The sequence below is a fragment of the Carcharhinus amblyrhynchos genome, chromosome 27 (assembly GCF_965287045.1).
Source record: "Carcharhinus amblyrhynchos chromosome 27, sCarAmb.v2.hapA, whole genome shotgun sequence".
Lineage (NCBI taxonomy): Eukaryota > Metazoa > Chordata > Chondrichthyes > Carcharhiniformes > Carcharhinidae > Carcharhinus > Carcharhinus amblyrhynchos.
The window spans coordinates 4,035,709-4,179,887 of record NC_137350.1 but is presented as its reverse complement, the minus strand read 5'-3'; positions in this window follow the sequence as shown (position 1 = coordinate 4,179,887).

The window sequence follows — 144,179 nt, the reverse complement described above, 5'->3', positions numbered from 1 at the left end:
GACGATGCAGTGTGGGTGACGATGCAGTGTGGGTGACGATGCAGTGTGAGTGACGATGCAGTGTGGGTGACGATGCAGTGTGGGTGACGATGCAGTGTGAGTGACGATGCAGTGTGAGTGATGATGCAGTGTGGGTGACGATGCAGTGTGAGTGATGCAGTGTGAGTGATGATGCAGTGTGGGTGACGATGCAGTGTGAGTGACGATGCAGTGTGGGTGACGATGCAGTGTGAGTGACGATGCAGTGTGGGTGACGATGCAGTGTGAGTGACGATGCAGTGTGAGTGACGATGCAGTGTGGGTGACGATGCAGTGTGAGTGACGATGCAGTGTGGGTGACGATGCAGTGTGAGTGACGATGCAGTGTGAGTGACGATGCAGTGTGAGTGACGATGCAGTGTGGGTGACGATGCAGTGTGGGTGACGATGCAGTGTGGGTGACGATGCAGTGTGAGTGACGATGCAGTGTGGGTGACGATGCAGTGTGAGTGACGATGCAGTGTGGGTGACGATGCAGTGTGAGTGACGATGCAGTGTGAGTGACGATGCAGTGTGGGTGACGATGCAGTGTGGGTGACGATGCAGTGTGGGTGACGATGCAGTGTGGGTGACGATGCAGTGTGAGTGACGATGCAGTGTGGGTGACGATGCAGTGTGGGTGACGATGCAGTGTGGGTGACGATGCAGTGTGGGTGACGATGCAGTGTGAGTGACGATGCAGTGTGGGTGATGATGCAGTGTGGGTGATGATGCAGTGTGGGTGACGATGCAGTGTGGGTGATGATGCAGTGTGGGTGATGATGCAGTGTGGGTGATGATGCAGTGTGAGTGACGATGCAGTGTGGGTGATGATGCAGTGTGGGTGATGATGCAGTGTGAGTGACGATGCAGTGTGGGTGATGATGCAGTGTGGGTGACGATGCAGTGTGGGTGATGATGCAGTGTGAGTGACGATGCAGTGTGAGTGATGATGCAGTGTGGGTGATGATGCAGTGTGAGTGATGATGCAGTGTGGGTGATGATGCAGTGTGGGTGATGATGCAGTGTGGGTGAAGATGCAGTGTGAGTGACGATGCAGTGTGGGTGAAGATGCAGTGTGGGTGATGATGCAGTGTGAGTGACGATGCAGTGTGGGTGAAGATGCAGTGTGGGTGATGATGCAGTGTGAGTGACGATGCAGTGTGGGTGAAGATGCAGTGTGGGTGATGATGCAGTGTGGGTGATGATGCAGTGTGAGTGACGATGCAGTGTGGGTGATGATGCAGTGTGGGTGATGATGCAGTGTGGGTGATGATGCAGTGTGAGTGACGATGCAGTGTGGGTGAAGATGCAGTGTGGGTGATGATGCAGTGTGGGTGATGATGCAGTGTGAGTGACGATGCAGTGTGGGTGATGATGCAGTGTGGGTGACGATGCAGTTTGGGTGATGATGCAGTGTGAGTGACGATGCAGTGTGGGTGACGATGCAGTGTGGGTGACGATGCAGTGTGAGTGACGATGCAGTGTGAGTGACGATGCAGTGTGAGTGACGATGCAGTGTGGGTGACGATGCAGTGTGGGTGACGATGCAGTGTGGGTGACGATGCAGTGTGAGTGACGATGCAGTGTGGGTGACGATGCAGTGTGGGTGACGATGCAGTGTGAGTGACGATGCAGTGTGAGTGACGATGCAGTGTGGGTGACGATGCAGTGTGGGTGACGATGCAGTGTGGGTGACGATGCAGTGTGGGTGACGATGCAGTGTGAGTGACGATGCAGTGTGGGTGACGATGCAGTGTGGGTGACGATGCAGTGTGGGTGACGATGCAGTGTGAGTGACGATGCAGTGTGGGTGACGATGCAGTGTGGGTGACGATGCAGTGTGGGTGACGATGCAGTGTGGGTGACGATGCAGTGTGAGTGACGATGCAGTGTGGGTGACGATGCAGTGTGGGTGACGATGCAGTGTGGGTGACGATGCAGTGTGAGTGACGATGCAGTGTGAGTGACGATGCAGTGTGGGTGACGATGCAGTGTGAGTGACGATGCAGTGTGGGTGATGATGCAGTGTGGGTGATGATGCAGTGTGGGTGACGATGCAGTGTGGGTGACGATGCAGTGTGGGTGATGATGCAGTGTGGGTGATGATGCAGTGTGAGTGATGATGCAGTGTGGGTGACGATGCAGTGTGGGTGATGCAGTGTGGGTGATGATGCAGTGTGGGTGACGATGCAGTGTGGGTGATGATGCAGTGTGGGTGACGATGCAGTGTGGGTGATGATGCAGTGTGAGTGATGATGCAGTGTGGGTGACGATGCAGTGTGAGTGACGATGCAGTGTGGGTGACGATGCAGTGTGGGTGATGATGCAGTGTGAGTGATGATGCAGTGTGGGTGATGATGCAGTGTGGGTGATGATGCAGTGTGGGTGATGATGCAGTGTGAGTGATGATGCAGTGTGGGTGACGATGCAGTGTGGGTGATGATGCAGTGTGAGTGATGATGCAGTGTGGGTGATGATGCAGTGTGGGTGACGATGCAGTGTGGGTGATGATGCAGTGTGAGTGATGATGCAGTGTGGGTGATGATGCAGTGTGGGTGATGATGCAGTGTGAGTGACGATGCAGTGTGGGTGACGATGCAGTGTGGGTGATGATGCAGTGTGGGTGATGATGCAGTGTGAGTGATGATGCAGTGTGGGTGACGATGCAGTGTGGGTGATGCAGTGTGGGTGACGATGCAGTGTGGGTGATGATCCAGTGTGAGTGATGATGCAGTGTGGGTGATGATGCAGTGTGGGTGATGATGCAGTGTGGGTGATGATGCAGTGTGGGTGATGATGCAGTGTGAGTGATGATGCAGTGTGGGTGACGATGCAGTGTGGGTGATGATGCAGTGTGAGTGATGATGCAGTGTGGGTGACGATGCAGTGTGGGTGATGCAGTGTGGGTGATGATGCAGTGTGGGTGATGATCCAGTGTGAGTGACGATGCAGTGTGGGTGACGATGCAGTGTGGGTGACGATGCAGCGTGAGTGACGATGCAGTGTGAGTGACGATGCAGTGTGGGTGACGATGCAGTGTGGGTGATGATGCAGTGTGGGTGACGATGCAGTGTGAGTGACGATGCAGTGTGGGTGACGATGCAGTGTGGGTGATGATGCAGTGTGGGTGACGATGCAGTGTGGGTGATGATGCAGTGTGGGTGACGATGCAGTGTGGGTGATGATGCAGTGTGAGTGACGATGCAGTGTGGGTGATGATGCAGTGTGGGTGATGATGCAGTGTGAGTGATGATGCAGTGTGGGTGATGATGCAGTGTGGGTGATGATGCAGTGTGAGTGATGCAGTGTGAGTGACGATGCAGTGTGGGTGACGATGCAGTGTGGGTGACGATGCAGTGTGAGTGACGATGCAGTGTGGGTGACGATGCAGTGTGAGTGATGATGCAGTGTGAGTGACGATGCAGTGTGAGTGATGATGCAGTGTGGGTGACGATGCAGTGTGAGTGATGATGCAGTGTGAGTGACGATGCAGTGTGGGTGATGATGCAGTGTGGGTGATGATGCAGTGTGAGTGATGATGCAGTGTGAGTGACGATGCAGTGTGGGTGACGATGCAGTGTGGGTGACGATGCAGTGTGGGTGACGATGCAGTGTGGGTGACGATGCAGTGTGGGTGACGATGCAGTGTGAGTGACGATGCAGTGTGAGTGACGATGCAGTGTGGTTGATGATGCAGTGTGGGTGATGATGCAGTGTGAGTGATGATGCAGTGTGAGTGACGATGCAGTGTGGGTGACGATGCAGTGTGAGTGACGATGCAGTGTGGGTGACGATGCAGTGTGGGTGACGATGCAGTGTGGGTGACGATGCAGTGTGAGTGACGATGCAGTGTGGGTGACGATGCAGTGTGGGTGACGATGCAGTGTGGGTGACGATGCAGTGTGAGTGACGATGCAGTGTGAGTGACGATGCAGTTTGAGTGACGATGCAGTGTGAGTGACGATGCAGTGTGGGTGACGATGCAGTGTGGGTGACGATGCAGTGTGGGTGACGATGCAGTGTGAGTGACGATGCAGTGTGGGTGACGATGCAGTGTGGGTGATGATGCAGTGTGGGTGGTGATGCAGTGTGAGTGACGATGCAGTGTGGGTGATGATGCAGTGTGGGTGATGATGCAGTGTGGGTGACGATGCAGTGTGAGTGACGATGCAGTGTGGGTGATGATGCAGTGTGAGTGATGACGCAGTGTGGGTGGTGATGCAGTGTGAGTGACGATGCAGTGTGGGTGATGATGCAGTGTGAGTGACGATGCAGTGTGGGTGATGATGCAGTGTGGGTGACGATGCAGTGTGAGTGACGATGCAGTGTGGGTGATGATGCAGTGTGAGTGATGATGCAGTGTGGGTTGTGATGCAGTGTGAGTGACGATGCAGTGTGGGTGACGATGCAGTGTGGGTGATGATGCAGTGTGGGTGACGATGCAGTGTGGGTGACGATGCAGTGTGGGTGACGATGCAGTGTGGGTGATGATGCAGTGTGGGTGATGATGCAGTGTGGGTGACGATGCAGTGTGGGTGACGATGCAGTGTGGGTGATGATGCAGTGTGGGTGGTGATGCAGTGTGAGTGACGATGCAGTGTGGGTGATGATGCAGTGTGGGTGATGATGCAGTGTGGGTGATGATGCAGTGTGAGTGACGATGCAGTGTGGGTGATGATGCAGTGTGGGTGACGATGCAGTGTGGGTGATGATGCAGTGTGAGTGACGATGCAGTGTGGGTGGTGATGCAGTGTGGGTGACGATGCAGTGTGGGTGATGATGCAGTGTGGGTGACGATGCAGTGTGGGTGATGATGCAGTGTGAGTGACGATGCAGTGTGGGTGGTGATGCAGTGTGAGTGACGATGCAGTGTGGGTGACGATGCAGTGTGAGTGACGATGCAGTGTGGGTGACGATGCAGTGTGAGTGATGATGCAGTGTGAGTGACGATGCAGTGTGGGTGATGATGCAGTGTGAGTGACGATGCAGTGTGAGTGACGATGCAGTGTGGGTGACGATGCAGTGTGAGTGACGATGCAGTGTGGGTGATGATGCAGTGTGAGTGATGATGCAGTGTGAGTGATGATGCAGTGTGGGTGATGATGCAGTGTGAGTGACGATGCGGTGTGGGTGACGATGCGGTGTGAGTGATGATGCGGTGTGAGTGACGATGCGGTGTGAGTGACGATGCAGTGTGAGTGACGATGCAGTGTGGGTGATGATGCAGTGTGAGTGATGATGCAGTGTGAGTGATGATGCAGTGTGGGTGACGATGCAGTGTGAGTGACGATGCAGTGTGGGTGACGATGCAGTGTGAGTGACGATGCAGTGTGGGTGATGATGCAGTGTGAGTGATGATGCAGTGTGAGTGATGATGCAGTGTGGGTGATGATGCAGTGTGAGTGACGATGCAGTGTGAGTGACGATGCAGTGTGGGTGATGATGCAGTGTGAGTGACGATGCAGTGTGAGTGACGATGCAGTGTGGGTGACGATGCAGTGTGAGTGACGATGCAGTGTGGGTGATGATGCAGTGTGAGTGATGATGCAGTGTGAGTGATGATGCAGTGTGGGTGATGATGCGGTGTGAGTGACGATGCGGTGTGGGTGACGATGCGGTGTGAGTGATGATGCGGTGTGAGTGACGATGCAGTGTGGGTGATGATGCAGTGTGAGTGATGATGCAGTGTGAGTGATGATGCAGTGTGGGTGACGATGCAGTGTGAGTGACGATGCAGTGTGGGTGACGATGCAGTGTGGGTGACGATGCAGTGTGGGTGACGATGCAGTGTTGGTGATGATGCAGTGTGAGTGACGATGCAGTGTGAGTGACGATGCAGTGTGGGTGATGATGCAGTGTGAGTGATGATGCAGTGTGAGTGATGATGCAGTGTGGGTGATGATGCAGTGTGAGTGATGATGCAGTGTGAGTGATGATGCAGTGTGGGTGATGATGCAGTGTGAGTGACGATGCAGTGTGAGTGACGATGCAGTGTGAGTGATGATGCAGTGTGAGTGATGATGCAGTGTGAGTGATGATGCAGTGTGGGTGATGATGCAGTGTGAGTGACGATGCAGTGTGGGTGATGATGCAGTGTGAGTGATGATGCAGTGTGAGTGATGATGCAGTGTGAGTGACGATGCAGTGTGAGTGACGATGCAGTGTGGGTGACGATGCAGTGTGAGTGACGATGCAGTGTGGGTGACGATGCAGTGTGAGTGATGATGCAGTGTGAGTGACGATGCAGTGTGGGTGATGATGCAGTGTGAGTGATGATGCGGTGTGAGTGACGATGCGGTGTGAGTGACGATGCAGTGTGAGTGACGATGCAGTGTGGGTGATGATGCAGTGTGAGTGATGCAGTGTGAGTGACGATGCGGTGTGGGTCATGATGCAGTGCGAGTGATGATGCAGTGTGGGTGATGCAGTGTGGGTGACGATGCAGTGTGGGTGACGATGCAGTGTGGGTGATGATGCAGTGTGGGTGATGCAGTGTGGGTGACGATGCAGTGTGGGTGATGCAGTGTTTTTGAGGACCGGTGGGTGGATAATGTTTCAGTTTTCAGGAAAGGTGATCGTGATCAGCCAGGAAATTAGAGACCGGGGCGTCTCATGTCAGTGGCATGGAATCTATCGGGGAATGTTCTGAATGGGAGAATTAATGTCCATCTGGAAAGCCTAGTGTTAATTTGGGACACTCAGCAATGCTTTGTCAGAGAGTGATCATGCCTGATAAAGTTGTTCAAATTTTTGAATTATGTGATCAAGTCTGGATGAGGGAAGATTTGTTGATGCAGTTTGTATGAATTTTAACAAAGCCTTTGACAAAGTCCCACATGGGAGGTCGATTGAGAAGGTTAAAGCAGATGGGATTCAGGGAAACCTGGCAAGATGGATCAGTCATAGAATGCAAAGGATAGTTTTAGAAGATAGGTTGAGTTACTGATGCTGGTGTTGAGTGGTGTACCACAAGTTTCAGTGTTGGGTCACTTGTTGTTTGTGATATACATAAATGACACACGCGGGAATTTGGGATAAGCAAGTTTGCAGATGACACCAAGATTGGTCGGGTAGTTAATAGTGAAGAAGGTGGTCGTAGGTTACAGAAGGATATAGATGGCTAAATGATGGACAAAGCAGTGGCAGATGGAATTTAACTGAATTGTTTTCCATTTGTCTCCACGACAAGCTTTCATTGTTGTGCAATATTGTATTGAAATGTTAATCTCACTTGGTTCAGGAAGATGTGAATTAGATTTTGTTTGCCACCAGAGAACAACTAATCAATCTACATTTTTCAGGGGTTAATTAATCATAGAATCCCTGCAGTGCAGAAGGAGGCCATTTGGCCCATTGAGTCCACACTGACCACAATCACCCCCCAGCCCCTATCCCTGGAACCTCACATATTTACCCTGATAAATCCCCTGACAATAGGGTCAATTTAGTATGGCTAATCAGCCTAACCCACACATCTTTGAGCTGTGGGAGGAAACCGGAGCACCCGGAGGAAACCCACGCAGACACGGTGAGAATGTGCAAACTCCACACGGACCCGGGGCTGGAGTTGAACCAGGTGCTGTGGGGCAGCGATGTTAACCACTGTGCCACCATGTCCTGTGACAACATGAATGTTGGCCAGGAGATTGGGAGAATTCTCTTGCCCAACTTCCAAGATGTACGTGGGATCTTTTGCATACTTTGCCTGCTTTATGGAAGGTTAACCCTCCTGACAGTACAGCACTCCCTCAAACATGTATTGTACTATTTACACTGAATAGTGGCTTGAACCCTTGAACCCTTGAAGTTAGGTTGAGGGAGCTGGGTCTCTTTTCCCTGGAGAGACGAAGGTTGAGAGGCGACCTGATTGAAGTTTATAAAATGTTGAGAGGAATGGATAGGGCGGATTCTCAGAGGCTATTTCCCCGGGTTGAAATGGTCGCTACGGGAGGACACAGGTTTAAGGTGCGGGGAGGAAAGTACAGAAGTGATGTTAGGGGTAAGTTTTTCACTCAGAGGGTGGTGAGTGAGTGGAATCGGCTGCCGTCAGTGGTGGTGGAGGCGAACTCGCTGGGGTCTTTTAAAAGACTTCTGGATGAGTATATGGGGTTTTATGGGATTGGGGGTTATAGATAGGTGTTGATGTGATCGGCGCAACTCGTGGGCCGAAGGGCCTGTTTGTGCTGTAGTGTTCTATGTTCTAGTTCGCGAGCGTTACTCACTAACCGTCACAGCTGTGTGAGAGGTAAATTTGTACCAAGGTGGTTTCGGCAGGGTGAATGAAAGACCATCATCACATCCTGATAGCAACAGACAACATACCATCTGAGGACCAACTGTACCCGAGCAGAAGTTAATAAAAACTAGTGTCAGATTGAGTAGCACTGAGAGGTCCAATCAGTCAACAACAATGGATTACTTTAAGAATAAAATAAAGAAGGGTTTCAGCTTGAAATCTATTAAGGTCGTTGGGAGATACACTGCTTGTTGCTGAAAGAAAAAACCAAACCTCGAAATAGACACGCTTGTTCAAAAATGTAACAGCTGAAGGACAAGAGACTTCCGCTGTCGTTAAAGGTGAAAACTCTGAATAAATAGACAGGCAGAGAAAGCCTGCGTGCTGATGGTGGTGTTAGTGAGTGTCCCGGCTGCTCACTGCTGGCCCCAGCCCTCTCCCTCAGTGCCCTGAGATTCTGTTCAGCTCCCACTTACCCAGAGCACAGCAGCCCAACGATTCAAAACCCGAGCCTGCAGATGGGATTCGCTGGGGAAGGGAAAACATTGATTCCAGGAGTAGTTAATGACAACCCCCTGAATTTGCACCCTTATTACGGTCAGGCTCCACCTGTCTGCCTTAGGTCCAGTCCCCCATTTCAATTCTCCAGTCTCTCTGGCTGTCCTGCTGGAATCTCACCACTTCCATTTCATTTCTAATGTCAGAATCATTATCGTATAGAATCATAGAATCCCTACAGTGCAGCCCACTGAGTCTGGACCAACCACAATCCCACCCAGGCCCTATTCCCCTAACCCCAAGTATTTACCTTGCTAATCCCCCTGACACTCAGGGGGCAATTTAGCATGGCCAATCGCCTAACCTGCACAACTTGGAGCTGTGGGAGGAAACCGGGGCATCCAGAGGAAAGCGACACAGACACAGGAAGAATGTGCAAACTCCACACGGACAGCTTCCCAAAGCCGGAACTGAACCTGGGTCTCTGGAGCTGTGAGGCAATAGTGCTAACCACTGTGGCCCCACAGTGTGATTAGTTGGATTTTTAGAACATAGAACATAGAACATTACAGCGCAGAACAGGCCCTTCGGCCCACGATGTTGCGCCGACCAGTTAAAAAACAATGACCCTCTAACCTAAACCAAACCCTTTCCATCCATAAACCTATCCATGGATCTCTTAAACGCCCCCAAACTAGGCGCATTTACAACTGCAGCAGGCAGGGCATTCCAGTCCCTCAACACCCTCTGGGTAAAGAACCTACCCCTGACATCCGTCCTATAACTACCACCCCTTAATTTAAAGCTATGCCCCCTCGTGCTAGCTTTCTCCATCCGAGGAAAAAGGCTATCACTGTCCACCCTATCTAAACCTCTAATCATCTTATATGTTTCAATAAGGTCCCCTCGCAGCCGCCTTCTTTCTAATGAAAACACCCTCAAATCCCTCAGTGTCTCCTCATAGGACCTCCCCTCCATACCAGGCAACATCCTGGTAAACCTCCTCTGCACCCTCTCCAAAGCCTCCACATCCTTCCTATAATGTGGGGACCAGAACTGCACACAGTACTCCAAGTGCGGCCGCACCAGAGTTTTGTACAGTTGCAACATGAACAGTTGCAACATGCAACAGTTTTGGTCCAATCTTCTTGGAGGCATCCTATTGACTACCTCCTTGGGTAAGACATCAGCTTTCCTGAGCACAGTGGCTGCACCAAGACGGTGTTTTCCAGCAGAACGTGGATAATAGACGGGGAAGGGCTTCCACTCTGTCTCACGGATGTCTCTCTGGGAGTTCTGGAGCAGGGAGTGAGGGTACAGAGGCAGAAAGGGAGGTGTTACTCTGGATTGATTAAGCAGCATGGCAGAGTCAGCTGCAGTTACTGTCATCAGGAGCTGGGAACAGTGCAGCAAACACTTCAACAGCCTTCTGAGTGCTGGCAAGGCGAGTCCCCAGTTGCAGGCAGCTTTACTTCATCATTTCTTTCGTTGAAAGCAAGACTGTCACACAGGGTCCACCTCCGACCCATCACACCCACCAACAACATTCACACACAACTGGAGGATAATGGCCTTGCACTCGGCACTCCAGAGTGATGTGTCACTGTGTATTATGATTCACAGACTGAAGCTCTCACAGCCCTAACAAACCAGTACTCGGACTGGAGATTGACAGGGTGATAACGGGACGGGAGGACTGAGAGGGCAGAGAGGGTGTATGAAAACACAACTTTATATGCAGGAGTGAATATCTCAGGCTCACCAACATGTCACAGTGATAGTGTCCGGGTGCACTGAGCTCTTCTGTCGCTCACAGGCATAACATCAGCTACAAGGAGGCAGGGTGACTTCAGAGGGAAAGCAGCACCACAAAGGTTTCATACTAATCATAGAACAAAGAACAACACAGCACGGGAAACAGGCCCTTCGGCCCAATGATCCCACGCCGCCATTTTAACATTGTGAGTTCCCTCCTCTACCCATGACCTTAGTCTACGCCTATTGGGGAAGGTTGAGGGGAAACTAATTTAGGGACAATTTATTACCTCCAATCAGCCTAAGAGCACATCTTTGGGGTGTGGGAGGAAACCGGAGCACCCGGAGAAAACCCACGCAAGCACGGGGAGAATGCGCAAACTCCCACAGACACTGGCCCAAATCCATGTGTCTGCACAGCAAACAGTGATAGTCACTGAGCTGTCGTGGTGCCCATCAGATGGTCCAGTTTAAGCGTACACTAACGACGTGAAGCACTAGGCAACTCTCGAAGAAACATCCAAGAGCAGCCCTCGCACGACCCACTGTGTGTATGCCCCTCGTTGGTCAACCCTACAGTGCAGAAAGAGGCCCTTCAGCCCATCGAGTCTGCACTGACCAGAATCCCACCCAGGCCCTACCCCCATATCCCTACACGTTTTACCCACTAATCCCTCTAACCTAAGCATCCTAGTGCACTAAGGAGCAATCTTAGCCTGGCCAATCAACCTAACCCACGCAGTTTTGGACTGTGGGAGGAAACCGGAGCACCCGGAGGAAACCCACACAGACACAAGGAGAATGTGCAAACTCCACACAGACAGTGACCCGAGCTGGGAATCAGAGTGGGTGAGTGGGCGGAGGAGGAGTGGGGGAGTGGGTGCAGGAGGGGTGGGGGAGTGGGGGCAGGAGAAGTGGGGGAGTGGGTGCAGGAGGAGTGGGGGAGTGGGGGCAGGAGAAGTGGGGGAGTGGGTGCAGGAGGAGTGGGGGAGTGGGGGCAGGAGGAGTGGGGGAGTGGGGGCAGGAGGAGTGGGGAAGTGGGTGCAGGAGGGGTGGGGGAGTGGGGGCAGGAGGAGTGGGGAAGTGGGTGCAGGAGGGGTGGGGGAGTGGGTGCAGGAGGAGTGGGGGGAGTGGGAGCAGGAGGGGTTGGGGAGTGGGGGAGTGGGGGCAGGAGGAGTGGGTGAGTGGGTGCAGGAGGATTGAGGGGGTGGGTGCAGGAGGATTGAGGGGGTGGGTGCAGGAGGAGTGGGGGGACTGGGTGCAGGGGGAGTGGGGGAGTGGGTGCAGGAGGATTGAGGGGGTGGGTGCAGGGGGAGTGGGGGAGTGGGTGCAGGGGGAGTGGGGGGAGTGGGTGCAGGAGGATTGAGGGGGTGGGTGCAGGGGGAGTGGGGGAGTGGGTGCAGGGGGAGTGGGGGAGTGGGTGCAGGAGGATTGAGGGGGTGGGTGCAGGGGGAGTGGGGGAGTGGGTGCAGGGGGAGTGGGGGAGTGGGTGCAGGAGGATTGGGGTAGTGGGTGCAGGAGGAGTGGAGGGGGTTGGTTCAGGGGGAGTGTGGGAGTGGGTGAATGGTGCAGGGGGAGCGGGTGCAGGGGGAGCGGGGGAGTGGGTGCAGGAGGATTGGGGTAGTGGGTGCAGGAGGAGTGGAGGGGGTTGGTTCAGGGGGAGTGTGGGAGTGGGTGAATGGTGCAGGGGGAGCGGGTGCAGGGGGAGCGGGGGAGTGGGTGCAGGAGGAGTAGGGGAGTGGGTGCAGGGGGAGTAGGGGAGTGGGTGCAGGGGGAGTGGGGGAGTGGGTGCAGGGGGAGCGGGTGCAGGGGGAGTGGGGGAGCGGGTGCAGGGGGAGCGGGGGAGTGGGTGCAGGAGGAGTAGGGGAGTGGGTGCAGGGGGAGCGGGTGCAGGGGGAGTGGGGGAGTGGGTGCAGGGGGAGTGGGGGAGTGGGTGCAGGGGGAGTGGGGGAATGGGTGCAGGAGGAGTAGGGGAGTGGGTGCAGGGGGAGCGGGTGCAGGGGGAGCGGGTGCAGGGGGAGTGGGGGAGCGGGTGCAGGGGGAGCGGGTGCAGGGGGAGCGGGTGCAGGGGGAGTGGGGGAGCGGGTGCAGGAGGAGTAGGGGAGTGGGTGCAGGGGGAGCGGGTGCAGGGGGAGCGGGTGCAGGGGGAGTGGGGGAGCGGGTGCAGGGGGAGCGGGTGCAGGGGGAGCGGGTGCAGGGGGAGTGGGGGAGCGGGTGCAGGAGGAGTAGGGGAGTGGGTGCAGGGGGAGCGGGTGCAGGGGGAGCGGGTGCAGGGGGAGTGGGGGAGCGGGTGCAGGGGGAGCGGGGGAGCGGGTGCAGGAGGAGTAGGGGAGTGGGTGCAGGGGGAGTAGGGGAGCGGGTGCAGGGGGAGTGGGTGCAGGGGGAGCGGGGGAGTGGGTGCAGGGGGAGCGGGGGAGTGGGTGCAGGAGGAGCGGGGGACCGGGTGCAGGGGGAGCGGGTGCAGGGGGAGCGGGTGCAGGGGGAGCGGGTGCAGGGGGAGCGGGTGCAGGGGGAGCGGGTGCAGGGGGAGCGGGTGCAGGGGGAGCGGGTGCAGGGGGAGCGGGTGCGGGGGGAGTGCAGATTCGACTGACACTGCCCACTCACCCCTCACCACACATAAGTAAAAATCTCCCCCTGCTCGTGCCACCCTGTGCTAGGGCAGTGCCAGGGCACTTCCCAGGCATGAGCCTCTTTTCCTGGGCACTAGACTAAACTACACTAATCCTCTCTGATCTAATCTTGATGCCCCTGGGAGGATCTGCCTGACTGGATCACATCAATCAAGTTTGAATATTAAATGAGACACATTATGTGGAGGTGGTGCTCGGTAATCATATTGCGGGGATGGTGTGGCAGCGTGGGGGCACAGTGATTAGCATGTCGCCTCACAGTGCCAGGGACCTGCGTTCAATTCCAGCCTCGGGTGACTGTGTGGAGTTTGCACATTCTCCCCATGTCTGCGTGGGTTTCCTCCCATAGTCCAAAGATGTGGAATGGCCATGATAAATTGCCCCTTAGTGTGACAGGATGTGTGGGTTAGAAGGATTAGTGGGTAAATGCTGGAGTTAAGGGGATCGGATGGGGGGTGGGCCTGTGGAAGATGTTCTGTCAAAATCTCAGTGCAGACCTGATGGACAAAATTTATTGGCTTCTGATGTTGCAGCTGTATAGAGCGTTGGTTAGGCCACATTTGGAATACTGCATCCAGTTCTGGTCGCCACACTACAAGAGGACGTGGAGGCTTTGGACAGAGTGCAGAGGAGGTTTACCAGGATGTTGCCTGGTATGGAGGGTCTTAGCTATGAGGAGAGATTGGGCAAACTGGGGTTGTTCTCCCTGGAAAGACGGAGGGTGAGGGGAGACCTAATAGAGGTGTACAAAATTATGAGGGGTATGGATAGGGTGAACAGTGGGAAACTTTCTCCCAGGACGGAGGGGACTAACATGAGGGGTCACAGGTTCAAGGTGAGGGGGGCAAGGTTTAGCTCAGATATCAGGGGGACGTATTTTACACAGAGGGTGGTGGGGGTCTGGAATGCGCTGCCAAGCAGGGTGGTGGAGGTGGACACGCTGGGATTGTTTAAGACTTATCTGGATATCCACATGAGCAGACTGGGAGTAGAGGGATACAGAAGAATGGTCTAGTTGGGCCAATGAGCAGTGCAGGCTTGGAGGGCCGAAGGGCCTGTTTCCTGTGCTGTATTGTACTTTGTTCTTTGTTCATTCTGCACTGTTGGGATTCTATGATTCTATAAATTTTAATCCATTAAAATGAGGCTCTCGCTCCTTGGGGGAATGAAATTTGTGATGTTGCCCACAAGGGGTGTAGAAAATCGGGAAAGGCGATTCTCTCCGGATCTCCCCCCGCCCCCGTGTCAGTGATCGCACAGACCACTCACACAGGCTCAAAACACCCTCCCTGATCCCGCAGCAGCCTAGTTCTGGTCACACACTGTGAGATTCCATAGCCACATTCAACAAAACAGCCCTCCACACAGACCAGAGATTCCAGTATCCTGGCCTTATCCTCTCCAACAACACCCCACTGAACGCTGAAATCACCCACTGCCTTGTAAAAGCCGGCGGGACATCTCATCCACGCGGAGCAGGGCGCTCTCTCAGAGCAGAGACCAAAGACAGGCAGGAAGTGTTTCTCACACCCCTTCCCGATGGCTGGAACACCTGGACAAACCGGACAGCGCCACATAAATAAATGGGATGCGTTCCACCATTCCTGCTTCGGCTCATCTGCAACATTAGGTGCCCAGATCACATCCCCGATACTTTTTGCAAGATATATTTTTATATACATACCTGGCATTGAGACCCTGCTTACCAGAGTTTAACCTCATACCATTCACATGGAGGATTCCCACATACTAAAGACGGTTTTCCACAGTGAGCTGGTACAGGAAACACATCTAAGGCTGTCCCAAACTCAGAAATAAAGATATTCTGAACACCAATCTCTGAACCTATACATTGGACTCCAGAAATCCAGGGAAAATATAACCCAGGACAGATTAAACCGGAGAAGAGTCTGTCATCAAACAGTGACAACATTTGGATGGGACAGAGTCAGGATAAGCGAGTGTGCCATTAAGCCAGTGCCTTCACCCACCTCTCTTCATATGTAATATTTACAATCAGATTTATAAATTGATGTTTAACCTCACAAATAAGGCTGCGCCAACCTAGATAGAGAGTGACCAACTAGAACATAGAACATCAGTACAGCAAGGAATCGTAGGACCCTACAATGCAGAAAGAGGCCCTTCAGCCCATTGAGTCTGCACCAACCACAATCCCACCCAGGCCCTACCCCCATATTATAACCACTAACCCCTCTAACCTACACATCTCAGGACACTAAGGGGCAATTTTAGCACAGCCAATCAACCTAACCCACACATCTTTGAACCCTGGGAGGAAACCGGAGCACCCAGAGGAAACCCACGCAGACACGAGGAGAATGTACAAACTCCACCCAGACAGTGACCCGAGCTGGGAATCGAACCCAGGACCCTGGAGCTGTGAAGCAGCAGTGGCTGACCCACTGTGCTACCGTGCTGCCCGACTAGTCAAACATTCACCTGTCAAAGTGAGAGGAGAATCCTTCAACATCCCAATGCGCACCGTCAACAGGGAGCAGCAGGGTCGCAATGTTAAAGTGGAAGGGTTAGCAGCTTGAGATCTCTAAAACAAGGAGATGTCTGTGTGTGTTACAATGGGCTTGATGAAGTGATTGTGATGTTGCAGAGACTCACTGTCACCACGCAGCTTAGGAAGCGCCGTGTTCAGGCTGGGCTGGAGAAAAGCATCCCAAACGTCAGTGATGGGCCAGGTATCAGCCTGGAACCCGTGACCCGTAAATCCCACACTACATAGTGGAGAAAGCCATCAATGCTGTCAGTAGCCTCAATGTCGCTTTGTTAATGTCTTTGCCAATAACAGATAAAAATCTGCGCTCCCTTTCTCCCTCCCCAGATGCTGCCAGACCTGCTGAGATTACTATTTCAGACTTGCAGCATTTTGCTTTTATTTAGTACCTCAACTCGCTGCATTCTGACCTTCAGCCAATTTTTAATCCAAACTGACACAGTCCCTCCTCAGTTTGTTAACCAGCCTTTTAGGGGATATTTTGTCAAACACTTCTTTAATCTGGATGGGCTGTTGATCAATGTGATGGGCTGAAGGGTCCCTCTCTGTGCTGTAAAACTCTATAACGTTTTCCACCTCCTCCACCAGCTCCCGTTGGCTCTATAGTTTGTCAGAGTGCAGCACACCGCAGCTATGCACAGGACTGAAGGAGCCCCACAATAGGCACTGGAACTACATTTTCAGAAAGCCAATGAGTGGCTGAGTGATTACCTGGCTGTTAGTCGCAGGGATTGTATCGATGGTGTGCCTCCCTCCTTGGGTTCCACATTACTCCTTAGCCATGCCCTGTATCTGATGCGTATCATTCTTGCTGTTTATCATTCCCTGGAGCTTGTTATCAGCAAATTTCAAAACTTTACTCTGTATTCTAACATCCAAGTCATCTATATACTGCAAAGAAAAGCAATCGTGCTGACACTGATCCTGGGGGAACATCACAGTCAGTCTGAAGAACAACCAAAAATATCTCAGCTCTGGCAGCACCTGTGGAGGGAGAAACAGAGTTAATGTTTCTGGTTTGTACATGGACTCAAAATATTAACGCTGGCCAGGATTTTCCACTCCCTTTCATGTCCGCCAAATACAAAGAGGGATTTTACAAAGCAACTGTCCCCTCCCTCCACTAGTGACTCCTGTCATTCAAATCCTGGAACCTCTTTAGAATAAATCATATCGTTATCAGGCCCAAGAGTGACTCACCTGATGAAGGGGCAGCGCTGCAAAGCTCATGAGTCCAAATAAACCTGTTGGACTTTAACCTGGTGTTGTGACACTGTGCCCACCCCAGTCCAACATCATCCAGTTTGACTATTAGTGAATGAATTTGTGAGGTGGGTGAGTGAGTGGGTAGTGGAAGGGAGATAAGTGGGTAGGCGTGTTGTTAGGTAAGTGGGTCAATGAGTAGTTGAGTTGTGGGGGTAATCGGATCCAGTCAGAAGGGTGGTCAGGTCGGGCGGGGTAGCCAGTTTAGGGTGGGTTGTGGGGTTGGGGGGGGTGCCTTGGGCTGGGTCAGTTTGCGGGTGTGGCTGGGGCTTGGTGTGCTAGTCAGGTTAGTCAGCAAGGCTGATTGTGGAGTCAGTTGTGTAGCGATCCAAGTTTTAGACGAGGTTTTGATCTGCCTAACATTTCCCAAGTAACTTCCAGGTAAGTACAGTGGAACTGTCTGAAGTCCCTATCTCAGAGCGGAACTGTCTGAAGTCCCTATCTCAGAGCGGAACTGTCTGAAGTCCCTATCTCAGAGCGGAACTGTCTGAAGTCCCTATCTCAGAGTGGAACTGTCTGAAGTCCCTATCTCAGAGCGGAACTGTCTGAAGTCCCTATCTCAGAGCGGAACTGTCTGAAGTCCCTATCTCAGAGTGGAACTGTCTGAAGTCCCTATCTCAGAGTGGAACTGTCTGAATTCCCTATCTCAGAGCGGAACTGTCTGAAGTCCCTATCTCAGAGTGGAACTGTCTGAATTCCCTATCTCAGAGTGGAACTGTCTGAATTCCCTATCTCAGAGTGGAACTGTCTGAATTCCCTATCTCAGAGCGGAACTGTCTGAAGTCCCTATCTCAGAGTGGAACTGTCTGAATTCCCTATCTCAGAGTGGAACTGTCTGAATTCCCTATCTCAGAGTGGAACTGTCTGAAGTCCCTATCTCAGAGTGGAACTGTCTGAAGTCCCTATCCCAGAGTGGAACTGTCTGAAGTCCCTATCTCAGAGCGGAACTGTCTGAAGTCCCTATCTCAGAGTGGAACTGTCTGAAGTCCCTATCCCAGAGCGGAACTGTCTGAAGTCCCTATCTCAGAGTGGAACTGTCTGAAGTCCCTATCTCAGAGCGGAACTGTCTGAAGTCCCTATCTCAGAGCGGAACTGTCTGAAGTCCCTATCTCAGAGTGGAACTGTCTGAAGTCCCTATCTCAGAGCGGAACTGTCTGAATTCCCTATCTCAGAGCGGAACTGTCTGAAGTCCCTATCTCAGAGCGGAACTGTCTGAAGTCCCTATCTCAGAGTGGAACTGTCTGAAGTCCCTATCCCAGAGCGGAACTGTCTGAAGTCCCTATCTCAGAGTGGAACTGTCTGAAGTCCCTATCTCAGAGCGGAACTGTCTGAAGTCCCTATCTCAGAGCGGAACTGTCTGAAGTCCCTATCTCAGAGCGGAACTGTCTGAAGTCCCTATCTCAGAGCGGAACTGTCTGAAGTCCCTATCTCAGAGCGGAACTGTCTGAAGTCCCTATCTCAGAGTGGAACTGTCTGAAGTCCCTATCTCAGAGCGGAACTGTCTGAAGTCCCTATCTCAGAGCGGAACTGTCTGAAGTCCCTATCCCAGAGCGGAACTGTCTGAAGTCCCTATCTCAGAGCGGAACTGTCGGAAGTCCCTATCCCAGAGCGGAACTGTCTGAAGTCCCTATCTCAGAGCGGAACTGTCAGAAGTCCCTATCTCAGAGCGGAACTGTCTGAAGTCCCTATCTCAGAGCGGAACTGTCTGAAGTCCCTATCTCAGAGTGGAACTGTCTGAAGTCCCTATCTCAGAGTGGAACTGTCTGAAGTCCCTATCTCAGAGCGGAACTGTCTGAAGTCCCTATCTCAGAGCGGAACTGTCTGAAGTCCCTATCTCAGAGCGGAACTGTCTGAAGTCCCTATCTCAGAGCGGAACTGTCTGAAGTCCCTATCTCAGAGTGGAACTGTCGGAAGTCCCTATCTCAGAGCGGAACTGTCTGAAGTCCCTATCTCAGAGCGGAACTGTCTGAAGTCCCTATCTCAGAGCGGAACTGTCTGAAGTCCCTATCCCAGAGCGGAACTGTCTGAAGTCCCTATCTCAGAGTGGAACTGTCTGAAGTCCCTATCTCAGAGCGGAACTGTCTGAAGTCCCTATCTCAGAGCGGAACTGTCTGAAGTCCCTATCTCAGAGCGGAACTGTCTGAAGTCCCTATCTCAGAGTGGAACTGTCGGAAGTCCCTATCTCAGAGCGGCACTGTCTGAAGTCCCTATCTCAGAGTGGAACTGTCTGAAGTCCCTATCTCAGAGCGGAACTGTCTGAAGTCCCTATCTCAGAGCGGAACTGTCTGAAGTCCCTATCTCAGAGCGGAACTGTCTGAAGTCCCTATCTCAGAGTGGAACTGTCTGAAGTCCCTATCTCAGAGCGGAACTGTCTGAAGTCCCTATCTCAGAGCGGAACTGTCTGAAGTCCCTATCTCAGAGTGGAACTGTCTGAAGTCCCTATCTCAGAGCGGAACTGTCTGAAGTCCCTATCTCAGAGCGGAACTGTCTGAAGTCCCTATCTCAGAGTGGAACTGTCTGAAGTCCCTATCTCAGAGCGGAACTGTCTGAAGTCCCTATCTCAGAGCGGAACTGTCGGAAGTCCCTATCTCAGAGTGGAACTGTCTGAAGTCCCTATCCCAGAGTGGAACTGTCTGAAGTCCCTATCTCAGAGTGGAACTGTCTGAAGTCCCTATCTCAGAGCGGAACTGTCTGAAGTCCCTATCTCAGAGCGGAACTGTCTGAAGTCCCTATCTCAGAGCGGAACTGTCTGAAGTCCCTATCTCAGAGCGGAACTGTCTGAAGTCCCTATCTCAGAGCGGAACTGTCTGAAGTCCCTATCTCAGAGTAGAACTGTCTGAAGTCCCTATCTCAGAGCGGAACTGTCTGAAGTCCCTATCTCAGAGCGGAACTGTCTGAAGTCCCTATCTCAGAGCGGAACTGTCTGAAGTCCCTATCTCAGAGCGGAACTGTCTGAAGTCCCTATCTCAGAGCGGAACTGTCTGAAGTCCCTATCTCAGAGCGGAACTGTCTGAAGTCCCTATCCCAGAGCGGAACTGTCTGAAGTCCCTATCTCAGAGCGGAACTGTCTGAAGTCCCTATCTCAGAGCGGAACTGTCTGAAGTCCCTATCCCAGAGCGGAACTGTCTGAAGTCCCTATCTCAGAGCGGAACTGTCTGAAGTCCCTATCTCAGAGCGGAACTGTCTGAAGTCCCTATCTCAGAGCGGAACTGTCTGAAGTCCCTATCTCAGAGTGGAACTGTCTGAAGTCCCTATCCCAGAGCGGAACTGTCTGAAGTCCCTATCTCAGAGCGGAACTGTCTGAAGTCCCTATCTCAGAGTGGAACTGTCTGAAGTCCCTATCTCAGAGCGGAACTGTCTGAAGTCCCTATCTCAGAGCGGAACTGTCTGAAGTCCCTATCTCAGAGCGGAACTGTCTGAAGTCCCTATCTCAGAGCGGAACTGTCTGAAGTCCCTATCTCAGAGTGGAACTGTCGGAAGTCCCTATCTCAGAGCGGAACTGTCTGAAGTCCCTATCTCAGAGCGGAACTGTCTGAAGTCCCTATCTCAGAGTGGAACTGTCTGAAGTCCCTATCTCAGAGCGGAACTGTCTGAAGTCCCTATCTCAGAGCGGAACTGTCTGAAGTCCCTATCTCAGAGCGGAACTGTCTGAAGTCCCTATCTCAGAGTGGAACTGTCTGAAGTCCCTATCCCAGAGTGGAACTGTCTGAAGTCCCTATCTCAGAGTGGAACTGTCTGAAGTCCCTATCTCAGAGCGGAACTGTCTGAAGTCCCTATCTCAGAGCGGAACTGTCTGAAGTCCCTATCTCAGAGCGGAACTGTCTGAAGTCCCTATCTCAGAGCGGAACTGTCTGAAGTCCCTATCTCAGAGTGGAACTGTCTGAAGTCCCTATCTCAGAGCGGAACTGTCTGAAGTCCCTATCTCAGAGCGGAACTGTCTGAAGTCCCTATCTCAGAGTGGAACTGTCTGAAGTCCCTATCCCAGAGTGGAACTGTCTGAAGTCCCTATCTCAGAGTGGAACTGTCTGAAGTCCCTATCTCAGAGCGGAACTGTCTGAAGTCCCTATCTCAGAGCGGAACTGTCTGAAGTCCCTATCTCAGAGCGGAACTGTCTGAAGTCCCTATCTCAGAGCGGAACTGTCTGAAGTCCCTATCTCAGAGCGGAACTGTCTGAAGTCCCTATCTCAGAGTGGAACTGTCTGAAGTCCCTATCTCAGAGCGGAACTGTCTGAAGTCCCTATCTCAGAGCGGAACTGTCTGAAGTCCCTATCTCAGAGTGGAACTGTCTGAAGTCCCTATCTCAGAGCGGAACTGTCTGAAGTCCCTATCTCAGAGCGGAACTGTCTGAAGTCCCTATCTCAGAGCGGAACTGTCTGAAGTCCCTATCCCAGAGCGGAACTGTCTGAAGTCCCTATCTCAGAGCGGAACTGTCTGAAGTCCCTATCTCAGAGCGGAACTGTCTGAAGTCCCTATCCCAGAGCGGAACTGTCTGAAGTCCCTATCTCAGAGTGGAACTGTCTGAAGTCCCTATCTCAGAGCGGAACTGTCTGAAGTCCCTATCTCAGAGCGGAACTGTCTGAAGTCCCTATCTCAGAGCGGAACTGTCTGAAGTCCCTATCTCAGAGCGGAACTGTCTGAAGTCCCTATCTCAGAGCGGAACTGTCTGAAGTCCCTATCTCAGAGCGGAACTGTCTGAAGTCCCTATCTCAGAGCGGAACTGTCTGAAGTCCCTATCTCAGAGCGGAACTGTCTGAAGTCCCTATCTCAGAGCGGAACTGTCTGAAGTCCCTATCTCAGAGCGGAACTGTCTGAAGTCCCTATCTCAGAGCGGAACTGTCTGAAGTCCCTATCTCAGAGCGGAACTGTCTGAAGTCCCTATCTCAGAGCGGAACTGTCTGAAGTCCCTATCTCAGAGTGGAACTGTCGGAATTCCCTATCTCAGAGCGGCACTGTCTGAAGTCCCTATCTCAGAGTGGAACTGTCTGAAGTCCCTATCTCAGAGCGGAACTGTCTGAAGTCCCTATCTCAGAGCGGAACTGTCTGAAGTCCCTATCTCAGAGCGGAACTGTCTGAAGTCCCTATCTCAGAGCGGAACTGTCTGAAGTCCCTATCTCAGAGCGGAACTGTCTGAAGTCCCTATCTCAGAGCGGCACTGTCTGAAGTCCCTATCTCAGAGCGGAACTGTCTGAAGTCCCTATCTCAGAGCGGCACTGTCTGAAGTCCCTATCTCAGAGCGGAACTGTCTGAAGTCCCTATCTCAGAGCGGAACTGTCTGAAGTCCCTATCTCAGAGCGGAACTGTCTGAAGTCCCTATCTCAGAGCGGAACTGTCTGAAGTCCCTATCCCAGAGCGGAACTGTCTGAAGTCCCTATCTCAGAGCGGAACTGTCTGAAGTCCCTATCTCAGAGTGGAACTGTCTGAAGTCCCTATCCCAGAGCGGAACTGTCTGAAGTCCCTATCTCAGAGCGGAACTGTCTGAAGTCCCTATCTCAGAGCGGAACTGTCTGAAGTCCCTATCTCAGAGCGGAACTGTCTGAAGTCCCTATCTCAGAGTGGAACTGTCTGAAGTCCCTATCTCAGAGCGGAACTGTCTGAAGTCCCTATCTCAGAGCGGAACTGTCGGAAGTCCCTATCTCAGAGCGGAACTGTCTGAAGTCCCTATCTCAGAGCGGAACTGTCTGAAGTCCCTATCTCAGAGCGGAACTGTCTGAAGTCCCTATCACAGAGCGGAACTGTCTGAAGTCCCTATCTCAGAGCGGAACTGTCTGAAGTCCCTATCTCAGAGCGGAACTGTCTGAAGTCCCTATCTCAGAGCGGAACTGTCGGAAGTCCCTATCTCAGAGCGGAACTGTCTGAAGTCCCTATCCCAGAGCGGAACTGTCTGAAGTCCCTATCTCAGAGCGGAACTGTCTGAAGTCCCTATCCCAGAGCGGAACTGTCTGAAGTCCCTATCTCAGAGCGGAACTGTCTGAAGTCCCTATCTCAGAGCGGAACTGTCTGAAGTCCCTATCTCAGAGCGGAACTGTCTGAAGTCCCTATCTCAGAGCGGAACTGTCTGAAGTCCCTATCTCAGAGCGGAACTGTCTGAAGTCCCTATCTCAGAGTGGAACTGTCTGAAGTCCCTATCTCAGAGTGGAACTGTCGGAAGTCCCTATCTCAGAGCGGAACTGTCTGAAGTCCCTATCCCAGAGCGGAACTGTCTGAAGTCCCTATCTCAGAGCGGAACTGTCTGAAGTCCCTATCTCAGAGCGGAACTGTCGGAAGTCCCTATCTCAGAGCGGAACTGTCTGAAGTCCCTATCCCAGAGCGGAACTGTCTGAAGTCCCTATCCCAGAGCGGAACTGTCTGAAGTCCCTATCTCAGAGCGGAACTGTCTGAAGTCCCTATCTCAGAGCGGAACTGTCGGAAGTCCCTATCTCAGAGCGGAACTGTCTGAAGTCCCTATCTCAGAGCGGCACTGTCTGAAGTCCCTATCTCAGAGTGTTGTGGGGAGCAGGGGAATGTAAATTCCCAGGCAGTTCCAACACTGGCCTGGGCGTCAGGCCTTCCACACGGTTTACCCACACAGAACTTCAATCACATGTCTGCTCTGTGACCAATCTGGAGTTCCTTCCAATGTTGTATGGTATTGAAGAAGTTCCTGATTATCTGGGATTGAATTTTAATTTTTATGATTTCAGTTTGATTAAGTTACAGTTTATTAACGGTGCATCAGAAAAATGGGTGTGGGGAAGAGGGCAAACAGCCGCACTGGGGAAAGGTCGGGGGGGGACGGCAAAGAGCCATACTGTGGGGTTTGCGGGGGGAGTTGGAAATCGGCAGGGGGTGGCCTGACCTCTCTCCTGATGGGCAGTGTACAATAATGGTGGCCCACCTGTCCAGAAGCTCCCACCCGCCGACCTCCTCCAGCTGCTGAGAGTGGCTAAGGGAGGTAGACCTGTGAATTGAGGGGCTGAGGGAGGTGGACCTATGAGTTGAGGGGCTGAGGGAGATGGACCTGCGAGTTGAGGGGCTGAGGGAAATGGACCTGTGAGTTGAGGGACTGAGGGAGATGGACCTGCAAGTTGAAGGGCTGAGGGAGATGGACCTGCGAGTTGAGGGGCTGAGGGAAATGGACCTGTGAGTTGAGGGGCTGAGGGAGATGGACCTGCGAGTTGAGGGGCTGAGGGAGATGGACCTGCGAGTTGAGGGACTGAGGGAGATGGACCTGCAAGTTGAAGGGCTGAGGGAGATGGACCTGTGAGTTGAGGGGCTGAGGGAGATGGACCTGCAAGTTGAGGGGCTGAGGGAAATGGACCTGTGAGTTGAGGGGCTGAGGGAGATGGACCTGCGAGTTGAAGGGCTGAGGGAGATGGACCTCTGAGTTGAGGGGCTGAGGGAAGTGGACCTATGAGTTGAGGGGCTGAGGGAGATGGACCTGCGAGTTGAGGGGCTGAGGGAAATGGAGCTGTGAGTTGAGGGGCTGAGGGAGATGGACCTGCAAGTTGAAGGGCTGAGGGAGATGGACCTGTGAGTTGAGGGGCTGAGGGAAATGGACCTGCGAATTGAGGGCCTGAGGGAGGTGGACCTGCAAGTTGAGGGGCTGAGGAAGAGTCTGTGGGATCTCGGGCAGGCTTGCTGCAGCATTGTGGAGGATTAATGAATGGCAGAATGTGTCACTGAGTCTGGATCCACAAGTAAACCTGCTGATGAAGGCATCAATGATATCTCACACAATCCACAGCAATGACTCTGACTGGTCAACTAATGTTGCCACAGAACCAGCCTTCTTTCTTGCTGGTTCTCCAAGTAAATGAAGAAGTCTTGTCCAGAGCTGAAATTTTACGAACTGATGGAGTTTGTAAGGATCTCTGTATGGATTGTGATACTCAAAGCCCAGAAACCAACTCTGGACTGGAAAGCTTGTGCAGAGAAAAGCTCCCAACTGTCAGGATAACATTGATCTTGAACAATTCCTAATCCTTGCTGCAGGCCACATCAACTATTCTATAACTTATTGGGGACCTGGTGTGGTACCGTCAGATCAGAATATCCTTTGAGGTTTTTCATGCTTGGAGAAGCTTGAATTATGACACAATTTACAACCAATGCATCCTGCTTAAATTTAACATCCAATTAAGTTCCTTAAATCTTAATAGATTTTGAGTAATGTCACGCATCAGTCAGAATAGGGATATATAACTCCCCCAAAAACAAACTGAAAACAGGTGTGGGGGTGACAGAGTGTTCAGGGTGTTACAGACGGAATGCTGGTTTCACGTTATCTGCTGATTAACAGCAGTGCAGTGTACAGATATTACTAATCTTACTGTTGAATGGCTCTGCAGAGAACTCAAAACAGTAAGGACCTCGCAACATTTAAACTTAACCGGTATTAAAACCATCACACACTTCCTAAACGGGAAGTGCTTTGAGACTGGAGCCAGCACTGGAAGCCATTTCACAATGATTAGGAGCTAGAAAATGTAAAAAAAAAATCCAGTTCAGTAGTTTGGTAAATAATAACTGCAATGTTTAAAACCATAGATTACCCACTGGGCAAAAAGAGGTCATTTAGCCTATCGAGTCTGAGCTGAATCTCGGAAAGAGCTCCTTACCCAGCCCCATCTACTTGCCCTATTCCCTGCAATTTAGATTGGCCAATCCACCTAACTCGCACGTCTTTGGATTATGGGAGGAAATCGGAGCACCCGCAGGGAACTCACGCAGACACGGGGAGAATGTGCAAACTCCAAGCAGTGACCCAAGACTGGAATTGAACCTGGATCGCTGGCACTGTGAGGCAGCAGTGCCAACCATTGTGCCACTCTTTATTTACATATAATTATAATACATGGCTACCAGTCGGCTCCCAAGAAGGTTCTGGAATATCTACCCGAGCTCACCATGGTGATTCCCCATCCTGCTTCCTGATTGGTTCTCTGGGCCTCATGACCCTTACTCTGCAGATGGATCTTTAAAGAGACAATCACCACATCCCTCCCCCTTTAACTCCTTTTATACAAATATCAATAATCAATTTACACAGTCTGAGATTATTAAACATTTTGTAGATGAGTTTAGTGAATTATAATCTTTCAGTGTGTTTCCCAGTCCCTGTGGAGCAGAGTAACTCCTGTGTCTGAGGCCCTTCCACAGGATTGCTGTCAGCTGAAACCACCATGACAGGCGTCTCTCCAGGTACAGACAGTCCAGTTCTAACCGTTTCCATAGCGATGTTGGTTGGGAGCCTTGATGAAGAAGATGGAGAGCAGAGGTGGTTCCTGTATGGAAGGAGGCTCCAAACACATTCGGAAGGCAGTGGGAGTGGATAGCCATGTGATTCAATGCCAGCAGCCAAACCCTTGTGGTTTGTGCACAAACAGTTCATAGAATCATAAAGACTCTACAGTGCAGAAGGAGGCCATTCTGCCCATCAAGTCTGCACCAACAACAATCCTACCCAGGGCCTATCCCCGTAACCTCTCTTATTTACCGTGGTAATCCCTTTGATCTACACATCCCAGGGCAATTTAGCATGGCCAATCAACCTAACCCGCACATCTTTAGAAATCAGAGCACCCAGAGGAAACCCACGCAGATACAGGGAGAATGTGCAAACTCCACATAGACAGTGACCCAAGCCAGGAATTGAACCCGGGTCCCTGGTGCTATGAGGCACTAGTGCTAAGTACTGTGACACCGTCCCACCCCAATGAGTAGTCAAGCTCAGTGAAGACATCTTCAGATGTTGTATCATACCAACTATACCACTAACATTAGGTATCCTTCAGTTCACCAAAGCCCCACGAGCCACCTACTAAAAATGATTTATAAATTTATTTTAAGTATTTTTTTCACGGTGGCTTCTACTTCAACACTGAGATAAAGTGACAGAAGGGGTCGATTTTGGGCCTGTGTCAGATCATGAGTGTGAACGGAGACGTCTGCTCAAAATATCGCGAGAGTCGGAGAACAAGATGCTCCCGGTGAGAACTCCTGCCTCAATTTTCCCCTCTCCTCGATGGTACTGCCCTGGAAGGTCAGGAACCTCGTTTTAATATTTTAATTATACATATAAATTATAAAATTTAATATTTTAATTAATTATTTCTGGTGCTGATGGTGAGATCAGTGGCGACGAACGAAGTAAAGACCCAGTGCAAGGTCCATCAGACAACCAGGCTGTGAGTCATGTCTCCTGAGTCATGGACTCTGGTAAGGAAGATAATTACTGGCTCAACCTCCTGTTATTCTGCACATGCTTCTGTCATGTTTCAAAGCAGCAGATATGGAGAGAGTAAGGAAGGAGGAGGTTGACTAGTGTGCAAATCAACCAAGGAGCTGTAATCAACCCCACAGAGGATTGAAGAGAACTCCAGCCAGGCGAATCAATCTGGATTTGTTACCAGAATCAGAAACACCAAGTTTTGGAAGAAAAAATCCCCACTTTGTGACCTTGTCTTGTCCAGACTGGAAATGGAATATTGAGAAGAAACATCTACAAGGAGAGGCGGTCCAATGGAATGGGTCACTTAGCCAGAAGGTCAGGAAGATGATCTGAACGGGGAGTCAATAATTTCTGATGATTCATACACTACGCACCCAAAGAGAAGATGGAGAAATTGATTCCTATAAAAGTTCAGAGACAGCCACGAACCAGGTAGCGCGGCACGGTAGCACAGTGGTCAGCACTGCTGCTTCACAGCTCCAGGGTCCTGGGTTCGACTCCTGGTTCGGGTCACTGTCTGTGTGGAGTTTGCACATTCTCCTCGTGTCTGTGTGGGTTTCCTCCGAGTGCTCCAGTTTCTTCCCACAGTCCAAAGATGTGCGGGTTAGGTTGATTGGCCATGCTAAGAAATTGCCCCTTAGTGTCCAGGGATGTGTAGGTTAGAGGGTATATTATATAGGGATAGGGGGGTAGGGCCTGGGTGGGATTGTGTTCGGTGCAGACTCGATGGGCTGAAGGGCCTCTTTCTGCACTGTAGGGTTCTATGATTCTACGAGGTCAGCACAATGGTTTGGCATTGCATTGCAGTGCTCCTGGCCCTGTTTGCCAGTGGAATCAGCTTTGCATCCTTTCTGGGTGCGATCCTTATCTGCGTAGGATTAACTTCCTTTCAATCCCTTTAGCATGTTCAGGAAGGCTGTTTCTGAACTCACAGATGGTTCACCCCTCTTGGCGTGACATCATGCTGGTCAGAATCACTGCTTGGTCTCTTCAGGTGGAGAACTGGCATGGTGGCTACACAGGGGGAATCAAAAGCCATTTAAGCCCTCAGGTGGTCGGGGCATAGCCAGGCAGTGTCCATCAGGCACCCTGGCACTGCCCACCTGGAACCCTGGCAGTGCCTGATTGTGCGTCGTAAGTGTGCCAGAGCAGTGCCAGGTGTGTATGGCCTTAGTGGGGGTGGGGCCTCAGTGACCAGGAGGGGTGGGGTATGCACACTGACCCTGGGCCAAATGCGGGGTTGGGGGGTGGTGGTGGCAGGACAGCAGGGAGAAGGTGCACTAAAAGAGTTGAGTCGATGGTTAAAAAGAAAAAGGAGGCTTATGTTCGGATGAGATTTGAGGGCTCAGGTAGTGCACTAGAAAGCTTTAGATTGGCTAGGAGGGAGTTGAAGAGTGAGTTAAGAAGGGCTAAAAGAGGACATGAGAAGACATTGGCTGATAGGATTAAGGAGAATCCTAAGGCGTTCTATAGGTATGTCAGGAACAGAAGGTTGGTCAGGGCAAGATTAGGGCCAGTTACAGACAGCAGAGGGAAGTTGTGTGTGGAACCGGAAGAGATTGGAGAGGCATTGAACCAATATTTCTCTTCGGTGTTCACGCAGGGGGACATGAATATAGCTGAGGAGGACACTGGGTTGCAGGGGTGTAAAATAGACAGTATTACGGTTGATAAGGGGGATGTGCTGGATATTCTTGAGGGGCTGAAAATAGATAAGTCCCCTGGTCCGGATGGGATCTACCCTAGGATTCTCTGGGAGGCTAGAGAGGTGATTGCAGAGCCTCTGGCTCTGATCTTCAGGTCGTCATTGGTCTCTGGTGTAGTCCCGGAGGATTGGAGGATAGCGAATGTTGTCCCATTGTTTAAGAAGGGGAACAGAGACTTTGCCGGGAATTATAGACCGGTGAGTCTTACTTCTGTTGTGGGCAAGGTTTTAGAAAAAATTATTAGGGATAGGATTTATAGTTATTTGGAGTGTAATGAATTGATCAGAAATAGTCTGCATGGTTTTGTAGCGGGTAGGCCGTGCCTTACTAACCTTATTGAGTTTTTTGAGAAGGTGACCAAAGAGGTGGATGGGGGTAAGGCAGTTGACGTGGTATATATGGATTTTAGTAAGGCGTTTGATAAGGTTCACCATGGTAGGCTTCTGCAGAAAATGCAGATGTATGGGATTGAGGGTAATCTAGGAAGTTGGATCAGGAATTGGCTATCAGATAGGAGGCAGAGGGTGGTGGTTGATGGTAAATATTCATCATGGAGTTCGGTTACGAGTGGTGTGCCTCAGGGATCTGTTTTGGGGCCACTGTTGTTTGTAATCTTTATTAATGATCTGGATGAGGGTATAGTTGGGTGGATTAGTAAATTTGCTGAAGACACCAAAGTCGGAGGTGTGGTAGATTGTGAGGAAGGGTGTCATAGTCTGCAGGGAGACTTAGATAGGTTGCAGAGCTGGGCCGAGAGGTGGCGGATGGAGTTTAATGCGGAGAAGTGTGAGGTAATTCACTTTGGTAGGAGCAACAGATGTGTCGAGTATAGGGCTAACGGGAGGACTTTGAATAGTGTGGATGAGCAGAGGGATCTAGGTGTATGTGTACATAGATCCCTGAAAGTTGGGAATCAAGTAGATAAGGTTGTTAAGAAGGCGTACGGTGTCTTGGCGTTTATTGGTAGGGGGATTGAATTTAGGAGTCGCAGCGTCATGTTGCAACTGTACACAACTCTGGTGCGGCCGCACTTGGAGTACTGTGCAGTTCTGGTCCCCACATTACAAGAAGGATGTGGAGGCTTTGGAGAGGGTGCAGAGGAGGTTTACTAGGATGTTGCCTGGTATGGTGGGGAGGTCCTATGAGGAGAGACTGAGGGATTTAGGGTTGTTTTCGTTGGAAAGAAGGCGGCTAAGAGGGGATCTTATTGAAACATATAAGATGATTAGAGGTTTAGATAGGGTGGATAGTGATAGCCTTTTTCCTCGGATGGAGAAAGCTAGCACGAGGGGGCATGGCTTTAAATTAAGGGGGGGTAGCTACAGGACGGATGTCAGGGGTAGGTTCTTTACCCAGCGGGTGGTGAGGGATTGGAATGCCCTGCCTGCTGCAGTTGTAAATGCGCCTAGTTTGGGGGCGTTTAAGAGATCTATGGATAGGTTTATGGACGAAAAGGGATTGGTATAGGCTAGTGGGTCATTGTTTTTGTAACTGGTCGGCGCAACATCGTGGGCCGAAGGGCCTGTTCTGTGCTGTAATGTTCTATGTTCTATGTTCTAAGGGAATATGCCAGAGAACTGATCAGGAGGGTCCTGATGCTGGCTTGGTGGGAGGGAGATGGTGAACGTGCTGCTGTTGATGGGAGCTGGAGGGGTCCAATTCCATCCTGGGATGGGAGAGTTTGTGGGAGGAGGTCTCCCAGTTCACTAAGAGGTCAGGGTGACCTGCGCAATGATACATGAGCGCTCTGAAGGAAATCACAAAGGTGATTTCTCAGGTGCAAATTCCAAATCTCCACCAGCTACCACCTAGAAGGACAAGAACAGCAGGTACTTGGCAACACCACCACCTGGAGGTTCCCTCCAAGTCACTCACCATCCATTTGGAAATATATTAACGTTCCTTCAGTGTCGCTGGCTCAAAATCCTGGATCTCCCTCCCTAACAGCACTGTGGGTGTACCTACACCACATGGACTGCAGCAGTTCAAGAAGGCAGCTCACTGCCACCTTCTCAGGGATGGGCAATAAATGCTAATTTAGCCAACGACACCCTTGCCCCATGAAAGAATAAAGTGTTGAGTTTGTGGCAGAGCTCAGTGTGTGAGTGTGAGGCAAATCCCACCACAGCAGATGGTGAAACTTAAATTCATATGAACATAAGAACGTAAGAAATAGGAGCAGGAGTAGGCCATCTAGCCCTTTGAGCCTGCCCCACCATTCAATAAGATCATGGCTGATCTGAAGTGGCTCAGTTCCACTTTCCCACTTTCTCCCCATAACCCTTAATTCCCTTGTCTATCAAAAACCTATCTACCCGTGACTTAAATATATTTAGCGAGGTAGCCTCCACCACTTCAACGGGCAGAGAATTCCAGAGATTCCCCACCCTTTGAGTGAAGAAGTTCCTCCTCAACTCCATTCTAAACTGCCCCCCCACTTATCTTGAGGCTGTGTCCTCAAGTCCTGCTGTCCTTTCTAAGCGGGAAGAATCTCTCTACCTCTACCCCTATCCATCCCTTTCATTATCTTATACGTCTCTATAAGATCCCCCCTCATCCTTCTAAACTCCAACGAGTACAGACCCAGTCTATTTAGTCTCTCTTCACAGTCTAACCCCCTCATCTCCGGTATCAGCCTAGTGAACCTCCTCTGCACTCCCTCCGAGGCCAATATATCCTTGCAAGGCCAAAATATCCTTGCAATTCAATAAAAACCTGGAATTAAAATTAAAGAAAACCACAAAACCATTGTCGATTGTCATAAAAACCCAATCTGGTTCAGTAATGTGGAAGGAAATCTGCCGTCCTTACCTGGTCTGGCTTACATGTGACTCCAGAACCACAGTAATGGGGTTGACTCTGAACTAGTCTCTGAAATAACCCAACAAATCACTCAGTTCAAGGGTAATAAATGCAGGCCCAGCCAGCGAAGCCCACATACGAAGGATTATATTTTGAGAATTTGGAGATTGTAGTTAGGTGAGTGATGGAGATGTGATGCATTGATAATGTGTGCAGTTAGTGGGATGTTACATAGACTGATACACTCACTGACCTTGATGGTTTAAGCACAGCCACCCAGCTGGTGTTGGACTAGAGCCAAAGTTCTCACCTGAGATTTTTCTCATGCAGCTCCAATCCATCAGCCACAGTTTCAGCCTCCTATATATTAGAAACCAAAGAAACTCCACAGTGCAGAAAGAGGCCATTCAGCCCATCGAGTCTGCACCGACCACAATCCCACCTAGGCCCTATCCCCATATCCCTACATATTTACCCACTAATCCCTCTAATCTACACATCCCAGGACACTAAGGGACAATTTCTTAGCACGGCCAATCAACCTAACCCACACATCTTTGGACTGTGGGAGGAAACCGGGGCACCCGGAGGAAACCCACGCAGACACGAGGAGAATGTGCAAACTCCACACAGACCCAAGCTGGGAATTGAACCCAGGTCTCTGGAGCTATGAAGCAGCAGTGCTAACCACTGTGCTACCGTCCCACCCTTAATTATTATTTTAATTAATTATTACATTATTATATTGTTTTGAGTAAAGCGAATGACCAATTAAACAAATTCAAATAATCTGAAGCATGATAAACTCTGATGTTGTTGAGCACAGGCTCATGTTCAGTTAATTGCCACCATCTGAATACAATTAAACATCCAGTTAACACTTTCTACCCATGTCAGATTGTTGAAATTCTTGAAACTTATCTCACTAAAATCAGATTGATTATATTGACTGTGCCAGTGGTCTGCTCCTATCCTGTTTGCAGTTGTGGACCTTCTGATTATGAAGATTATTATTATTATTATTAATAACATTAATAATATGAATAATTATTAATAATTATTAATAATTCATATTAACAATAGTAATAATTAACAATACATTATTAATAATAAGAATAATTATTAATAATCCATATTAATAATATTAATAATTAATAATACAATAATTATTAATAATTCATGTTAATAATGTTAATAATTAATAATACAATATTATTATTATTAATAACGTGTTGCCTCAGCTGAACAGCTGCTCCCTGTAAACTGGAAATCCAGGACTTCAGTCTCTCTTCCCACGCACCTTCTTCTACGCCAGCCCATGGATCTATCCGGGCTCCCAGGTATTTCTCGGCCTCTCCTGAAGGGATGTATGCAATATCTTCCTTCCGAATCTGCCAGTTCTTGCATTGATTGTACATGAAGGTCTTCCTCTTACAGGTAAAGTGGAAGCCTTTGGTCTTGCTGGTGTTGACAGCCAGATCTGTCGAGTCGCAAAAAGGCTGGAGAATCTTTAGGTTGCGGGTCATCCCGATGTATGAATCGCTAAGAAGGGTGATGTCATCTGCAAATGCAAGAGCTGAGCATCTTGCTCCATCTAGCGTCATGCCGACACCAGATCTCTCCTCTTCGAGACTACATATCAACGGATCCATTGCAATGTTGAATAATATTGGAGAGAGCGGGTCTCCTATCAGCCTGTCCATCTCCTACACCAAGGCATCCAGGGCTGTGTCAGACCAGCCTTGGTGAGTTGTCGCAGTATTACCCTATTGTTCCATTGTCATTGCTCCCACAGGCCAGACAATCGATCCCAGCCTCTCCTAGCACCTGCTCCAGTCAAAATGCACATCTCTTTAAGCGTAGGCTGTATTTAAATGGTGCAAATGAGCTTGAATTCTCGTTAACCTCTCTTGTATTCACACTCATTGCTCAGTCTGGCAGCCAACCCATGGCTCACTTAGTGCTTGCTTTTCCCTACAATTTTGAAATTTATTCATGCCATATGGGTTTCTGGTGAGGCCAGAATTTATTCCCATCCCTCATTGTCCTTGGGAAAGTGGTGGTGGGCAACCTTCATGAACTGCTGCAGTCCCTGAGGTGTAGGTACACCCACAGTGCTGTTAGGGAGGGAGTTCCAGGATTTTGACCCAGTGACAGTGCAGGAACGGCTGTTATATTTCCACGTCAGGATAGTGAGTGGCTTGGAGGGCAACCTCCAGCTGGAAGTGTTCCAAGGTATCTGCTGCCCTCGTCCTTCCAGATGGTAGTGGTTATGTGTTTGGAAGGTGCTGCCTAAGGAGTCCTGGTGAGTTTCTGCTGTGCGTCTTAGAAACATAGAAAATAGGTGCAGGAATAGGACATTTGAGCCTGCACCATCATTTAATATGATCATAGCTGATCATACACTTTCAGTATCCCCCCTCTTCATACCCCTTGATCCTTTTAGCCACAAGAACCACCTCCAGCTCCCTCTTGAACATATGCAACGAAACACCCCTCAACAGATTTCTGTGGGAGAGAGTTCCACAGGTTCACAACTCTCTCAGTGAAGAAGTTCTTCCTTATCTCAATCCTGAATGGCTCACCCCTTATTCTTAGACTGTGACCCCTAGTTTTGCACTTCCCCAACATCGGGAACATTCTTCCCGCATCCAGCCTGTCCAGTCCCATCAGGATTTTATACGTTTCTATGAGATTCCCCTCTCATCCTTCTAAATCCCAGTGAGTACAAGCCCAATCGATCCAGTCTCTCTTCATATTGTCAGTCCTGCCATCCCAGGGATCAGTCTGGTGAATCTTCACTGGATTCCCTCAATAGTAAGATTGTCCTTCCTCAAACTAGGAGACCAAAACTGCACACAATACTCAAAGTGTGGCCTTACCAATGCCCTGTATAACTGCATCAAGACGTCCTTACTCCTACACTCAAACCCTCTTGCTATTTAAGGCCAGCGTGCCAATGGCGTTCCTCACCACCTGCTGTACCTGCAGGCCAACCTTCAGCGACTGTCCCATGATGACACCCAGTCATGTTGCGCTTCCCCTTTTCCCAAACTGTAACCATTCAGAGAATCTTCCTCCCTGTTTTTGCCACCAAGAGGATTACCCACATTTATCCACATTATATTTATTTGCCTAGTATTTGCCCACTTAGCCAGCCTGTCCAAGTCACCCTGCATCATCTTAGCATCCTCCTCACAACACACACTGCCACCCAGCTTAGTGTCATCTGCAAATTTGGAGATATTGCATTCAATTCCTTCATCCAAATCATTAATGTATATTGTAATAGCTGAGATCCCAGCACTGAACCCTGTGGTACCCCACTCGTCACTGCCTGACCCGTAACAGACCCGTTTATTCTCACTCTCTGCTTCCAGTCTGCCAACAAGTTCTCTATCCACGTTAATACATTACCCCCAATACCATGAGCTTTAATTTTGCTCACTAATCTCTCGCATGGGAACTTGTCAAATGCCTTTTGAAAGTCCAGATACACAACATCCACTGGTTCACCCTTGTCTAGTCTACTGGTTGCATCCTAAAAAACTCCAGAGATTTGTCAAGCATGACTTCCCTTGAGTGAATCCATACTGACTTGGACTGACCCTGTCACCACTTTCCAAATGCTTAGTTATTACATCTTTAATAACTGAACAAAGAACAAAGAACAACACAGCACGGGAAACAGGCCCTTTGGCCCAACAAGTCCGCACCGCCATTTTAACATTATGAGTGCCCTCCTCTACCTATGACCTTTGTCTACGCCTATTGGGGAAGATTGAGGGAAGACTAATTTAGGGATAATTTGTTACACCAATCAGCCTAAGAGCACGTTTTTTGGGGTGTGGGAGGAAACCGGAGCACCCGGAGAAAACCCACGCAAGCACGGGGAGAATGTGCAAACTCCTGCAGACGCCGGCCCAAATCCATGTGTCTGCACAGCAATCAGCGATAGTCACTGAGCTGTCGTGTTGCCCGTCAGATGGTCCAGTTTAAGGTACACTAACGACGTGAAGCACTAGGCAACTCTCGAAGCAACATCCAAGAGCAGCCCTCGCACGACCCACCGCGTATATGCCCCTTGTTGACTCCAGCATTTTCATCTTGTAGATGGTACACACAGCTGCCACTGTTCATCGGTGGTGGAGGGAGTGGATTATTGTAGATGTGGTGCTAATCAAACGGAGCTGCTTTGTCCTGGACGGTGTCGAGTTTCTTGAGTGTTGTTGGAGTTGCACCCATCCAGACAAGGGGGCAGTATTCCATCACACTCCTGACTTGTGCCTTGTAGATGGTGGATAGGCTTTGGGAAGTCAGGAGGTGAGTGATTTGCCACAGTATTCACTGCAGCAATTCACCAAAGATCCTTAGACAGCACATTCCAAACCCATAACCACTTCCATCTCAAAGGACAAGGGAAGCAGATACATGGAAACACCACCGTCTGTAAGTTCCCCTCCAAGCCACTCACCATCCTGACTTGGAAATTTATCGCCATTCCTTCACAGTCACTGGGTCAAAATCCCTAATTAGGGGGTTCTATGAAGAATCATAGAACCCTACAGTGCAGAAAGAGGCCCTTTGGCCCATCGAGTCTGCACCGACCACAATCCCACCCAGGCCCTACCCATATCCCTGCACATTTACCCACTAATCACTTTAACCTACACATCCCTGGACACTAAGGGGCAGTTTTAGCATGGCCAATCAACCTAACCTGCACATCTTTGGACTGTGGGAGGAAACCGGAGCACCCGGAGGAAACCGACGCAGACACGAGGAGAATGTGCAAACTCCACACAGACAGTGACCCGAGCCGGGAATTGAACCCAGGTCCCTGGAGCTATGAAGCAGCAGTGCTAACCACTGTGCTACCGTGCCACCTCTGGGTGAACCCACAGCACATGGACTGCACCAATTCATGAAGGCAGCTCACCACCACCTTCTCAAGGGCAACTAGGGATGGGCAATAAATGCTGCCCAGCCAGCAACACCCATGTCCCACGAATGAATTTAAAAAAAGTGGTGCTGAATGCATAAAAATGGACAAGTCCCCAGGCCCGGATGAATTGAATCCCAGGCTGCTGTGGGAGGTGAGGCAGGAAATTTCAGGAGTTCTAACACAAACTTTTAATTTCTCTCTGGCGTTGGGGACAGTGCCAGGGGACTGGAGGATGGCTATTGTGGCTCCACTTTTCAAGAAGGGTGTTAGAGATGAACAGGGAAATTACAGACCGGTGAGTCTCACACCAGTGGCAAGGAAACTATTGGAGAAAATTTTAAAGGAGAGAATGAATGTCCACTTGAAAAGGCAAGGGTTAATTAGGGATGGTCAGCGTGGCTTTGTCAGAGGGAGGTCATACCTAACAAATTTGTTAGCATTTTTCAAAAATGTGATCAAGTGTGTGGATGCGGGAAGTTCAGTTGATGTAATTTATGTGGATTTTAGCAAAGCCTTTGATAAGGTCCCACATGGGAGACTGATTGAGAAGATTAAAGCACATGGAATTCAGGGAAACCTGGCAAAATGGATCATAAACTGGCTTAATAACAGGACACAGAGTCCCAGTGCTTGTTCCGGGGGTGGGTGGGGAATGTCCCAATGCTTGTTGGGGGGGGGAGTGGATTTGCTCATTGGGGGTAATGTGGGGAGAATGTCAAAAATTCACTGGGGGGCTGGAGAGAGGTTGACGGGATGCTTGTTGGGTGGAGGGTTGTCCCCCTGCTTATTGGCTGGGAGGGGCGAGGGGGGGCCATCCTGAGCTTGTTGGGTGGGGGAACTCCATATAAGCTTTAATGATGGATTCAGAGGCAGTCATGCCAGGAAGATGGCACCCAGAAGAACCACGCCAAGGATTATAGAGGGTAAGCTTGGACACTATGGGGGGAGGAGGAACAGATTCTTCCCACAGGATGGGCGATGACCCAAGGGTTGGGCTGGCAAAGCAGCCTGGGGGGCACTGGCGGCAGCAGTCAGCACCCATAGCCTGGCATGTAAAACCAGCCACCAAGAATCTCAATGATCTCATTGGAGTAGCGAAGGTGACTCTCTACGCCTTTCTCACATCAATCCCGTTGGTCACATTTGCAATGTGCCCATTGAGTCCCCCCCCCCGACAGGCTCCACACAGCCCCACCCACCCCCGATACCCCGAGATTTCCCAACACCCGACCCCCTCCCACCTCCCTCCAACCCCCTGACAGTCCCGTCCGCTGAACACACCACCTGACTAACCCCACCTAACGCACCCCCCCCCAACAGACTCCACACAACCAGGCCCCCCCCAACCCTGGCAGACCCTATCCAATCAGGCCCACACCCCCCCCCCCAAACACCTCACCCAACCAGGCCCGCCCCGCCCCCCCGAGAGACTCCACCCAACCAGGCCCACCCACCCCCGACAGACCCTACCCAACCTGGCCTACCCCCCTGACTGACCCCATCCAAACTGGCCCACCGCCTGACTGACCCTACCCAACCTCGCCCATCCCCCCTCCCGACAGACCCCATCCAACCCGGCCCACCCCCTGACTGGCCCCATCCAACCAGGACCATCACCTGAAACTCTGTGGCCTCCCATTCCCCCCCCGACACTTGTCTCTAAACCCTTCCTCATCCTTGCCCTCATACAACCTCTGCCTGCCGAGGCCCAGTCCCAGAATCCAGTGCCCTTCCTGCCAAAGAACTTTCATTCCTCACCCTCCACTCTGTCCTGCAGGAAAAAGCTGGTCCATCATCACCAGGAAGGGGAGTAAACCCCAAAATGGACTCCCAGGCCAAGGGCCTCACCATTTTTGAGGAGAGAAACCCCTGGATCTGGCGGGGGAGGAGGAGTGACAGCCAGGTTGGCAGGCAACATGGAAGTGGGCATATGTGGCATATCTCAAATCAGTGAAGCTACCCAGATATGTGTCCATCCGTTTTAATTACAGGAGGCACTCCAGATGCTCCTAGACCCGAGATGAGTGCCCCCACCCCCAACACTGCCCCTGCTACTCCCACTGAGACACCCCACAACAGCACAGAGGAAACCTCAGAGGAAGGTGTAATGAATTCAATCAGGGCATTGAGGTTGGCCTATTGGAATATGGACATCCTGATAACAGAGTCATAGAAAGATCATAGAAACCCTAGAGTGCAGAAAGAGGCCATTTGGCCCATCAGGTCTGCACTGACCACAATTGATCACAGAGTCAATTGATAGGCCAATCAGGGAGACTTGTATTTAACTGGGAGTGTCAGTTCCTCTGGCACTCCCAAAGGTAGACTGCTGACTGATAGAGTTGTAAATAAAGGGACCTCTCCCTCTGGAGATTTATTACAGAAGGCCCAAGGGAACCTTCGAGGCCAGCACCAGTCACATGTCACAGGCTTCCACCACACAATCCACTAGTGCAGTAACAATCACTACAATGGGATAGGTTAGCGGTGAGGCTCCGGGGTTACTGCCTACTGGACAGAACAGTTCGTGGTCTCCCAGGGAACACCACCAAGGGCATCACAGGCCAACCATCTCCACCTCTGATGTGCATCCTGGGGGGGTCACTGAGATGTAGCAGGAGGTCATCTAAAATTGAGACGTAGTTCACAAAGAGGGCATTTCTTTTTGATGCCAACCAAGCAAACCAAATCAAAATGAACTCTGGGACAGAGCAAGAAGGGCAGGCCCCCCCAAAAAGAAGGAAACTGGCTGAAATAATATACCTGAGCCCCTGTGGTGCCCAGTGTGCATGGAAGGCCTCAGTGGCGCCCTCAGACTCCGCATGTTCTCTCTCCACAGTCACCTGGCCGTGAATGTGGGTCAGATGATCCCCGTCGGCCTGGAACTGCTTATGGTGAGTTTAGCCAGGCCCAGGACTGAAGTCAAGAGGAGATCCCCTGGTTTCCCCATTCCCTTCTGCTCCAGGTGTCCCTAGATCAGGAGCGTGGACTGAAGTGCTAAGAAAATACCAATAAAAGGTTTTTTAGATTACTAAACAGGGAGTGCAGCCGTAACGTAGACATGGTCCACGGATTCCACGCAATTGTAAAAGGGGCACGTTTCTGGGGAGCCCATGAATGGGTGCAATCTTCTGTTACACGGGATTGCTGTGGGCAGGAATACACACGGCAGGTCAGGGGGTAATAGACAGGGCAAAAATAACCAATCAAATGTTATTGCTCCACACAGCTGTGACTCACCTGTCTGGGACTCGCCTCCCACAGGTAAATTGTATAGATTGATTTTAGGAGAATCTGGATAAGCAAGTGAGGGAATCAAGGGTTAATCTGACAGAGTTCGATAAGGAAGGAAGCAGGTTGAACATGGAGGAACTGGGCTGCTTTCTCTGTATATTCTAAATCATTGGGTGTAGAAATCTTCAGAAACACTTCTCTTGTTTTCAAGATGGTGTTTAAATAACTCTTGGGGCGAAAGGGATGAAAGGATATGAAGAAAAGGCGGGATGGGTTGGAGGATCAGCCATGATCGTACTGAATGGTGGAGCAGGCTCAGAGGGCTCCTCCTGCTATTTTCTGTGTTTCTATGTCTTTCAAGAGAGCCAGGAAGCTGAGATGTTGCCCACATACCCTTCAGGCAAGTAATGCTTCCTGCGTATTTGATTCCTTAGTTGTTACCCTCTCTGTTACACACTTCATGTTTTGCCCCCCTTCCTCACTGTTGTGCCCTCCCATCACTCTAACCCTCTTCTTATTGCCCCAGTCCTGTTGTTCCCTCCCTGTTGCCCCACCTACTCTTGTCCACCTGTAGTTTTCTTCATGTCAAACCCTTCATCGAATGCTCCATTAATCATCATCACAAGAAAGGCCAATAAGATGCATTCACTTGTGGTCACTGCCAAAATCTCATCAAAGATCCCTCATTTAAAGATACACCTCTCTCAAAAAAGTGGGTCAACGTGAAACACACAGAGACAAATATATTCACAACGGATCAGGGTGGATTTTACAGATCCATCCTTTGGTCCCTTTTCCTCCCAACGTTGCTGCTTTTGAGATTTCTCTTTCTTTCATGAGTGCCGAGCTGGAACACAGGCGTTGAGATGTGTCTCTGTAACTGCTGCCAATTAGTCTCACTCCAGCACTTTGAGATGTGCTAAAAGGCAATGTGTGAAAAGCACTCTCACTAATTGGCAAGCGGCATTCTCGAAAAGAGGCAATTTGTCCCATGTTGCAAGATGTTACCAGCAAATTGTAAAGAGGTTAATGTGGTTCTTACATCTTGCGCTAAAAAGAGGGGATTCAGTGGGCTGGTGTATATGGAATCCAAGCCCTATATCAATTTTGCTAAGTCTTTACCTGACTATTAACTGTTCTCTGAAGTAGTCAACCACTCAGTCATATCAAAATTACCTCTCCCTCCACTCTTTGAACGTGGATTGTAACATTTACAATCCTCCAATCCTCCACCCCACATCCTGGGAAGATTGTGGCCAAAACTTCCATAATAATGGGGTGGCACGGTGACACAGTGATTAGCATTGCTGCCTCGCAGCGCCAGCGATCCGGGTTCGAATCCCGGCTCGGGTCACCGTCTGTGTGGAGTTTGAACATTCTCCCCGTGTCTGCGTGGGTTTCCTCCGGGTGTTCCCGTTTCCCTTCACACTCCAAAGATGTGCAGGTTCGGCGGATTGGCCATGCTAAATTGCCCCTTAGGGTCAGGGGGACTAACTAGGGTAAATGCATGGGGAATAGGGCCTGGGTGGGATTGTGATTGGTGCAGACTCGATGGGCTGAATGGCCTCTTTCTGCACTGTGGGGATTGTATGATTTGCACCGTTGCTTCTCTCAGTGAGCGGGGATGGATTTCAGCCAGACCAGGTGACCTTTAGGGCTGAGAATCTGTTTGGTCGATCCTCTTTATCCGTGTTGGTCCCGTCCACTATCACTGCGGCCTCAGCAGTCTTTTCTTCCTGGTTGGAAACAGAGACAAAGGACACGTTTAATTCCTCAGACAAGCCCTCTGATTCCAGGAGATTTTGATTCCTGATGGGCTCCGCCATTCCATTTTGCAATATTTTACATATTTATAAAGGACCTTTTTGGTTCCCTTGGTTACTCACTAATTTATCCACGCTCAGTTTGGTTCTCCAGTCTGGTATTTATCATGAACCTGCTTTTTCTACTTAGAATCATGAAAGAGTGCAGCAGGAGAGGAGGCCATTCATCCCCACCAGGTCTGTACCAGCTCTTTCAAAGGTCAGTCCGGTCAGTGCCATTCGCCTGCTCCTCCTCCATGTCCCTATCCGAGTGGTTTAGTATTTATTATCTGAAAAAAACCAAGCTTTCTCCTGTTGTCAGCTTTGATTAACCGGCTTCAGTGAGTGCCCTCTACAGATTGACCCGTCAGCCAATGGAAACACTTTTCATTATTTGCTCTATCGAAATTCCTCCCGATTTTAAACTCCTCTTTCACGTCTTCTCTGAACCTTCTTTGGTCTAAAGAAACAGAATGGCCTACTCCTGCTCCTAGTTTCCGAGTTTTTCCAGTCTGTCCATGGTAACCATTCCAGTAAACCTCTTCTGCACCATTTGCACAGGCCTCATGTTGTGGCTGTAATAGTGTTTTATCGACGTTTGGTGCATCTCACTGAGCTCTACACTCTCTGGCTGTGATTTAATGGCCATTCAGCCGCAGACATGAATGGGATGGATAGGATAGAGGTGGAGAGGCTCTTCCCGCTCAGAAAGGACAGTAGGACTAGACGGCACAGCCTCAAGATAAAGGGGGGGCGGTTTAGAACGGAGTTGAGGAGGAACTTCTTCACTCAAAGGGTGGTGAATCTCTGGAATTCTCTGCCTGTTGAAGTGGTGGAGGCTGCCTCGCTAAATATTTTTAAGACGCGGGTCGATGGGTTTTTGGTAAGAGAGGGGATTAAGGGTTATGGGGAGAGGGCGGGAAAGTGGAACTGGTCCACTTCAGATCAGCCATGATCTTATTGAATGGCGGGGCAGGCTCGAAGGGCTAGTTGGCCTACTCCTGCTCCTATTTCTTATGTAATCTCGAGCGATCAAAAGCTGGATTCGCACTGGCGAGATTTCGCTTTTCGGGTTTCGATCCTCCTGGCCCCACTCCGATGACGTGACCATGTTCACAGCCAGGAAGGGCGTCTGCCTGGAGATGTGTTACAGCTTTCACCCGCACCTTGGCAGAGGCACACAACTGAGTGGGTGGCGTTAGCTTCTGGGTCACTCTCGGGGGAGCACCACTCATTCGCATTGGGTGGAGGGACCAGGTGATCGGAAATCTGCTGGATCCCAACTCTTCCCGACACCCACCTCACCAACTGGACTCTCCGATCCTTGCCCAGGAACCCCCTTCATGTCCACACCACCCACCCCCTGCACAACGCCCCCCAGCCTCTTTCTGCTTCCAGTTTTTAAGGACATTCATGCATACATTATCATCTCATTAGCAGGTTCAACTTCTAAATTAGTAATGATCCTTAACAACAGAAAGCTGGCACCATGACCTCTGAGAGGGAGGTCAGAGGTGGAATGTCACCACTATTCACCAAAGGGAGAAAGGGCACTGGACAGCTCCAGGAGTGGGGGAGGGTGAGAGGGAGGTGGGGGGGAGTGGGGGGTGGGGTGAGAGGGAGGTGGGGGGGAGTGGGGGGTGGGGTGAGAGGGAGGTTGGGGAGGGAGTGGGGGGTGGGGTGAGAGGGAGGTGGGGGGGAGTGGGGGGTGGGGTGAGAGGGAGGTTGGGGGGAGTGGGGGGTGGGGTGAGTGGGAGGTGGGGGGGAGTGGGGGGTGGGGTGAGAGGGAGGTTGGGGAGGGAGTGGGGGGTGGGGTGAGAGGGAGGTTGGGGGGAGTGGGGGGTGGGGTGAGAGGGAGGTTGGGGGGAGTGGGGGGTGGGGTGAGAGGGAGGTTGGGGGGAGTGGGGGGTGGGGTGAGTGGGAGGTGGGGGGGAGTGGGGGGTGGGGTGAGAGGGAGGTTGGGGAGGGAGTGGGGGGTGGGGTGAGAGGGAGGTGGGGGGTGGGGTGAGAGGGAGGTGGGGGGGAGTGGGGGGTGGGGTGAGAGGGAGGTTGGGGGGGAGTGGGGGGTGGGGTGAGAGGGAGGTGGGGGGGAGTGGGGGGTGGGGTGAGAGGGAGGTTGGGGGGGAGTGGGGGGTGGGGTGAGAGGGAGGTGGGGGGTGGGGTGAGAGGGAGGTGGGGGGGAGTGGGGGGTGGGGTGAGAGGGAGGTTGGGGGGGAGTGGGGGGTGGGGTGAGAGGGAGGTGGGGGGGAGTGGGGGGTGGGGTGAGAGGGAGGTTGGGGGGGAGTGGGGGGTGGGGTGAGAGGGAGGTTGGGGGGGAGTGGGGGGTGGGGTGAGAGGGAGATTGGGGAGGGAGTGGGGGGGGGGTGAGTGGGAGGTGGGGGGGAGTGGGGGGTGGGGTGAGAGGGAGGTGGGGGGGATGGGGGGGGGGTAATGGGGGGTGGGGTGGCGGCAGCGGACATGAAGAGGGTTGCCGGGCAAGGGTCTGAGAGTCCATGAGTCCGGTTGTGGAGGTTGGTGAGGTGGGTGTTGGGAAGAGTTGGGATCCAGCAGATTTCCGATTACCTGGTCCCTCCAGCTGATGTGAATGGTGCTCACCAGAGAGTGACCCAGAAGCTAACGCCACCCACTGAGGCGTGTGTCTCTGCCAAGGTCCAGGTGAAAGCTGTAACACACCTTCAGTGTCCTCCTCCGACACTGTTCCTTTTTATTCTTCGTGGGACATGGGTATCAGTGGCTGGCCAGCATTTCTTACCCATCCCTAATTATCCAAGAGCAGTGAGAGTCAATCCCATTGCTGTGGCTCTGGAATCACATGTAGGCCAGACCGGATAAAAACAGCAGAATTCCTTTCCTAAAGGACTGTAGTGAACCGGATGGGTTTTTCCAACAGACGACAATGGTTATCAGTAAATTCTTAATTCCAGATATTTTTTATTGAATTCAAATTCCACCATGTGCCGTGGTGGGATTCGAACCCGGGTCCCCAGAACATTGGCTGAGTTTTTGGATGTAGAGTCTAACAATAATATCACTAAGCCATCGCCTAAGGCCATCACCGTTGTTTGACAATGCTGGTGGGATATTTAGGGTGTGTTGAATTTCTTGAGAGTTATTGGAGCTGCATTCACCCAGGCAAATGGAGAATAATCCGTCAGACTCCTGATTTGTGGATGATGGGCAGATTTTGTGAAGTTGGGATGAATTACTCACCGCAGAGTTCCGATCTGCTCCTGTAGCCACAGTTTTTACATGGCCAGTCCAGTTAAGTTCCTAGTCAGTGGTGGTGACGTGTGAATGTTACTTCCCCAAGCCTGGATATTGCCCAGATCTTGTTGCATTTGGACATGGGACTGCTTCAGTATCTGAGGAGTCCTGAATGGTGCTGAACATTGTGTAATCATCGGCGAACATCCCCACTTCTGACCTTATGACGGAGGGAAGGTCATTGATGAAGTAGCTGAAGATTGTTGGGTCTCGGACGCTAACCCTGAGGAACTCCTGCAGAGGTGTCCTGGAGCTGAGATAGTTGATCTCCAACCACCATAACCATCTTCCTTTGTGCCAGCTTTGATTCCAACCAGTGCAGAGATTTTCTTCATTCCTTTGACTTCAGTTTAGGGTGAAGAAATGTCTTCTCACCTCAGTTTAGCCCTTATCCTCAAACTGTGACCCCTAGTTCAGGGCTCCTCCACCATTGGACATATTCTGGGATGTTCATTAGGACACTCTCACACTCAGACATCGCCCTTTGTCTCTGGATCAGAAGCTGTCCTTTCAGAGTGGGGAACTGGCTTTTCTTTCAGCCCAGGGGACAATGGCTCTGACCTTGGCCCTTTACACATGGGGCCACTCACTGAGAAATATCCTGTTCTGCTCTGGAACACTGTCTTGGGAACTGTCTTTCTGTCTCTACAATGTCAGTGTATCTAACAAAGCAGCTGGCTGGACAATCACAACCGTTAAAATCATTCTCTTGCTTCAGGGCTATGGATGCTGACCAACCTGCCTTTTTATCTCATTGACAGTTCGTGTAATCTTGTCCCTCTCTGTTGCCATCCAGTCCTCACACTATGACAGGTTTTGGTGCTGAGTTTTATGCTGATTTTTTTTTGCCTCCTTAGCTGTGATTCCAAAGAATCCGTGAAACGTCCGTTAGTTCTAATTTCCTACATTCATATCCAAAATGTTTAATCGAAATGATGGGCCTACCTCTTCATAGGGTGTTACCTGGACACACCCAAGCCTGGTTAAATGGGAAAGAGGTATGTTTCTGATGGATTAAGGTCAGGTTTTAAAAGTTACTCTGGGGTTCTCACTATTTCTGTAAATTTCAAGGACTAATGAGAAGTTGTCCCAATGTTTAACTGGGTCCATTTAGCATCGAGCACTGTGTTTCTGTCTTACAGTGCCACTGTGGGCAAGTGAGGACCTCATACGTTAATCTGCCCCAAGACAGAACTTCCACCTTCCCTTTCTGGGAGAAGTCGTTGACCCTCTCCGTGCAGCTGCTACATTTGGGATTTCTCCTTCGTTCATCAACACTGAGACAAGTGTCCCTTCCTGCAGACGTGTCTCCCTAAATGCTGCCAATTAGATTCACTCCAGCAAGTTGATGCAATGTGCAAAAAGCTAAAGTGTCAAAAGCACTCTCACTTCACAGGCCATCACATGGTATGACGACATTTGACCTGGAAGGAATATACACCATTTTTTTCAAAATGTCTAAGAAATCTTTAGTTGTTTTTACCAATGTTTGGAAAAGATTTTTAAGGGTTTGCATTCGTTGTAAAGGGAACAACTGTAATTTTTCTGGATAATTAAGAAATACAAACTACCACAAGAATTAAGAGCAGGAGTTGTTCACTCGATCCCTCAAGAATGTTCAACCGTTCAATGGGATCTGGTTGTGGTCTCAACTCTGCTTTCCTGCCTGTGTCCAAGCCTCTTGTCAATCAAAACTCTGTCTGAATATTCAGTGAACCAGCCTCCAGTGCTCACTGGGCAAGAGAATTCAAAAGATGAGCAAGAAATTCCTCTTCCAAAGAAACTAGAAGCAGGACGAGGCCATTCAGCCCTTCAAACCTGCTCCGCCATTCCTTTTGATCATGGCTGATCCTGCCTTCCCCCCATATCCTTGATCCCTTAGCCCCAAGAGCCATCTAACTTCTTCTTGAAATCAGACAACATTTTGGCCTCAACTACTTTCTGTGGGAGTGAATTCCACACATTCACCACTCATTGGATGAAGAAATAGAACATAGAACATAGAACATTACAGCGCAGAACAGGCCCTTCGGCCCACGATGTTGCGCCGACCAGTTCTTTTAAAAAAAAACACTGACCCACTAATCTAAACCAATCCCTTTTCGTCCATAAACCTATCCATAGATCTCTTAAACGCCCCCAAACTAGGCGCATTTACAACCGCAGCAGGCAGGGCATTCCAATCCCTCACCACCCTCTGGGTAAAGAACCTACCCCTGACATCCGTCCTATAACTACCACCCCTTAATTTAAAGCCATGCCCCCTCGTGCTAGCTTTCTCCATCCGAGGAAAAAGGCTATCACTATCCACCCTATCTAAACCTCTAATCATCTTATACGTTTCAATAAGATCCCCTCTTAGCCGCCTTCTTTCCAGCGAAAACAACCCCAAATCCCTCAGTCTCTCCTCATATGACCTCCCCTCCATACCAGGCAACATCCTGGTAAACCTCCTCTGCACCCTCTCCAAAGCCTCCACATCCTTCCTATAATGTGGGGACCAGAACTGCACACAGTACTCCTCACCTCAGTCCTAAAAGGTTTACCCCTTATCCTCAAAGTACGACCCCTAGCTCTGAACTCCTCCACTGTTGGAAACATTTTTTTGAATCTATCCTGCTAGAATTTTCTAAGTTTCTATCAGATCCCCTCTCACTCTTCTAAACTCCAGTGAATATAATCCTAACCCACTTGGTCTCCCCTCATATGACAGACCTGCCATCCCAGGATTCAGCCTGGTAAACCTTCGCTGTGCGCCCTCTATAGCAAGGACATCCTTCCTCAGATAAGGACACCTAAAGTGTACACAGTACTCCAGGTGTGGCCTCACCAATGCCCTGTAAAACTGCAATAAAATGTCCCTATTCCTATATTCAAATCTCCTTGTTGTGAAGGCCAACAAACCATTTGCCTTCTTTACTGCCTGCTGTACCTGCGCGCTTACTTTCAGTGACTAATGCATTACGTCTCCAAGGTCTCGCTGAGTATCCACCTCTCTCAATTTACACGCGTTCAAGTAATAACCTGTCTTTCTATTATTGTTACCAAAGTGGATAACCTCACATTTATCCACATTATACTGCATCTGCCATGCAGATACCCACACACTCAGCCTGTCCAAATCACACTGAAGCATCTCTGCATCCTCCTCACAGCTCACCCTCCCTCCCAACTTTGTATCATCTGCAAATTTGGAGATAATATATTCAGTTCCCTTTTCCAAATCATTAATATATAATGTGAACAATTGGGGTCCGAGCACAGATCCCAGCGGACCCACACTGGGTCACTGACCTCTAATCAGAAAAGACCCATTTATGCCAACTCTTTGCTTCCTATCTGCTACCCAGCTTTCTATCCATCTCAAGGACATTGCCTGCAATCCCATGTGCTTTAACTTTACATAGTGGTCTGTTATGCAAGACCTAGTTGAAAGCTTTCTGAAAGTCTAAATAAATCACATCCACTGGTTCTCCTCTGCCAACTTTACTAGTTTTATCCTCAGAGGATTCCAATTGCTGCACCAAGCTGATTTCCCTCTTGTAAATCCATGCTGACTTTGCCTGATTATCCCACTGCCTTCCAAATACTGAGCTATGAAATCCTTGATAACGGACTCGAGCAACTTCCCCAGTACCGACGTTAGGCTCACTGGTTTATAGTTCCCTGTTTTCTCTCTACCTCCCTTTTGGAATAGCAGATTTACATTAGCTACCCTCCAATCTGTAGGAACTATTCCAGAATCCAAAGAATTTTGGAAAATAACCACCGATGGATCTACTGTTTCCAGATTATCCAGATCTGGAGATTTATCCACCTTCAATCCCATCAATTTCCCCAAAACCATTCCTCTACTAATGCTGATTTCCTCACTAAAACATGTTTCTCTCTGCACTTCTGGAACATTATTCCTTTCCATCTTAAACTGGGGACTACATTATGTTAAGACTAATCCCCTGAATTTTCGATTCCCACAGCAGCTCTCATTCTGTCAAGCCCCCTTCTGTATCGGGTTTGTTTAAACATGATCATCTCTCATTCTTTCAAACTCCAATGAGTATAGGCCCTACTTGCTCAACCTTTCCACATAAAACAAATCCCTTATCCCAGAAATCAGCCCAGTGACCCCTCTCTAAACTGCTTCTCGTGAAAGAATCTCCCTCCTTGGGTAAGGTGAACATAAGAACATAAGAAATAGGAGCAGGAGTCGGCCATCTAGCCCTTCGAGCCTGCCCCGCCATTCAATAAGATCATGGCTGATCTGAAGTGGATCAGTTCCACTTTCCCGCTTTCTCCCCATAACCCTTAATTCCCCTGTCTATCAGAAACCTATCTACCCGTGTCTTAATTATATTCAGCGAGGTAGCCTCCACCACTTCAACGGGCAGAGAATTCCAGAGATTCACCACCCTTTGAGTGAAGAAGTTCCTCCTCAACTCTGACCTAAACTGCACCCCCCCTTATCTTGAGGATGTGCCCCCTAGTCCTGGTTTCCTTTCTAAGCGGGAAGAATCTCTCTACCTCTACCCTATCCATCCCCTTCATTATCTTATACGTCTCTATAAGATCCCCCCTCATCCTTCTAAACTCCAACGAGTACAGACCCAGTCTATTTAGTCTCTCTTCTTAGTCCAACCCCCTCATCTCCGGTATCAGCCTAGTGAACCTCCTCTGCACTCCCTCCAAGGCCAAAATATCCTTCCGCAAGTGCGGCGACCAAAACTGCACACAGTACTCCAGCTGCGGCCTCACCAGTGCCCTGTACAGTTGCAGCAAGACCTCCCTACTTTTATATTCTATCCCCCTTGCTATAAAGGCCAACATTCCATTCGCCTTCTTGATCAGGTGACCAAATCTGTGTACAGTAATCTAAGAATATCTCATTAATGCCCTGTATGACAGCAGCAAAACTTCCCCACTTTAATACTCCGACCCTCATACAACAGACAATCCATTGGTCTTATCATGCCACTTGGTGACTCTTGAACTAGCAGCAGCATCAGCAGGAAGGAAATTAAGAAACTATAATAATTTGTCTTCGCTGGTTAAGTAAATAATAACTCTACCATCTATTTACATATAATTATGATATAGAGGTTTGCAGCCTCATGGCTGCCAGTCAACTTCCTGATTGGTTCCCTGGGTCATGTGACCTTTACTTAGCAGTTGGATTCTTAAAGAGACAATTACCAGGTCCCCCCCTCCCCAACTCCTTTTATACAAATGTCAATCATCAATTTACACGGTCCAAGTACATGAGTTTAGTCAATTATAATCTTTCAGTGTTTCCCAATCCTTGTGGAACAAGAGTAACTCCTGTGTCTGAGGCCCTTCCACAGGATTGCTGTCAGCTGAAACCACCATGACAGGCGTCTCTCCAGGTACAGACAGTCCAGTTCTAACCGTTTCCATAGCGATGTTGGTTGTGCCTGTCACAGGGTGACCAGGTGTTTGGATAGTTGGCCATTCCCAGATGATCCTGAGAACAGTACACAGTGGAGAGAGGGTGACACCTGGAGGATGCCAAGGGATAGCCTGAGGTTGGGAGAGGTGAGCATGTGTTGATGGACTATAGGTTGTGCTTTGTGGGGCTTTTTAAGTAATGTTTAAATTTTGTTTACTTCATATTATAGGATCATTTATTTATTTAGCACGATAACATGTGATTGTACACTGGAAAGGGGATTATACAGTGACTGTGACTATACTCCTAATTTATTCAATAATGTGTTGGTAAATTGCCTTCAGGATGTCTGATATTGGAATGTAAATCCGGGCAGCTCTGTCTGTGAAGAAATCTCCGAGTTTTGAAAGATTTTTAAAAATCTGTTCCCTTCCATTGATTGACAGGCAACCTGTTTTCGAATGCAGAAGACAATGACTGTTCTTTCAGTGTTGGCCTTTGGAGTTGGGAGGCTAATGCTTTGATAGTGGTGGCCATAATGAATGTTTGGCTGAGTCTCACAACCTTTGATCTGGACAGCTATGCTAAGGGAATGAGGTTACAATTCATATTCAACCTTTGATATGGTTTGAGAGTACAAACTTGATGGCTAATTAAAGGATATTTTCCTTCAGGTGAGGAAGCTTCTTCAGTAGCAGACGTTCAAATAAGTACTTTATTCCTTTATCACAGGTTTATATCTTTATACTTTTAAAATAATTCCCCAGATGGCAATAATGGCTGCCAGAGCAACTCTCACACTCTCAAATTATTGATGTATTTCTAGACAATCCTTCCTTCTATTCCATTTGATAAGACAGGGATAAGGCAAGATATTAATAGCAGCAACTATATATAACTTGGTACAGCCCTTGATCTAGCCTGGGTCTCAACAGATACACAGGCTGATTATTTGACTATCTGCCTGACTCATGAGGTTTACATATACTCTTACTGATACAGAGTCAGGTAGGAATGCAGCAGAAAGAGAACAAAGAACATCGAACAGTACAGCACAGGAAACAGGCCCTTCGGCCCTCCAAGCCTACGCCGCTCATGCTTCAACTAGACTATTTGTTTGTATCCCTCCATTCCCAGTCTGTCCATGTGGCTATCCAGATAAATCTTAAACGATCCCAGCGTGTCCGCCTCCACCACCCTGCTTGGCAGTGCATTCCAGGCCCCCACTACCCTCTGTGTAAAATACATCCCTCTGACATCTGTGTTAAACCTTGCCCCCCTCACCTTGAACCTGTGACCCCTTGTGTTCGTCACCTCTGGCCTGGGAAAAAGCTTCCCACTGTTCACCCGATCAATGCCCTTCATAATTTTATACACCTCTATTAGGTCTCCCCTCATCCTCCGTCTTTCCAGGGAGAACAACCCCAGTTTACCAAATCTCTCCTCATAGCTAAGACCCTCCATACCAGGCAACATCCTGGTAAACTTTCTCTGTACTCTCTCCAAAGCCTCCACGTCCTTTTGGTAGTGTGGGCGACCAGAACTGGACGCAGTATTCCAAATGCGGACTAACCAACATTCTATATAGCTGCAACTTTTATACTCTATGCCCCGTCCACTAAAGGCAAGCATGCCATATGCCTTTTCACCATCTTCTCCACCTGCGTTGCCACCTTCAAGGATTTGTGAACCTGCACACCCAGATCCCTCTGTGTGTCTATACTCCTGATGGTTCTGCCATTTATTGTATAGCTCCTCCCTACATTAGTATCAAAGACAATAGTGAACATCTAACGTGAATCGGAGTATCGAGTATAAGAGTTGGAATGTTGTGGTGAGGTTGTATAAGGCATTGGTGAGGCTGAATTTCGAGTATTGTGCGCAGTTTTGGTCACCTAATTACAGGAAGGATGTAAATAAGGTTGAAAGAGTGCAGAGAAGGTTCACAAGGATGTTGCTGGGACTTGAGAAGCTGAGTTACAGAGAGAGATTGAATAGGTTAGGACTTTATTCCCTGAAGAATGAGGGGAGATTTGATAGAGGTGTATAAGATTTTGATGGGTATTGATAGAGTGAATGCAAGCAGGTTTTTTCCACTGAGTCTAGGGGAGGAAAAAACCAGAGGGCATGGGTTAAAGGTGAAAGGAGAAAAGTTTGAAGGGAATATTAGGGGGGGATTCTTCACACAGAGAGTGGTGGGAGTGTGGAATGAGCTGCTGGATAAATGCGGGGTCACTTTTAACATTTAAGAAAAGCTTGGACGGGTTCATGGATGAGAGGGGTGTGGAGGGATATGGTTCAAGTGCAGGTCAGTGGAACTAGGCAAAAAATGGTTCAGCACAGACAAGGAGGGCCAAAAGGCCTGTTTCTGAGCTGTAATTTTCTATGGTTCTATAGTTTCTATGAAGACTATGGTCGGAAGATTACAGCTGTTCACACCTGGTGGGATTTTCCCATCCTGCTGTAGTGAACAGAGTTTTGGTTGGGTGCCAAATTCTCCAGTCTCGCTGCAACGTGTCTGTGGTGTTAACAGCCAGTGAGGTTACATCATTTATTCTCCAGCCTTACACATGGTGACGTAATGAAGCAGCTTCTTAAAGGTACGTGTTATTCCCTCCCTCGGCATGCAGACAATATTGCAATACCATTAGCAGGGCCAGGAGTTCGCCTGACTTGGAATTGAAAATTCGGAACAGATTATTCAGTTCCCACCCCGAACTGCATTGTCAACTCCACCCCTCCCTGAAGTCAAACTTCCTGACGTCAAACCCAACTGTTTGCAGCTGCCGTGCCATTTTTGACCCCAGAGATATGCCTCTAACCTCGTACCGGCGACAGCGAAAGAACAGAACAGCACAGAAACAGGCCCTTCAGCCCTCCGAGTCTGTGCTGTTCATGATGTCTGCCTAAACTAAAATCGTATGCACTTACAGAGTCCGTATTCTTCCATTCCCATCCTATTCATATATTCGTCTAGTTGCCCCTTAAATGCAGCTATTGTGCCCGCTCCCACCCCGTCCCCAGGCAGACATTCACCACCCTCTGTGTAAAAAACTTGCCTCGCACATTTCCTCTAAACTTTTGTCTACGCATCTTAAACCTATGTCCCCTTGTACTTGACTTCTGGCAGTGTGGCGACCAGAATTGTACACAGTATTCTAAATGGGGCCAAATTAAGGTTCCGTACACCTGCTGATTTTTGTACTCAGTGCCCCGACCGATGAAGGCAAGCATGCCGTATGCCTTCCTGACTACCTTATCCACCTGCGTTGTCACTTTCAGTTGATTGGTGGACGTATATGGTGACTAGTGGAGTGCCCCAGGGGTCGGTGCTGGGGCCTCAGCTATTCACCATTTATATAGATGATCTGGAGGAGGGAACCGAGTGTATGGTGTCGAAATTTGCTGATCACACCAAGATTGGGGGAACGGCAAATTGTGCGGAGGGTGTGGAGAGTCTGCAGAAGGATCTAGATAGGCTGGGCAAATGGGCCAGGAAATGGCAAATGGAATTTAATGTTGGCAAGTGTGAGGTGGTCCACTTTGGTGGGAATAATGGTAGGAAGGACTATTACTTACGTGGCGAAAAACTGCAGCAGGCGACGGTGCAGAAGGGACCTCGGGGTCCTTGTGCATGAGTCGCAAAAACCCAGCTTGCAGGTGCAGCAGGTGGTCAGGAAGGCGAATGGGATGCTGGCCTTCATAGCGAGGGGGATTGAATATAAAAGTAGGGAGGTCTTGCTGCAGCTGTATAGGGCATTGGTGAGGCCGCAGCTGGAGTACTGTGTGCAGTTTTGGGCGCCGCACCTGCGCAAAGATATTTTGGCCTTGGAGGGAGTGCAGAGGAGGTTTACTAGGCTGATACTGGAGTTGAGGGGGTTGAGCTATGAGGAGAGGCTGAATAAACTAGAGTTAGAGTTTAGAAGAATGAGGGGAGATCTCATTGAGACGTATAAGATGATGAATGGGATGGATAGGATAGAGGTGGAGAGACTCTTCCGGCTCAAAAAAGACAGTAGGACTGGAGGGCACAGCCTCAAGATAAAGGGGGGGCGGTTTAGAACAGAGTTGAGGAGGAACTTCTTCACTCAAAGGGTGGTGAATCTCTGGAATTCTCTGCCCGTTGAAGTGGTGGAGGCTGCCTCGCTAAATATTTTTAAGTCGCGGGTTGATGGGTTTTTGGTAAGAGAGGGGATTAAGGGTTATGGGGAGAGGGCGGGAAAGTGGAACTGAGCCACGACAGATCAGCCATGATCTTATCGAATGGCGGGGCAGGCTCAAAGGGCTAGATGGCCTACTCCTGCTCCTATTTCTTATGTCCTTATGTTCTTATATGCCCAAATCTCTCTGCCCGTCAATACTCCTAAGGGTTCTACCATTTACCGTATAATTCCTACATGCATTGGACCTTCCAAAATGCATCAGCTCACACTTGTCCGGATTAAACTCCATCCGCCGTTTCTCCACCCAAGTCTCCAATCAGTCTATATCTCGTTGTATCCTCTGATAATCCTCTCCACTCTCTGCAATTTCATCAATTTTTGTGTTATCTGTGAATTTAGTAATCAGACCAGTTACATTTTCCTTCAAATCATTTACATATTCTATGAATAAAGATCCCAGTACGGATCCCTGTGGAACAACTGCAATCACAACCTTCCATTCACTCATCGCTATATCAGTAATCTCCTCCATTCTCGCAACCCACTGAGCTCTTTGTGCTTCTCGTATCCTAGCTTCTCAACATCCCAAATATTAACTGCTTGATCCTTAAGCTCTCTCTGTCTCAGCTTCTCTGCCACACTTTCATAAATGTCAGTTTTGTTGAGGTTGATGTTAGGCATGTGTGTGAATATTTATGTTTTAAAAATCTTGCATTGCAAAGTTGCTGGAAGTGTGAGCTGTTATAGACACAGTGAAAAAACCAGCACAACTGGGACACGAGGGTTACTGCCTGAGCAAATTCGATATGAGGATTAAGAAAAATGAGTGGAAAGACTGAGAGGGAGTCTAAATGCTTTTTAAAAAACAAAATTGTACCTGCCTCTACTATTAGATTGGCTAGGAGGGAGTTAAAGAGTGAGTTAAGAAGAGCTAAAAGAGGACACGAGAAGACTTTGGCTGATAGGATTAAGGAGAATCCTAAGGCGTTCTATAGATATGTTAAGAACAGAAGATTGGCTAGGGCAAGATTAGGGCCAGTTAGAGACAGCAGTGGGAAGTTATGTGTGGAACCGGAAGAGATTGGAGAGGCACTGAACAAATATTTCTCTTCAGTATTCACGCAGGGAGACATAAATGTAGCTGTGGAGAACACTGGGTTACAGGGTTGTAAACTGGATAGTATTGCAGTTGATAAGGAGGATGTACTAGATATTCTTGAGGGTTTGAAAATAGATAAATCCCCTGGGCCGGACGGGATTTACCCTAGGATTCTCTGGGAGGCAAGAGAGGCGATTGCAGAGCCTCTGGCTCTGATCTTCAGGTCATCATTGGTCACAAGTATAGTGCCAGAGGATTGGAGGATAGCGAATGTTGTCCCATTGTTTAAGAAGGGGAACAGAGACTTCCCTGGGAATTATAGACCGGTGAGTCTTACTTCTGTTGTGGGCAAGGTTTTAGAAAAAATTATTAGGGATAGGATTTATAGTTATTTAGAGAGTAATGAATTGATTGGAGATAGTCAGCATGGTTTTGTGGAGGGTAGGTCGTGCCTTACTAACCTTATTGAGTTTTTTGAGAAAGTGACCAAAGAGGTGGATGGGGGTAAGGCAGTTGATGTGGTATATATGGACTTTAGTAAGGCGTTTGATAAGGTTCCCCATGGAAGGCTTCTGCAGAAAATGCAGATGTATGGGATTGAGGGTAGTCTAGGAAATTGGATCAGGAATTGGCTAGCAGATAGAGACAGAGGGTGGTGGTTGATGGTAAGTATTCGTCATGGAGTTCGGTTTCGAGTGGTGTGCCTCAGGGATCTGTTTTGGGGCCACTGCTGTTTGTAATTTTTATAAATGATCTGGATGAGGGTATAGTTGGGTGGATTAGTAAATTTGCTGATGACACCAAAGTCGGAGGAGTGGTAGATAGTGAGGAGGGGTGTCATAGTTTACAGAGGGACTTGGACAAGTTGCAGAGCTGGGCCGAGAGGTGGCGGATGGAGTTTAATGCGGAAAAGTGTGAGGTAATTCACTTTGGCAGGAATAACAGATGTGTAGAGTATAGGGCTAACGGTAGGACTCTGAATAGTGTGGATGAACAGAGGGATCTAGGTGTATGTGTACATAGATCCCTGAAAGTTGGGAATCAAGTAGATAGGGTTGTTAGGAAGGCATACGGTGTCTTGGCGTTTATTGGTAGGGGGATTGAATTTAGGAGCCGCAACGTCATGTTGCAACTGTACAAAACTCTGGTGCATCCGCACTTGGAGTATTGTGTGCAGTTCTGGTCCCCACATTATAGGAAGGATGTGGAGGCTTTGGAGAGGGTGCAGAGGAGGTTTACCAGGATGTTGCCTGGTATGGAGGGGAGGTCCTATGAGGAAAGACTGAGGGATTTGAGGTTGTTTTCATTAGAAAGAAGGCGGCTAAGAGGGGACCTTATTGAAACATATAAGATGATTAGAGGTTTAGATAGGGTGGACAGTGATAGCCTTTTTCCTCGGATGGAGAAATCTAGCACAAGGGGGCATAGCTTTAAATTAAGGGGTGGTAGTTATAGGACGGATGTCAGAGGTAGGTCCTTTACCCAGAGGGTGTTGAGGGATTGGAATGCCCTGCCTGCTGCAGTTGTAAATGCGCCTAGTTTGGGGGCGTTTAAGAGATCCGTGGATAGGTTTATGGATGGAAAGGGATTGGTTTAGGTTAGAGGGTCCTTGCTTTTAAATTGGTCGGCGCAACATCGTGGGCCGAAGGGCCTGTTCTGCGCTGTAATGTTCTATTACCTCTGGCAGCTTGTTCCAGACAGTCATTACTTACTCTCTGTGTGAAAAAATTGCCCCTTTTGTATCTCTCCCCTCTCACCTTAAACCTCTAATTTTAGACTCCCCTACCTTTGGGAAAAGATATTGACTATCTAGCTGATCTGTGTCCCTCATTATTTTATAGACCTCTACAAGATCACCCTTCAGTCTCCTACGCTCCAGAGGAAAATATCCCAGTCTATCCAGCCTCTCCTTATAGCTCAAACCATCAAGACTCGGTAGCATTGTAGCAAATCTTTTCTGCACTCTTTCCAATTTCATACTATCCTTTCTAGAACAGGGTGACCAGAACTGTGTACAGTATTCCAAGTGTACAATCAATGTCTTGTACAACTTCAACAAGATGTCCTAACTCCTGTATTCAATGTTCTGACCGATGAAACCAAACATGTCAAATTCTTTCCTCACCACTTTGCCCGCCTGAGACTCCACTTTGAAGGAGCTATGAACCTGTACTCCTCGATCTGTTTGTTCTGTAACTCTCCCCAATGCCCTATCAATGACTGAGTAAATCCTGCCCTGGTTTTATCTACCAAAATGCACCTCGCGTTTATCTAAATTAAACTCCATCCGCCATTCGTCAGCCCACTGGCCCAACTGATCAAGATCCCGCTGCAATCTTAGATAACCTTCTTTACTGAGGTGAGATTGAGTAAACTGGGGTTGTTCTCCCTGGAAAGACAGAGTTTGAGGGGCGACCTAATAGAAGTTTATAAAATTATGAAGGGCATTGATAGGGTGAACAGTTGGAAGCTTTTTCCCAGATCAGAAACGACAAATACAAGGGCTCACAAGTTCAAGGTAAGGGGGGCAAGGTTCAACACGGATATGCAGGGGATGTTTTGACACAGGAGGTGGTGGGGGCCTGGAATGCACTACCAAGTAAAGTGGTTGAGGCAGACACACTAGGATCATTTAAGACTTATTTAGATAGCCACATGAACAGACTGGGAGTAGAGGGATACAAACGGGTGGTCTTGAGCAGGTGCAGGCTTGGAGGGCTGAAGGGCCTGTTCCTGTGCTGTATTGTTCTTTAGAATCATAGAATCCTACAGTACAGAATGAGGCCCTTCGGCCCATCGAGTCTGCACCGAGCACAATCCCACCCAGGCCCTACCCCCCATATCCCTACATATTATGCCCACTAATCCCTCTAACCTCCACTACCCTGGACACTAAGGGGCAATTTCTTAGCATGGCCAATCAACCTAACCCGCACATCTTTGGACTGTGGGAGGAAAGCAGAGCCCCCGGAGGAAACCCACGCAGACACGAGGAGAATGTGCAAACTCCACACAGACAGTGACCCGAGCCGGGAATCGAACCCAGGACCCTGGAGCTGTGAAGTAGCAGTGCTAACCCACTGTGCTACCGTGCCTTCCATTGCCAACCTTGGTATTACCTGCATACTTACTAACCATGCCTCCTAAATTCTCAGCCAAGTGTGAGACAGTAGATGCATTTGTTTTAATTTTCCAAAATTCCCTAGATTTTGAAACAGTCCTATCGGAAAGTAGTGAATGTGACTCCTCTATCCAAGAAAGAATGGAGGCAGAAAGCAGGAAACTAAATGTAAGTTAGTTTAACATCTATCATAACAGACATTTTTGGAATCTATTACTGCAGTGGTTCCAACTTTTTATCTATCACAGCATGCATTTATACCAGCAAAATCACCTCCAACACTCTCCAGCTGAGCTGCCCTCCAGCAAAAGCCTTTCATCTCCAAAACACCATTTAATGCAATTTTCATTTGCTTAAGAATTTTTCAGTTGGAGCGTTACCACCATTTACATAGGAAATACATTTTTTAAATTCAGAATGTTATACAACTTAAAAATGTTTTCCATTTAAAGTTTCAGTTGCTTTCTGTTATTTTTTAGTCGCTTTTCTCAATGTGAAAGGTTCATAAAATGAATGAAATACTGTGAGCAGATCTTCCCATTAGCAGCACCGGGTCCGCCTCTGTCAGCAGAGTCTCTTAATCGGGGAAGATTTTATAACCCGTGTTCGCAACACAATGTCAATTCACCTGGGCATGACCAGAATTTACATCCCTCCAAGGTTGGGTATCGAGCAGTGGGCCATCCCAATAGTGACGAGGAAAATCCCTTTGGTGTTTGGAAATAATCACAATTTGGAATTAGCCAGCCTGGGATCAGAGATCAGGAACTCTCCAAACTGTACAAGGGCCCTCACGTTCGTTACTTGTACATGTTTTGGAGGACCCACCTCTTCCAGAATCCTTCCCACCGAAAGCTGTTAAGTGGGCTAACTTTCCACCAGAGAAATAGCCAAGAACAGAGGAGGAACTCTGAGGAATTACAACTATTCTTCGTATATAGATACAGAATGTTTTTGTCTGAAACTCCAACTCAGTCTAATTATACAAACCCGTTAATATTATTGTCAGAGATGATACTATTGTTAAGATAGCTATGGAGAATGATAGATCTGGCCCAAAAGATAACATTCGAAATTGGGGAAAGGCCAATTTTGATGGTATCAGGTAGGAACTTTCAACAGTTAACTGGGGGAGTCTGTGGGAAGCCAAAGGGATGTCTGGTAAGTGGGAGGCTTTCAAAGTGTGTTAGCCAGGGCTCCGGGTAAACACATTCCTCTTAGAGTGAAGACCAAGGCTGGTAGAAATAGGGAACCCTGGATGACTTGGGATATTGAGACCCTGGTCAAGAAGAAGGAGGCAGCTGGGATCAAGTGGATCCCTTAAAGAGTATAGAATGTTTAAGAGTAGAGTTAAGAGAAAAATCAGGAGGCCAAAAAGGGGAGGCGATATCTGTATCTAACAATCAGGTTCAGTGGGTTCTGGGTTATTTCCCTCCATCCTGGTTTCGCTAATAAACTCTGAGGGACACATTTGGAATTTGTGTCCAGTTCCTGCCCTTTACCATCACGGTGTGAACTCATCTCCCTTTCTCCAGGGCTGGCCTGAGGAAGGAAACCATTGCAAGTTTCTGGTTCTGATATCCGCTCAGTGTTTCTTCTGCAAAGCTGAGATTTTTTTTAACAGCTCCAGAATAATTTCCCTGCTCTTACAGTCTGTAACAGCCCAGTGTTTACAGCCCAGGTCGTTACACTGACGCTATACAACAGGCTCCTTGCACAGATATCAGTCTGATGTGAGGTTTATCACTCCCAGATCCCAACCTGTGAGAAAGGGGCAACTTCCAGCTGAAATGGAGAGTAAATGAAACTGAACAATTCAATTCCAAATGGGGTTCTTATAGAGCAATGTGGTCTCTTTAAGGAGGCAATCCTTCGAGGGCCTTGTATCAGCCTGGAGCCTGAAGAGAGACCGTATGGGAAGCTGAGCCAATCGAGTACAAGGCTGTGTCCTGAGATGGAAGGAATGTCAGGCGGAGAACATAAGAACATAAGAAATAGGAGCAGGAGTAGGCCATCTAGCCCTTCGAGCCTGCCCCGCCATTCAATAAGATCATGGCTGATCTGTCGTGGCTCAGTTCCACCTTCCCGCCCTCTCCCCATAACCCTTAATCCCCTCTCTTATCAAAAACCCATCAACCCGCGTCTTAAAAATATTTAGCGAGGCAGCCTCCACCACCTCAACGGGCAGAGAATTCCAGAGATTCACCACCCTTTGAGTGAAGAAGTTCCTCCTCAACTCCGTTCTAAACCGCCTCCCCTTGATCTTGAGGCTGTGCCCCCTAGTCCTACTGTCCTTTCTGAGCAGGAAGAGTCTCTCCACCTCTATCCTATCCATCCCATTCATCATCTTATACGTCTCAATGAGATCTCCCCTCATTCTTCTAAACTCTAACAAGTACAAGCCTAGTTTATTCAGCCTCTCCTCATAGCTCAATCCCCTCAACTCCGGTATCAGCCTAGTAAACCTCCTCTGCACTCCCTCCAAGGCCAAAATATCCTTGCGTAAGTGCGGCGACCAAAACTGCACACAGTACTTCAGCTGCGGCCTCACCAATGCCCTATACAGCTGCAGCAAGACCTCCCTACTTTTATATTCAATCCCCCTCGCTATGAAGGCCAGCATCCCATTCGCCTTCCTGACCACCTGCTGCACCTGCAAGCTGGGTTTTTGCGACTCATGCACAAGGACCCCGAGGTCCCTCTGCAGCGTCGCATGCTGCAGTTTTTCGCCACATAAGTAATAGTCCTTCCTACCATTCTTCCTACCAAAGTGGACAACCTCACATTTGCCAACATTAAATTCCATTTGCCAGTTCCTGGCCCATTCGCCCAGCCTATCTAGATCCTTCTGCAGACTCTCCACACCCTCCGCACAATTTGCCGTTCCACCAATCTTGGTGTCATCAGCAAATTTCGACACCCTACACTCGGTTCCCTCCTCCAGATCATCTATATAAATAGATGCCGGAGCCAGGGAGGAGAGTAGGCTTGTGTTTTAGTTCTGTCAGAGCCTTATAGATATTATGTTAATAATATAGATATAATAAATCATAAATTGTTGAAGTTAGAAGTTGCCTTCAATTTTGCACTGGCGACGAGGAAAATGTACATTCGTTTGAGGAGATCAGAATGTGTAGTTAGAGGGGGAGGAGAGTGATCATTGAAGCTAAGAAGGAACAGGTACAAGTGCCTTAACAATGCTCTTAACTGGAAAGAATGAGTCATTTGATCCAGAAGTTAAGCTGTGTTATTTCTTTGTAGCTAATGGGATCATAGTGGAGGAGAAATGGAATGTGATATGACTCAGTGTGTGGTCCACAAACTTACTGCCAGTGAGAAGTGGAATATGCTCCAGACACAACAGCGAGACTGCTCCAGCCGCCACTGCCAATGAGATCGGAGAATTTGGCCCTTAGCCAAATCTCTGTTCCCGGCAGCGTGAACCCGGAATCCCAGCTGCGGGTGAGGTCGGAGAATCTGAGCTGTGAGGCTCAGCCATCATTGCTGCCACCGGTGAATGTTCACCCACAGGAATGGGTGGGTCGGCCGTGGCCAATTCCGCACATGGACTTTGCAGGACTGTTCATGGGACACATCGTCCTCATCCTGGTTAATGCTCATTCTGAATGGGTGGATGTCCAACTAATGAAATCCACAATGGCCACAGCCACCACTGACAAGGTATGGCAGATTTTTTGCTATCCATGGCGTCCCGGAGGTCTTGGTGCCAGACAGCAGCATTCCCAGTGGAGGAGTTTCAGGAATTTGTTAAGTTAAATGGTATTCACCTTGTTGAGTCAGCCTCTTACCACCCAGCCTCCATTGGGTTAGCAGAACGAGCTGTACAAACATTCAAATCATCGATGAAAAATACCAACTATTAGACTTGTTTACCTTTACGTTTAGCAAGTTTCTTGTTGTCATACAAAAACCTCACCAAATGTGACCACAGGGGGCACACCAGCTGAATTATTGATGGGACAACGTTTATGGACCCCTTTGGATTTGGTATTTCCAAACTTGGCAGGGAAGGGTGGAGGCTCGGCAAGCCTCCCAGAGGGAAAACCATAACTCGAGGAAAAGGGACAGAGTTTTCCAAATTGATGATTTAGTTACGGCCAGGATTTTTGGTGATGGGCTGACATGAGTAGCAAGAATGGGAACCAGTCTCACATTGTGAGGTCGTCATGTAAAAGGCATGTGCATCATTTGAGGCGGACTTGGACGCGCTAATGATTCAGGAACACCCGCGGTTACTGTGGAGCTGAGGCATCCAGTGGTTTCTGAAGGTGAGGAGGAAGAAGCTATTGAGGAGGTTGTCGACACAAGACTGATGAGTTTTTGTACCAGCTGGCCCTGATTCTTCATTCACTGAAGGACCCAGTTTTATGTTGAGATGTTGGGGGTGGGGAGTATGGTAACACGGAGTGATCCTTTGAGGCGACATGATCAGGTCAAACCCTATAGAGAGGCTGTGCAGGAAACTAAGCCAATCAGAACATCCAGGGTCAGAGAGGAAGCTGAGCTGGAGCCAGGGAGACAGATTTAGAGGAATTCAAAATACTCAGGACTTAAAACATTCATAAAGTTTAGAATCATAGAAATCCTACAGTGCAGAAAGAGGCCCGTCGGCCCATCGAGTCTGCACCGAACACAATCCCACCCAGGCTCTACCCCCATATCCCTGCACATTTACCCACTAATCCACACATCCCAGGACACTAAGGGGCAATTTTAGCACGGCCAATCAACCTAACCCGCACATCTTTGGACTGTGGGAGGAAACCAGAGCACCCGGAGGAAACCCACGCAGACATGAGGAGAATGTGCAAACTCCACACAGACAGTGACCCGAGCCGGGAACCGAACCCGGGTCCCTGGAGCTGTGAAGCAGCAGTGCTAACCACTGTGCTCCCATGCCACCCATTTACTGGAACGGAGTGGATTAACTTTGGACAAGAATTACAGACTGCCTTAAAAATATTACAGAGGTACTGCCTGCATAGAAACACATATAACCTCATTAAACATGTATTTTGGATTAAACAAGTATTTTGGATTTAAATATGTATTTTGGATTTGATTTCTGTACACTTTGGGCAAAATGCAGGCTGCCTCAAAGCATAATGGGATAGAAGCCAGCTAGGCTGAACCACATTCTTTGAGAACAATGCAGTCACAGAACAATTTATTATCAGCTTAGGTCAGGGAAAATACAAATTCCCAGGCTCTAAAACGAAATGATTATTCATTTTTATTGATAAGATAGGTCATCATAGCGATGGGAACAGAAAACTTTGGCCCTATGATTTGCATAATAGAAGTTGCGAAAGGACAGGGAGATGTTACGTTTGAATTCTATAATTATGGGTCAGTCTATATAATGGGTCAGTATTGGGTCCTCGGCTATTTGTGATTTTTATCAATGACTTGGAAGAGGGGGCTCAAGGGTGGGTTAGTAAATTTGCTGATGACACCAAGACTGGGGAGTAGTGTTTGAGGTGGAGGGGTCTTGCAGACTGCAAAGAGACATTGATAGGATGCAGAGCTGGGCAGGAATGTGGCAGGTGGAGTTTAACCCTGATAAAAGCAAGGCAATTCATTTTGGTAGGACAAACTTGAATGCGGATTACAGGGTCAACAGTAGGATTCTGAGGAATGTGGAGGAACAGAGAGACCTTGGGGTTCATATCCACAGATTCCTGAAGGTTGCCACTCAAGTGGATAGAACCGTGAAGAAGGCTTATAGTGTGTTAGTGTTTATTAACAGGGGGTTTGAGTTTAAGAGCCGTGGGGTTACGCTGCAACTATACCAGATGTTGGTGAGACCACATTTGGAATATTGTGTACAGTTCTGGGCACCTCACTGTAAGAAGGATGTGGAAGCATTGGAGAGAGTGCAGAGGAGATTTACCAGGATGCTGCCTGGTTTGGAGGGTAGGTCTTATGAGGAAAGGTTGAGGGAGCTGGGGCTTTTCTCTTTGGAGCAGAGGAGGAGGAGAGGCGACTTAATAGAGGTTTATAAGATGATGAGGGGGATTGATAGAGTGGATGTGCAGAGATTACTTCCTCGGGTGGATGTAGCTGTTACTAGGGGGCGTAACTATAAGGTTCATGGTGGGAGATATAGGAGGGATGTCCGAGGTAGATTCTTCACTCAGAGAGTGGTTGGGGTGTGGAATGCACTGCCTGCTGTGATAGTCGGATACTTTAGGAACTTCCAAGTGGTTATTGGATAGGCACATGGAGCACACCAGAATGATAGGGAGTGGGATAGCTTGATCTTGAGATTGGGCATAGCTCAGCACAACATCGAGGGCTGAAGGGCCTGTGCTGTGCTGTAATGTTCATGCTATCAGAAGGCAGGATGTAGTTGGCTAAAGAACATGACATATATTAACAATGATTGATCTGTTCTAATGACGGTTGGTTCATAACCAGCTGGGCTGGACCTATAGGCAGGGGAAGTTAGCTTTGGAAATGTATAATCATGTTGACAAACGCAGTCAGAATGTTTGACTGTGCATTTTCTCCCCAGCACTTGTTGGTCAATTAAAAAAAGTCTTTAACCAGGACACTGCCTTTGCGAGTCTTTGTATCTGCTAACATTTCAGCAATATTTGGTCTGAAAGATCTCCCACTACACATGTGATTAGGCCGGATCCTACGGAGGGGCTGTGCGGGAAGCCGTACCAATCGGGAATAGGGGAGCACATTCCAGTCAGGGGGGAACCTCAGCTACAGCCACAGAGGTGACAAGAAGAGATTGCGTATTAGTTCTGTTACACCCTTATCTTACACAGATAAAATTAATGAATTGTTTATTGCTGAAGCCACAAGTCACCTTCGACTTTACCACACTCAATTTCCTAGATACAGACGCAGGCAAAAATTGGCCATGAAAATGCCTCATGGTGTCTGTCAGGGACATCCTCTGTCTGTTTAAGGGCATCCCAGATTTTACTGAACTTTGTGCCAGTGAGAGACAGATTGATGAGGACAGAAATGGAAGTGGAATTCTGAGCTCAGAGAAAGAAAGTGTTGTGGAAATTAGACCAACAGAGCACAGGAACAGGCCCTTCAGCCCACAATATTGTGCCAAACATGACGCCAAACTAAATTAGTCCTTTCTGCCTGCCTTGGTCCATATCCGCCTATTCCTTGGATATTCATACGCTTATCTAAAAGCCTTTAAATGCCCCTATCATATTTGCCTCCCCCACTATCCCTAGCAGCGTGCTCCAGACACCTATCGCTCTCTGTGTAAAGAACATTCCCCCTCACATCTTACGTGCATGCCCCCTGGTATTAGACAATTTCAACTTTGGGTGAAAGATTCCGACTGTCAACCCTCCCTTTGCCTCTCACGGTTTTTGCACTTCTATCAGGTCTGCCCTCAGCCTTTGCCGCTCCAGAGAAGACAATCCGAGTTTGTCCAGCCTCTCCTTATAGCTCATGCCCTCTAATCCGGGCAGCGTCCTGGCAAACCTCTTCTGCACCCTCTCCAAAGCCTCCACATCCTTCCTGTGAATCAGTGGATAAAGATTCAGAGCCTGAAGGGAGAGAGAGAGATCTGAGGGGAGTAATAAATCTGTCAAGTAACTGGGAAAAATATTCAAGCTGAAAATGTTCACAATTTATGTCAGATATTTGATAAAGAACCTGAAACCCCTGATTTCGATGAATTTCTTCCAACCATGTTGGATAAACAGAGGAGGTGACGGCAGACGCCAGTTCATTAATAATAATCCGAACCTCATCTAACAACTGAAAAGTAATATGTTATTTCTGTACTTAAAAAACATAGAACAAATCTAAAAAACAGAATACCAGCTAACACAATATCAGTGCTTAGAAAATAATAGAATCAGAAATATCGTCAAAAAGCATCTGGAACACTGAATAAAATAAAGAGCAGTTCGCTCACTTTGCAAAAACACCCTTAACTGACATTGTTGAACCATTTGTCAGGAGTTACAGATCAGATTGTTAGAACAGATGCAAAGCTGTTTAATTTTCTCAAGGCTTTTGGTAAATGATGAGATCCCAGATTTGTGATTAATCTCAGAACAAGTGGGATCCAGAGAAAAGCAGCAGCCTGGACAACCAACTGACAACAAAAACAGAGAACAGGGTGTGGGGCTGGGACGTGACGTTCCACAAGGATCAGCACCGGGACTACTTTACCATTTATACCAGTAACATGGAGCCAGAGAGCAGATAGAATAATTCCGAATACAAGGCAAGAACACAACAAAACTCCCAAACAAATTAATTATAAATTTCAAAGCTTGTATTAAGTTAACTTCAATGTAGCGAAGGATTGCACTCTACGCTTTGATCTGGACAATAAGGTTCCTGAATACATCGGGTCTGGATTGAGTTGGGGGTTCAGAGGATCAGTCGGGGAAACTTGGAACACAAGTAAACAAGAACAGAAAAACCCAGAGAGAGAGCGCAGTCCAGTTCATTTCTAAAAGAACGTAATGGAGAGGAGAAATAGGAAACACAAGGCAGATTGGAATATTCCAACAATGCTGTTGGGTTGCTCAAATGTCAGTAACACGTTAACATCCGCCTGTTGAAGCAGTTCATATCTTCCCCACAGCCTCTGAACTTAGCATCTCCGCAACAAGTCTCAGCTTCACTTATAAGATTCCTGCACGTATGTCTTGGCGACAGTGGTGGAAAACGACTGTACCACTGGATGGAGGAACTTTACACAGCGCACTTAGAAAATCTCAGTGAAATCCGGCAGAGTCAACATGGTTCAGCGCGAGGGAATTAATGTTTGACTGATTTCTTGGAGTTCGTTGAAGAAGTAACAAGCAAGGTGGATAAAGGGGAACCTGTAGATGTGGCTTATTTAGATTTACAAAGGCATTTGACAAGGTGCCACATTGAAAATAATACAAATAAAGAGTTCATGGTATCCATTAGCTTGGATAGAGAATTGATGGATGTAGATTTGGGGTGAACGCGTTCATGTGTGGCACTTCAGAAACCACACCACCCACATGATGCTGAGAGGTACATGATCAAGACTCAAGAAGGAGAACGTTCATGGCTTTTTGACATCTAGTCGAGTATCTCTGTATATAGTTGTAATCGAATACATAGTTCAGGGGGTGATTCTGCCAGCCCACTGTGCAGCAAAGGCAGTGTAGTGGACCAGGCAACTCAAGTGGAGGCCATTTAATGGGCTTCTCTCCAGGCACCATGGTCTTCACAAGTCTCCGGCTGCTAGATTTCCGATACTGGTCAGCTCCGTGTCAATTTCTAGCGTGGAGCTGCATAAATTATGTAAATTTCCATTTTAATATGCTTAACATCTGATTAGTGGGTCTGGGACTGAGGTCTCCACTCTACAACAGCTCCTCCCTTGCGGGAAGCTAGTGGATCAAGCCCTGTTGGAGTGAGGGGGCCATGGAGATCCCCTCAGAGGGTCAGGGGGTAAGAGGATGTGCCCCCTAAGCTTTGCCATCTTGGCAGTGCCAGCCTGGCCCCTAGCACTGTCCAAGGGGCAAAGTGACAATGCTCAGCAGGCATCTTGGGGCAATGCCAAGGGGCCATAGAGTCATAGAGGTTTACAGCAGGGAAACAGGCCCTTCGGCCCAACTTGTGCGTGCTGCCCTTTTTTTAAACCCCCTGTCCAGTCCTGTTAGAGCTTTATATGTTTCAATTAGATCCCCTCTCATTCTTCTAAACTCCAATGAGTAAAGACCTAGTCTACCCAATCTCTCCTCGTAGAACTTTTATTGAAAGTTCAGGGCCTCTGGGTGGAGGTAGGTGGGGCTGGGGAGGGTCCAGCTGTCATTCTGCACTTGGGATCGTGATGAGGGAGGGGGGCTAACGTTCGGGGCTGGGCATCAGGGTCGGGGTGGGCCAGCAATGAGGGATTGTAGGGCTGGCCAGCGAGTGGGAGGCCGGCAGCGTGGGACCATTGTGCAGGTGCTGATCTCGGTGCAGACAGATTGGCGCATGTGCAGTGGCCCACTCCACGCTACCCTGCCAGCTTCTCCAGCGGAAATAGGCACCGGTCACCGAATTTTCACCAGATTTACGCTGGGGAACTCTGTGGGGGATTCAGTTTGAAACTCCTGCTGAAAAAAAAACAGTGGAATTTACTCTTTTTTTGAACGCAATTTCACCCCCAGCTATATCTCGGCAAACTTTCCCCAGCCACTCAGAACCAGCATATAATATGGTAATGTGATTGTCACAACTGCTCCCGCAGAACCCAATATCTGCAAAAAATCAACCTGAGGGAAAAAAGGCACCAAAACTGAAGACTTTAGTGAGGCAGTTGAGAATCTCGAAAAGGTTATTCCAAAGAAAAGGTGGAGTCAGAGACAGAGAGGCAGAAAAGAAAGGACTTTATTCCCTGGAGCGTAGAAGAATGAGGGGAGATTTGATAGAGGTGTATAAGATTTTGATGGGTATTGATAGAGTGAATGCAAGCAGGCTTTTTCCACTGAGGCTAGGGGAGAAAAAAACCAGAGGGCATGGGTTAAGGGTGAAAAGTTTAAAGGGAATATTAGGGGGGCTTTTTCACATAGAGAGTGGTGGGAGTGTGGAATGAGCTGCTGGATAAATGCGGGGTCACTTTTAACATTTAAGACAATCTTGGATGGGTTCATGGATGAGAGGGGTGTGGAGGGATATGGTCCAAGTGCAGGTCAGTGGGGCGAGGCAAAAAATGGTTCGGCACAGACAAGAAGGGCCAAAAGGCCTGTTTCTGAGCTGTAATTTTCTATGGTTCTAAGTCAACTGTCCAGCTTACCACGGGTGTTCTGAGAAAACTTTGTCCCAAAAGCAGAGTCAAAGAACCCAGCGACAATTGAGGCAGGAGGAGCAAACCTCGGAAAAGGCTCAAAATCTTCAAATTAATGGCGCGGCGAGCAAGCACTATTTCCAGCAAGAATGGGTTTTCATACACCCCACAGATCCAAAATCAGCACCATTACACGCATGACATAATTCAAAAAAAAATCAAGTACGTAATCACAATTCCCCAGTGAAATGGAACTGAATTAGTTTAACATTTCTGTGAAGTTTAGAAATGAAGAGGGTCAGTGAGTGCGGCTGGGTATCAGTGAAAGCCTAATTAGTTTGGCAAACTCAATTCTGCTGAAGAAATGGAAATAAATGATAAAGGCAGACCTCCTACAAGCTAAAAGCAGCTAAGAATTCTTAATTCACGTGGCCAGACTGATTGGGCAGATGGAAAGATTAACTCAAACAGAATACTGTGTCCAATTCTGGTTGGCACCCTACCAGGGTGTTGCCTGGCACAGAGGGTATTAGCTATGAGGAGGGATTGAATAAAATGGGTTTGTTCTCCCTGGAAAGAGGGAGGCTGAGGGCCGACCTGATTGAAGTTCATAAAATTATGAGGGGCGTAGATACAGTGAACAGTTGGAAGCTTATTGCCAGGGCAGAAATGACAATTACAAAGGGGCACAGGTTCAAGGTAAAGTGGGGGGAAATGTTTGGTGGAGATGTGTGGGGAAAGTTTTTTTTTACACAGAGGGGGCTTGGAATGCATTGCCAAGTGAAGTGCTTGAGGCAGACACTTTAGTGACATTTAAAACTTACCTGGACAGACACACGAACAGAAGACAAGTAGACGGATATAAGCAGTTGATTTAAATAGGACAATATTATCGGCACAGGCTTGGAGGACTAAGGAGCTGTTCCTGTGCTGTACTGTTCTTCAGAATTGGGCACTATGGAGGAAGAGATTTCTAAGATTTTAAATTGTTACCATTGGAACTGAAGTCAGAGGCTGGAGAGGCTAATATATTACTCTTGTCTATCAGTGCAATTGCAGATGAAGTTATAGGAAGGCAGGTTTGTTGTATGAGGAGAGATTGGGTAGACTAGACCTCTACTCACTGGCGTTTAGAAGAATAAGAAGGAATCTAATTGAAATAAAGAACAAAGAACAAAAACAGCCTGGGAACCAGGCCCTTTGGCCCAACGAGCCCACGCCGCCATCTCAATACCACCAGTCCCCCTCTCCACCCATGACCCCTGTCTAATGTTTTATGGCGATCCAGATTGAGGGAAACTGATTTAGGGACAATTTATTCCTGCCAATCAGCCTAGCACATCTTTGGGGTGTGGGAGGAAACCGGATCACCCGGAGAAAACCCACGCAAGCACGGGGAGAATGCGCAAACTCCCACAGACACCTGCCCAAATCTATGTGGCTGCACCTTCAAAGACTTGTGCACTTGCACCCCCAGGTCTTGCTGCGATTCTATACTCCTTATGGGCTTACCCTTTACCATATAAGGGGAAGTTAAGGGGAAGTCGTGTCTGACAAATTTACTGGAGTTCTATGAGGATGTGTCTAGGGCGGTGGATAGGGGAGAGCCGGTGGATGTGGTCTTTCTTGATTTTCAGAAGGCGTTTGACAAAGTGCCTCACAAGAGGTTATTGCAGAAGGTCGAGGGACATGGAGTTGGGGGTAGGGTGTTAGCGTGGATGGAGGATTGGTTGTCAAATAGGAGGCAGAGTGGGGGTCAATGGGTGCTATTCGGATTGGCGGTTGGTGACTAGTGGAGTACCCCAGGAGTCGGTGCTGGGGCCTCAGCTTTTTACCATTTATATAGATGATCTGGAGGAGGGAACCGAGTGTATGGTGTCGAAATTTGCTGATGACACCAAGATCGGTGGAACGGCAAATTGCACGGAGGGTGTGGAGAGTCTGCAGAAGGATCTAGATAGGCTGGGCGAATGGGCCAGGAAATGGCAAATGGAATTTAATGTTGGCAAGTGTGAGGTGGTCCACTTTGGTAGGAATAATAGTAGGAAGGATTATTACTTATGTGGAGAAAAACTGCAGCAGGCGACGGTGCAGAGGGACCTCGGGGTCCTTGTGCATGAGTCGCAAAAACCCAGCTTGCAGGTGCAGCAGGTGGTCAGGAAGGCTAATGGGATGCTGGCCTTCATAGCGAGGGGGATTGAATATAAAAGTAGGGAGGTCTTGCTGCAGCTGTATAGGGCACTGGTGAGGCCGCAGCTGGAGTACTGTGTGCAGTCGCCGAACTTACGCAAGGATATTTTGGCCTTGGAGGGAGTGCATAGGAGGTTTACTAGGCTGATACTGGAGTTGAGGGGGTTGAGCTATGAGGAGAGGCTGAATAAACTAGGCTTGTACTCGTTAGAGTTTAGAAGAATGAGTGGAGATCTCATTGAGACGTATAAGATGATGAATGGGATGGATAGGATAGAGGTGGAGAGACTCTTCCCACTCAGAAAGGACAGTAGGACTAGGGGGCACAGCCTCAAGATAAAGGGGGGGCGGTTTAGAACGGAGTTGAAGAGGAACTTCTTCACTCAAAGGGTGGTGAATCTCTGGAATTCTCTGCCCGTTGAAGTGGTGGAGGCTGCCTCGCTAAATATTTTTAAGACGCGGGTTGATGGGTTTTTGGTAAGAGAGGGGATTAAGGGTTATGGGGAGAGGGCGGGAATGTGGAACTGAGCCACGACAGATCAGCCATGATCTTATTGAATGGTGGGGCAGGCTCGAAGGGCTGGATGGCCTACTCCTGCTCCTATTTCTTATGTTCTTATGTTCTTATATAACCCCCCCCTACATTATTCCAGCCAAAATGCATCACCTTACATTTATCCGGATTAAAACATATAAAGCTCTAACAGCGCTGGGCAGATTGGAGACAGGGATATCGTTTCCTCCAGCTGGGGAGGTCCTGCAACAAGTTTTAATCTCACAGATACGGGATTGCCCGTTTCGGAGAAATTTCCTTCACTCAAGGTGGTGGAACTCTCTGCCGCAGAAAGCCTGTGGAGACCAAGTCACTGAATATATTCAAAGAAACAGATAGATTTCTGGGCTGGATTTTTCCGGCCTTCTTGTCCTGGCACCGGTGAGGGCAGAGAATTTGGCACTCAGCCAAAACTCAGTTCGCTGCAGTGGGATCGGAGAATCCCGGCCACGGGCAAGGTCGGAGAATCTGGCCCTTAGATTATAAAGGCATCAAAGGCTATGGAAAGAGCTGGGAGGTTTATTGGCGTTTATTGGTAGGGGGATTGAATTTAGGAGCCGCAGCGTCATGTTGCAACTGTACACAACTCTGGTGCGGCCGCACTTGGAGTACTGTGTGCAGTTCTGGTCCCCACATTATAGGAAGGATGTGGAGGCTTTGGAGAGGGTGCAGAGGAGGTTTACCAGGATGTTGCCTGGTATGGAGGGGAGGTCCTATGAGGAGAGGCTGAGGGATTTGGGGTTGTTTTCGCTGGAAAGAAGGCGGCTAAGAGGGGATCTTATTGAAACATATAAGATGATTAGAGGTTTAGACAGGGTGGACAGTGATAGCCTTTTTCCTCGGATGGAGAAAGCTAGCACGAGGGGGCATAGCTTTAAATTAAGGGGTGGTAGTTATAGGACGGATGTCAGGGGTAGGTTCTTTACCCAGAGGGTGGTGAGGGATTGGAATGCCCTGCCTGCTGCAGTTGTAAATGCGCCTAGTTTGGGGGCATTTAAGAGATCCGTGGATAGGTTTATGGATGGAAAGGGTTTGATTTAGGTTAGTGGGTCATTGCTTTTTAACTGGTCGGTGCAACATCGTGGGCCGAAGGGCCTGTTCCGCGCTGTAGTGTTCTATGTTCTAGGTGGCACTGAGATTGAGGATCAACCATGATCATGTTGAATGGCAGAGCTGGTTTAGAGGGTGACATGTCCTATTCCTGGTCCTGGTTTCTATGGTTTTACAACATGGCATTAATGAAGTATTGGACAAATTTGATGAAGTCTCAAAAGCCATTGACAATTCTTTGATTTGATGGAGCAACATGATATCACAAAGAACCAAGTTTAGCAGATGGGTCTAGAAATGAGATGAATTATCAGATTCCTTCATCAATGATCAAGGCCCAGGCACTGTTGGCACTGCCAAGGTGTGTGGCCTGAAGGAGGGGGCCTAAGGGGGAAAGGAGGGCTCAGTTCAGGGTCTGCCCCTTGCATGATGTGGGGGCAGGAATGCCTCTTTGCTGAGGTATTGGTTGCGCTCCCCTGGTCGGGGGTGAAGGTAGGGGCAGGGGGTCAGTCTCGAACTGCAGAGGTCAGGGCACACATTGAAAAAAATCAGCCTGACCAGCACGTTTCCCAGAATGGGCTCATTTGCACCTTCCCTGTCGGTGAATCCCACCTGACAGATGCCAAGAGGAAATATTCCAGTTTTCCCTGCTGGAAAGGGCACTTGGTCCCTGATGTGAATGATTGGCATCCAAAATCCTGGAGGAAGGGGTGCTGGGTTGGGGGGGCGGGGAGGGAGGAGGGAGGAGGGAGAGATTTTATGTCAGGAAGGATGAGGTGGCGCAAGGTCATTTATCTTTGGAATTCTTTTCCCCAGAGAGCTTTGCTCATTAAATATATTGAAGGCTGAGATGGTTACGATTTTATAAACTCAATGTAGCTAATTATTGCCTCAGACTAATCTGAGGTGAAGGTGATGGAAGGTCTCACTGGAGGTGCCAACAACAACAGTTAGCTGTAGTCCGTGTGTGCTGTGGTGGAAGGAGTGAATTATTCAGTTACTGAATAGGCTGTTGATTGAGTTGGTTGGTGTGCTCCGCTGATTTGATGTCGAGTTTCTTGAGTATTGATGGGATTAATCGAAGGCAGGTCGAAGTAACATCAATGCCCAGCGTGCACTGCCTTTTGGAATACTCTCGACCAGTTTCAGAGGTAAGTGTTTCACTTATGAGATAAATCGTGAATTATAATGAAAACATCACCATAGATACGTCAGATAGAATGAACTGAAAAGCAGCATTCCTGGGGAGCTGTGATGGTTTCGCAGGTGGAGGATGTGGTCAAGAAGGCGTATGGTGTACTGGCCTTCATTAATCAAGGGATTGAGTTTAGGAGTCGGGAGGTAATGCTGCAACTTTATAAGACCCTTGTCGGACCCCACTTGGAGTACTGTGCGCAGTTCTGGTCGCCTCACTACAGGAAGGATGTGGAAGCTATTGAAAGGGTGCAGAGGAGATTTACAAGGATGTTGCCTGGATTGGGAGGCATGCCTTATGAGGATAGGTTGAGGGAGCTGGGTCTCTTCTCCCTGGAGAGACGAAGGTTGAGAGGCGACCTGATAGAGGTTTATAAAATGTTGAGAGGAATAGATAGGGTAGATTCTCGGAGGCTATTTCCCAGGGCTGAAATGGTCGCTACGAGAGGACACAGGTTTAAGGTGCTGGGGAGCAGGTACAGAGGAGATGTCAGGGGTAAGTTTTTCACTCAGAGGGTGGTGAGTGAGTGGAATCGGCTGCCGTCAGTGGTGGTAGAGGCGAACTCGCTGGGGTCTTTTAAGAGACTTCTGGATGAGTACATGGGATCTAATGGGATTGGGATAGTTCTATGGCCTGGTAGATATGGATATGTTCGGCGCAACATAAGAACATAAGAAATAGGAGCAGGAGTAGGCCATCTAGCCCTTCGAGCCTGCCCCGCCATTCAATAAGATCATGGCTGATCTGTCGTGGCTCAGTTCCACATTCCCGCCCTCTCCCCATAACCCTTAATCCCCTCGCCTATCAAAAACCTATCAACCCGCGTCTTAAATATATTTAGCGAGGCAGCCTCCACCACTTCAACGGGCAGAGAATTCCAGAGATTCACCACCCTTTGAGTGAAGAAGTTCCTCCTCAACTCCGTTCTAAACCGCCCCCCCTTTATCTTGAGGCTGTGCCCCCTAGTCCTACTGTCCTTTCTGAGCGGGAAGAGCCTCTCCACCTCTATCCTATCCATCCCATTCATCATCTTATACGTCTCAATGAGATCTCCCCTCATTCTTCTAAACTCTAACAAGTACAAGCCTAGTTTATTCAGCCTCTCCTCATAGCTCAACCCCCTCAACTCCGGCATCAGCCTAGTAAACCTCCTCTACACTCCCTCCAAGGCCAAAATATCCTTGCGTAAGTACGGCGCCCAAAACTGCACACAGTACTCCAGCTGCGGCCTCACCAATGCCCTATACAGCTGCAGCAAGACCTCCCTACTTTTATATTCAATCCCCCTCGCTATGAAGGCCAGCATCCCATTCGCCTTCCTGACCACCTGCTGCACCTGCAGGCTGGGTTTTTGCGACTCATGCACAAGGACCCCGAGGTCCCTCTGCACCGTCGCCTGCTGCAGTTTTTCGCCGTGTAAGTAACAGTCCTTCCTACCATTATTCCTACCAAAGTGGACCACCTCACATTTGTGGGCTGAAGGGCCTGTTTGTGCTGTAATGTTCTATGTTCGATGTATCACACAATTCTCACAAACATTGCGATTTTATGGCTCGAGTGAGATCGGAAAGTCCCTCCTGCGGTGAACAGAGGTTTCCATTGCTGGACCCTCGCTTGCTCCAATTCCGGGGTGGACGTGGTGGTAGCATTCCAGCCCTAGTCTCTGAGTCAGCACAGAAAAAGGCCCTTCGGCCCATCAAGTCTGTGCCGACTGTAGAAGAAATTAGATTCATATAAGCAATTAGGTTGTACAGAAAATTAAGTCTGTTTTAAACGGACCTACTATAGTAGAGGCTAAGGCTGCAGCAGTAGCTTAAAGGGTTAATGATTCACTATATACTCACAATTATGCCGAAAATCAAGAAACTAGCTGAAGCAGGCAAAGTTAGAAAAACAGGGGCTTAGCAGACACTCAGGGTCCAAAGGCCAGATAACGGGCCATCTGACTCTAAGGAGGATAGAAAAATAAACCACCATTCTTCTTCTCTATCTAGCTACGGTAAATCACAAGGGACAGGGACTGCAGGATGAATTAGACCAAGGACACTATAGATAAGTCCTAGGCCCATAGATCTAATTAATGGGACAACGATTAAAGGGGTAGTAGAGATAATAAGGATAATAGGGAGTATTGTAACCTGCATGAAGAGTTGTTTGTTTCACTGTATAAAAATAGCGCGGGTTTGTTCAAAAAATCAGAGTTCTCTCGGTACTGACTGAGGTGGGCTCTCCGCGGTATCACGAAAATAAACTCTCCTGAAGCTGGACTCTGAACGTCTCTGCCTGAGTTATTCTGAGCTAGAAGTTTTCCTCGACAGAATCTGGCGTAGTCTTGGCAGGATCCCTATTCAAAACGGGATTTCTGAAACGAACCTAACAAAGTTAGACATTAGAAACGAGAGGAAATTGAAAGACTTTCCCAGCTGATAGGGGGTCAGTCCCCGAGGCCGTCCCAGCTGCAAGGGGGCACGGTCAGGCATAAGGTAGCTACCATATTTACGCTAGAATAACAAGAAGGCAAAGGAGACCCCGAGAAACGCGGAAAGGAGACACCGGTGAGCGCTCGTATACGTATTGTAAATCATAGACAGCGTGCGTGCTTTAACTTTGTTTGAGTTACAGGAAGCTAGCAGAAGTCCGGAAGAAAACATGGGCAACACATTCGGTCGAGCGGAGAAATCTGCTCCCGGTAAATCAGGAGGACCGCCTCAAGGTAAAGGACCGGAGATGGACAAAAAGACCAAGAAAAGAGCCGAAACGGTAAAGAAGTGTCGAGAGAAGGTAGGAGATCCCGTGGTGCCCCCTGGGTCACCTGCGGATACCGTGCTAAAAGAGACAGGAGAATGGAGATACGTAATATCGTTTAGTAGTGACCTGTACGGGTGGTCTGGTGGGGATTGGCCATACGAGCTTTAAGATCTCGCTAATACAAGTATGGTGGGACATTACCGCAGGGGACGGGGGAGATCCCACATGGGACAAACAGTATATGCTAGACTGCTTCCAAAAATGGATGGAAATAGCTAAAAGACATCAGCCGCCCAAGACAAAAAAGGTGAATGAGGAAACTAAGGAGAATCCTAAGGAGAAACCTCCCTCCTATAGTCCAGCAGTTCCAATTGCCCCTGCTGCAGCCCCTGTTAGCTTGTACCCTCGATTGGAGCCCTATAAACCAGATAATTGGAGTCATATTTTAGAGGTGGCAGTGGCAATAACGCAGCAGGCTGCCCTGCCTCCCCCACTGGCAGGGCAAGCGCCCCCTGATGGTGGAGTAGGGGGAGGCCCTGAGGAGGAAGACTCCGACAGGGATAGTGAGCGACCAGAAAGGGGACGGGGCAGGGGGGAAAGGGGGTCAATGGATGAGGAAACGGAGGCCACGGCTGGAGTGACTTCCAGGCGACTTCGCTCACAGGACAAGGGGAGAGGAAGGGAGCCAGGAAGAAGAGCGGCTGATCCCTCAATTGAAAACCCTGGATTACAGAAACAGAGAGCAATGATAGGCAACACTGCTGTTTTACAACCTTGGTCCCCAAGTGAAGCCCGAGATATGATCACATCAGCCCCCGATCCGGTAAAAAAGCCGGTGGCCTTTCACAACTGGCTGGAGCAAACATGCACAATCTACAATCCCTTACCTGGCGATATGGGATTATTGCTACAGGCGGCCTACGGAGCCTCCTGGCATAGCGTTAGGGACTCTTTCATGATCCCAGTGGGAGAAAACGGGGACTGGAGGAAGGATGATGATTTGGCAGGTCAAGGAAATGAATCTATGGAACATTGGCTGCAACACAGAGGAAAGGATGCAATTATGAAGGGGGCAAAAAGACATGGGGATATAGGCGAGGTCACCAGGTGCCTGCAGAAGGCTGATGAGGCGGTGATAGACTTTGTGGCCAGATGGAGGAATAAATGGGAAGAAAATGCTGGGATACCCCTAGAACAAAACCAATTCCTGGCAGTGCAGACCTTGCTAAACTGCATGCTCCCCCAACAAGCTAGAATATATAAATTAAGGGTGTTGGACTGGCAAGGAAAAACATGGAAAGAGACAATTACAGTGCTGGCTAACCTAGACAGAGAAGGACTGTTCACCCATAAGGAAGGGAAACAGAGAGCGAGACAATTCTCCCAACAAGGAGGGAGACGGCAGCCGGTTCAGAGACAAAGAGGAGGTTTTGGCCGGGGAAGAGGTAGAGGAAGAAGTCAGTGGCCACAAAGAGACCGATCCCAAGATGAGTGTAGGAATTGTGGTAGGAAAGGCCACTGGGCTAGAGATTGCAGATGGCCGCCGAAGTGTCAGGCAGAAGGGCAGGGAGGATTCCCTGAACCTCAGATGGCCCGCCGATTCTCCTTCACCCAACCAAACCCTCACTCAGCATAGGGAAGCTCCGGGGACATTGTGGTACAGGCGGCTGCGATATGTTTGTCATCTGATATACAGAAACAACCTATGGCTACCGTAAAGACAGGGGATAGCCATTTGCAGCTGCTGGTGGATACCGGCGCCACTATGTCCTCTGTACCACCCTCCACGGGGCTACCAGGTTAGCGATTCTACTATTGCCAGCATGGGAGTCGCCGGAATCCCAATGCGAGAATCTCTGTCCCTGCCACTAGATTTAGAAATACAAGGGAATAAGATAACAGACACCCTTATCACCTCTAAGACAGCCCCTCTCCCCCTGTTAGGACGAAACGCCCTCTGTAAATTGGGAGCGACTATTTACTGCACAAAGGAAGGGGTATTCATGGAACTGCCCTCGGTGCAGATGCTATACTTACCGTCACCCCAGATATTGGCAAGCGAGAGCCGATTTTGTATTGTTGGCAATTGAATGGCAACCCTTACTTGCAAATGATGCGACAATTATGGCTAGTAATAGACCAAATTAAGGGATCAGTGGTTAACAGATTGAAATACATTCTACTAACTAGAACCGAAAAGGCACGGCTCCATTGCACTGCCCGCTTCACGTGTGAAGATTCGGCAAATTATAAAGAACTGGTACAGTCGTATTTGGGAAAAGAGGAGAGGCTGGAAGGATCCCCCCACATATATTTCGGACCCCAAGGAACAGGGGCTGAAGTTCGCCGAACAAAACAACAGCAATTACGATTTTGGGAGAAAGACTCAGTCCCTCACCTCACGATAGCCACGAAACCTCCGGCTAGGAACAAAGAAATAGGACCTATGATAAGCCGTCTACAGCGACAGATGCAGGCGGCGGGGTACCAACCTTGGGCATAAGCAGAAGTACCTGTGGGAGAAACTGTCCTCCGGATAGTCTTTGTCACCCCGACTCGTGGAAGGATTACGGGGACAAAACAGTACCACGATGTGACTTTTGAACGACAGAAACCCCCGGGCCAGGAAGACTGTAAGCTCCCCCAGGCTCTGGCGCAGGTGTCGTCCGAACTGTGGGCCAAACATGAGAATCACGTAGGGAAAGTCCACTCAGCCCCACCCCATCAGATTACGCTTGGAAAAGGGACTGTACTACCCTGCATTAGACAATACAGGCTGCCCCCTGAGGCTGAGGAAGGTATCGCACCAGTAATACAGGCATTGCTGCAGCAGGGAGTCTTAGCGGAAACACAGAGTCCTTGCAATACGCCTATTCTGCCTATACCAGAGGTCAACAAGCCAGGAGTGTGGCGGTTTGTCCAAGACTTGCGGGCCATTAATAAGATAGTGACCTGTATTGCGCCGTGGTACCCAACACCAATGTGATTTTGTCATCCATACCAGCGGAGGCAGAGATCTTTTCGGTTGTGGACGTACGCTGTGCATTTTTCTCGATTCCCTTGCACTCCGACAGTCAGTATTTGTTTGCATTTACCTACAAAAATCAACAATACACCTGGACTAGGTTGCCCCAGGGCTATACCGAGAGTCCTGCAGTGTATGCGGCAGCAGTAAAGCAAGACCTAGAAGACTGTCCACTATCGGAAGACTCAGTACTTTTGCAGTATGCCGATGATTTGCTGATTGCCCCAACGGGCGGGTTTAGCTGCACGCGAGATACTATCGTTTTGCTAACTCACCTGGCACAGCGGGGTCACAGAGTATCTCCGGACAATTTACAGTTCTGTCAGGAGCAAGTGCTATATTTGGGCTTTTACCTGACAAAGGGTCAAAGACAATTGGAACCTGAGCGAATACAGGTGGTTGTTAATGCTCCCATTCCAAAAACTAAGAAAGACATTTTATCATTCCTGGGAATGGTTGGGTACTGTCGCCAGTGGATACCGGACTACAGGGAGTGGGACGCAGCATTGCGATCGGCCACTGTTAAAGAAGCCCCTCCTAATGTAGAATGGACCCCAGAGCGCTCTGCCGCATTTGATCAACTTAAACGGGCTATGGTCAGCGCACCCGCGTTGGGACTGCCAAATTATGCTAAACCATTTCAGCTATTTGTGAACGAACGACAGGGATTTGCTGCTGCAATCCTCACACAGGAGCATGGCGGTCACCAGTGGCCAGTTGCCTACTATTCGGTGTTGCTCCCCGCTGTGGTTAGAGGGATGCCTGCTTGTCTACGGGCAGTAGCTGCAACAGCTGTCATGATGGAAAAGTCTATTCCTATTGTACTCGACCATCCCTGCACTGTGGTCACGGCTCATGATGTACTGCTACTGCTTAATTCGGCCGCTAAACAGCATTTTCCAGCATCCAGACGTACAGGGTATGAAGTAATCCTCTTATCCCACCCAAATTATACATACAAGCGATCACCTGTCGTTAATCCCGCAACTTATGTCCCAGTACCCGAGGACAATGCAGAAAATGATATGTGTGATTGTTTGCTGACAATCCAGACTGCCACCATTCCTCAGTTAGATCTGCAAACGGAGCCCTTCGACAATCCCGACCTTATCCTTTATACCGATGGCTCCTCTCATGGTCCTGCTGACGATCGGCTCTTCGCGGGCTCTGCTGTAGTTAGTCCTCACAAAGTTGCGGAAGCATTTGCCCTTCCCCCTGGCACGTTGGCCCAAGCAGCAGAACTGTTCACGTTAATTTGGGCTTGTATACTGGCCAAGGGCACAGTTGCTAACATTTACACTGATTCGCAGTATGCATTTGGAGGTGTGCATAATTTCGGTCAATTATGGAAAAATTGGGGTTTTATTACCTCGGGGGGTAAGCAAATCAAACATTCTAGGTTAGTGTTGCAACTGATGGATGCCATTCAGCTGCCACCCAAACTGGCTGTTGTAAAATGCCAGGCTCACACCCAAGGAGATGAACGGCATTTGGACACATCCAGATGGAAAGATTGTTGGTCCACGGTCCCTGTTTTTGCCCCTAGTTCACCTAGCACATGGGCAGGCTCATGTGGGCAAAGGAAGGATGGCCCATAGCATAACCGCTCAGTGGTATGCACCTGGAATAACGATGACCATTGACAAAGTAGTCAGAACATGCCAAATTTGTCAGGTTAACAGCAAAGGGAATACGCCTGCCAAGTATGATCACCTACCACAACCCAGCATGCCCTTCGAAAATTTACAAATTGATTTTGTACACATGCCACCAGTAAGCGGGTATCTATTAGTAATAGTAGATATGTTCACCAGATGGGCAGAAGCACACCCCACAGAAGAGATGATGCTAGGACAGTGGTAAAAACGTTACTGAAAGAACTGATACCCAGGTATGGTATACCCATGGGAATTAATAGCGACAGGGGAACACACTTTACGGGGAAGATAGTGAAAGCCTTAGCTGAGACTCTGGGGTTCCAGTGGAAACTGCATATACCATACCAGCCTCAATCGTCAGGAATAGTGGAGAGAGTAAATGGGGAAATAAAGGCAGCGTTGAATAAGGCCTGCCAGGAAACTGGATTGAAATGGCCAAAAGCATTGCCAATAGTTATGTATATGCTTAGAAATCAGAGGGACAGGAACACTGGTTTAACACCGCATGAAGCCTTAATGGGGAGACCAATGCCCACGGGGATAAAGCCCCCTTTTGACACCTGAGAAGGTGGCACTAATTTGGACTGATGAGACTACTTTAAGGTTTGCTCAGGCCATGTGTGAAACAGCAGCTCGGTTACTTGCCAAAGTCAGACAGGCACAGGCTCCTTTAACAGAGGGAAGCATGCATCCCTTTAAGTCAGGTGATCAGCTATTGGTAAAGACGTTAACGAAGGAATCTTTCTCTCCTAGGTGGAAAGGACCGTACCAAGTGCTGCTAATGGCTAGAACAGCGTTGAAGTTGGAAAAATACCCTGACTGGATACATGCCAGTCGATGTAAACTTTATTACCCGGACATTCAAACAGAAAAGAAAGAAGTATCATAGAACGTGTAAAGAACTCCCTGAGACGCGGCGCTGATTGAACAGTCGTAATATAGCAGAAATGCTGTAAAACACGGGACGAATGTATAATTATTGGATTTGTATACCAACTTGGGCTGTTATTTTGTAGATAGTTGTAACCATAATAGCCTTTTGTGTATACTTTGTATGAACCACAGAGTAAGCAGACTTACCAGTTTGGGCAATGGGAGCAAAAGCAACAACATATGATGCTTCATAATATAAACCCTTTGCCTCCAGTCGTAAACTTAACTAAGCTGCATGCATTGACCAGAGAAAATCGGAAGGTGACAGAAGCCTCTGCCAAGCAGGGACGAGCCCTTCACCAACTAGTGGTTGAGATGAGTTACAAGGAGGGACAGTTAGTGCGGATATCCGATCGGGTAACTTCCCTCACGACACACCACTGGTGGGACATATTCTATGGCTGGTTCCCCCAAGGCTTCGGCCATCTTCAGGTTAGCCATTCATCCAATTGTGGTACTGGGAGTAGGGCTCCTACTATTGCTCATAGCAATGTGTGTCACTTGGGTTAGAGTAAAGAAACTGGTAGGCCAAGTGCTGGGAATAATAGCCCAGATGGATGGAAGGTTAATGGCAGTAAGAACCCATGTAGCCAGAATAAACGAACAATATGAAGAGTACGATGAGGAAGAGTGTGTAAAAATGAGACCATTCCCCGAGGGATACGACCCTCCCTTTGCTAGTTACATGCCAAGATTTTAGATAATCTGTTGATCAAAATGATCAACAAGGAGGGAACTGTAGAAGAAATTAGATTCATATAAGCAATTAGGTTGTATAGAAAATTAAGTCTGTTTTAAACGGACCTACTATAGTAGAGGCTAAGGCTGCAGCAGTAGCTTAAAGGGTTAATGATTCACTATATACTCACAATTATGCCGAAAATCAAGAAACTAGCTGAAGCAGGCAAAGTTAGAAAAACAGGGGCTTAGCAGACACTCAGGGTCCAAAGGCCATATAACGGGCCATCTGACTCTAAGGAGGATAGAAAAATAAACCACCATTCTTCTTCTCTATCTAGCTACGGTAAATCACAAGGGACAGGGACTGCAGGATGAATTAGACCAAGGACACTATAGATAAGTCCTAGGCCCATAGATCTAATTAATGGGACAACGATTAAAGGGGTAGTAGAGATAGTAAGGATGATAGGGAGTATTGTAACCTGCATGAAGAGTCGTTTGTTTCACTGTATAAAAATAGCGCGGGTTTGTTCAAAAAATCAGAGTGCTCTCGGTACTGACTGAGGTGGGCTCTCCGTGGTAGCACGAAAATAAACTCTCCCGAAGCTGGACTCTGAACGTCTCTGCCTGAGTTATTCTGAGCTAGAAGTTTTCCTCGACACCGACCATCAAATACCAACTGTACTAATCCCTTCCCAGTGAATTTTGTGAGATTCTTTATCCTTTTCACAGCTTCTGTCAGCTGGAGCCTCGCAGCTCAGAAAAATCCACTGAGCATGCTTCTAACAGAATGTCAGGAAAATTATACCATTTAAGAAACATTTTCAAGAGTAATGCAATCATTCTTGGAGAAACAGGGCAAAGGTTTCCTCCAGGAGATTGCTAATGGCTTCAGTGGGTAAATGACCAGGCATTTGGAAGAAGTCCCTACGTTCTCAGGGCTGTGATAGTGAAAGCTGTGGCTGACGCCAGTGACTCATACAAAGCTGGTCTGGGGTGGGGAAGGGTGGTGGGGGGGGGGGGGGGGGGGGGGGGGGGGGGTGCGCGGGAGGGGGGGGGGTGGGTGGGGGGGGCATGGGGGGGGGAGCGGTGCTATCATTGTTCTGTCATTTATCAAAATGCTTTCCATTTCAAAATGGCAATTTTAATCTTTCCACTATCTTAATGGTGACCATTACAAATACGAACTGCGTTTTCTGCACTAGATGTCATCTTCAGCATTTCCTAGAATTAAGGGCCTGGATTTTACAGCTGCAAACCAGGTACCCCCACCCCCCTCCTCTCCCCTTCCCTCCTCTCCCCTCCCCTCCCTCTCCCAACCCCTCTCCTCTCCCCTCCCCTCCCAATACCCCCCAAAAATAAACCTGTTTTCAGGTAGCTTCAGACTTATTCTCCCTCAACTAATGATTAGTGAAACTAACATGGGAGCAGAGGGTGAGCATTTTATTTTTGGCAGAATGAGAAGGCTTTTCTCTCTATCCTCAGAGAGAGAAAAGGAGCAAGCTGAATGGTGGAAGGACAGCCCAAGGTCTCAGGCTGCGAACTTACCAGCTGTCCACACCATGCTCCTGCTGCAGAGGTAACTTACTAACCCTGAAAGAAACAGGGTTTGACTTTTAATGTGTCATTATTGATAGAATGCTTCAGAGGATGGTATTTTCAGAATTGGGTGTGAATGCATTGGTAAGTATTTTGGAAACTGTGAAGCGTGGAGCACCTTAACAGATTCCAGTCCTTAGAGGGATATATAATGCCTTCATTAATCGAGGGATTGAGTTTAGGAGTCGGGAGGTAATGCTGCAACTTTATAAGACCCTAGTCAGACCCCACTTGGAGTACTGTGCGCAGTTCTGGTCGCCTCACTACAGGAAGGATGTGGAAGCTATTGAGAGGGTGCAGAGGAGATTTACAAGGATGTTGCCTGGATTGGGAGGCATGCCTTGTGAAGATAAGTTGAGGGAGCTGGGTCTCTTCTCCCTGGAGAGATGAAGGTTGAGAGGCGACCTGATAGAGGTTTATAAAACGTTGAGAGGAATAGATAGGGTGGATTCTCAGAGGCTATTTCCCAGGGCTGAAATGGTCGCTACAAGAGGACACAGGTTTAAGGTGCTGGGGAGCAGGTACAGAGGTGATGTCAGGGGTAAGTTTTTCACTCAGAGGGTGGTGAGTGAGTGGAATCGGCTGCCGTCGGTGGTGGTAGAGGCGAACTCGCTGGGGTCTTTTAAAAGACTTCTGGATGAGTATATGGGATTTAATGGGATTGGGAGTTATAGATAGTTCTATGGCCTGGTAGGTATGGATATGATCGGCGCAACTTGTGGGCCGAAGGGCCTGTTTGTGCTGTAGTGTTCTATGTTCTATAATGGACTTCGATAAACGGTATAAGAAAATGATTGAGCTTGTCTGCATTGGCATTGAAGCCACTCAAGTGTCCATGCATTCCTCATGTCTTTGATTTGATTTATTATTGTCACATGTATAAACATACAGTGAAAAGTATTGTTTCTTGTGTGCGCTACACAGGCAATGCATACCGTTCATAGAGAAGGAAATTCCTATTAATGGGGGTTCAGTTCCATGGCAAATACTTACTGTTAGACCAAATGGCTGATATTCTAATTTTTTTTGGGGGGTGTTGGGGTGCAAAAACAGTCATTTCCAGCTAATTCCCACCAAATACACACAACTATACAGTGCGGCTATAAATAGGTGGTTCTGTAATGGCAGAATTCCACAGGCCAAACATTAAAACAGATTCCAGTACAAAGGCCAGGTTGCTGATTGTTATTTTAGAAACGTAGAAGTTAAGAGCAGGAGGAGGCCATTTGGCCCTTCGAGCCTGCTCCAATAGCCTAATCCTGCTTTCCCCCCGTAACCTTTGATCCCATTAGCCCCAAGTGCTAAATCCAGTTGCCTCCTGAACACATTCAATGTTTTAGCATCAACTACTCCCTGTGGTACTCCACAGGCTCACCACTCTTTGGGTGAAGAAATATCTGTCCTAAATGCCCCAAACCCTATATCCTCAGACTGTGACCCCTGGTTCTGGGCTCCCTCACCATTGGGGACATTTAGACAATTTGAGAGTGGAGATGAAAAGAGGGTCTGGCTCAGTGACCAATAGTGCTTTAATCTGAGAAATACACAGGAGGATTACTCTGTTATTGGCGAAACCTAGAATCACACCAAACACTGGACACGGTGGCAGAGTGATTAACATTGCTGCCTCTCAGTTCCCAGGGATCTGGGTTCAAATCCCGGCTTGGATCACTGTCTGTGCAGTGTCTGTACATTCACCCCGTGCCTGCGTGGGTTCCCTCGGGTTTCCTCCCACAGTCTGAAACTGGTTAGATACATTGGCCATGCTAAATTTTCCCTCAGTGTACCAGAGTGTGGTGATAGGGGCTTTTCACAGTAACTTCATTGCAATGTTAATGTAAACCTACTTACGACACTAATAAATAAACTTAACTCGCAGTGAAGGAATCAAGTTTTTGAAATAAAGCAGAAACATAGGATCCAGAGGGGGCTTTTTGTCTCTCTGAGTCTGCTCAGACACTCATTATGATCACGGCGGATCAAATTTGATACCTTGATCCCAAGATCCCCTCCCTATCCCTTTCGCCCCGAGAGCTAGATCTAATTTCACACAACACATGAAACAGATAACTGAAGCTGAAGACTGTTATTAAGGAATAGAATTTGTCACTGGGACAGTGGCAGACTTGTATTTCATGAAGCCCTACCTTAATTTTTGGTGCTCTCCTTAACGATTTCACACACCACACCCCCAATAAGGTAATGCACCACCCAATGACATCACATCCCACCCCCAATGAGGTAATGCCCCACCCAATGACATCACATCCCACCCCCAATTAGGTAATGCACCACCCAATGACATCACATCCCACCCCCAATGAGGTAATGCCCCACCCAATGACATCACATCCCACCCCCAATGAGGTAATGCGCCACCCAATGACATCACATCCCACCCCCAATGAGGTAATGCCCCACCCAATGGCAACACATCACACCCCCAATGAGGTAATGCGCCACCCAATGGCATCACATCTCGCCCCCAATGAGGTAATGCCTTACCCAATGACATCACATCCCACCCCCAATGAGGAAATGCCCCACCCAATGACATCACATCTCACCCCCAATGAGGTAATGCCTTACATAAGAACATAAGAACATAAGAAATAGGAGCAGGAGTAGGCCATCTAGCCCCTCGAGCCTGCCCCACCATTCAATAAGATCATGGCTGATCTGTCGTGGCTCAGTTCCACATTCCCGCCCTCTCCCCATAACCCTTAGTCCCCTCTCTTATCAAGAACCCATCAACCCGCGTCTCAAATATATTTAGCGAGGCAGCCTCCACCACTTCAACGGGCAGAGAGTTCCAGAGATTCACCACCCTTTGAGTGAAGAAGTTCCTCCTCAACTCCGTTCTAAACCGCCCCCCCTTTATCTTGAGGCTGTGCCCCCTAGTCCTACTGTCCTTTCTGAGCGAGATTCTCAATGAGATCTCCCCTCATTCTTCTAAACTCTAACGAGTACAAGCCTAGTTTATTCAGCCTCTCCTCATAGCTCAACCCCCTCAACTCCGGAATCAGCCTAGTAAACCTCCTCTGCACTCCCTCCAAGGCCAAAATATCCTTGCGTAAGTACGGCGCCCAAAACTGCACACAGTACTCCAGCTGCAGCCTCACCAATGCCCTATACAGCTGCAGCTCCCTACTTTTATATTCAATCCCTCTCGCTATGAAGGCCAGCATCCCATTCGCCTTCCTGACCACCTGCTGCACCTGCAGGCTGGGTTTTTGTGACTCATGCACAAGGACCCCGAGGTCCCTCTGCACCGTCGCCTGCTGCAGTTTTTCGCCACGTAAGTAATAGTCCTTCCTACCATTATTCCTACCAAAGTGGACCACCTCGCACTTGCCAACATTAAATTCCATTTGCCATTTCCTGGCCCATTCGCCCAGCCTATCTAGATCCTTCTGCAGACTCTCCACACCCTCCGCGCAATTTGCCATTCCACCAATCTTGGTGTCATCAGCAAATTTCGACACCATACACTTGGTTCCCTCCTCCAGATCATCTATATAAATGGTAAATAGCTGAGGCCCCAGCACCGACCCCTGGGGCACTCCACTAGTCACCAACCACCAATCCGAATAGCACGCATTAACCCCCGCTCTCTGCCTCCTATTTGACAACCAATCCTCTATCCATGCTAACACCCTACCCCCAACTCCATGCCCCCTTATCTTCTGCAATAACCTCTTGTGAGGTACCTTGTCAAACACCTTCTGAAAATCAAGAAAGACCGCATCCACCGGCTCTCCTCTGTCCACCGCCCGAGACACATCCTCATAGAATGCCAATAAATTTGTCAGACACGACTTTCCCTTAACGAAACCGTGCTGCGACTGCTCTATCAAGCAATTCCCCTCAAGATGCCTCGCTATTTCCTCCTTGATGACGGATTCTAACATTTTACCTACAACAGACGTTAAACTAACCGGCGTATAATTCCCCGCCTTTTGCCTGCCACCCTTCTTAAACAACGGCGTAACATTAGCCATTTTCCAATCTTCCAGCCCTTCCCCGGAATCCAGCAACGTTTGGAAAATAACCACCAAGGCATCCACTATCACCTCCGCCATTTCTTTCAGAACCCTCGGATGCATTCCATCCGGTCCTGGGGACTTGTCCACAATCAGTCCCTCCAGTCTGTCGAGCACCGCCTCTCTAGTAACAGTAATGTCATTAAGACCCTCCAGTCCTACCACCTTTCCATCTCTAACACCTGGCAAATTATTCACGTCCTCCTCCATGAAGACAGAAACAAAAAAGTTATTCAAGACCTCAGCCATTTCCCCATCCCCTACCACTAAGTCCCCCCTCTCATCCTCTAAGGGTCCAACGTTCACCCTAGCCAGCCTCTTCCTTTTTATATATTTATAAAAACTCTTGCTATCCTTTTTATATTAAGCGCTAGCCCAGCTTCATAGTTTCTCCTATCCTTCTTTATCAACTTCTTTGTCAATCTTTGTTGACATTTAAACCTCTCCCAATCCTCTTCTCGCCCACTACTCTTAGCTACTCTAAATGCCTCCGCTTTTAATTTAACACTTTCCTTCACCTCCATCGTTATCCACAGCTTATTACCTCTCCTCCTACGGTCCTTTTTAACCATCGGAATAAATTTCTGCTGAGCACCAAGAAAGATCTCCTTAAAGATCCTCCACTGCTCCTCAGCAGACCTACCTTCCAACGCGCTCCCCCAGTCAACATTTGCCAATTCTTCTCTCATCCTACCGTACTCCCCTCTGTTCAAACAAAGGACCCAATGACATCACATCCCACCCCCAATGAGGTAATGCCCCACCCAATGACATCACATCTCACCCCCAATGAGGTAATGCCCCACCCAATGACATCACATCTCACCCCCAATGAGGTAATGCCCCACCCAATGACATCACATCTCACCCCCAATGAGGTAATGCCCCACCCAATGACATCACATCTCACCCCCCAATGAGGTAATGTGCCACCTAATGATGTCATAACCCTCCCATCTCCAGCCACTCCCATTCCCGCCCCAATGAATTGACACCCCGCCCCCCTATTACCTCACTCCTCAAGCCACATTGGTGTGACACACCACCCCCAGTGACATCACAGCCCTCTGGACAACCTCCCCGTAGAATGCAAAGATGCAAGCCAAAGAAACACACAAACTGATCACTGCTCATCACTGTGTTGGTGCTTTTTAAACTTGTTAAAAACACGCCTGGAAATTGCAGAATTCAAATCCAAGGCTCATTTCTTGTCAAAATGACAGTGAAGATGGTCAATATTGGTGAGGCGAGAAAACATGGAACCTGCTGATGATCAACAAGATGGAAGAATTAGCCGATGCCATGACTCTGTGCATTGCGGCAGTCCAGTGAAAGAGTGAATATTCCAACCAACAAGGCGCTCACACTGCCATTCAGTATATTTCACAGCCTCAGTTTCAAACAAGTTAACTTCCACTCACAAAATCAAAGAAATTATTGAGGTAAACTCACTCGAGTGGACTGTCCAGTGAGTCCAGGTCTAATGTCATTGGCTTTGTCTGACATAATTCCCTTCTGTCCCAGAGACTCTGAAAACTAGTCTCGGGAGCGATGGGGATGGTGATTCGAACTACTGCAGCCATTAGATCAGATTGACAAATGGTCCCTTTAGAAAAACAGAATTTACGCGAGAGAGCATGGAAGAGAAACGGATTAAGACTTTGTTTTGTTTCATTCCCTGTTGGCATGGCAACTTAGATAGCTTTTCTTCTGCACTTTTTCTTCACAAAATTGTCAATTACATCACTGTGGGTAAAATCTTGGAGAGACGCACTTTCAATCATCAACATTGCCGAATGTAAAATGTCCCTGAATCATCATTCTTCGCAAATAAGAACATTTACGCACTTGTGACAGGTATCGTTAAAAATATCTTCAGAACGGTTTCCATGTTTGGAAGAGAAGTTACCTGCAAACCATCAGTTACCAAATCTGTACAAATCAGCTGGTGATCCCAAAGAACATAAGAAATAGGAGCAGGAATAGGCCATCTAGCTCTTCAAAGCACAGACCTCAAATTAATGAATTGTTTCACTTCGTCTTAAAAAAGATTTCTATTTGTGTCTCCAGGTCGAATTCACTTAATTTCTTCCTGCAGTGGCTTTTAGCATTCTCATCCAAACCTCTGTTGAAAATCATGGGCAGTAAGACGACAATTTTCTTCAGAGTTTCACTTCTACTCTGCATTGCACCATTGGGTCACAAATAACTTTAACAGTCTCAACTAAATTAATTTCGCTGTCTGTTTCGTGCATCTTGTGTGCTTCTCAGAGAGGCCTATATCTTCTGTTAATGTTAGTACCCCTGCTTAAGTGAAATATCTTCATTTTGAACTTCTCACGTGACAGGACTTCTCACTGAGACTAACATTAATGCTTGACGTAAAATGGTTCCACAAAACAGTAACAAAACATATAAAACTGAAAACTTTCCAAACTTCTCTGCCCAGGGTTTTGAGTCAGCTTTCACACAGCATTCTCTACATCAACAAATGTTCATTTTTAAAGATAAAAATAGTGTCTGCTCCAGTGGACCTGGTGTCACAAGTTCTCTTGCCTGTCAAAAAGTTTTCTCTATGCCTGCTCCAAGCACGATTGCGATATATTCCACCAATGCGTGGAAACAAAAAAAGGCTTACAAGCTTTGAACAGAGCCATAAGAACATAAGAAATAGGAGCAGGAGTAGGCCATCTAGCCCTTCGAGCCTGCCCCACCATTCAATCAGAAGAATTATAGCCAGAATAATTATATATACCTCATAGGATTCAGCAGCAGCGTTGCGGATTCAATTCCTGGAGTGACTGGAACAGGGAATGAATAAGGCACGGGGCTTGCATTGTTCAGGCTTGCTTGTATACTTGAACATTTTCCTGCCATGTGTGGCATCACCGAAGCCCACGACAACTTTTGATATCCAATCCTAAATTTGGAATAATTCCCAAAACAGCTGTCTCCAGAAACTCGTGTGGGATTGGAGCTGAGTAAAACCAAGAAATCACTGCACATTTCACCAGAGAGTCAGAGAGACGTACGGTGTACAAAAGGCCCTTTGGCCCATTGAGTCTGCACAGACAATAACTACCACTAAAGTCATTTCCTTCTTATCTATCCCATTCACCTGTCTGCCCATTTCAGGGAATAATTACCCCAAGATTCCTGAGCTTTCCCGTGTCCGGTCATTCATTAAATACTCCCTAGTCTTGTTACTTCTTCCGAAGTCCATCACCTCACACTTAGAGTTAAATCCTATCCATCATTGCTCTGTTAATCTGACTAACCCATCTATATCTTCCTGTCACTATTAATCACTCCACCAATCTTAGTGTTGTCTGCAAACTTGCTCATCATTCATCCAAGATTTTCATTTGTGGTACACACCACTGGACACTGACCCCCAGTCACTCAGACATCCTTCCACCATTACCCTTTGTGATCTTTTACTAAATCAGATTCTGATCCATCTTGCCAAATTTCCCTTCATCCTGTGAGCTTGAACTTTCTCAATCAGTCTCCCATGTCAAAAACTGTGCTAAAATCCATATAAAACCACATCAACTACACCTCCCTCATCCACACACTTGATCACATTTTCAAACAAATGTTTAGCCATGTTGACTATCCTTAATTGACCCATGTCTTTCCAAGTAGATATCAATTCTCTCCAACAAGATCAAAAAAATCCATCCTGTTCACAAATGTCTTCTCGAGAAGGAAATCTGCCATCCTTACCTGGTCTTGCCTACATTGACTCCAGAGTCACAGCAATGTAGTTGATTCTTAACTAGGGATGGATAATAAATTTGTGGCAATACCCAACGAATGAATAAAAAGATTTACATCCACAGGTGATTCGGTCCGCCTTGTTGGCCAACAAGGGGCATACACGCGATGGGTCGTGCAAGGGCTGCTCTTGCATGTTGCTTTGAGAGTTGCCTAGTGCTTCATGTCGTTAGTGTACGCTTAAACTGGACCAACTGACGGGCAACACGACAGCTTAGTGACTATCACTGTTTGCTGTGTGGATACAGGGACCCGGGTCAGACCTCCAGCTTGGGTCGGTGTTTATGGGAGTTTACACATTCTCCCCATGCTTGCGTGGGTTTTCTCTGGGTGCTCCAGTTTCCTCCCACACCCCAAAAATGCGCTCTTAGGCTGATTGGTGTTAATAAATTGTCCCTAAATTGGATCTCCCTTAATCTGGTGCATATATAATTCTCTAAATTTGCACCCCTTTATTGTGGAGTCCATGAGATGTAGACAAAAGTCGTAGGTAGACGAAGGATTGGAATGAGGCGCTCACTGAGTGTTAAAATGGGCGGCGTGGGCTTGTAGGGCCAAAGGGCCTGTTTCCTGTGCTGTGCTGTTCTTTGTTCTTTGATGTCCAGTTCTTCCAATCTCTCTATTTGGTATCAATCACGTACTGAACTGGACTTGCCCCAAATAACCAGGTCGCCTCTGGATTCACAGATCTTCACTTGCAGGCCTTCTGTCTCCCTAACTCGTCACTGAAGACACTTTCATATTTCTTCATCAGTTCGAGCCTTCCTCCTTGCCTCATTTGGAACGTCTCAATCCAACTTAACTTGATTTCCCCAAGTCAGTCACAGCCCTGAAGGCTCCGCCCAACACTATTATCTACTTATTAATAACAAGTAGGCTTACATTAACACTGCAATGAAGTTACTGTAAAAAAAATCCCTACTTGCCACACTCCAGCACCTGTTCGGGTACACCGAGGGAGAATTTAGCACGGCCAACGCAGCTAACCAGCACATCTTTCGGATTGTGGGGGGAAACCCACGCAGACATGGGGAGAATGTGCAGACACTACACAGACAGTGATCCAGGGAATTGAGCCTGCGTTCCTGGCGCTGGAAGACAGCAGTATAACCACCGTGCAAAGTCTTATTGAGTGAGGGTGAATGGGCTGACCGTATTGAGGTGATGTTTGATTGATGGATCAGATAAAACTTATCCAATTACTTAAAGGAAAAATACAACCAGACTAAGCGACCCCGATGGGTGACCAGGCACGGTCCCAGAGTGGCAGTGGCCTGTCGCACTGTATTCTGGTTATGGTGTTTTTGCACCGGGCAGTGTGGGAAGTTCACTGCACTGAGTTTGGTGTTCCTGAAACTGGGCACACTGAGGCTGGAAAAAGGTAAACAGAGCAGGAAGCAATAGAGTGAGGAAAATGGCATGGAGAAGATCCGTGGCAGATGGCTCACAGCGCGGAATATAGTTAAACAGGTTAAACTGGAATGTGCAGTAAATTTAGAAGGCATTGGATCAGAGGTTTCTTCAAGAAACATATCTGAGATTAATTGGCACTAATTGCTGGAGACACAGATTTAAAGTTTTGACAAGGGACACAGGAGGGATGTGAGGAAGAACATCCTCACACCGTAATTGGCACTAATTAACCGAGACATATTGATGGTAATTAAACATCACTCAGCATGAACGTTGTATGAGGGTCAGGTAATAAATCCTCTGATCAAATAATTGAAACCTCGGCAGATGGAAGATGGTGAGAATTAAAACAAGGCAGTAATGATACACATGGCAATTCTAAAGCAGACCGACAGTGATGTGAACTGAAGCACTCCTAGCAGCGATGGGCGAGCAGTCTGTAATGATTGAAATTCCCACAGTAACGTCCAGAATGAGAGGCAGAGTCAGTAGTGAACAACAGGAGGTAATTTTGTCCATTTTGGAACAGTTCAGTCATCCCACTCCATCCCCAGCAAGTTTATTTCCCTGAACTGTCCATTCAATTTCATTTTGATTGATCATCCCCATTTCTCTCAGCCTCAGTGCATTCTAGGTCATTATCGTCGTATAAAAAGTTCTTCCTCACATCCCTCTTGTACCTTTTGGCCAAGATCGTAACTGTGTCCCGGTTCCTTGCACCTTCAGCCAGCGGGAGTAACTTCTCTTTGTCGATCTTATCTAAATCTGTTACAGTCTTGGACACCTATCACTCTCTGCTCAACCTCCATTGCTCCAAACAGAACAAATGCAATTTCTCCAACCGTCCCTTGTAACTAAAATCCCTCATCTCTGGAACCATTCTGGTAGATCTCCCTCCTCCCTAACGTGTGGTGACCAGAACTGGACGCAATCATCTATTTGCCTCTATTGAGGAAGCCCTGGATTCTATATGCTTTGCTAATCACACACAAGGGCGAGATTCTCCCAAGAAAATTCCCCAATTCGTGTGAAAATGGGAGAAACTTATGCTGGTTTTTTTTTTCGGCAGGGTTTTCAAAATGAATCTCCTGCACGGAGTATTGCAAAGTGCCTCAGCGTCATTCACTCGGAAAATTAGGGATGGGGGCCTATCCTCACTGGAGAAGCCGGCAGCATAATGCTGAGTGGGCCACTGCGCATGTGCTGATCTGTCAGAGCAATGATCCACGCGTGTGCAGTGCCTCCGCATTGCCAGTCTGCTCCATGACCCCACATCGCTGCCCCTCCAACCCCTGCATCTCCCAATCGTTGGTCTCCCAGATCTCTCCAGGCCAGCCCTAATGTCTCCCCCTGGCAGTGAGAAGAGGCATTACTGCCCCAACATGGGTGAACACATGGCCCCTGGGTTTCTATGTGATTACACCACCTTTGACCCATCCACCTGCACAGGTCGGGTCCAGTTCCTCTCCTGCCAACAGGTTGCCCGCCCCTCAAATTCAATGGAATTCTTGAGGTCAGGTCGGCCCCCTCCCATATTTCCTCCGCTCTCTTCTTGTGCCATCTCTTTTCCTGTGTTGAGAGAAGAGGGTGGCACAGTGGTAAGCACTGATCCCTCTTGACACCAGGGACCCAGGTTCAACTCCAGCCCCGGATCACTATCTGTGCGGAGTTTGCATGTTCTTCCCGTGTCTGTGTGGGTTTCCCCCTGCACTCCAAGGATGTGTGGATTAGGTGGGTTGGCTACGCTAAATTACCCCTTAGTGTCAGGGGGACTAGCTAAGTAAATGCATGGGGTATTGGGGATAGAGCCTGGGAGGGATTGGGATAAGTGAAGACTCAGTGGGCCGAATGGCCTCCTTCTGCACTGTAGGGATTCTATGGATTCGAGAGCTATTAAGCTTTAGGATCTTTCTCATTCTTCAGGATTTACAGATAGCGTCATGTGCTCTCTGAAGGATGGTGGGGACTTGGAACGCACTTCCTGGGAAGGCAGTAAAAGCCGGAAACCTATAACCTTTCAAAGAATATTTGGATGAGCACTTGAAATATAACATTCAAGGGTAGTGGGACAAGTGCTGGAAAATTAGATCAGCGTGCTTTTTAGTGGTCATTGTCAGTGCAGACTCGATGGGCTGAAGGGCCTTCCCTGCGCTGCGCAATTCTGATAGACCCTGTGGTGGTTTTAAAAGATAGTTTGCAAAGTTCAAACAAAATGAGGAGTTTTATTGAAAGGTTGTGAACTCTCCAGGCTGCCCACTGGCCGGTGTAGACAGCGATGGTGTGTCAGTGACATTGTGTAATCAGTGTTAAAGTGCTCCTGCAACGCTGCTGCTAAGGAAACACTCTAATACAACGAATACACAACAGATACCTGACAGGTTATCCACTCTGAGTGTGAGACCATGCAGACCAGAGGCAAGCGGTGCTTGCTGATGTCCTCCATGCCTAATCCCTTCCCTACCCACTGCCGCAACTCCCAAATTGCTTCTGAGCTTTCTGGGTGAAAGGGTCAGGGATCAACAGCGATCTCACCACCTGCCAATGGGACGGACTGCAGTGGGAGTAGGAGGCAGCAGTTTGTCATGGTCTACACAATGGTGCCCTTGTCACTGAGGCTGATGTCCCTGTACCAGTGGTTTGAGTGTGAGCAGCTGGTGGTTCACTTACCCTGGTGGTGTAGATGATGTCATTCACCCTCTGGTGGAGGCCCAGGCACTGACCACCCGGAGACTTGCAGCTCAGCCTCCTCCTCCCATCCTCAAGATAGAGGAACAATACATAAAGAACATAAGAAATAGGAGCAGGAGTCGGCCATCTAGCCCTTCGAGCCTGCCCCGCCATTCAATAAGATCATGGCTGATCTGAAGTGAATCAGTTCCACTTTCCCGCTTTCTCCCCATAACCCTTAATTCCCTTGTCTGTCAAAAACCCATCTACTCGTGACTTAAATATATTTAGCGAGGTAGCCTCCACCACTTCAACGGGCAGAGAATTCCAGAGATTCACCACCCTTTGAGTGAAGAAGTTCCTCCTCAACTCCCTTCTGGCTTCCACTCCATCATCATCACCTCCAGAGGCACATCACTGAATCTGGGGTCCAGGGCTCCATGGGCCATCTCCTTCTGTGGTGGCTAAGTTGCTTTCTAAGTACAGCACCTGGATATGATACTGGACTGTGCTCCATCCAGCTTGCCCCTCTGAGAAATATTCAGCTTCATCATTAGTGAAGTTGGCATCACACAATTTAGCTCAAATTTCCACTGGCCCCTGCAGCTGGCAACACTCCCAGCTCCACCCCCAACCACCACAGGGCTTGGGTTTGGAATGGAAAATTCCACCCACTGGCACACTTCTAAACATTGTGAAAATGGATCTACCTGAGGATCATGTGCATATTTCTTAGGATATACTTAGAAACTATGAAGAGGATAGTCCTGAACTTCAAAAAGACATCGACATGTTGGTGGATTGGGCAGAGAAGTGGCATGTAGCTTTCTATACAGAGAAACGTGAAGTGATTCATTTTGGCAGGAAGAACGTGGAGGGACAATATAAAACAAAGTGAGAAACTGAAAAGGAGGCTCAGGAGTGGAGGGATCTCAGTGTATATGTACGTAAGTTATTGAAGATGGCAGGGCAGGTTAAGAGAGCAGTTAATAAAGAATATCTGAGTTCATACTTCAGGAAGGATGTGAAAGCATCGAAGAGATTCACATGAATTATTCCAGGGATAAAGGACTGAAGATATGAGTATAAATTGGAATAAAGGATTTCTTCTTCTTGGAGAAATGAAGACAGAGGATACTTGATCAAAGGGTTCAAGATGCTGAGGGATATGGACAGGGTAAATAGTGAGAAACTGTTCCCACTCAAGGAAGGATCACAGGTGAGAGGGAACATTTTTGACCCAAAGGACGGCTGAAATCTGGAACAAACTTCCTGAGAGGGTGGTGAAGGCAGGTTCGATCGAGGTATTCAAAAGGAAATTGGATTGCTCTCTGAAAAGAATGAATGTGTAAGGTTACAGGGATAAGGCAGAAAGTGGAACTGGGTAGAATGCTCTCTCAGAGTTAGTGCAGACTCAATGGGCCAAATGGCCTCCTTGTGCTGTAAAGATTCTGGGGTGTTTGTCCCAGTTAGCTGCGGGCCAGGAGTGAAGGCTCTTTCCCGGGCTTCCCACTGGGTGCTGCACGTCTCCGAGGTAAAGATTTTGGGCCATCAATACCATACCAGAAATTGGCACAGAGCTGATTTCAATATTGAAATGCGGATTAGCATCTGGTTAGTGGGTCTGGGAGCGAGTGGTCAGCTTGTGAAATTCGCTACCAGTTGAGGCCAAAATATTAAATGCTTTCAAGAAGCTATGGGGGAATCAAAGGATATGGGGCAGGGGGAGAGTGGGAGAAAACAGGATCAGACTATTGAGTTGGGTGATCAACTGTGATCAAAATGAATGGGGGAGCAACTCAACGAGTCAAGTGATCTCCTCCAGCTCCTCCTTTCTATATTAAACCACCGGTTTCCAGTGAGAGGCTGCCAAGATCACCCAGGGCAGAATGGGGCAGCTGAATATCTACATTCCCCTACCTTCATGGAGCCCAGCCCTGTTACAATAGACATGCATGCACTGTCCCTCCCCTACAGACCCTCAATCTGCTTCTCCTAATGTAGCCCCTGCACAGCACTGACAGAGGGAATTCCAGTTTTGGATCCAGTGACAATGAAGTTAAATTTTCAAGCCAGGATGATCTGGGGCTTGGATAAGATATTGTATTTCCAAGTATCTGCTGCCCTTTTCCTTCTAGGTGGTGGTGATGGTCCTGAGTTTGGAAGGTGCTGTAGAAGGGGTTGGGCTATCCATTCTCGGAAGACACCAGAACAGCAGAAAGGAATTTTGCTGAGTGCAGACATTCTGAGGGTTTTGTTCAAAGCAAAATGTTAGTATTGTTGATCAGACTTCTTAAATAGAGGTTATTTATCTGAAACATAAAGAATTAAGAGGTTCTCTCTTTAAAGCCAACATCAGTTGTGCATCACAACTTTCTGCAAGTGGACTCCAGAGACAAGATTGTGCCAGAAATGAATACAATGGAAGATCCCAACCGGATGTTACTGGATCCCACAAGGAAATCCCAGCCTTCAATATACACAAGGACTCTGCTTCCACAGCCCCCACAAAGACTCTCAACCCTCAGAAGAAATCCCTCCTGATCTCAGTCTTAAATTGGTGCCCATTTATTCTGAGACTATACCCTCATCCCCATGAGGGGAAACATCCCCTCAGCATTTACCCCATGAAGCCCCCTAACAATCTGATATGTTTCAATGAGATCGCCTCTCATTCTTCTAAATTCCAATGAATGGAGTCCCAACCTGTTTAACCTTTCCCCAGAAGACAATAGCTCCACACCGGGGACCATCCTAGTGAACCTTCTCTGAACTTCCTCCAATGAAATAATATCTTTCCTGAAATAAGGAGACCAAAACTGCTCCCTGCCCTCCAGATGGGTGGCACAATGGCATGGTGGTTAGCACTGCTGCCTCACAGCGCCAGGGACCTGGGTTCAATTCAGCCTTGAGTCACTATCTGTGTGGAGTTTGCACTTTCTCTGCCCCTGCATGGGTTTCCTCCGGGTGATCCAGTTTCCTCCCACAGCCCAAAGATATGCAAGTTAGGTTGATTGGCTATACTAAATTGCCCATTAGTGCCAGGGTAAATATGTGGAGTTACAGGGATAGGGCTTTGGGTGCAGACTCAATGGGCTGAATGGCCTATTTCTGCACTGTAGAGATTCTATGATCAGATGTGGTCTCACCAGCGCCTTATACAGTTGCAGCAAGACTTCCCTACTCATATACACCAACCTCCCTGAGTTAAGGGCCAACATTGGGGCGGCACAGTAGCACAGTGGTTAGCACGGCTGCTTCACAGCTAGGGTCCTGGGTTCGATTCTCAGCTCGGATCACTGTCTGTGTGGAGTTTGCACATTCTCCTCGTGCCTGCGTGGGTTTCCTCTGGGTATTCCAGTTTCCTCCCACAGTCCAAAGATGTGCGGGTTAGGTTGATTGGCTGTGCTAAAATTGCCCCTTAGTGTCCAGGGTAGCGGAGGTTAGAGGGATTAGTGGGTATAATATGTAGGGATATGGGGAATGGCCTGGGTGGGATTGTGTTTGGTGCAGACTCGATGGGCCGAAGGGCCTCTTTCTGCACTGTAGGGCTCTATGATTCATTCAACTAGCCTTCCGGATTGCTTGCTGCACTCATGTGCTAGCTTTCTGTGTTTTGTGCACAAGTTCCCCCAAGTCACTTTGTGTTGCAGTTTTTTCTATTTAAATAATACTCTGTTCTTCTGTTCTCCCTTCCAAACTAAACAACTTCACATTTCACTCCACTTGCCAACTTTTTGCCCACTTACGTACTCTATCATTATCTCTTTGTAAACTGCTTGTATCCTTTTTGCAACTTATCTTTCCGCCTATTATCTGTAAATTTAGCTACAGTACATTTGCTTTCTTCCTCCAAATCTTCAAAATATATTGTAGATAGCTCTGGAACCCCGCTGGTTACAGGTTGCCAACCTGAAAAGTCCTCCTCATTCCCATTCACTGTTTCCTGCTCATTAACCAATACTCTATCCGTGCCAGGATACCAGTACCTCCAACACCATGGGCTCTTATCCCTCTGCCCCTGGGAAAGAACAGTCTGGACTGAGGGTGAAACAAGTGATGTGTTAAGTTAGCAGCAAAAATTCTGGTTGTTACTGCTGAACAATGTGAATCTCAGCTGTTTGGTACAAAACTTTAATACGCGCTCTCATAGATTATTCTATCATTAAACTGTGTCACTAAAACATTTCAAAAACAGAAACAAATAGAACAGTAAATTATAAATATAAGAGATATCAGAAACATTTCCTCAAAACCAAATAGCAAAACATTTGTCTTGTGTCATCTGTTTCCGAGTGTCACTGAGTGAGGAAAGCAAAGTTCACCTCTCCAGGACCTGGCACCTCAATGCCTTCTGCATCTTCTCTGTAACCAGGATCGAACATAGAACATTCCAGCGCAGTACAGGCCCTCGATGTTGCGCCGACCAGTGGAACCAATCTAATGACCCTCTAACCTAAACTATTCCAATATTATCCATATGTCTATCCACTGACCATTTGAATGCCCTTAAAGTTGGCGAGTCCACAACTGCTGCAGGCAGGGCATTCCACGCCCTTACTACCCTCTGAGTAAAGAACCTACCTCTGACATCCGTCCTATAATTACCACCCCTCAATTTAAAGCTATGTCCCCTCGTGTTAGCCATCACCATCTGAGGGAAAAGGCTCTCACTGTCCACCCTATCTAACCCCCTGATCATCTTGTATGCCTCAATCAGATCACCTCGTAACCTTCTTCTCTCCAATGAAAATAACCTCAAGTCCCTCAGCCTTTCCTCATAAGACCTTCCCACCATACCAGGCAACATCCTAGTAAACCTCCTCTGCACCCTTTCCAATGTTTCCACATCTTTCTTATAATGCGGTGACCAGAACTGTATGCAATACTCCAAGTGCGGCCGCACCAGAGTTTTGTAACATGACCTCACGGCTCCAAAATTCAATCCCTCTACCAATAAAAGCTAACATGATCTGACCTCTGTGTCAGAGACATTCCCAGCAGCAGATAACTCACTGCTGGGGTGCTGCTGCCCAGATGGTGCCTCTCTCAGAATGGAAACACCGACTTGTGGGCCTGCACTGGAGCTCTCAAGAGCCAACAGAGGCAAAACAGCTCAACTGCAATCCATGTGGAGTCCAGACATTACTCAGGCAGTCCAAGATTTTGTTCTGTGCTGCCACACAGTAAGCAATGAGGAAGAGAGAGGGAGGTGAGAGTTAATGTCAGTTTAACAATACGTGTGAAAATCAGACCTAACAAAGTTAGTTTTGAATAAAATCAGGTATTGGATCTGTCCTGGGTTACCACACAGGAAATGTCATCGTAATAAACCTGGCTCACAGTCCTGATGGAAGGTTTCAGAATTCTCTCAGGTATTTCATAAATATAGAAATTACAACCCACATCATATCCACTCATCAGTTATACAAGGCACGAGGCAATGTGAGAGGGTCTAGCAGATTGTAAACTATTCCACAAACCGATAGTGAGAACAAACAGGTACAAATGATAATTTTTTGGCACAGTACTTCACTTTCCAAAATGCTAAAAACTGAAATTTATAAAATCAGACAGCTTGCATCAAAGGAAGGCTGTGCACCCTGTGTTTTTGGAAAATACTGTGATGACTATTCATAACCAAGGTGATTGGCACACGGGAATGTTCACTAGCTTTTGGCACTGTTTAGGCTGAAGATATTGCCTGGTAAAGTTTTCCTCATTCATAATAGGTAATGGATTGTTACTGGTGGCTTTTCCTTCTGTACGTGTAGAGAAGAATCATAGAATCATAGAACCCTACAGTGCAGAAAGAGGCCCTTCGGCCCATCGAGTCTGCACCGAACACAATCCCACCCAGGCCCTACCCCTATATCCCTACATATTACACCCACTAATCCCTCTAACCCACACATCCCTGGATACTAAGGGGCAATTTCTTAGCACGGCCAATCAACCTAACCTGCACATCTTTGGACTGTGGGAGGAAACCGGAGCACCCGGAGGAAACCCACGCAGTCATGAGGAGAATGTGCAAACTCCACACAGACAGTGACCCGAGCCAGGAATCGAACCCAGGATCCTGGAGCAGTGAAGTAGCAGAAGGGAGTGGTAAGATAAGTTTATGATTCACATTACTCTGAGCATTAACACTTGGCTTACCATTGTAATGGTTGATGGATTACACGGATGGGATTTCCTGATCCCCGGCAGTGTATCTTCCGGCAGTGGAGATGTCCTGACATTGGCTGACAGCAGGATGTTTATGTCTACGGGACGTGCATGCAATGGAATGTGCTGTGAAGGGTTGTCATCAGCAGGTCTAGAAGATCCTACCGGCAGGAAGAGTTAGGAAATTTCAGCCTTGATCTTTCTACATTGGAACAGAGGAGCAGGAGGAGGCAACTTAGCCCTTCCACTCTGACCTGCCATTCAATAACATTGTGGCTTATTTATTGCCATCTCAGTAAATCAGTATATCAAAGAACCAATTAGGGAACATTTGGGTGGCACAGTAGCACAGTGGTTAGCACTGCTGCTTCACAGCTCCAGGGTCCTGGGTTCGATTCCTGGCTCGGGTCACTGTCTGTGTGGAGTTTGCACACTCTCCTCGTGTCTGCGTGGGTTTCCTCCGGGTACTCCAGTTTCCTCCCGCAGTCCAAAGATGTGCGGGTTAGGTTGGTTGGCCATGCTAAAATTGTCCCTTAACATCCTGAGGTGTGTAGGTTAGAGGGATTAGTGGGTAAATATGTAGGGATATGGGGGTTGGGCCTGGGTGGGATTGTGGTTGGTGCAGACTCGATGGGCCCAATGGCATCTTTCTGTAGTGTAGGGTTTCTATGACGATGTGACACTAGATTTGGTATTATGCAATGAGAAGGGGTTCATTAATAATCTTATGTGAGATCCTTTAGGGGACGGTAACCATAATATGATAGCGAATGGAGAAGTCCAGCCTGAAAACATGTTCTAAATCTAAGAAAGCTACAAAGTTGAGGTGTGAGTTGTTCAAGATAGATCGGAGATTTCGATAAAAGATATGATGGTGCATAGGCAATGGCGAATATTTCAGGATGTGTGCATTGTAACAATTATACATTCCCTTCTGGCACAGAAACAGGAAATATGAGCCCAACAATGCCCAAAAAATAAATAAAAGTAAATCATATAAAGATGTTGGAAAAAAGTAGGAAGCCTGAGGATCGAGAGCAATTTACAATTCAGCAAGTAGGATTAAGAGGGGAAAAATAGAGTACAAGAGTAAGCTTGCAGGGAACATAAAAACTGTGTAAAAGTTTCTGTAAGTACGTGGGGAAAAGATTATTGAAGACAAATATTTGCAACAGAAGAATCTATAACAGAGAACAAGCAAACAACAGAGCAATTAAACAACTTTTTTAGTTCTATATTCACAGAGAAAACACAAAAACTCCCCAGAATGCTAGGGAACCAAGGGATTACTGAGAAGGAAGAACTAAAGGAAATTAATATTACAAAAGAAAGTGTTGGCGAAAGTAACGGGACAATAATAATGATAGTTTACATCTCATGGAGGTGGCCATGGAGATAACGGATGTGTTGTCGTCATCTTACAATTAGTTTCTGGAACATTCCTGCAGATTGGAGGGTGGCCAATGTAACCCACATCGATAATAGAGAAAATACTAGAGTCTTTTATAAAGGATGTGATTACAGGACACCATAGAACCATAGAAAATTACAGCTCAGAAACAGGCCTTTTGGCCCTTCTTGTCTGTGCTGAACCATTTTTTGCCTAGTTCCACTGACCTGCACTTGAACCACATCCCTCCACACCCCTCTCATCCATGAACCCGTCCAAGTTTTTGTTAAATGTTAAAAGTGACCCCACATTTACCACTTTGTCTGGCAGCTCATTCCACACTCCCACCATTCTCTGTGTGAAGAATCCCCCCCTAATATTCCCTTTAAACTTTTCTCCTTTCACCCTTAACCCATTCCCTCTGGTTTTTTTTCTCCCCTAGCCTCAGTGGAAAAAGCCTGTTTGCATTCACTCTATCGATACCCATCAAAATCTTATACACCTCTATCAAATCTCCCCTCATTCTTCTACACTCCAGGGAATAAAGTCCTAACCTATTCAATCTCTCTCTGTAACTCAGCTTCTCAAGTCCCAGCAACATCCTTGTGAACCTTTTCTGCACTCTTTCAACCTTATTTACATCCTTCCTGTAATTAGGTGACCAAAACTGTACACAATACTCTAAATTCAGCCTCACCAATGTCTTATATAACCTTACCATTACACTCCAACTTTTATACTCGATACTCCAATTTATAAAGGCCAATGTACCAAAAGCACTCTTTACGACCCTATCCACCTGTGACGTCACTTTTAGGGAATTCTGTATCTGTATTCCCAGATCCCTCTGTCCAACTGCACTCTTCAGAGTCCTACCATTTACCCTGTACGTTCTACTTTGGTTTGTCCTTCCAAAGTGCAATACCTCACACTTGTCTGCGTTAAATTCCATTTGCCATTTTTCAGCCCATTTTTCCAGTTGGTCCAAATCCCTCTGCAAGCTTTGAAAACCTTCCTCACTGTCCACTGCACCTCCAATCTTTGTATCATCAGCAAATTTGCTGATCCAATTTACCACATTATCATCCAGATCATTGATATAGATGACAAACAACAACGGACCCAACACCGATCCCTGCGGCACTCCACTAGTCACAGGCCTCCACTCAGAGAAGCAATCCTCCACAACCACTCGCTGGCTTCTTCCATTCAGCCAGTGTCTGATCCAATTTACTACCTCCCCATGTATACCTAGCGACTGAACCTTCCTAACTAACCTCCCATGAGGGACCTTGTCAAAGGCCTTGTTGAAATCCAGGGAGACAACATCCACCGCCTTCCCTTCATCCACTTTCCTGGTAACCTCCTCAAAATACTCTAATAGATTGGTCAGACATGACCTACCATGCACAAAGCCATGTTGACTCTCCATAATAAGCCCCTGTCAATCCAACTATTTGTAGATCTTATCCCTTATCACACCTTCCAATAACTTGTCCACCACCGAAGTCAAACTTACTAGCCTATAACACTTAGAAATATCAACAGGATTAGATATGGCAGATAAGGGTGACCAGTGGGTATGGTGTATTTGGATTTTCAGAATGCTTTTGCTGAAGTCCCACATAAGTGGTTAACCGGCAAAGTTAAAGCACATGGGATTAGAGTTAGTATATTGTCCTGGATTGAGAACTGGTTATCAGGCAAGAGATGGAGAGTAGGAATAAATTGGTACTTTTTGAAGTGGCAGGCCATGACTGGGGTTGGGAGGGGTGGGGGGGTGCCATAAGGATCGGTGTTTGGGCCCAGCTATTCACAATGTAGATCAATGATTTGGGTGAGGGAACAGAAAGTAATATTTATGACTTTATTGGCAATATGTAGCTTGTGGGAATGTGAGTGAGGAGGAGGATGTTGAGAGGTTTTGAGGTGGTTTAGACAAGTCGAGTGGGTAAATACATGGCAACTACAGTACAGTGTGAAGTAATGTGAAGTTATCCAATTTGGTAGGAAAAACAGAATGGCAGAGTCTTATTTAAACAGCGAAATGTTGATGTACAAAAGGAGCTGGGTATTCTTGTACACCAGTTGCCAAAAGCAAGCATGTGGGAAAGCAAATGATATGTTGACCTCCCTTACAAGAGAACTGGAGTACAGGAGCTAAGATGTCTTACTGCAGCTGCACAAGCCTCAGTGAGAGCACACCTGGGTATTCTGTGCAGTTTCAGTCTCCATATCCAAGAAGTGATATGCTTGCCATCGAGGGAGTGTACCAGACTGATTCCTGGGATGATAGGACTGTTATACAAAGAGAGATTGGTGAACGAGGGGATCTAATTGAAATGTATAAAATTGATAGGGCTGGACAGACTGGATGCAAAGAGGCTACTTCTTTTGGCTGGGATGGTGGGGGGGATGTTCTTGGACCAAGGGGTCACAATCCCAGGATACGGGATTGGCCATTTAGGACAGATGAAAAAGATTTCATTCAGAGGGTGCTGAATCTGTGGAAACTTTGTGAAACTCCTTCCTCAGCTCCCAGCTTGTAAATCCTGGTGTGTAGGGTCCTGGGTATTTGGCATTTTGGGCTGTTTGATCTGCCATTATTAATTCTGCCAATGATAAAGGTGTTGGTTGTAAAGGTATTCCCCCTCCCACACAGGGATAGACAAGGGATAGACAGGGGGATTAAGGGTCATGGGGAGAGAGCGGGAAAGTGGAACTGATCCACTTCAGATCAGCCATGATCTTATTGAATGGCGGGGCAGGCTAGAAGGGCTAGATGGCCTACTCCTGCTCCTATTCCTTATGTTCTTATGGTGTGGGAACAGACCTAACACTTCGCCTGATTGCTCATTCTATTATTTTTCCTTCTCTTTTCTTCTCCATAGTCCATCACGATCTTTCTGTCCTCCATCTTTCTCCCACATTTCCTTTTCCTCTTCACTTGCCCCTTCCTGCACTTGTTTCACACCAATATCTCAGCTGTCCCTAACTACTACAGTTGCTGCTCCTCTAGCCTGTTCCCATTTCCAATCCTGTTCCACTAAAGCCTTCGCCACTTTATCAGCTAAACTATTTCTTCCTGCACCTGACTTGTAATGGGCTTGGATTTATATTACTGCTGCTTCTCGGGGGCTGTGAGCTGCTCACAGTAAGTTTTCTAATTAAATCCTAATGCTGTATGTGCCTCCCACTAGAAGTCACAAAACCACGTCTGCTCCCTGTAATCATGAAATGTTCCAAATGCATTTCTGCTGTCAGTATAAACATTGACCCGTTTTCCTTTGCTCCATTCTAAAACCTTAGTTAAAACCAACGCCGCTGCTATTTGTGCTGAATTATTCCCGGGGGTTTGTTCTTCTGCAATCACTGTTCCTTTATCATCTACCACCACCCATGTTGTTGAGAGTTCTCCGATGAGACACTTTCTAGCCCCATCTATGTGTAGGTTAATTACCCCTTCTCCTGTAAGTGGTTCCTCTATTAACCTTCCACTTCTTTCCTCGATCATTTCCTCAAAACATTTATATTCTGTTCCTTGCACCATCAATCCTCCCATAGGATTCTCCTTGACATTTGGGTGGCACGGTAGCACAGTGGGTTAGCACTGCTGCTTCACAGCTCCAGGGTCCTGGGTTCGATTCCCGGCTCGGGTCACTGTCTGTGTGAAGTTTGAACATTCTCCTTGTGTCTGTGTGGGTTTCCTCCGGGTACTCGGGTTTCCTCTGGGTGCTCTGGTTTCCTCCCACAGTCCAAAGATGTGTGGGTTAGGTTGATTGGCCATGCTAAGAAATTGCCCCTTAGTGTCCAGGGATGTGTAGGTTAGAGGGATTAGTGGGTGGGATATGTTGGGATATGGGGGTAGGGCCTGGGTGGGATTGTGTTTGGTGCAGACTCGATGGGCCGAAGGGCCTCTTTCTGCCCTGTAGGGTTCTATGATCTCTGCTGATCTTTACGCGCCTATCCCCTGGCAAAGGGTTTGCTTCCCATTTTGAACATCATCAGACACCTCTTTCAACCTCCCAGCTTCTAAAAGCTGACGGGTGTGTGGGGAATGTGGAGAATTACTTTTCCATCAGGGTGAGTGGCTCTGAAACACTTACTGCCCACGAGGCACATGCCAACATTCTTACACACCGATGTATACCTCTGGCAACTGAATCTAGTTGGGTGAAGTAATACCCACTGGTCTTAATCTGTCCCCACGTTGTTGGTCATTACAGCTGTATGGATCTCATCATTCTGACAGAAAACGTAGGAAGGTTTGATGAGGTCTGGAAGTCCCAAAGCTGGGGCTCCCACCATAGCTGGTTTTAAATCTGAGAAAGCCTGTGCTTTTGCCGCTCCCTATTCGATTCTCTCACAGCTAGCTCTTCCTACTTTCGTCAAATCCCGCAAGGGTTTCACTAATGCAGTATAACCCTTAATAAAATGTCTGCAATGATTGAAAATTCTTCACACTTGCCTCATTCCTTTCACAATAGGTGGTCTCTGCATGCAAAGCACAGCTTCCTTTTGATCTGTGGAAATCTCTTCCTTGCCCTGGGATATGAAGTGCTCTAAATAAGTCACCTGTTCTTACTCTAACTGAGCCTTTTTAAGGTTCAACTTGATTCTTTCTTCCTGAAAGGCTTGGTCTTTATAAATCGGAGTATCGAGTATAAAAGTTGGAGTGTTATGGTGAGGTTGTATAATGCATTTGGTGAGGCTGAATTTAGAGTATTGTGTACAGTTTTGGTCACCTAGTTACAGGAAGGATATAAATAAGGTTGAAAGAGTGCAGAGAAGGTTCACAAGGATGTTGCCGGGACTTGAGAAGCTGAGTTACAGAGAGAGATTGAATAGGTTAGGACTTTATTCCCTGGAGTGTAGAAGAATGAGGGGAGATTTGATAGAGGTGTATAAGATTTTGATGGGTATTGATAGAGTGAATGCAAGCAGGCTTTTTCCACTGAGGCTAGGGGAGAAAAAAAACCAGAGGGAATGGGTTAAGGGTGAAAGGAGAAAAGTTTAAAGGGAATATTGGGGGGGCTTGTTCATACAGAGAGTGGTGGGAGTGTGGAATGAGCTGCCAGATAAAGTGGTAAATGCAGGGTCACTTTTAACATTTAAGAAAAACTTGGACAGGTTCATGGATGAGAGGGGTGTGGAGGGATATGGTTCAAGTGCAGGTCAGTGGGACTAGGCAAAAAATGGTTCAGCACAGACAAGAAGGGCCAAAAGGCCTGTTTCTGAGCTGTAATTTTCTATGGTTCTAATCATGTTTCAAAAAGAGATAAATAATGCAATACTGAACAATTGGAGACTATCAAAATTGTAGAGTAGTCGTTCCTACTCATTCTAAAAGATTGATTATCTGAGCCATATATCTGTGAAATATGGCTGGATTATTGTGAAATCCCCGTGATGGTTGGGTCCAAGTTTATTGCCGGTTCCCAACTGTAAACGCAAATTTATACTGATCCTTCTTCACTCTGGGAATTGACCAAAATTCATTAGTTACATCAAGCACTGTGAATATTATCTGTTCTGAGCCAATATTATTTAATATACTAGCCAGGTTGGCCACAAAAGGATGCTCTCACGTCACATAGCGGTTTAACGCTGTATAATCAATAGTCAATCGATAACTGCCGTCTAACATTTGAACTGATTAGACCAACGAGGAAGCTTTAGTCACAATTTGTTGCTCTTCTAATTTCTCAATAATGATTTTACCTGCTTCCAGCTTAATAGAGTACCATGGGGATGAGTTTCCCCGGAATTGTAACCAAGAGAACTGCCAATTATCCACAGTCTTGTTCATGCATAGCCCAAGCCTAGACACACTGTAAAGCTTTCCTTTCCCACACTGTACCGCCCTCCCAATTCAGCTGAAGGGTGGCCAGATGAGAAATTGTACCTCTCCATTTCTGACCCCACCAATATCACTTAAAAGACATAAGGCACAGGAACAGAATGAGGCCACTCAGCCCATCGAGTTTGCTCCGCCATTCAATCATGGATGATATTTTTCTCATCCCCATTCTCCTGCCTTTTCCTCACAACCCCTGATCCCTTGTTATTCAAGAACCTATCTATCTCTGACTTAAAGACACTCAATGACCCGGCCTCCACAGCCTTCTGCGGCAAAGAGTTCCACAGATTCACCACTCTCTGGCTGAAGGAATTCCTCCTCATCTCTGTTTTAAAGGATCGTCCCTTTAGCCTGAGGTTGTGCCCTCTGGTTCTAGATTTTCCTACTGGTGGAAACATCCTTTCCACGTCCAGTCTATCCAGGCCTTGAAGTATCTTGTAAGTGTCAATAAGATCCTCCCCCCTTGTCCCTCTAAACTCCAACAAGTACAGATCCAAAGTCTTCATATGACAAGCTCTTCATTCCAGGGATCATTCTTGTGAACCTCCCCTGGAATCTTTCCAAGACTAGAACATTCTTCATTAGAAATGGGGCCCAAAACTGTTCACAATATTCCAAATGGGGTCTGACTAGAGCTTTATACAGCCTCAGAAGTCCATCACTGCTCTTGTATTCTAGCCCTCTTGACATGAACGCTAACATTGCATTTGTCTTCCTAACTGCTGATTGAACCTGCACGTTAACCTTAAGAGAATCTTGAACAAGGACTTCCAAGTCCCTTTGTGTTTCTGATTTCCTAAACATTTCTGCATTTAGAAAATACTCTATGCCTCCATTCCTCTTCCAAAGTGCAGAACCGCACACTTTTCCACATTGTATTCCATCTGCCGCTTCTTGACCCACTTCTCCTAACCTGTCCAAGCCCTTCTGCAGCCCCCTGCTTCCTCAATTCTACCTGTCCCTCTCTATATCTTTGTATCATCTACAAACTTAGCAACAGTGCCTTCAGTTCCTTCCTCCAAATTGTTAATGTATAGGTGTGGTCCCAGCACTGACCCCTGAGGCACACCACTAGTCACCGGCTGCCATCCTGAGAAAGACCCCTTTATCCCCACTCTCTGCCTTCTGCCAGTCAGCCAATCCTCTATCCATGCCAGGATCCTTTCCTTATCACCATGGGCACTTATTTAACAGTCTCCTATGTGGCACCTTGTCAAAGGCCTTCTGGAAATGTAGATAAATCACATCCACTGGTTCCCCTTTATCTAACTTTCTTGCTACCTCCTCAAAGAACTCTAACAGATTTGTCAGACATGACTCCCCTTGACAAAACTGTGCTGACTTAGTCTTATTTTATCATGCACTTCCAAGTACTCTGCAATCTCATCTTTAATAATGGATTCTAAAATCTTACCAATGACTGAAGTCAGGCTAATTGGCCTACAATTTCCTGTCTGCTGCCTCCCTCCCTTTGTAAATAATGGTAATAAATTAGCTATTTTCCAGTCCTCTAGTACTCTCCCTGCCTCCAGTGATCCCTGAAAGACCACCACCAATGTCTCCACAATTTCCTCAGCTATCTCTTTTGGAACCCTGGGGGTGTATCCATCCAGTCCAGGTGATTTATCCATCTTCAGACCTTTCAGTTTCCTCAGAACCTTCTCTACAGAGATGGCCACTGCACTTACCTGTGCCCCTGACTCTCCTGGAGCTCTGGCATCCCACTGGTGTCTTCCATCATGAAGACTGATGCAAAGTAACTATTCAGTTCTTCTGCTGTTGCTTTGTTTCCTTTCATTACTTCTCTAGCCTCATTTTCCAATGGTTCAATGGCTATTTTTGCCTCTTATCTTTTATATATATTGAAAAAAAGGCTCTTCCTATATTCTTTTATATTACTAGCTGGCTTACGCTCATATTTCATCTTCTCCCCTCTTATTGCTTTTTTAGTTGTCCTCTGCTCACTTTTAAAGGCTTCCCAATCTTCTGGCTTCCCACTAATCCTTGCCACTTTGTATGCCTTTTCTTTTGCTTTTATGCTGTCCTTAAATTGCTGTCCTTGACTTCCCTCATCAGCCATGGATGCCTCATTCTCCCCTTAGCATGTTTCCTCCTCCTTGGGATAAATTTCTGTCGTGCCTCCTGAATAACTCTCAAAAACTCCTGCCATTGCTGTTCCACTGTCTTACCTGCTCAGCTCCCTTTCCAATCAACTTTGGCCAGCTCCTCCCTCATGTCTCTGTAGTTACCTTTATTTAATTATAATATCATTAAATCTGATTGCAGCTTCTCCCTCTCAAACTGCAGGCCAAATTCTATCATATTGTAGTCACTGCTCCCTAAGAGTTCCTTCACCTTAAGTTCCCTAATCAAGTCAGCCTCGTTGCGCATCACCAAATCCAGAATTGTCTATTCCCTAGTAGGAGGTGTCACAAGGTGCTCCAAAAAACCATCCGAGACATTCCACGAACTCCTTTTCTTGGGATCCACTACCTACCTGATTTTCCCAGTCCACCTGCCTATTGAAGTCCCCCGTGATTACTGTAATATTGCCTTTTCTATCTCCTGATTTATTTTCTGCCCCACACCCTGACTGCTGGGGGGCCTGTACATAACTCCCATCTGGGTCTTTTTATCTTTGCCACACTATGGTGTTGTCTTTAATATCAATTGTAATTCTCAACTGGTCTAACAGAACTATTCCCAAAATGCTTCCTTCTCCTGTTAAACTTTCCAGATTTGAACCAATTCCTCCTGACCCCCAATCTCTAACACAACATGCTCACTTAATCGAAATGTTTTAGTTCCTCCAGCTACTCCTGTCAATTGTATTGCTTGGTGTGTTATTCCCAAATGGTAAATCTATTGGATATGGTTGCCTCAGTGTCCACTAACATAGTAGCAGAGTGACCCCTTTGACTTTACATGCGTGCAGGGATCTTCCTCTGTAATCTCAAGGCTTGCTATTTTCATTTCTGTCCCAACAACATCTGCTGATACCTGGATCACTGGCTGTTGTGCTGGGACGGGTGCTTGGAGCGGAGACACCGGGAACGTTCTCACCCATCTGGGACACTGCCTTTCCTTTCCTCCCCACTTCTGCCAGCAGTCCTAACGTCATGGCTCCTTTTACAGGAGCTACTGATTACTCTCCATAGGTTTACTCTGACATTCCCGAGCATGATGCCCTCTCTTCCCACTCACAAAACATGCTCCTCTGACTCTAAGCTGGAACTATGGCTGTGGTTGTGACTGGGAATGTACTGTAATTAATTTTGGATTTTTCTTAAGATTACCTTCTGCTTTTATAGCCCAATTTATAATTCCCTGAGAAATATTCCTAATCAGAAGACCCATTTCTATGATTCAAGTAAGGGCTGGACCAAATCCTTATTTAAATAAACCCAAGAACATATCATCCCTGACAGCTAAACACCTCTCCAGCACCCACATAAGACCTAATCTTTCCTTCCACATACTCTTAGGTTCTATAGGTAAGCTATAGTTTAACTATAGTTATCTTGGCCCAATTGGCAGTTCCTTTACCAACTACTATTCCAATATCCCTTCTAAATATTTCCTATTTTTGATTATCATCTGGACCCTCTGTCCATATCCAATCTCTCCCTTCTGAGTCAGGGGGTAGCAAATGCTACCCAGCACTGGCTAACTTTCCCATATAGAGTCACAGAGGTTTACAGCATGGAAACAGGCCCTTTGGCCCAACTTGTCCATGCTGCCCCTCTTTTTTAAAACCCCTCACCTAATCCCAATTGCCCGCATTTTGCCCATATCCGTCTATACCCATCGTACCCATGTAACTACCTAAATTCTTTTTAAAAGACAAAATTGTACCCGCCTCTACTGCTACCTCTGAGCTGGTTCCAGACACTCACCACCCTCTGTGTGAAAGAATTGCCCCTCTGGGCAGTTTTGTATCTCTCCCCTCTCACCTTAAACTGATGCCCTCTAGTTTTAGGCTCCCCTACCCTTGGGAAAAGATATTGACTGTCTCGCTGATCATCATCTAAGCTTAAATTATAAACATCTCTTAACTCTTCCATCATCCCCCAAAAAGCTGAATTCTGGTGATTACGCCGTAGGGGATCTAATTTATTCACAAATGTCTGTTTCTCTGCTGTTGTTAGGGGCGTTTCTTGTGTAATGATAGTGGAGCCCCCTGCACAGGCTTTTACTATCGCTTGGAGGGCTATACTAATGTGTAAAGATGCCTCAGAAAGAATGGAATCACTATCCTGAGCTGTTTGATAAACTTCCCAGATCTGTTCCCTCTTTTTTTTCCGTTTCTCCCACAACTGGGGAGATTACCCGGGGAATTGCTTTCTCCTCTTCCACTGCCTTGGTAACAGCTGTCTCTGCTTTGCCTGCCTCTGGAGTCAGCTCCTCATCACAGCAGCCGCCTCTGCCCACTCCCTCCACCCCGCCTTCTTCTCTGTTTCCAAAGCCTCTGGATCGTAGCCCCCTCTCCATCATTTTCTTTAATAATTCTCCATGCTGCCTCGCTGCTGTTTGAAAGTATCAGATCCCCAGCTGGGGTCTGTCAAACCTGGAGCGCCCATCTCATTGCCTCATTACCTCCTGTCCCAGAGTCTCCCAATGGAGGCTCCTACCCTGGGATTCACACCACCCCTTCACTTCTCCTCTGAATCCTTCACAAGGGATTCCTCATGCCCTATCTGTAACCCTTTTGTGCAGTCTAGTTCCCTCAATACCTTCTCTTGCAACACGGTTTTATTTTTGCTCTGCTCTGTAAGCAGATGCGAGAGTCTGTCCCTGACCCCTTATGTTAAACGTAGCTTGACCCCTTTAATAATAACAAGGCTGGTCTTTTTTGCTGCTCTGACAAAGGGCTCCCAGGTCTCTGTCTCTGGTCCTTTGCACTGAGTGCAGTTTCTTTAATAAGAATTCTCTTTAAAATAAACCTGCTGGACTCTAACCTGGTGTTGTGAGACTCCTTACTGTGTTTACCCCAGTCCAATGCCGGCATCTCCACACCGTGCAGTTTCTTTACACAGTCACGCTGTACTTGCGCCTCTTCCCGAGTTTGCTTCTCTGAATTTACAGCTTCCATGTGCAGGTGCCTGACCCTCTAACTATCCGATTACTCACAACTTCCGAAAAACACGTCTTGCATCTGGACTCCAGTGACTGCTCCCTGTTGGCAGTGCTAAGTTGTTCGGGGAATTTCCTGGGGGGCCCCTGCAATTGAGGCAAATTTAGCTAATACAAAATGTGTGAGAACATATGCTGTATGCAATAAAAGACTTCTCTAATTGACCAATACACAGTGGGGAGAGATACCAGATGGGTTCCAACTTCTCTCTAAAGTTACACAACGTGAACACATCTGATGTACTGTTTTTGAAGATTCGTCCTCCCCGCCCAATCTATCATACAAACTGGGTGGTCCAATTGCATTAATTCACACTATTTACCTTTGGCCTCTTTTAAGGTCAAACTCAAGTTCAATAGGGCAAAGTAAAAGGGGCAGCTCCCCAAAAGGAAGGGGAACAGCCCAAATAAAATCAAAATATAAAGGAAACTTGAGAACATCAAATTAAAATGTGATTATTAGGGTCAATAATGCACCCCAGCCCCTGCGGTGCCCAACGGGCGCGGAAGAACTATTTACCTTAGCCAACAGCATTCTACCTCCTGGCATAAGCAGGAATTCATTGGACTAATTGCACCAAAAGTCTTTCCCCCATTGCTTAGTAACCTGATTACGCATGTCTGACAGGTTCAGGGTTCGCTCCCTCCACTGTGGGGGTTAAGGGAGTGATCCTGTTAACTGGCTATTCATTATCAGGCCAAATCAGGAGCAGAGTGCTCCTATTCTTTTTAATTGAATCTTTCTATTCATTCCATTACCTAGTACCCCATAACTGTAAGATCTTCCAAAGCCTCCCACTGATTAAGTTCTATATTCCGTTGTTCCATTTGAATGTCGCCTGTCTGGTTCTGCTTTTTCCCACTATGCTGTTAAGAACATAAGAACATAAGAAATAGGAGCAGGAGTAGGCCATCTAGCCCTTCGAGCCTGCCCCGCCATTCAATAAGATCATGGCTGATCTGAAGTGGATCAGTTCCACTTTCCCATAACCCTTAATTCCCCTGTCTATCAGAAACCTGTCTACCCGTGACTTAAATATATTCAGCGAGGCAGCCTCCACCACTTCAACGGGCAGAGAATTCCAGAGATTCACCACCCTTTGAGTGAAGAAGTTCCTCCTCAACTCTGATCTAACTCTGACCTGTTGGGCAGTTGCTTTTGGCCAAAGCCCCACAGATAACTTTAAAACTACATTTCAAAGTTATAGCACTTGTTAAAAATCCATTAATATTAATTTTATTGTGTGGTTAATGTAATACCTTCATATAATATGTGTATAAGGCACATTGTGATACCTTTGGTATATATAGGGATCATAATGTGCCTTATTATAGACTAGGCTACTTAAAAACCCATTAATAGGCAGAAGTTTCAATATTCCCTGCTCCACCAATCCCATCCCCATCCAATCAGTGAGGATAAGCAACACTCCTCCACGATCATCCTCAACATTGGTGCCCCACAAGGCAGTGTTCTCAGCTCCCTGCTTATACGGCTATGAACATGCAGCCAAATTTCCCTCCAACTCAATTTTCGAGTTTGCTGACCACACTACTGCAGTGGGTCGGGTCTCAACTAATGATGAGACGGAAATGAGATAGAGAATCTGGTGAACTGGTGCGGCAACAATAATCTCTCCCTCAATGGCAGCAAAACAAAGAAGATTGTCATCGACTTCAGGAAGCAATAGTGGAGAGCGTGCCCCTGTCTACATCAACAGGGATGAAGTAGAAATAGTCAAGAGCTTAAAGTTTCTGGATGTCTAGATCACCAACAGCCTGTCCTAGTTCTCCCCCGACCCTCACCACCCCCCCCACCCCCATGCTGACAGTATAGTTAAGAAAGCCCACCAACACTCTACTTTAGCAGAAGACTCAGGAAATTTGGCAGGTCCGCTATGACTCTCACCAAATTTTACAGATGCACCATAGAAAGCATTCTTTCTGGTTATATCACAGCTTGGTATGCGCTCCTGCTCTGCCCAGGAAAGTACAAAAGGTCATGAACGTAGCCCAATCCATCACGCAAACCAGCCTCCCATCCACTGACACTGTCGACACTTATTGCTGCCTCGGCAAAGCAGCCAGCATAATTAGGATGTGGAGATCTTGGAGCATTGCCCCTTCATCAGGTCACTCACCTGATGAAGGAGCAGTGCTCCAAAAGCTTGTGCTACCAAATAAACCTGTTGGACTTTAACCTGTGTTGCGAGACTCCTTACTGAACATAATGAAGGACCCCACACACCCCAGACTTCTCTCTCCCACCTTCTTCCGTAGGGAAAAAAATACAAAAGTCTGAGGTGACATACCAACCGACTCAAGAACAGCTTCTTCCTTGCTATCAGCAGACGTTTGAATGGACCTACCTCACACTATGTTGATCTTTCTGTACACCCTAGCTTTGACTGTAACACTACATTCCGCACTCTCTTGTTTCCTTCTCTATGAATGTTATGCTTTGTCTGTACACAGTGCAAGAAACAATACTTTTCATTGTATGTTAATGACAGTAATAAATCGAATCAAATACAGACTATGCAACCTTTCTCAAAACCAAAGCGGAGAGATGGGAGAACAGGATCCTCACCTACTATCTCCTAACCACAAGCTGGTGAAACCGGTCATATTGCCTTTCCACTCTGAAAAGCTTTGTTTGCCAAAGTCCATCAGCCAAGCAGCAGCTCAGAAAATGGGCTCTATCCATAATTTAATGCCTGGTCCCATCTACACTGTTACTCCTGGGAATCCTGAACTTCATAATTCATCTCCATATGCCCATTCCATCATGAAAGCAATCTCCATTGGAAAACAAATTATCCAGCATCAGTTTCAACCTACTGACCTCTACTAAGGAATTCACCTTAGGACTTGGGATTAAGTTGGAACAATAATTCTTATTCTCCCTGTGGTCTTTGGCCTATACCTCTTTATTTATCCCTCTTTTACTGTATGAAGACAGAAAGATGTTGTGAAGCCACGTCCTGCATTTTGACTGCATTAAATAAACTAACCCTCTGAGTTTACTCTATCATGAATTTGCTCAGGTTATTAATAGAAATTTGATTTCACCAGAAGAGGGCTTGGGAAAATATGCCACCACCTATAAAAACCCAAAACATAGAACATAGAGCACTACAGCACAAATAGGCCCTTCAGCCCACAAGTTGCGCCGATCATATCCATATCTACCAGGCCACAGAACTATCTATAACTCCCAATTCCATTAAATCCCATGTACTCATCCAGAAGGCTTTTAAAAGACCCCAGTGAGTTCGTCTCCACCACTACCGACGGCAGCCGATTCCACTCACTCACCACCCTCTGAGTGAAAAACTGACCCTTAACATCTCTGTACCTGCTTCCCAGCACCTTAAACCTGTGTCCTCTCATAGCGACCATTTCAGCCCTGGGAAATAGCCTCTGAGAATCCACCCTATCTATTCCTCTCAATATTTTATGAACCTCTATCAGGTCGCTTCTCAACCTTCATCTCTCCATGGAGAAGAGACCCAGCTCCCTCAACCTATCTTCATAAGGCATGCCTCCCAATCCAGGCAACATCCTTGTAAATCTCCTCTGCACCCTCTCAATAGCTTCCACATCCTTCCTGTAGTGAGGCGACCAGAACTGCGCACAGTACTCCAAGTGTTCTGTTCATGGCCAGTTGTGAGAGGAGAAATCAGGGTTGTTTACATTAACCCTCCCTCCTCTCTGTAGCAAATTCTTTCTCAAAATCAACTTCAGTAGATGAGGTCAGCATTTGGGTTTGCTCAGAGCAGTTGTGGCCTGTGTGAAAAGCAACTATTGTTGGGGGAGTGGGCTGGGGGGGAGGTTATCACTGATTCCAGGGTGCGACTCAGTCAGTCAGTCAAAGCCATTCCATGATCATTTAGTTGTTTTCCTGGTTTAGAAAATGGCCACCACTTGAATTGGCACTGGATGTTTGGGATGGTATATGTCCTGGGGATGTTGTTAAATCATAGAACCCTACAGTGCAGAAAGAGACCCTTTGGCCCATCGAGTCTGCACCGAACACAATCCCACCCAGGCCCTACCCCCATATCCCTACATATTATACCCACTAATCCCTCTAACCTACACATCCCTGGACACTAAGGGGCAATTTCTTAGCACGGCCAATCAACCTAACCCGCACATCTTTGAACTGTGGGAGGAAACCGGAGCACCTGGAGGAAACCCACGCAGACACGAGGAGAATGTGCAAACTCCACACAGACAGTGACCCGAGCCGGGAATCAAACCCAGGACCCTGGAGCAGTGAAGCAGCAGTGCTAACCACTGTGCTACCGTGCCGTGCATTGCTAGTTGTGAGAAGGAGACAGAAACCTTCACACGGTCCTCCTGTGGGGGTAAGCTTTCCAACTTGAAAACCTGTGAACTGCTGAGGAGGTCACTTGGCTCCTGGTCTAAGCACTGGTCCACTTTGGTAGGAATAATGGTAGGAAGGACTATTACTTACGGGGCGAAAAGCTGCAGCAGGCGACGGTGCAGAGGGACCTCGGGGTCCTTGTGCATGAGTCGCAAAAACCCAGCTTGCAGGCGCAGCAGGTGGTCAGGAAGGTGAATGGGATGCTGGCCTTCATAGCGAGGGGGATTGAATATAAAAGTAGGGAGGTCTTGCTGCAGCTGCATAGGGCACTGGTGAGGCCGCAGCTGGAGTACTGTGTGCAGTTTTGGGCACCGCACCTGCGCAAGGATATTTTGGCCTTGGAGGGAGTGCAGAGGAGGTTTACTAGGCTGATGCCGGAGTTGAGGGGGTTGAGCTATGAGGAGAGGCTGAATAAACTGGGCTTGTACTCGTTAGAGTTTAGAAGAATGAGGGGAGATCTCATTGAGACGTATAAGATGATGAATGGGATGGATAGGATAGAGGTGGAAAGACTCTTCCCGCTCAAAAAAGACAGTAGGACTAGGGGGCACAGCCCCAAGATAAAAGGGGGGCAGTTTAGAACGGAGTTGAGGAGGAACTTCTTCACTCAAAGGGTGGTGAATCGCTGGAATTCTCTGCCCATTGAAGTGGTGGAGGCTGCCTCGCTAAATATTTTTAAGACGCGGGTTGATGGGTTTTTGATGAGAGGGGATTAAGGGTTATGGGGAGAGGGCGGGAAAGTGGAACTGAGCAGCGACAGATCAGCCATGATCTTATTGAATGGCGGGGCAGGCTCGAAGGGCTAGATGGCCTACTCCTGCTCCTATTTCTTATGTTCTTATGTTCTTATGGACCTGGGCACGTACATCCCCAAAGCCCGAATGGAGAATGCACAATGAGACCTGGGTATCCTCGTACACCAGTCTCTGAAGGCAAGTACGCAGGTGTAGCACGCAGTAAAAGGGCAAGTGATATGTTGGGTGCATGGTGAAAGCTTTCAAGCTCAGGAGCAGGAAAGGTATTGTTTCGATAGAAGGAGACCAGTGAAAGTTTACCAGACTGATTCCTGGGAGGGTGAGACCGACATACGAGGAAAGATTGAGTGGATTTGGATTATACTCACTGGAGTTAAGAAGAATGATGAGGATGTCATGGAAAGCTATAAAATTCTAACAGGACTGGACAGGGTAGGTGCAGATAGGATGTTCCCGATTGGGGGGTGATCCAGAAACAGGGATCACAGTCTGAGGATACAAGGTAGACCGTTTAGGACGGAGATGAGGAAAAATTTATGAATCTGGAGGTGGAATTCTTTACCACAGAAAGCAGTTGAGGCCAAGACATTGAATGCTTTCAAGGCAGAATTAATTATAGCTCTTGGGGCCAAAGGAATCAAGGGATATGGAAGAAAAGTGGGATCAGGATATTGAGTTGGATGATCATAATGAATGGTAGGACAGGCTTGATGGGCTGAATGGCCTCCTGTTCCTCTGTTCCACATTTCTAAGCCTGAGAGGAAAGTCAATGAGAATGTTCAGGAAGTGTTTGTCTCATTGGTTTTGTGAATGCAGACGTTAAATACAAGAAGAAAAAAAATCAGGTTCAACTTGTACAAATCGCTGAGAAAGCAGCAGCTTTGTGCCCAGTTCTGGGTACCAGACTTTTGGAAGGATGTCACTGCCTTGGGAAGTGTGGAGAAGATTAACTAGAATGATACCAGGATGAGGGAATTCGATTCTGCGATGAGTTTGGAGAAACTGGGCTTGTTTTAGATTGCACAGAGGCTGAGGCAGGAGATTCTAACCGAGATGTTCAGGAACATAATTTCTTTAGCCACAGCAAATAAGGCGATGCTGTTTTCTCCGACAAGAGGGTCAAAATCCAAATAAATTGGCAAAAGGTGGCGAAGTGAAGTGGGAGGAATGTTTTCACACATTCCCTGACAGGGTGAGGGAGTCAGAATGCAGGGAAACTCCCATCCCTACATCTCCAATTCCTAACCATCTCCACTCACCACCCCAGTGCCACCCCACTCCCCCCACTCTGTCTCCAGCCCACACTGCTGCTGCCAGGGGGGGCTGCTATCACCAGGGACCTGCTGACACTCACATAGCAACCTTGGAGCCACAACTGGAGGAGAGAGGGAGAGAGAGAGAGAGAGATCCCCAGCTCCAGCAGACTGTTCCATCCCGGGGACAGAGCCACAGAGCCGGGGGTCAGAGCGGCTGAGAGCCCCGGTGAAGGCGCTGCCAGTTGTGGGGAATGCACAGTGTGTGTGTCCTGGGACTCGGTGCAGAAAGCGGCGGATTCCCGGGAATGGTGCGAGTGAGCGGCTGGGGGAAGAGGGAGAAGTGAACGGGACACACTGAGCATCTTCGGAGCAGGTAAGCAAGCTGAGGTCCCGGAATGTGAACCTCTCCCCAAATTGGGCAGGGAAGGGGTGATGGATCCAGGATTCAGGAGATGAGGAATGGGTTGGGGACAGTTAAGGAATGTGGTGCAGCACTGAGGCTAGGAGAGGGTATGTGTGTGTGTGTGTGTGGATCGGGAATGAGGGGGTATCTTTGCTTTTTGCAGCTGTACAGTGCCAGCTACTCTCATTCCGGGGGTGGCTCTGTCTCCCAGCTCCTTACTAGAACAGTTATTTTGCAAACAGATTTTTAATATTAAACCAAAAAGCTGAAATGTGTTTACCAACTAACTGAAATCTGAGCTACCATCGCCAAACCAGTGCTGAATCAGTTCCACTCACAGTTAGATATATCACACAGATTACAGACAACTTTCAATTATTCTCACATTTCAGTTAGACTACACTGGTGATTTCACCAGCAGTGGGGAAGTGGGGGTGGGGGCTTGGTGTAAATTTACTCTGGTTCTTGACTCTGCAGGTGTGGATACATTTACCCCATGGTCTGTGATTTAGGGATTTGTTTCCTGTGTTGTGTGTGATTCTGCATTTCCAGTTACCCTGTTAGCTTTTTTTATAACCTTTGGTTGTGTGATATTTGCTGCTATATTTATACTCTGGCCTTGTTAGCATTGTGTATTTTACACAGGTTCCTCTTCAGCCTAACAGTTGCTGACACATGGAAACTGCATTCAGTTTTTTTTTGTTTCTTTCATTTACCGCAGTCTTTATTTTTGTTTCTTTGTTTTGGTTACTTTTCACCTCCATTCCCTGTTTACAGTTTTCCTCCTGCATTTTGACTTTTTCATTTCTCACTCTGTACCTGCGATTTCTCCCTTTCCATTTGGTAGATTGCCTTTTTTGGAATGATTCTGCTGTGTTGTTTATCTGAGAGACATCGATCCTGATTATCAACTGCCCTTTCCCAGGTGGTGACTGGTCTGTATGTTTGCCTTTCACATCCTATCTGGTGACATGATGCCTGCCTTGTATTTGATAAAAGATTGAAAACACATAGCAATGCTAATTGGATTAATCTGTTTGAAAGTTAGGCTTTGGCACACAATTTTGGTCCGAATTGCTGATCTCAGCCTGGAAAGGTTAGAGCAGAAACCTGACGGTTTAATATCTGTGCTCTGATGAAAAGCATGGGGTGATGTGTTTGACAGTATCCCGTCTGGAACAGGTTGTCCATCCCATTTAGATGGGCACTGCACGGAGAGGGCTTTAGCTGTGGAGGAATTAAGCAAATTGCATGAATCCTCTTAGAAGGAACTCTGACAGCTAATTTAAATGCCACTTAGTCAGTGTCTATGTAATTGTTTCTGGTACGTACTTCAACTAATTTATCAAGATGGACTTAGCTGAATCGATAGGAGCTAAATCAGGATCTCAGTACAAGACAACAAAGAGATGAGATAACAAAGACATGGATGAGGGTTTCAACTGCAGAAGAGCTGAGAAACGCCTGTCAGGTGATGTTACAGAAATAGAAATAGGCAGTTTTAGCAATGATGCAAGTATATGGTTGAAGGCAGATGGGGGTTGTGAGTGTCAATGTCTCAGCGATTACATGCTTTACTAATTATATTGTTAAACTAATTGCATTGTTAAAGACAGCTGATGATCACTGGCTCAACCTCCAACAGAGTATAAATGGACACAGCTGGAACAGCTGGGATTGGGGTAACCATTAGAAGTTTGTAACTTGACTGAGAGTTAAAGACAAGGTGTATTGTGCCTCCAACATGTACTGTTCTTGGTTTTAACAGTGAGTAGTCTGATTCGGCCTGAGACGGTTACTAAGAATGGGTAGCATGGGAGTTTGGTGCTAAAGAATAATATTTATGTGATTAAATAAAGAACAGAAACTTATCAAGATAACATTTTTTTAGATATCCATGTCTATGTCCTTGTGAAACCGCAAAGCCAAAACTCTTCACTTTTCCCTGATTCCTACTTGGTGAAGTTGCTGTGGTTTCAGCAGAGATGATGTGGAGATGCCGGCGTTGGACTGGGGTAAACACAGCAAGAAGTCTCACAACACCAGCTTTAAGTCCAACCAATTTATTTGATAGTAAACACACAAGCTTGTGAGTTTGCTATCAAATAAATTGGTTGGACTTAAACCTGGTGTTGTGAGACTTCTTACTGTGTTCCAGCAGAGACACAGACCAGCTGCTCAGATCCCTGCTCCAGCTGCTATGTCACTCCTCCGAGACCGACATGGCCATTGGGTTGAGGGGGACTGTTGGTGGGAGCAGGTGAGAAGTAGAAACATATTGAGCTGAGACACAGCTTCCATTTCCCTTCTGTGACCATCCTTCTGTGGTCCACCGTACTTCACTGTGACCACTGCTGGGAGAGAACTTTGCTACATTGAGTGAGACCCTGCAAGGCCGTAGCTAAGGTAACTAGTTAAGGTGGCGGGTATATTGGTCAGAGCCTGTGTTGGCCAAGGTCTTCATGAGTTCATTTGATGACTAGAGATGATGTTCCACAATATTTTCCACTCTTTCCTGAGGGATCACATAACTTGCATGCCCTATGTGATCAAAAGTATTCATGCTTGGGGTAGACTCTTCATGCTGTCTACAGTTATGGTCAGTGTGCTGGGAAGACCTATCAAGATTTCACACTTTATGTTGGCCTGCAGGATGTAGCATGTTTGTCCAGCTGAGCAGGGTTTAGAGAAGGCTGCACCCCCTGGTGTGGACCTTACACTTCCTTTACTGTCTCCACTCTAGATCCCTGATGAATTGTGAGCGACCAGGTGAAAATCTAACTCTCCACTAGTTTCATTGAAGTTTGAGTGTCTGAGCTGCTCCAGACTCTGTAATTCCTGGGATACCCAAACCAAAGAATGATCACGTTCCCCAGAGGATTCATCAGAGACAAAAAACTGAGGTCATCTACCAACCGACTCAAGAACAACTTCTTGCCTGCTGCCTCATGTTCTCTACGCCCTAGCTATGACTGTAACACTACTTTCTGCACCCTCTCTGATAGAAACGTAGAAGATAGGAGCAGAAGGAGGCCATTTGGCCCTTTGAGCCTGCTCTGCCATTCATTACTTTCATTTCTCTCCTTTCCCCCTCCTCTATGTACTCTATGAACGGTATGCTTTGTCTGTATAGCATGCAAGAAACAACACTTTTCACGATATCCCAATATATGTGACAATACTAAAACAAAACAAATCAAATCATCCGTGATCTCAGTTTGCTTAATTTGTTGTTCAATTTGTTTTGAGATAATCCTAACCCTTTCCTGCAAACAAGAGGGAATTTGCTCGAGCTTTGCACCTTTTTCTGGGGAGGTTCTCTTTGTGACAATGCCTTGGCCAATCTGGATGTCTTGCCGACCACTCTCACCCTATTCTCCTGAGGAGTAAATTATTATGATCTGCTTGGAATTTGGCATTCTTGTGTTTGTCCTGATGGGTGCAAGACATCAGATCATCAAAGGACCTCTCGTTCAGCCATAATTAGGTTCTGTACATCAAAGCGATTGATATCATTACAAAGATGATCACATTTCACTCACTGTTGAAATCAGGACAACTCGCTCTCGGCAAAATAGCTAGAAAACATCCAACAACAGATTAAACTAATCATTTCACTCCATTACTGTGCAGTGGTGATGTGAATGATATTTTCACTAATAAGATTCTGCCATCAGTTCAGGAAGACATTCTGTCCATCATGGAATTAAGCAATATTATCTGTGAATTACAGTGCCAGTGTGATGTCTGGTATGTAGGCTACTGACTGAATCAAACATGCTTGTTTGGTTGTTGAGAGTAGACAGAATACAAATGCCTTTCAACCAATCCCCCCTTGCAAAGCAGAAGATCTACTGTCAGATGTGATTCCACAACTGGGCAGAGCTCACTGAACAATCCTGAGTGGGCTCATTGCACACTGACCACGCATTTCAATAATCAGTCGGGCTCCTAATGCGGCTCATTTACACTCACTAGAAGTGACACCTCTTCTCTGACACTCAAAGGAAAATTCCATGTGATATGAGCGTTGCTGATGTTTAAATGTGTCTCTAAATAGTTGGAGTGTCGTGTCTCTAATTTCCAATAGCCAGGGATGGTGGAACTCCACTTATTTCAACCCCACCTCGATTGTGGTTGGGAAATGTCTGTGTGGAGTTTGCACATTCTCCTCGTGTCTGCGTGGGTTTCCTCCGGGTGCTCCGGTTTCCTCCTACAGTCCAAAGATGTGCAGGTTAGGTTGATTGGCCATGCTAAGAAATTGGCCCTTAGTGTTCTGGGATGTGTAGGTTAGAGGGATTAGCGAGTTAATGTGTAGGGATATGAGGATAGGGCTTGGGTGGGATTGTGGTCGGTGCAGACTTGATGGGCCAAAGGGCCTCTTCCTGCACTGTAGGGTTTCTATGTGTGAAGGAACTGGTTCTCTGCCTCTCTCTCATGTTCTGTGGTCTTGTCTGTTGAAACAAGAAAAAGAATGGACATCTCAGTGATTCGAAAAATATGGTCTTCCAATTGATGGAAGGGATTTATTGAGAGTGACCGTAAAGGGAAACATGATACTGTACAAGGGCGAGGTGATTGGAATGTCAGGTTGATAGATGGGGAAGTGGATAAGTGCCTAGAAAAAGAAATAAAATCAGGAAATGCTGGAAAAACTGAGCAGGTCTGGCAGCCTCTGTGGCGACAGAAACAGACGTAATGTTTCGAGTCACTCTCACTCTTCTACAAAACTGGAAAGGGAGCCATAGAAATGTTATATACTCAGACAGAGGATTGGGGGGCAGGCGCAGTGGGGGTGGGGGAATAGCGGAGGGTCGGGCAGAATGACAAGTCAGTGATAGTCAAAGTTAAGGAGAGTCATGGACGTGAGACGAATGGGCTAAGGAAGAAGGATCTCGACAGGGTGTGAGGTGTGAGGAGCTGTACTCGAGATAGCTGTGGAAATGAGCGGGTTTGTAATGAATACTGGTAATCAGTCTATCGCCAGAGACAGGGAGGTCAAGGAAGGGAATGGAAGTGATTTGTTTGGACTCGATGTAGCTATAAGGACTCCATCTCACTCTCTCAGTTTTTGTATCTTCACTGTGTCTGTTCTGATAATGCCATCTTCGATAACAGAGTTTCCAATGTGTCTGCTTCTTTCCTCAACCTCTATGGTTTACAAGGCACTCTATCGTGTCTGAGCGATCCCCCACACCGATACCCTCATTGCTTCCCCTCCCTCCCAGAACCATGGCAGGGTCTCCCTTGTCCTCATTTTTCACCCAATCAGTGTCCACATTCAAAGGATCACCCTCCGCCTTTTCCGCCAACTCCAGCATGATGCCACCACTCAACACATCTTTCCCTCACCCCCTCTGTCAGCACTCCACAGGGATCATTCCCTTTGTGACATCCTGGTCCATTCCTTCATCCCCTTCCCACGACACATTCCCATACGGTCACAGAAGGTGCAGCCCCTTTACCTCCTCCCTCTTCACTATCCAAGGCCCAAAACACTCCTTTCAGTTGAAGTGTGGTTTCACTTGCACCTCCTTCAATTTGAGCTCATGTATTCACTGCTCCCAATGCATTGGAAAGACTAAACACAGACTGAGTGATCGCTTTTCAGAACATTATTCTCAGCCCGCGAGCTTGACCCCAACCTTCCTGTTGCTTGCCATTTTAACTCTGTACCTCACTCTCATGCCTGTCCTTGGCCTGCAGTGAAGCCCAACACAAACTGGAGGAACGGCATCTCATCTTCTCAACTGAGTCTTCTGGACTCAACATTGAGTTCAGCAACTTCAGACTGTGACCTTTCCCCTCCATCTTGACTCTCCCCTTTTGTTTTCCATTATTCGGTCCTCAATTTGTCCCAGCACAGCCCCACCCCTCCCCCACATGGCCACCGTCCCTTGTTGAGTTTTGCTCCCACTGAGCACTTGTCTCTCTTTTCCTACTAATACATTCTGCCAACTTGTCTTTGCCACTATTAACACGCGTCAGCCCCTAATGGTGCAGTGGCACGGTAGCACTGTGGTTAGCAGCACCAGGTTTAAATCTGATCTTGGGCGATTGTCCGTGTGGAGTTTGCACATTCTCCCCGTGGGTTTCCTCCGGGTGCTCCGGTTTCCTCCCACAGCCCAGAAGTGTACAGGTTATGGTAAAGAGCCCATCAGTTTGTGTGTGTGTGTGTGTGTTGAGTGAGCACATGCATTCATGTGTGAGTGCGCGCATGTGTGTGTGTATGTGTGTGTGTGTGAGCGCATGCGTTCTTGTGTGAGTGCACATGTGTGTGTGTGAGAGCGCATGCGTTCATGTGTGAGTGCATGTGTGTGCGTGTGTATGCGTGTGTCTGTGTGTGTGTCTGTATGTGTGTATGTGTGTGTGAGCGCATGCATTCATGTGTGAGTGCATGTGTGTGTGTATGTGTATGTGTGTGTGTGAGCGCATGCATTCATGTGTGAGTGCATGTGTGTGTGTATGTGTGTGTGTGAGCGCATGCGTTCTTGTGTGAGTGCACATGTGTGTGTGTGAGAGCGCATGCGTTCATGTGTGAGTGCATGTGTGTGCGTGTGTATGCGTGTGTCTGTGTGTGTGTCTGTATGTGTGTATGTGTGTGTGAGCGTATGCATTCATGTGTGAGTGCATGTGTGTGTGTATGTGTGTGTGTGAGCGCATGCATTCATGTGTGAGTGCATGTGTGTGTGTGTGTGTGTGTATGTGTGTGTGTGAGCGCATGCATTCATGTGTGAGTGCATGTGTGTGTGTATGTGTGTGTGTGAGCGCATGCATTCATGTGTGAGTGCATGTGTGTGTGTGTGTGTATGTGTGTGTGTGAGCGCATGCATTCATGTGTGAGTGCATGTGTGTGTGTATGTGTGTGTGTGAGCGCATGCATTCATGTGTGAGTGCATGTGTGTGTGTGTGTGTGAGAGTGCATGCGTTCATGTGTGAGTGCCCATGTGTGTGTGTCTGTGCATGTTAATGTGATGGACTGGTATCCTGTTCTGGATGGAGCTGCCTAATGCCCAGTGCCTGTCTGCATTGTTCCGACTGTCACCCACAACCCTGAATTGGAGACAGCAGTTACTGACAGTGAAATGAAGTCTCTAATGACAGCATTAGCAGCTCCCTTGTTTCAAGTCCGTGACATATTTACCAATCCCTCCTTAGCTCCAAATTATCACTCACTTTCTATTCTGCACCAGCCCTCTCTCCCAGTCTATAGTTAATCACATTCCTATCCCTCTTCACTTCTGTAGAAGGATCAGATGGACTTGAAACATTGGTCGGAACTTTCCTGGCGTGCCCGCCCCCATTCCAGGGATGGGCAAGGCTCGGAGATTGGCATTCTCTGTTGGCTTTGGGCAGGATTGTACAAACCTCGGGCGGTAAAATTCCACCTATTTTTCTCTCTCCGCTGATACTGTCAGACTTGCTGAGCTTACCCAGCATTTTCTGTTTCTATTTCAAATTTCCAGCATCCACAGTTTTCACGGTAACATACTATAAGTTCAAGGGAGTCAGGGAGCAGCGGTGTGTAAGGTGGCCATTACTAAAGAGAAGTTGCTAAGGAAACTGAGAGGGCTGAAGGTGAATAAATCACCTGGACCAGATGGACTACACCCCAGAGTTCTGAAGGAAATCAAGGGTAGGAGTCTGAGCTGTGTTGAAGAGCAGAAGGATCTTGGGGTCCAGGTCCATAGGACTCTTAAATCAGCCTCACAGGTGGGGGATGTGGTCAAGAAGGCGTATGGTGTACTGGCCTTCATTAATCGAGGGATTGAGATTAGGAGTCAGGAGGTAACTTTATAAGACCCTTGTCAGACCCCACTTGGAGTACTGTGCACAGTTCTGGTTGCCTCACTACAGGAAGGATGTGGAAGCTATTGAAAGGGTGCAGAGGAGATTTACAAGGATGTTGCCTAGATTGGGAGGCATGCCTTATGAGGATAGGTTGAGGGAGCTGGGACTCTTCTCCCTGGAGAGACGAAGGTTGAGAGGCGACCTGATAGAGGTTTATAAAATGTTGAGAGGAATAGATAGGGTGGATTCTCGGAGGCTATTTCCCAGGGCTGAAATGGTCGCTACGAGAGGACACAGGTTTAAGGTGCTGGGGAGGAAAGTACAGAAGTGATGTTAGGGGGTAAGTTTTTCACTCAGAGGGTGGTGAGTGAATGGAATCGGCTGCCGTCGGTGGTGGTGGAAGCGAACTCGCTGGGGTCTTTTAAAAGACTTCTGGATGAGTATATGGGATCTAATGGGATTGGGGGTTATAGATAGGTCTATGGCCTGGTAGGTATAGAAGTGATCGGCGCAACTTGTGGGCTGAAGAGCCTGTTTGTACTGTAGTGTTCTATGTTTCTATATGAAATAGCTAAAGAGATAGTGGGAGCATTAGTGGTGATCTTTCAGGAATCACTGGAGTCAGAGAGGGTCCCAGAGGTCTGGAAAATCGACATTGTGACATGTCTGTTTAAGAAGGGAGAGAGGCAAAAGACAGGAAGTTACAGGCCTTACACAGGCAAGGTTCAAACCCAACTTCACATTGGTAAGATTTGAGAGTCCATTATTGAGGATGGGATTTCAGAATACTTGGAAGTGCATGGTAAAATAGGGCAAAACCAGCATGGTTTCATTAAGGGGAGGTCACACCTGACAAAACTGTTCGAATTCTTTTAAGAGGTAACAAGCAGGTTAGACGAAGGAGAGCCAGTGGATGTTATCTACTTGGATTTCCAGAAGGCCTTTGACAAGGTGCCGCACAGGAGGCTGCTGGGTAAACCCAAGGTTTAGAGGCAAGTTATTAGCATGGATAGAGGATTAGCTGACTGGCAGAAGGCAGAGAGTGAGGATACAATGGTCCTTTACCAGTCACTAGTGAAGAGGGTCAGTGTTGGCACCAGAACTTTTCACAATGATCTAGATGAAGGAATTGAGAGCATTATGGCTAAGTTTACAGATGATCCAAAAATAGGTGGAGGGACAAGTAGTATTGATGAAGCAGGGGGGGCTGCAGAAGGATTTGGACGGTTAGGAGAATGGGCAAAGAGGTGGCAGATAGAATATAACACGGGAATGTGTGAGGTTATGCACTTCAGTAGGAAGAATAGAGGCACAGACTATTTGCATACTGGGGAGAGAATTCACAAGTCGGAAGTACAAAGGGTCTTGGGAGTCCAAATTCAGGATTCTCTTAAGATTAATTTACAGGTTGAGTTGGTAGTTCGGAAGGTAAATGCAATATTAACATTCATCTCGAGAGAACTAGAATACAAAAGCAGGGGACTACTGCTGAGGCTTTATAAGACTCTGGTCAGAGCACATTTGGAATGTTATGAGCAATTTTGGGCCCTGTATCTTGGCCCTGGATAGGGTCCGGGGGGGGGTTCATGCAAATGATCCAAGGAATGAAAAGTTGAAGTATGAGGAGCGTTTGAAGACTCAGGGTCTGTACTTGATGGAGCTTAGAAAGATGAGGGCGATTTCATCGAATACAGAATACTGAAAGGCCTGGATAGAGTGGACATGGGAAAGATGTTTTCATTAGTGGGAGAGACTCGGATCTGAGGGCACAGCCTCAGAGTAAAGGGTCAACCTTTTAGAACCGCGATGTGGAGGAATTTCTTCAGCCACTGGTTGGTGAATCAGTGGAATTCACTGCTACAGAAGGCTGTAGAGGCCAGGTCATTGAGTGTATTTAAGACAGAGATAGATAGGTTCCCGATTGGTAAGGGAATCAAAAGGTTATGGGGAAAAGGCGGGAGAACGGGGTTGAGAAATTTAATAGGCATGATTGAATGGTGGAGAAAACTCAATGGGCTTGATTTCAAGAAGAAATTAGATATATCTCTAGAGGCAAAATGGGTCGAGGGATATGGGAGGGAGGAGGGATCAAGATGTTGAATTTGATGATCAAGATGACTGACGGAGCAGACTCGAAGGGCCAAATGGCCTGCTTCTGCTTCTAGTTTCTATGTTTCTATGATGGACTGAACGGCCCAATTCTGCTCCTCTATCTATGGTCTTAAGGTATTTTGTTTTTATTTCTAGAGGCAGAAAGTTGGGTGCGTCTGTAAGGCATGTGTTATAGCAGCATAGGCTGAGAAGATAGAACATAGAACATAGAACATTACAGCGCGGAACAGGCCCTTCGGCCCACAATGTTGCGCCGACCAGTCTTATTTTTAAAAAAAAAACATTGACCCACTAATCTAAACCACTCCTTTTTCGTCCATAAACCTATCCACCAATCTCTTAAACGCCCCCAAACTAGGCGCATTTACAACTGCAGCAGGCAGGGCATTCCAGTCCCTCACCACCCTCTGGGTAAAGAACCTGCCCCTGACATCCGTCCTATAACTACCCCCCCTTAATTTAAAGCCATGCCCCCTCGTGCTAGATTTCTCCATCCGAGGAAACAGGCTATCACCATCCACCCTATCTAAACCTCTAATCATCTTATATGTTTCTATAAGATCCCCTCTTAGCCGCCTTCTTTCCAGTGAAAACAACCCCAAATCCCTCAGTCTCTCCTCATAGGACCTCCCCTGCATACCAGGCAACATCCTGGTAAACCTCCTCTGCACCCTCTCCAAAGCCTCCACATCCTTCCTGTAATGTGGGGACCAGAACTGCACACAGTACTCCAAGTGCGGCCGCACCAGAGTTGTGTACAGTTGCAACATGACGCTGCGACTCCTAAATTCAATCCCCCTACCAATAAACGCCAAGACACCGTATGCCTTCTTAACAACCTTATCTACTTGATTCCCAACTTTCAGGGATCTATGTACACATACACCTAGATCCCTCTGCTCCTCCACTCTATTCAAAGTCCTCCCGTTAGCCCTATACTCAACACATCTGTTATTCCTACCGAAATGGATTACCTCACACTTCTCCGCATTAAACTCCATCCGCCACCTCGCAGCCCAGCTCTGCAACCTGTCCAAGTCACCCTGCAAACTTCGACACCCTTCCTCACAATCTACCACACCTCCGACTTTGGTGTCATCAGCAAACTTACTAATCCACCCAACTATACCCTCATCCAGATCATTAATAAAGATTACGAACAGCAGTGGCCCCAAAACAGATCCCTGAGGCACACCACTCGTAACCGAACTCCATGATGAATAATTACCATCAACCACCACCCTCTGTCTCCTATCTGCTAACCAATTCCTGATCCAAGTACCTAAATTACCACCAATCCCATACATCTGCATTTTCTGCAGAAGCATACCATGGTGAACCTTATCAAACGCCTTACTAAAATCCATATATACCACATCTACTGCCTTACCCCTATCCACCTCTTTGGTCACCTTCTCAAAGAACTCAATAAGGTTAGTAAGGCACGACCTTCCCGCTACAAAACCATGCTGACTATCTCTAATCAATTCATTACTCTCCAAATAACTATAAATCCTATCCCTAATAATTCTTTCTAAAACCTTGCCCACTACAGAAGTAAGACTCACTGGTCTATAATTCCCAGGGAAGTCTCTGCTCCCCTTCTTAAACAATGGGACAACATTCGCTGTCCTCCAATCATCCGGTACTATACCAGAGACCAACGACGACCTGAAGATCAGAGCCAGTGGCTCTGCAATCACCTCTCTTGCCTCCCATAGAATCCTAGGGTAAATCCCGTCAGGACCAGGGGACTTATCTATTTTCAACCCTTCTAGAATATCCAACACATCCTCTGTATCAACTACAATACTTTCTATTTTACACCCCTTCACCCCAGTGACCTCCTCAGCTACATTCATATCGTCCTGTGTGAACACCGAAGAGAAATAATGGTTCAATGCCTCTCCAATCTCTTCCGGTTCCACACACAACTTCCCCCTACTGTCTGTAACTGGCCCTAATCTTGCCCTGACCAACCTTCTATTCTTGACATACCTATAGAACGCCTTAGGATTCTCCTTAATCCTATCAGCCAAAGTCATCTCATGCCCTCTTCTAGCCCTTCTTAACTCCCTCTTCAACTCCCTCCTAGCCAATCTAAAGCTTTCTACTGCACTACCCGAGCCCTCAAGCCTCATCCGAACATAAGCCTCCTTCTTCTTCCTAACCAACAAATCAACTTTTTTCGTGCACCACGGTTCCCTAGCCCTACCAATTCCTCCTCGCCTGACAGGGACATACCTATCACAGACCCACAGTAGCTGCTCCTTGAACAAACTCCACATTTCAGACGTTCCTAGTCCCTGTAATCTCCTAGTCCAACCAATGCTTCCTAATTCTCTCCTAATGGCCTCATAGTTACCCTTCCCCCAGCTAAAACTACTGACCCGAGGTTCATGCCTATCCCTTTCCATCACTAAGGTGAACGTAACCGAATTGTGGTCACTATCACCAAAAAGCACACCAACTTCCAAGTCTAGCACCTGGTCTGGCTCATTTCCCAGCACCAAGTCCAATATAGCCTCACCTCTAGTTGGCCTATCTACATATTGAGTTAAAAAACCTTCCTGCACACTTTGAACAAAAACTGACCCCTCTAACGAGCTAGAGCTATAGCTATTCCAATCAATGTTAGTAAAGTTAAAATCCCCCATAACAATTACCCTATTACTTTCACTCCTAACCAGGATCGTCTCTGCAATCCTTTCCTCAACCTCTCTAGAACTTTTTGGAGGTCTATAAAAGACTCCCAACAGGGTGACCTCTCCTCTCCTATTTCTAATTTCTGCCCATACTACCTCAACAGACAAATCCTCATTAAACTTCCTCTCTGACACTGTGATATAGTCCTTGACCAATAATGCTACTCCACCCCCCCTTCTACCTCCTTCTCTACTCCGACTAAAGCACTTGTACCCTGGCACCTGCAACATCCATTCCTGACCCTGCTCTATCCACGTCTCTGAAATGGCCACAACATCAAAGTCCCAGGTACTGGTCCACGCTGCAAGTTCATCCACCTTATTGCGAATACTCCTCGCGTTAAAGTATATACATTTCAAACCTCGCTCCGCCCCACCCTCACAATGCCGTGCAATGCCATCCCCTTCTATGCCCCCCTCACTTTCACCCCCTCTACCCAGGATCCCACCCCCCCTCTGAATCAGTTTAAACCACTCCGCATAGCCTTCACAAATTTACCCCCCAGGATATTTGTTCCCCTCTGGTTCAGATGTATACCATCACTCTTATAGAGATCCCACCTTCCCCAGAATGAGCCCCAATTGCTCAATTTGATAGAGTGAAGGTGTTGGTGATGGAGGTGGTTCTCCAGCCGGATGCAGCTTTCCTCGCTTGATAACTCGTTAAAATGCTTCATGCACTCACTCCAGGAGCAATTCCTTGATTTTGCCATCAGAAGGAGCCTGTCTGTCACTGTTTCTGCAAAATGTTACGTGAATCCTTCATAATGCGACACCAAACTTTTGACTCCCAGATTTCCCAGTTGGGTATTGGACGGTGAAGCGTAAAGCCACAGCCAAAATCACATCAACATTGTGACTGGCATCAATATTAGACACCTGGCCTCCTATATAGGCTTTAGTTGGTTCTTTGCATTGATCAGATTGCGGTTACGTGGGGAATTCTTAATGATTTTGTTCTGTTGTCGGATCTGGCCCACGATGGCTAAGGACTATCTTATGTGTTCATTATCCTTCATATGGTTGTCTTTTTCCAGCCGTCTTCATCTCATCCGAGGACCACTGTTCCTTGGAGGTGCCATATTTCTGTTCAATCTCAGTACAAGTTTTGGGCAAATCAAATTGCCATTCTATATCGAGTCTTAGAGGTTCACAGCATGGAAACAGGCCCTTCAGCCCAACTTGTCCATGCCGCCATTTTCTTTTAAAACATAGAACATAGAACACTACAGCACAAACAGGCCCTTCGGCCCACAAGTTGCACCGATCACATCAACACTTACCAAGCCATAGAACTATCTGTAACTCCCAATCCCATTAAATCCCATATACTCATCCAGAAGTCTCTTAAAAGACCCCAGCGAGTTTGCCTCTACCACCACCGACGATTCCACTCACTCACCACCCTCTGAGTGAAAAACTTACCCCTAACATCTCCTCTGTACCTGCTCCCCAGCACCTTAAACCTGTGTCCTCTCGTAGCGACCATTTCAGCCCTGGGAAATAGCCTCCGAGAATCCACCCTATCTATTCCTCTCAACATTTTTTAAACCTCTATCAGGTCGCCTCTCAACCTTCGTCTCTCCAGGGAGAAGAGTCCCAGCTCCCTCAACCTATCTTCATAAGGCATGCCTCCCAATCCAGGCAACATCCTTGTAAATCTCCTCTGAACCCTTTCACTAGCTCATTCCAAAAGTGAAAAGTAAGAGAAAAGCTGGAGAAAGACTGGCTTTTTCTGCCAGACCCGTACTAATCACACACTGAATTCAGCAGCAAAGCTGAACTGCAAACACAGAGCTGAAACTATAATATTCGTCATTTGTTATCCCGTGATTGAAATCGTTTTGCTGTCTCCAACTTCGAGAATCAGGCCTTGCAGATGTTGTTTATGAAGAAACTTGCTTAGCTTCTGAAAAGCCTGCTTTGTTTGCATTGTACCTTTCAAAAAAATGCAGTCAATTTCTAGCTAATCCAACATGCCTTCTGAGTTTTATAATGTCGGCGAGTGTTAGTTAATTTTTTAAGCTTAGCAGAGTTAGTTACATAGGCAGAAACATCTCAAATGAAGTCTTTACATAAAGGAAGCAAGGATCCCTCAACAAAACCTCTTTGTTACTTGGTATCAAAATGACATAAAACAAGAAAGCAGTTTGACAACATTTTGTATGAACAAATCAAGCATCGTGCCTTTTTGGCTGAATATATCCAATAATTGTTTATTAGCTGCAAAACTCCTCATTGTGGAGATGAACAAGAATAAGTTCAATTCTGAGCCTAAAATTCTTCAGACCAATCTCCTCTCTACACCACAACCTGTTTGAGAGACTCATCCTGCATCCATTGGATCCCTTTAGACATGAAAAAAAACAATAGCCAGAGTAGGGAAATCCTACATGAGCTAACGTTGAGATCTCACCAGAGGGTGAGACAGGACTAATACCAACACATGCTTCATGCATTTATCCACTGCGTGTGACACAGTCATCAGTTTCTGGTACAGAAATTATTTCCTATAGCCAAAGTTACAAGATTCAGCTGGTAAGCAATGGATTGGCTAACAGACAAAGCTAATGGAATGGACAGAAAAAAGGTGCAAGAACGCAAGAACCAGGAGCAGGAGTTGGCCATCCAGCCCCTCGAGCCTGCCCCGCCATTCAATAAGATCATGGCTGATCTTTTTCCGGACTCAGCTCCACTTACCCGCCCGCTCACCCTAACCCTTAATTCCTTTACTGTTCAAAAATGTATCTATCCTTGCCTTAAAAACATTCAATGAGGGAGCCTCAACTGGGCAGGGAATTCCACAGATTCACAACCCTTTGTGTGATGAAGTTCCTCCTCAACTCAGTCCTAAATCTGCTTCTCCTTATTTTGAGGCTATGCCCCCTAGTTCTAGTTTCACCCGCCAGTGGAAACAACCTCCCTGCTTCTATCTTATCCATTCCCTTCATAATCTTATATGTTTCTATAAGATCTCCCTTCATTCTTCTGAATGAGTATAGCCCCAGTCTACTCAGTCTCTCCCCATAAGCCAACCCTCTCAACTCCAGAATCAACCTAGTGAATCTCCTCTGCCCCCCCTCCAGTGCCAGTATATCCTTTCTCAAGTAAGGAGACCAAAACTGTACACAGTACTCCAGGTGTGGCCTCACCAGCACCTTATACAGCTGCAACATAACCTCACTGTTTTTAAACTTTATCCCTCTGGCAATGAAGGACAAAATTCCATTTGCCTTTTTAATTTCCTGCTGCACCTACAAACTAACGCCTTGAGATTCCTGCACAAGGACACCCAGGTCCCTCTGCACAGCAGCATGCTGCAATTTTTTACCATTTAAATAATAGTCCATTTTGCTGTTATTCCTACCAAAATGGATAATCTCACATTTACCAACATTGTACTCCATCTGCCAGACCCTCGCCCACTCACTGAGACTATCTATATCCCTTTGCAGACTTTCAGCGTCCTCTGCATACTTTGCTCTGCCATTCATCTTAGTGTCATCTGTGAATTTTGACACACTGCACTTGGTCCCCAACTCCAAATCATCTGTGTAAATCACAAACAATTGTGGTCCCAACACTGATCCTTGAGGCACACCACTAGTCACTGATCGCCAACCAAAAAAACACCCATTTATCCCCATTCTTTGCTTTCTGTTAGTTAACCAATCCTCTCTATCTGGAGGCTACTGTTTGGGTTATCAGTAGGCAGGTCTCTCTCACTCTCTCTCTCTCTCTGCTTCCTAATGAGTCAATAGAATCACACCTGGAGTGAAACACCTTCTCCTCACACTAATGCCAAAATAGCAAATATTTAGGCTCTAATCTAACTTCATAATATATCTTTCTAATCTGGTATCCTAACATGCGTCAGGTTATTGCTAAACATACCCACCCAGTGTGGGAACTATCTCCCCAAGTCAGGGTGTTGGGCTTGGTTCTCAGCACATTTTGCATGGCTGTTACTGGCGGTCTGTGATCTGCTAAAGTGCATTATCTAAACTTGCTCCATTATTGGTCCAGTCAGCATAAGGAGGCAAGTTAAATCAAGAGTTAAATGGACAAAGCAAATCTGTGACGTTTGTCTTCTCTTTCTCAGAGATGTGGAGATGCCGGCGTTGGACTGGGGTAAACACAGTAAGAAGTCTCACAACACCAGGTTAAAGTCCAACGGGTTTATTTGTAGCAAATGCCACTAGCTTTCGGAACTGGCTGTTCCTTCGTCAGGTGGATGGGAGTTCTGATCACAAACAGGGCACAAAGACACAAACTCAATTTACATGAATACAGGTAATCAAGTCTTAAAGGTACAGACAATGTGAGTGGGGAGAGCATTAAGCACAGGTTAAAAAGATGTGTATTGCTTCCAAACAGAAAAGTTAGTGAGATTTTGCAAGTCCAGGCAAGTCGTGGGGGGTTACAGATAGTGTGACATGAACCCAAGATCTCGGTTGAGGCCGTCCTCATGTGTGCGGAACTTGGCTATCAGTCTCTGCTCAGCGACTCTGCGCTGTCGTGTGTCGTGAAGGCCGCCTTGGAGAATGCTTACCCGAAGATCAGAGACTGAATGCCCGTGACTGCTGAAATGTTCCCCAACAGGAAGGTAACACTCTTGCCTGGTGATTGTCGAGCGGTGTTCAGTCATCCGTTGTTGTAGCGTCTGCATGGTCTCCCCAACGTACCATGCCTCAGGACATCCTTTCCTGCAGCGTAAAAGGTAGACAACATTGGCCATGTTGCAAGAGTATGTATCATGTACACCATCCACCAGGTACACGGTACATACTCACATTCCAATCGTTATTCATGTAAATCAAGTTTGTGTCTTTATACGCCCTGTTTATGATCGATCTCCCACCCACCTAATGAAGGAACAGCCAATTCTGAAAGCTAGTGGTGTTTGCTATAAATAAACCTGTTGGACTTTAACCTGGTGTTGTGAGACTTCTCACTGTGTCTTTCACAGAGAACCAGCAATAAAGACCTCCAAATCAAGGTGCAACTTCTGAGATAGTGTCCAGCCCTCAGACACTAATCCCTGTGGCTTCCATTTTGTTGATTGGTTAACACATATATAAGTGAAAGCATATGAGTGGTCTAATGACCCTGAGGAATCCTTCCCATGGTGCCTTAGCCATGTCTCAATCAGCTCAGGACTGGTATGAACCACTGTAAAATCTTAATGGGAAATGGGGGATGTAGCCAAGCAGATCCTGTTGATTGTGACAGTGGAGAGGCACTTAAATATTGAACGTTCTCCGAGAATGCCCTCTACTTTCACAGCTACACAGCCCTGAAGATCTGAAGATCTCCAGCTCTCAAGCTCCCCTGACACTCCTAATGTACTTCCAAGTAAATACTGGGACAAATATGTTGATAGTTTCGTCTCAATGTTGAATTATTTTCAAGCAAACCTTTACTGAAACAGGATTGGAACCATGGCACTGAGTACAACAAAGCCAGTCGGAAAGATAGAAATGTTATCTGGTTATCAGAGAGCAACATCCACCTCTGGGCATTTCCAAATTTCAGCCTTAAGGACATGGTGACAGTGAAACTATTGATCCAAAATAAAATCAGACTGCCATTGCCACACAAGGGAAGGTGCTAGCCCTTCCTACAACCCAATAACAGGCTGCTTACAGGATGATAATTAGCTTCCATTACAGTCCTGAGACAGCCCATCAAATCATTCCAAACCCAACCCTAATCTGTCAGGAATATCTTTACAGATGCACCATAGAAAGGATTCTTTCTGGTTGTATCACAGCTTGGTATGGCTCCTGCTCTGCCCAAGACCGCAAGAAACTACAAAACATTGTGAATGTAGCCCAATCCATCACGCAAACCAGCCTCCCATCCATTGACTCAGTCTATACTTCCTGCTGCCTTGGAAAAGCAGCCGGCATAATTAAGGACCCTGTGCACCCCGGACATTCTCTCTTCCACATTCTTCCGACGGGAAAATGGTACAAAAGCCTGAGGTCACATACCAACCGACTCAAGAACAGCTTCTTCCCTGTTGCCATCAGATTTTTCAATGGACCTACCTCACATTAAGTTGATCTTTCTCTACACCCTAGCTATGACTGTAACACTACATTCTGCACTCTCTCATTTCCTTCTCTACGAACGGAATGCTTTGTCTGTATAACACGCAAGAAGCAATACTTTTCACTTATGCTAACACCTGTGATAATAATAAATTAAATTAAATCAAAATTCATTCTCAAATATTGAGGAATTGCTGGTGAATTTTGAGACTGTACATTGGAACAAAGCTGAGTGCTGTGTTTCAACTAAAACATCTGGCACTCATTCACAAAGATGCCCTGAAACTCTGTCCATCCCACATGCGAGTAACAAAGCAGAGACTTTATGATTCCCTGAATCAATATAACATTTGCATGTGGGTTATTTGAAACTCATCATCAGGACTCATGTCAACAGAGGCTTCATCAGAATTATTATCAATAATCAGGGGGTTTACTTGGAGTGCTGTGTGCAGTTTTGATCATCGCATTTGCAAAAGGATATATTGGCCTTGGAGGGAGTACAGAGAAGGTTCACCAGGCTGGTACTGGAGATGAGGGGGTTAGACTATGAGGAGAGATTGAATAGACTGGGTCTGTACTCGTTGGAGTTTAGAAGGCTGAGGGGGGATCTTATAGAGACTTACAAGATAATGTTAGGGCAGAGGTAGAGAGATTCTTCCCACTTAGAAAGGATATCAGAACTAGAGGGCACAGCCTCAAAATAAGAGGGGGGGGGGCGCAGTTTAGATCAGAGTTGAGGAGGAACTTCTTCACTCAAAGGGTGGTGAATCTCTGGAATTCTCTGCCCGTTGAAGTGGTGGAGGCTACCTCACTGAATATATTTAAGTCATGGGTAGATAGGTTTCTGATAGACAAGGGGATTAAGGGTTATGGGGAGAGAGCAGGAAAGTGGAACTGATCCACTTCAGATCAGCCATGATCTTATTGAATGGCGGGGCAGGCTCGAAGGGCTAGGTGGCCGACTCCTGCTCCTATTTCTTATGTTCTTAGATACTTCTGTCAGAGTGACACTCAGCGTTGGAGACTGCTGGGGGTTAGGACACCTTGAGAGATGGTGTATTTCAACTCAGGGACCAATGGGCAAGGGCCTGTAAAGGCAAAGAGTAGCAATGCAGTACAGGGTGGAAAGTCCAGAGTTAAAGGAACAGGCGTAGAAATAACCAAGATAGTGAGTCCTGAGTGGTGCTGCAGCCCTGGTGACAGAGGAAAGGACGTCACAGAGAAGACACAGAGTATTCTGCGGGGGGAAGTGAATGAGCCTACAGTTGTTGTACGCTGGTACAATCGACGTAGAGATAGCAGATATGTGGGTCCGTATTACAGTCAGATTTTCAGGAGCTAGGGAGAAGATTGAAAAGTAAGACCTTGAGGGTTGTAATTCAAAGAACAAAGAACAAAATCAGCCCGGGAACCAGGCCCTTCGGCCTAACGAGCCCGCGCCGCCATCTCAACACCACCAGTCGACCTCTCTACCCATGACCCCTGTCTAATGTTTTATGGCCATCCAGATTGAGGGAAACTGATTTAGGGACAATTTATTCCTGCCAATCAGCCTAACAGCACATCTTTGGGGTGTGGGAGGAAACCGGAGCACCCGGAGAAAACCCACGCAAGCACGGGGAGAATGCACAAACTCCCACAGACACCGGCCCAAATCCATGTGTCTGCACAGCAAACAGTGATAGTCACTGAGCTGTCGTCTTGCCCAGTATCTTGTCCAGTTTAGGCACACACTAACGACATGAAGCACTAGGCCACTCTCGAACAACCAAGAGCAGCCCCGGTATGACCCATCGCGTGTATGCCCCTCATTGGACACGAGGTGGACCGACTTAAAACCTGTGAATGAAAAGAGAAAAACATTATTATCATACTATACCCATTTACATTACCAGGGACTCCCCAATGCTAATGACCCTTATTTAAAAGGATCTCCTATATCCACCCATCTCCAGCTCAGTCATGTGCCTGTCTAAGTTACTCTTAAATGACTCTAGCATGTTTGCCTCCACCACCTTACTTGGCAGAGCATTCCATACCCCCACTACCCTCTGTGAGAAAAACCTCCCTCTAATATTTGTGTTATACCTCTCCCCCCTCACCTTAAGTCCATGGCCCCTTGTCCTGTGTGTCTCTATTATAGGAAATAGCTTACCTCTGTTTACTCTATCTATACCCTTCATAATCTTATATACCTCGATTAGATCCCCCCTCAGTCGGCGTCTTTCAAGGGAAAAGACCCCCAATTTCTTCAATCTCTCCTCATGCCCCAGTCCTTCCATACCAGGCAACATCCTGGTAAACCTCCTCTGCACTCTCTCCAGAGTCTCCTGGGTGATTCCCTGTACCATATGCTAGTGAGAGTAGGAATGAAAAGATGGAAAGGATCAATGTGTGGCTTCTTATTCCTACTCTACTAGCATGTGGCACACGGAGTCATCCAGAGATTACAACTATCCAGGTCATAATAGTTAGGAGAAGAGCGAAGACAGGTATACAATTCATACATGTAAATACACAGAGTCTGGTGAATAAAGATAGTGAGTTACAAACACAAATATCCATGGGAATATGATGTGGCGGCAATAAAGAGAACATAGAATTATAGAACAGAATCCCCACAGTGCAGAAGAGGCCACTTGGCCCATCAAGCCTGCACTGAATCTCTGACAGAACATCTTTCCCAGATCCTGCCCCCCACCCCATCTCTGTAACCCCACACATCTACAATGGGCAAAGCACAATTTAGAATCATAGAATCCCTACAATGCAGAAGGAAGCCATTCAGCCCATCGAGTCTGCACTGACCACAATCCCACTTTGGCCCTATTCCCTTAACCCCACATATTTATCCAGTTAATCTCCCTGACACTAAGGGGCAATTTATCATGGCCAATCCACCTAACCTGCACATCTTTGGGCTGTGAGCGGAAATCAGAGCACCTGGAGGAAACCCACACAGACACGGGGAGAATGTACACACACCAAATCACCCAAGCCGGGATTCGAACCTGGGTCTCTGGCGCTGTAAGACAGCAGTGCTAACCACTGTGCCAGCCTGCTGCCAATTTAGCATGGCTTATCTGCCTCAAATGGATGAAAAACGTGAGGACTGGGCACTTGAGGAAATAATCTGCAAGATATTCAAGAACCTTCATT